The sequence below is a fragment of the Seriola dumerili genome, unplaced genomic scaffold, assembly GCF_002260705.1.
Source record: "Seriola dumerili isolate Sdu_G_001 unplaced genomic scaffold, Sdu_1.0 BDQW01000040.1, whole genome shotgun sequence".
NCBI classification, from domain to species: domain Eukaryota; kingdom Metazoa; phylum Chordata; class Actinopteri; order Carangiformes; family Carangidae; genus Seriola; species Seriola dumerili.
In genome coordinates this window covers 5,503,344-5,642,839 of record NW_019174295.1, presented here as the reverse complement: position 1 = coordinate 5,642,839, position 139,496 = coordinate 5,503,344, and the positions used below count along the sequence as shown (strand labels likewise).

Sequence of the window (139,496 nt, the reverse complement as noted above, 5' to 3'; positions counted from 1 at the left end):
TAGGAGAATTACTTTTCACTATGATTCAGCCTGTCAGTAAAAGTGATCTTTGCACATGTGTATTCCAACAGGTGCATAAGAGAAAAAAAAAAGCTGGAAAGGGAAAAGATAAGAGAAAAACACTTCATTGGCCCATTCTGGTAAAATCACATAACTGTAAAGGAAATTACAAAATGAAGATATATGTTTAAAAAACAAGATTAAGTTATAGTAAATAATCTTTAAAAGAAAACATGAATACTTATGACAATAAACAGATTTACACAAGATGTCTGATTGGGACAAAGAAAATAAAAATAAAAAAAAAATTTTCCTGATGGCACTTCAGTAGATCATAACAAAGATCCAGCAGCTCAGGGTGAAGAAGAAGAAGAAGAAGAAGAGAGGATAGGAAGGCAAGCGGACAGTGCAGGCTGTGCAGACAGGCGCAGACGCTCATGCTGTTCCACATGCAAGGACAGAACCAAGGATGGGCAGACGAAAAACCAACAGCCAGAAGAAGAAGAAGGACGGAAAAGGAAAAGGGGTGGGGGAAAAAAGAGAAGGGGAGGGGTGCAGGTGTGGCCCTCAATGCAAGTCTTTCGATTAGAAGGAGCAGAGTGTGTCCTGTGCATGTGGATGTCTCATTAAGAGCTAGTGTGGCTGGAGAGAGGCAGGAGCTCCCCAGGGCCTGAGAAAACCGCACTGTTCTCAAAACATCACAGGGAACACTGTGAGTTTTTAAAGATGGGTAACAATGGGTGATCCTATTTACCAATAGATAATAGAACACTGGACATGCGGTGGTCTACGTGCATGTACGTGCAACTGGGAATTCATGGAGAAATATGTTACTGCGGTTGTGTGATACACATTGCTCTGTATGCATAGTAGATTATGCTAGTTTCAGGGCTGTAGAGACAACTACTTGTGAATATTAGATAAATAACACACTCAGGTTTCAAATGTTGTTGAAAAAAACAACAGAACGGTGGATTCATTTTTTGCCTTAGCACTGGACCCAAGCAGAGGTACACGTTACACACACACACACACACACACACACACACACACACACACACACACACACACACACACACACACATATCCAGTATCTGGGCATGTGGATGGTGCAACTCTTTGGTATTATCTGATGAGGTTTTGAGATATCTGTCTCTGAGATGTCTGCCACCAGCCAAATACAATGGAAGAGAAAGGAATTTTCTTTGCGTTGCTCAAAGCACTAAAAAATGTCCTTTTTTAAAACTAAATAGTGCAGTGTTTCAGAAACAATGTGACAATTACTCTGGATAATTCTCAAATTTCACTCAATGACAATGTTTTTTGTTGTGAACTATTTTATAAACTTCAAAGAAGACCATTCCTCGCACAGATGACCAGGTTCTGCATGGGAATGCAAACAATGTGAGGAAGACCCTCTCCAGGATTAACCCTCACAAAGCAGCTGGAGCACACTGAATCTCAGTTGTGCCGTCAAGGCCTGTGCTAGATGGCTGGAAAATGTCTTTGCAGACATCTTCAACATCTCTCTGGCCCAAGCAGTCATCCCCACATACTTCAAGACAACATCATCCCAAAGAGAAATGGGAGCAAGAGACCAGGAACAGTCCTGGTCAAAAATGAGTCCAAGGTTCCTTACAGCAGAACTGGAGGCCAAATTTGTATGGCTCTTCCTGATAATATTGCCTAAAGGATGCATATATAGGGTGAAAAGTATTGGTCCTAGCACAGAACCTTGTGGAACTCCATGACTAGCTTTTGTGTGTATGGAAGAGTCATTGTTAACGTGAACAAACTGGAATCTATCTGATAAATATGACTTTAACTGGCCTACTTTGGTTCCTTTAATGCCAATGACATGTTCCAGTCTGTGTAATAAAATCATGTTATTGATGGTATCAAATACAGCACTAAGATCTAGCAGGACAAGTATAGACACGAGTCCATTATCTGAGGCCATGAAAAGATCATTGGTTACTTTAACCAGTGCTGTTTCTGTGCGATGATGTACTCTAGCCTAAATCCTGACTGAAAATCTTCACATATCATTCCTATGCAAATAAACACATAATTAGTTTGCAAGAGCTTTCGAAATGATTTTAGAAATAAAGGGGAGGTTAGCTATAGGTCTATTGTTGACTAAAATATCTGGATCAAGAGCAGGCTTTTTAAACAGAGTATGTCACTGTATCAGAATATCATCATTATTGCCTCCATTGGTAGTGGAAGAATCAGCAGTGGATATCTCAGAATCTCTGCAAATAAAACAAAAAATATCTGGAGATCTCTTGGGGTAAGAAGGAAAATATGTTGTTTTGTGGTTTAGTGAGGCCTGATCTTTTCAGTAAACATGGTTAAGGCAATAATTCAATTTCAATTCCATGTATGTTTTGGACATTTTATGCCTGTATTAGAGTTGACAGGAAATGAGGGTAGGACTTGAAACAAGGATGCTGTTGTTGGGGGTTGATGCTTTAAACCGCCATATCACCAGTACACCCTGTGTTCAATATTATCCAAAAGAGCAAAGTTTCCAAACCCTTGAATGTAAAAATATAGGTAATGTGAGTGAAAGGGTGCAGACAAGTTGATCATACTAGAGGCTGGAGTCTGATTAATTTTACTTCTCCCTCTGCAAAAATCTCTAAAGCTCGCTGGTTGACCACTTGCCAAACTTCGTCCAATAACCAAGCTACTGGTGAGTTGACAGGCCTTTTGTTCCCTTTGGCCTTTGATTCCTGATTTGTAATTGGGAGCCTGGGATGTACAGCCTGAGCAATGGTCTTTTTAAACAGACTTTGCTACAGGTTTTCAGTTATGATCTTTTAGGATAGCTGAAAAAATCCAAATTCTTTTAATGTATTTAAAGGGCCTACTTGAGTAGGCTATTACGCAAAATGACGAGTGACCTTTCAATGACTATAATGCTATTATGCAATTCTGTTGGTCACTTCCACTAGACAAGGTCTTTAGTTAGAAATTCATTTTCCTGATGGCACTTCAGTGTACCAGAACAAGTACCAATTTGAGTTGCGTGTCCAGCAGAATCAGCTCAGGGTGAAGAGGAAGAAGAGAGGAGAGGACAAGAAGGCAAGCGGACAGTGCAGGCTGTGCAGACAGGCGCAGACGCTCATGCTGTTCCATCTGCAAGAACAGAACCAAGGATGGGCAGACGAAAACCAACAGCCAGAAAAAGAAGAAGGATGGAAAAGGAAAAGGGGTGGGGGAAAAGGGAGAAGGGGAGGGGTGCATGTGTGGCCCTCAATGCAAGTCATTCGATTAGAAGGAGCAGAGTGTGTCCTGTGCATGTGGATGTCTCATTAAGAGCTAGTGTGGCTGGAGAGAGGCAGGAGCTCCCCAGGGCCTGAGAAAACCGCACTGTTCTCAAAACATCACAGGGAACACTGTGAGTTTTTAAAGATGGGTAACAATGGGTGATCCTATTTACCAATAGATAATAGAACACTGGACATGCGGTGGTCTACGTGCATGTACAGACGGATGACAAACTAAAGGGGAAAACTAACCTGAAGTGTCTTAGTAAGGTGTTGGGCCACCATGTACCACCAGAACAGCTTCAGGGCTCCTTGGCGTTGAGTCAACAAATCGCTGAACTCTACTGAAGGAATGAAGACCATTCTTCCAAAAGATATTTCCTCATTTGGTGTTTTGATGATGATGGTGGCAAAGAGCGCTATAACATTCCAGTCCAAAATCTCCCATAGGTGTTATACTCGGTCGAGATCTGGCGATCAATTTTACACTCATCAAACCATTGAGTGACCCCTGACCACCTGCAGGAGGATAGAAGTGTTTCATCATAGGATGAAGGTTATCACTCAGAGCAACTTATTGATTTGCAGTGACCCCTACCCCCCTCTATGTTATTGTCGACAGACTGTTCTTGCTGACACGTCCACATTTTCAGTCACCTGAGGAGGAGCTGCTCTTCCGTTTTTCCTTACATATCACACTAATGCACGAGAATCACAGTCATCAAATGTGCGCTGTCCACCACAATTTCCGACCCTATTTACTGAGGTCTTTCCTCTAGATCGATAAATGCAGAAGACACTTTTGTCACTTCCTATTGAAACACGAGTCAGTTGAGCAATCTTAGTGACTGAAGCTCCTCCTATCCGTGCCCATACAATGAACCCTCTTTCAAAGTCAATTAGATCTTCTCTAATAGTATGCTTAGCATTTTTATACATGTCACAGAGCATGTCTGGATGTTAACTGCTTAATTCTACCATGCAGGGCACCTGTGTGGAGGCTTCTGCATTTGTTATGTTTCTCCACTCATTCATTCAGGTGTTTCCTTTCTTCCTTGTCGCTGTCCTTTTACGTGCAACTGGGAATTCATAGAGAAATATATCAGTGTGGTGGTGTGATCCACCTCGCTCTGTATGCATAGTAGGTTACACTAGTTTCAGTGTTGTAGTACTTGTGAATATTCATTGAATGACATACACTTGGGTTTCATGTTTTTTGACCTTTGTAGAAAAAAACAAGAAAAAAAACACAAACCTGGTTTCAATTTCTGCCTCAGGAATTAAGGTGCATGTTTTAAAAACACACACACACACACACACACACACACACACACACACACACACACACACACACACACACACAGTCAAAGCCAATAAAGGTAAGGTGCCTGAAAGGGTGCAGACAAGTCTATAATATTAGAAGCTGGAGTCAGATTTGTTTTTACTTCTCCCTCTTCCAAAATCCCTAAGCTCGCTGGCTGACCACTTGCCAAAGTTTGTCCAATGAACAAGCTACTGGTGAGTTGACAGGCCTTTTGTTCAATCCCTGATTTGTAATTGGGAGCAGGGACGTGCAGCCTGAGTACTGAGGCTCAAACTTATGCCCCATTTTAATCGTGCTACAGCATGATTAAATATGTGTGTTGTTGGTTTTGTCACAATTGTTGTAGATGTTAGAGTTTTTATTGTTAAAAAATGTTAACAAATGTTTGATGAACAATAATGTCATATTCAGTGTGTGCATTCATTTTGTTCAGTGACTGACTTGGGTCTCTCCCTCAACACCCTCTTTCTTTCCTTTCTTTGTGCACAAATGAACATTGTTGCTAATTTGCTTGCCCTTATCATTCTGTACAGTATTTGATTTTCTTAGCAGCTGTGATTGATTTGCATGTTTGTGTCAACCCTAACACTGAGAGAATGGCATGGCTGGTTTGCTGTCTTGCAGCAATTGATCTTCTGTGTTTGTAGTGTGTATGAAATTCTGGGAAACTTTACATTGGAAAGGACTAATTGTTAACTGTGGTTGGCAAAGGCTAGAGCAGACTTATAAAGATGAAGATTCATATTGGGTTCTGTTAAAGGACCCTTAAAATGTCATGATATTAAACAACACAAGTCAAATATTATTGTGCAGCAAATGTGAACTTTCAGGTCAAGGTTCAGGTCAAAAAAAAAGAGAACGATAGCCAAGAAAAGCAACTTTATCAATAGATTGACTTGCCAAATTACATCAGCATAATTGAATCTGCTCCTATAGACTTGTATCAACTCAAACAATACTAGTACTAAATTGCAACTAAACAGCACTAAATTAGTGATAGCGCATTTTCCTCATTACTTCAGAACAGTCGCACTTTCCATCAAAAGGATTGGTAACATTCACACAGGAGGGCTTACCTAACATGGCCGAGTTATGTCAGACTTTGAGGAGAAAACACAGAGAGGAAGGAAGAATTTCTTTTAAGAAGGAAGTACAGAAAGGAAGGAAGGATTTCTTTTTAAAGGTGAACAGGCAGTTCACACCCTTTGGTATTTCTTCTTTGAGACAGAGGGAATGCTGAGTTAGACAATAGGTAGTAAACATGTGGAAGGATAAAGGAATGAAAATGACACAGCAAGGGAAGGATTTCTAGGCAGAATACAAACAAGTCATTGCTCTGTGTGATGGACGGGCCTGTGCACATGTGCGTATGCTGCTCCACTCAGTAGCAGCCGCTTGTGTATACAGCAGATTTAGTCTCATATGACCACATACTGTACTGTGGTTCCTATATAGTCAAACGCAGCTGCATCGCACCGCTGTCAGGCAGGAGGTCTGGATGATAGATTATACAATTCCTGGATTTGGATGGCACTTGGCACATGTCCATCTTTCTGCCTTGACAAAGAATGTAATATGTACTTATGCTTATGTAAGTGCACACCTCCAAGTCTACAGGAGGTTTATCTGTCTTATCTGGATTAAACTGTTACATGTTGTTTTTATAATGTTTTTGCAAAGCCAAGATACAGGTGGGGCAAGATGGGTGTGGTGTGTCAAATATATGGAAATACAATGAAAGTCATGAAGTTAAGACAATGACAGGAAATCTATTTCAAATAGTCAAGTTACTTCACACAGTTGTGGAATGTAAGTATATTTACTCAAGGACTCTACTTTAGCACAGTTTTGAAATACTGGTACTGTACTTGAGAATTTCCTTTTTATACTACTTTGTAATTCTACTCCACTACATTTCAAAGAGAAATATTGTACTTTTTACTCCACTACATTTATTATTAATATACTGCTAACATGTAGGGATCAATGAATGTTTCTTGAGAAAAATTCACAAACACAGATTTTAAGTGATATCTCCTAAAAGAAATTCTGGTTTCAGCACTTAGGGATTTCTCCTCTCAGCATAACAAGTTAACTTCTTACTGAAGCTGAGCAATGTTTTGAATTGTGTATTGTATATGTGCCACACCATCATTTATTTGCTTATTTGATGACAGAAATCCTTCATTCTCCACTGTTCATATAAACTGTAGGTGTAGATGAAACATTACAATGGATGCCAGATTTTAAAAAAAGTCTTTGTAACTCTTGCTGAAAACCACTCACTGTGGCCAAAAGCAGCAATTACAGGAAGATGGTAAATGCTAAAATGTAGCATAACAATAATATAAGTAGGGAAGGGTCTTAAAGTCACCAAACTGGCTCAGAAATGACAGTTATACAACAATAACTTTGTGTACTAACATTAGCTATAACTGGTCACACCAGACCAAGCAAGGTTGTAACAGAAAAACCCCCATCGAATTGAGGGAGGGTGCATTTTATTGCTTGCGAACTTAACATTTCATTTTTAAGAGGAAGATTATGTTAATTGTTCTTTCTAAAATTCCATATTGCTTTAATTAAAGTGTTTGCTCATACAGCATCATTATTGTGCAGCTTACATCCATAGCAATGTGGGGGAAAAAAAACTTGTGTCCACACTCCTGCTTCAGTACATGTATATAATAAAACATTGCAAAAACAGTAAAATAAAAGCAAAGTTAAAAACAAAAAATACAGTATAAGGTTAAAAAAAAAATGCTTGATTTTAAAACTGATACTGAATGGGGGACTGTTCCATCATGTCAGAGCAAAGGCAATAAAAACATGGTGGCTGTGTTGTGAGGTTTGCCCCATGGAACATTTAACAGCACATTAACTATATGAGTTCAGATTTTTAATGCCATGTGTTTAATACCGTGTATTAAATTGTTTTAATTGTTGTCTTTAATTGCACTTTTATAGATATTATTGTGTTGCCTGCACCCTGGTACTGAAGTTTCTTTGCAATAAGATATTTGGACTTGTCTCAGTTTAAAATGAGCCAGAAAGACTTGTGTGTTTAGCCAAAGTAGATGTTTTTTAAAGTCCATCTGCCACACAGCTGTATAGATAGCAGTTTAAAAGATTATATTCTTGGTTGCAATAACATATCATGTCAATGTTTACCTGTAGACTTAGAGTATTTGAAGATAATCTCTTCAGTATATGAAAAACTATAGATGGATAGAGCCTGATAACTGCCTGAAAAATTATATAATGCTTATTACATAACTCTACTTCATGTAACAAATGTCCTCCTCGTCACCTTCTGTGCATTCTTTTAGGATCCGACTGAGCTACTGTTAACTCATAATCAACTGATCAGTTCGCAGAGTGGCTCACTGATTAGCTGAGTATTTACCTAATGTCATAAAAACAAAATGTAGACTGCTTCCTGTCGCATGATTTTGAACACAAGTTTAAAGAATGTGGCGACTTGTCTGAAGTCGTTCCATCCCACTCGCTAATTTGTTTTGTTGTTGAGCTCCCTGCATCTCCCCCACAGTGACATTAATGTCAAAGTGCAAACCACCACCATGTCTGCGATACAGATCTTCTTGTAATGTGTGAAAGCTTGATTCCCCGCATGAAAAGCAAGAGCAAAAGATTTCGATCTTCAGTATCAGTATCTGCTTTGCATAGAGAGCGAGGCATGAAGCTAACCTTCAGGTCCACTGACCACAGTGACCTTTGGATTCAATAGTTCACAAGGGAATACGATCTATTAGCTGCAGAAGAGGGTTTTAGAAGAGATCAGCCTTACAAAACACCTACTAGCTGACAACAAAGTGGCTGCAGAGCAGACAGCTTTACAATCCACAGGCTGATTTGCCAGCATTTCACTTTTCGCTGGTACAATACTCAGCCCCTAATGATGAAAAAGTTGTCGTCTATATTTTTCATGGTTACTCACGAGGGAAATCTTCCTATAAGATATTCTAATGCACCAATTTCGTGCTTACTGAGTGACAGAACCTGAGCCACAGTTGTGTGAAATGCAGAAACTGTACTGACCCGGAGTGTGTTCAGGACACATCGTTCTTTCCGTATATGCAAAGAGGATTTGTTGGAGTTGGACAAGGCAAAAATACATTTTGCTCACAAATTAGAGGTATAGCGATTCAAATTGCACATTGTGAGAGGTAATTTGACTCTTCAGAGTGTACAAATCAACACTACACCAGTGGTGTATGCACTACGTGTCTAGGTGGCATTTAAAAGATGCAATAAGATAAAAAAAATATGATATTACTGTGTCTCAGATATGTGTGGACGCTGATTTTGTGCCGGTGAGTTAATTAAATTAGTAGGTTGTCATGTATAATGGATCTCCTATTAGCAAAACAGGGACAGGACAGAGCTGTAAACTTGCTCTTCAAGTGTTTAATCTGGGCACCCACTTGATGAGTTGACTACAGCCAGTGAATGAGGTTAGCTGAGGTGAAGGTGCTGTTTGTATTACCACTGAGCGAAGCGCTGACATCACTGGTGGCATAACATTTAATCAGATGTACAGCCGAAAAGAGAAAGAGACATTTAGTTCAAAGGAAGGGCAGAGAGGCAGCAACATGAGCAGGAAGAAAAAAATGGGTTTCACTCTCAGTGCACACTGCGTGTCACATCTGCATGATGCCACTAATAGTTAGTGGCAGAGAGGAGAAACATATTGTTGCTGGCATTCCCTCTCAAAGCTCCAATGAGTGTTTCCTCGATGTAGCACAGGACACCAGCTTTTTAAGGGTTATGTGAAATTCAAGATCAGAACAGACTGTTCTCCTTATTCTGCTCCTCAACCCGAAAACTCAATTTGGATATCTGATGTCAGGATGGAACCACACAAACACCCACAGTAGGGTGAGACATAAAAGTAAAGGTAAAGTAAACTTCAGCTGCCACGGCTGCTGTACATTCAAACCAGTCGTGCTGATTGAGGGACTTTACTGTACTTCCCCCAGAGAGTCAGTGCTTGAATGCCACATTTGCACTCTAGTGATATATAATTTCTGATAACATTTAATTACTCATTAAAGATCTGTTACGCACAAGAAAAGAAGGTCAACTCTTAATAGACCTTAATAATGTAGTCACTTCAGGAGCAGTTGTTGTTACATCTCCTTTACATCCTTGAATCTTTCTTTTTCTTTGCTATTATTTTCACTGTGAACTTTCTCATGAAGCCATGAAAATCTAAAGAGGTGCTGTGGAAGAGGCCTTTCACATGAGCTTCATCTGGAGATGTTTCCAACTATCTGATCTAAAGGAAAAAAAAAAAACAAACAAACAAAAAAAGAAAAACAAGTCATGATTGATAATTATTAATTGAGCTTCCAATCTACTGAGGGGTAAATGTGTTGAAATTATTCAACTGAGGGGCGCCCCGGTGGCTCACCTGGTAGAGCGCATACCACAAAGGCTTAGTCCTAACCTGCATGTCGTCCCCTCTCTCTCTCTCTCCCTGCGAATAAAGGAAAAAAAAAAATTAAAAAAATTACTTTCAAAAAGTCATTTAATTGGTTTACGAATCAGCTGCACTTCCTGGCAAAAGCAAAAAAACAAACAAACAAACAAAAAAAAACAGTTTCCTGGGTCAAACACTGTCTGACCCAGGAAACTGTTGATGAGGTATGTTGGGTTTGAATGGCCCTGGTGTATAGTGGGAAGACTGGGGTGTAGATTGGTTTACTGACCTTGTAGTTTGTAGCTTAAAGCCCCACGTGATCAGCAATGAATGAAGCAATGAAACCTGATGTCACCCCACCCCAGCCTTATTGTAAAGTGTCTGTAACTTTACACTAATGTCGTTGTTTTCTTGACCTGATTACCTATTGGGACGACACTGTCTAAGAATAAAACCTGCACTAATTTTTTTTTTTTTTTTCATGCAGCAATGGAGGTTGTGTGTGTACACTGCTCCCTTGATTGTACTTTTGTATTCTTGTTCATTTATACTTTGGCCAGTGTGAAATTAGATGGCCAAAAATCTCTTAAGCAATCTGGAGAGATGGAAATCTAAAGGGACTGTGTCACTTTACCACAAATCTCCCAGCAAAAAGCTAGTGCTATCATGGATGTCTAATGGAGAGATACAACAATAATGCTTTAAATGAAAAGAAAATGATTTTTAATATGTTAATATGTGAATTAATTAACTTATTCTAACTAAAGTTAATGATCTGATGAAGTGATGATGCATCTACACCTACAGACTGTTAAGATGCGATTAAAAATCAGGTTTATGGCCTTTAACACCAGCGAGACTCAACAGGCTTACAGCAAATGAAACTAACCGTTGGGTTTCAGCAGTGTGGCAAACACATTAACCCAAAGCCAATTATGTGTTTGATGTGTCAATAGCCAGTTATGACTACTATGCATGACGTCACTGGAAACTCTCAAGCCAAATCCAGACCTGCTGGCTGCCCTCTTCACGTTTAAAAGATACACTGTAGTTTCTTCAACTTTGTGTAGCTGTGCTGGATAATTGGACAATTGAAATGGATGTGAGAGAAGGACCTAAATGAACTTTTATATCATTAAGATAATAAACAACAGTGGAGCCGAATACACATGCTGAAAAAATATCTATATATATTGAAATTAAGGGAGAAGAATATGGTGGTGAACTGTTTATACAGTAAATTCAACAAATTACATTTCAGTTTTCTATTTCACTGACTTATTTTGGAAAGCATGCATGAGTAATATCAGATGAGGTATAATGGGTGTTACCGGACAGAGCACTGTTTTATATTTTCCATATTGTCCTATCGTGATATCCGAATGATATTCTTACTGATAATATCAAATTAAGAGACTCATTGTATCTTACTTAAAGTTAATGTTTTTCAAAAGAAGGCTGAATTACATAAGGACAGTGTGTCCAGACAGCGACCACTATATTGGCTAATAAGATGCACTGATTTGATAGGAAACAATCTGCCTCAAATGAACAATTGTATTAGTAATGAAAGATTACACAACATCACACAGGGGTATATGAACATAGCACTGAGATGTTGTTTAATAAACCAAGTTTTCTATGAAGTAAAAAAAAAAAATCTACAGAATGTGTGTGAACATAACGACGGGAGGGAACTAATTGGGATGATCCCGTCTCACTGGCGCGACCCTTGTTGGGTTCTTTGCTTATTTTGTTTATAGGGTTTTAACCAGCTGTTGTTTTCACAGTTGATATGTGACACACAGATGTTCTATTTAGCAGGCTGACTCATTCACTCACCTGGCGATCAGAGAGAGAGAGAGAGGGAGAGACAGAGAAGGAGACAGAGAGAGAGAGAGAGAGAGAGAGAGAGAGAGACAGACAGAGAGGGAGATAGAGAGAGAGACAGAGATCCCACTCTTTTCTTCTTTTATGCAAGAGAGAAAAAGAGTGAAACAGGATCAGGTAACAAATCCTCAGTTTGATTGTAAATGGATTATAGCGGTTTCACAGCCTCTGCAGCTAAAAAAAGACGATCCTTCCAAAACACCCACCTCAAAAACTGATGAGGTAGGAACAAATTAGAAATCATATTTGGATTTACAGTTTTACATATTTTGTGGTTTGATGGGGAGGGAGAGCTTGTGTGCGGTTGAAAGTAAACTGATTATGAAAACATCTAGTGTGACTTCTGCTAGCTCATAAATGAAGTGCACAGCAATTCTTGCCGAGAAATGTCTGTCTGCCTAAACACTATTGCCTTCATTTACAGTAATCTGCAGTGTTTTGCCCTGATAGGATGATTTTGTTGGCGTAAGTTAAAGTATTTTCTGTGCAAGCTTGTATATTGATATAACACCCTGTCATTTTTTTTTTCTCTGTACTGCATAAACAGAGACAATCTCCACCAGGGAATATGAGGGGATTGATTGTGATCCAGATTCAATGAGGAGAGCAGGGTCTCGTGTTAAAGTGTTTATAAAACGGTGTGCTACACTTCAACTACCGTTTATTATCTGCAAAGACAGAAAATTCACGGAAAGTGAAGACATATCTTTATATGAACGAGATCTGAATATGAACATTTTCCAAGTAGATCCCTGCCTCTTTTTTTTTTTTTTGTTTTAGTCCTGTAGTAGTACAAGCTTTTATGTGTATGTTTGGATTAAGGATTGGGACCTTAAAAGCCAAACAGGTAATTGTAACCATGGCAACATAATGCGTGTTCATTGCAAAAGCGAGTTTGAAAAATGAGTCTCTCTCTTTCTCTCTCAACAACCATTTGCAGTATTTATCCAGACTGATGGCTGAAGCTCGCCCAGGTGCTGAGGTCTGAAAGAGAAACAGAAGAATCATCTTTAATAAGAGCGTTTTGCGGGGAACAGCTGACACATCTTTTCAATTACCAAAGTCTATAAAAGAGCATGCGTACATGGAGCAAACACGCCTGCTGGTCCCTCTGCTCTCTGCAGCTCAGTGAGACTAAAAATAAAGAAGGAGTGGAGGATCTCAGCAGAGTGCTCAGTTTAAAACACCTTTCCCTCGCCCTTACTCCATCGCCTCCATCTTAACTCATTCTCCTCCTTCGTTTCCAGCGTCCTTCCCTCCTGACAGCAGTGTGTGTGTGTGTGTGTGTGTTTGTGTGTTTATTCGGTTGCACACATAGATTTGTGTGCTGATTTGGTTTAGTTTGCAGCTCTGATCCCGGCTCATTTTTCTACTGACCAAGCTGTCACCATGGCTACATGCTGTGTTGTGACCTTTTAGGGTCGACCTATCATGTGCTAAGTGGTTGGTATACACTGTGCGCTGAGGATACGGCTTAGTGTAGGGTTGTGTTCACACAAAGGAACACACTCATATACACACATGAGCACAGACTTGCTCACACACCCAAAGTGCTGCACGCTCATGCACAGACAGGCCAGGCTTTAACCTTCGTGATGTTTTAGCAGTGCTTACAAATTCAAATCATGAAACTACAGCAATACACTGTCATCCTCGCATACTAAAATGTTTCCAGCTAGACTGGTTGGAAGCAACAGGATGTTATTTGAAAAGCAAGCAGCTGCTGATTTATAAAACACCAACCTTAGGTTTCACAACAAAATGACACAAAAGATCACAACTGTTTCCAACCAAAAGATCTGAGCTGACTGCTTCCTGCCAGGGGCGATTGTCTCTACTCTCTCAATCTTAAAGCCCTGGCTGCCAAAAGCCACCTACTGCATCACACAAACCAAATATATATATATATATATATATGTGTGTGTGTGTGTGTGTGTGTGTGTGTACAAAAAGTGTTCAGGGAGAGTGAGAGGTGTGTGTGCAAGGAGCTACATCGGTGTTAGCAAACACAGGACTCTTTTTCAAAACAGTTTTTAAATGGACTGCTCAGCATCTGCTGATTGTGGGCCCCATTCGTTATTAAACATGTTCACTGTTTAGCTTATGCTAGCTAAGTAGTATAGGACAGATCTACTGTATGTTGCTCTAAAATAATAGTGCTGAAATGATTGGATGGTAAATTCACAAAATGTTCTGCTTTTCTCTGTTTTATATCATTTTAAATTGAATATCATTAAAGTTGCATTAATCAATATTTTTATATCAACAATGGATGAGTTGACCATGTCTCTTCTGAGCATTTTCGCCTCTTTCAGCTTGTTGTCTTGGTTTTATGGCTCACAACACTACTGTTTTGGTTCAGTGTTTGGCAGCTGAAAAGCCAAATACTTCCCTCAGGAGGTATTGCTTTTATCATCCTGCGTCTGCTGGATGTGTAAATTGGCAAATGTTTGCTAACAGGTTCACTACAGTAGGTAAACTTTATAAGTTGATAATATGTTGTGTTTATGGCTTGTTTCTGTTGCTGTCTACATTTTATACACTAAGCAATTAATCCAACAAAAAACACAAAGGTTAACTGATAATGAATATAATCATTAGTTGCAGCCCTACTGACTAATGTTATTTTGTCACTGCAAGTCTTACATTTTTACTGCTGTAACTGTGTTGTGGTGGTTGCCCTCCAGTACATCAATGCCTGGATCTAATGCTAGGAAGATGAGAGGCAGCTGAAAGAGTTAAGTGCAACTGAAGGATCCATAGAAAGAAATGAGGTGGGTGTTAGTTCACACTCAGTGAGCTGCTTAAACAGGTAAAAAAAAGAAAAAAGAACTGTGAATATGAATCCATGAGTCAGCCATCATTTTGGCAGTGCTGTTCAAAAGTCCATGAATATGTCAGTCCTTGTGTTTGTGTAATAAATATACACACCTTCCTTCTTGTTCCATTTCTGTAATTATTTTTATTGGGGAGGTTTTTCAAAGTAATAATACTTGAATACTGATTCATACACAATTTCATGAGCTCAAACAAACCAAACTTTTTTAATGATACAAGGTCAGATCGGGGCTTTAGGGAAAATTCATAATGAAAACATTATGCAACACAATTAATTAATGGGAGGTGTAACAACAACTCTACTTATTTAAAAAAAAAAAATCTATTTTTGTATGTATGTCATGATTTTTCCTCTCTCCATCCATGCTATCTGTTGCATTATAAATGTGCAGATCTAATATATTAGTCATCAAAGAGTGAGTGAGTGAGTGAGTGAGTGAGTGAGTGAGTGATTGAGTGAGATTGATTCTCGAGGGGGGGGTTGGTGATGGTGATGGTGGGGGATGGGTGGGTGTGAGGGTAGGGAGGGAGAGAGAGAGAGAAGGGGGGGATGATGAGCAGCAATGATACGATGTGATGAGTCAACATGGTGGCAAAACCCACACCAATTGAAACTCAACACCGCTGTTTCCATCATGGATCGAAATACGTCTCATACTCAAGTCCAGCCGTTCCAACACATTCACACATTTTTTTCATCTGATGCTGTGGATCAAATGGAATAACCACGTACTGCTCTTCCAGTCTGACTTTACTGTGCACTCTACAGATTTGTCCTTGTCTGTCATGTGGACGTTCTGTGGATTCTTGCTGTTTGTTCTATGTATCCAGATTTTTTTTTTTTAGCTGCACAAATTTGCCCCCTGGATTGTGGTTGTTTTTTTTGTTGTTTTTTTTCAGACAGCTACAATCAATGGCAACAGATTTTTTAGCTGTATTCAATGACTGGAAGTGTGGCGTGTGTCTCTGTGTTGACACCTTAGCTTCATCTGGAAATTCAGTTTTTCCATTATTTTTCCAACCGTGTCTCTATTTTTCTTCTTGTCTCCACACATGAATGAATTTGAGTCATAGAGCTTGGACTCACTTAACATGCACACATTGCTGCCTCTACACCTTTATGCCCCCAAGGGTAAAAAATAATATGTTTATTCATACTTCATTCATTAGTGCATCCTTTATGTGTTTATATTCCTGAAAATCGTATTTTCAGGAATGCGTCATTGGACCAAAAGATAAACCCTGCTGCATTCTTCAGCTTACGGAGGAACTGACATGTCGACGAGGTCACAAGATTGCACGCCTTGTTAATGAATATATTCAGTGATATCCAATTCGCCTGCCTCCAGCTCACTGAACAATCAGGCACAAGTGCTGTGATGCAACAACCACAATAATAATATCCACAAAAGATGATTTGCAAAAGAACAGAAAAACCTTCTCCTCGGGTTGTCATGTATGAAGATGATTGCAGTGGTTAAATCATAGCTGCAAATCTGTAGCTTTCTGTCAGTCTGTTGCCTTGGCGATGCACACATAGGTACAATGGCTCAGATCTGAGAAATACACTGTGAAGGATAAACACTAGGCACATGCAGTTTTAAGGCAGTGTTTACATCCCCCCCCCCCCCCCCCCCCCGAAGAGCCAACATCAAATTTCATTTTTTTTTCAGAATATTATTCACTTCAGTTTTGTTTTAAAGCTGCAATCAGTTGTGAAAACTATGTTACAGTAAAACTGTAGCATATATATATGAAGTATATAGTCTAATATAGATTCAGTGGAGTCAGTTACTTACAAAGTAATGCATGATCTAAAAGTAGACAGTATTTAGGGATATCTTTGAGGAGCCTCTAGATGGAAAATAAACATTTTAGTCTATCGTAAATCTTTTTTTAAACATTGGATATGTAATCATAGCTTTTATGAGCTCAAAATATGTGGAAAACACATGTTTGGGTCTGTCTGTGCATTATGAGAAAGTGAATTTCACAGCGACAAATATAATTTCAAATATAAAAACCTAGAGTGAGACTTTATTGCTTCCGTTGGTGGCCACTATCCATGCACCCATCCATCTATATTTAGCTCTACCACTGACATTGGGTGAGGGCAGGGTACACCGTGGACAGGTTGCCAGTCTATCACATGGCTGACACATAGAGTCAAAAGTGTTTATGCTCACACTCACTCCTACAGGCAATTTTAAAGTCGCAAATTAAACCTAACCCGCTAGTCCTTGGACTGTGGGAGGAAGCCAGAGCACCTGGAGGAAACCTGTGCAGGCACAAGGAAAGGCCCCCAACTCAGAAAGGCCCCCAACTGAACCGGGATTCGAACCCAAAGCTTTCTTGCTCTGATGGAACCACTGCACCACTGTGCCGCCCCCTGCTGGCCACTGCACTATATCTTAAGCATTCACTGGCCAATGGGATGATTTTGATGATTCAAATTTTTAAACATTAAGTGGACATGAAAACAATAACCAGAAAGGTGCAGATCAGCCCAGCCTGTGATTACATACCTGTCTGTCACACGTTTCTCTGTGGTGCCCTCTCTGTGGTGAGTCACCACTTCCTAACGCATATGTCGATGAGCTGTGAGTGTAGAGACAAACACATCATTCAGCACACTAAAGACTTCTCTAAGATAGAAGAGTCCAACTGAAATCAATGTCTGCCAAAGTGGCAGAACAGTAAGGGGCAAGAGAACACTGAAGTCAGCCTCTGCTAACAACACAGACAAATAAATACAGTACATTCATATGAAATTATAAAACTGTTATTCTACACTAGAATGGGTTGGTTTCTCTTTTTTTTCTGACGTGGTACTAAAATGCAGCACAAAACTGTGTAAACCAATCAGCTGAAATTATTTTTTTTACATGTTCACTGGCCAAAATATTGCTACATGTCCATGGGTGTACTGCAATGTATGCCAATCTTAATAACAAAATAACATTCATGATGAGTAATTTGTAGAATGATATTTATTTAAGTCAGTGTAAGCAAAGCGTACTGTAAACATGACTAAGAACTGAAGAACACACACTATGATTTATCTGAAAAGGTACAGTGAGTCATAGCAAGTGCACATCACCAGCAGTCAGGTCATATTTGCACCATAAAAACAAACAAACCAAAAAAAAAAATGTCATGTTGAATCACAAACCCTCAGTTAACACCTGATCAAAAGAAAAAAAGTTGTCAAAGTCTGTTCATTTGAAAGTTTCCTGAAGACGAACAGATTAATGCTCCTATGGCTGCACAGAACCCAACATGCAAGAAAACAAATCCGCTTTTCAAAATAAGAGCCCCCCTTACAGAGTCAAGACATTTTCCCTCATGCGCCCTTTGTTCAGAGATGTCCCTGTTACCTAAGAACTGTATTTTATCTTCATCTGTCCTCTTCCCTCTTATCATTTATGACACTGAGAAGTCATCCAAAAACAAGGGTTTCATTACCTGGCTAATTGTTGCACTAATGAGAAGCTTGTTTATCCAGGAGGAGTAATTAGACGTGTCAATTAGCATCAATTACACCCATGGTGTTTTAATCTGCCATTAAGATGCAGCCAGAGAGAATGTACCCATGCCTACTCCAGGTTGGACACAGCTGTTATGATGGATGTGTACAATTTGCCCCGAAGATGGAAGGTTGAGTGCTTCTAATCTGTTTAGTGGACAGAGAAGATATTGCAGCACTTATTCCAAATATTAACACAGAGAGGGTCTTCAAAGCATTAGGTGAAAACAGACTATAATATGTATAGAGTTGATATTTACAATAAAAAAACTCGATACCTGAAAAACACATTCAATCCACTGCCTAACTGCAGCGTTTATGTGTAATGTAGTGTTTGTCAAATGACCGAGAACTCTTGTGGTCCCTTGACGATAGCCTATTTCCCAGGAGGAGTGTCAGGCATAAGTAAGTAAGAACTGTGTGTGGGCTGAACACATATGTGTGCCAAAAGCCATCCTAATTTGCCATGAAGGCAGAATTACAGCGGAATAATTACAGTGTATAAATGGACTGTGTGCAAGACAACAGTTAGCCAACATACAGCATTATGCTAATATGCTTTATTTATATGGCACTTACTTCCCGTAGCTATTGCCAATCACACCGACACAAGCACCAACTACACAGAGCGAAGGCATTGATTCATAATATGCATAATAGACCAGACAACACACACCAACACTCATAGTAGCTCCGTGGAGTGAAGCAGTTTTCCCTCAGCAACTCAGCAAAGAACAAACCTTTTGTTCCAGATTGCCTGTAGCAGAACAAGAAAATCTACTTGAAGAGATCTTTGAGACCAACAACTGATGAGATGAACAGAGCTGCAGAACGCAGGCACAACCTCTCTCTCCACAAAGGATTTCTGAAGACTTGTTTATCAAATGCAACAAGTATTCAGTCATCAACAGACAGAATGACTGTGTTACCTTCAAGTGTTGATGAGGTACTTGTGGGGAGTGGACGAGACTTGCAGGGCTTTGATGGGAAGACTTGTGTTGGGAGCAGATGGGACAAGCAGCCACAAGCTCCTGTGTGTCCTCTTCCATTGAGAACCACCAGAACCACTGATGGAGGAGGGCCATCAGGGTGGCAGGCCAGATGAGAAGAGTGCCCCCACTAGAGCACCTGAGAGCAGAGATGATCTGGGACAAAGAAGCGCTCATCTGGACACATTTACTAGGAGCAGGAAAATCTGAATGAGACTGTTTGACCTTACCCCAATGTCCCAGAGATCCCACCTTCTGATCCTCTGCTTAGGGTTGGGAGAGGCCACTACAAACCTCCTGGAGGGATCAAAGAGAGTGAGAATGAGGGTAGAGGTGAAGCATCACTTGAGCTCCTGAAACACTACCTGAGGGAGACTCTTGCAGGAAGCAAGCCACAGTTTGGCTGGGCCAGAGAGCAGGGAGATAATGTATTCTACCTTGGAGATTTCAGTGGAGAAGGTAGATGGATGGAGTTTGAAGGCCAAGGAGCAGTGAATCAAAAAAAAGCCCAGCAGCCGCCAGGTTTTATGGAGTAGCATTTTTGGGGAAACAAACAAACGGGCATGGCATGCAGAGGGAGTAGCCGCTGGAACTGGAGGTGGTTAAGGTTGTGTGAGAGAGCTGCCGAGCCCACTCTTGGAACTAGACATGTCCGATGAAGAGATCTTGTATCTTTCACATCACTGACGTGAGTTAATGCTCATGGCAATGAAAAGCGTCCATCTGAGCCAACAGCTACTTACTCATCGAGTCGCCTGGGTTCATGGTGGCCAGATTGTACTCTCATGGTTCATGGAAAAGGAAACCAAGAGCGTGAGTCAGGAGACAGATGTAAAAATAAAGAGTCTTTACTTAGAAAAAAGCAAAGATACAAAAATCCAAACAGGCAAACAAAGTACAAAGGGTCGGGCTGAGGTAAAATCCAACAAACACAGACAAAAACATTGATCAGAATGAAAATGGGCAAAAAACAGGGTGTTAGAAAACTAATGCAAACGGCAAAAAGACAATCTGACAGAGAACAAGTGCAAACAGACCTGTATATATATATATATATATATATATATATATATATACTAAGGTACTAATTAAGGGACTGGGGAACAGATGAGCAGGTGAGTGGGGAGGAGGAGCGGGTCAGGTGATTCTACTGGCGGGAAAGGCAAGCAGGTGGGAGTGGCAGGATCTGAAATGACAGCAAAATTAGAACATGTATACATGCACAAACAACTGGACCGAATGAGTGAGGAGACTGAAACTCAAAACCATGACAGCTCTCTGCTCTGAGTGATTAGTGCCTTAACAATTAGAGCACAATGATCTAATTTGCTATTAAGCCGTGCATCATGAATGCGTGGCTGGAGACAGAGAGGCACTGCCTGTACAGCACTGTGAGGACAAAAGCAATGAGAGAGACAGGGATAATGATGAGGAAGTGAAACAGTCAAATGATTGACATAATTGCATTTATGCATTGTGTTAAATATCAAGAACAGCCTGAACACTAAACTGTTGTATATCTCCTCTCATGCCTGTTTCCTCATTTATAATCAATCAAAATGTCGGTAGGAAATGTTTTCTGAAGCTGATGTTCCTACCAGGTTGTACACAATGCATTTTGTGTGTGTGTGTAATTGGGAAATGTAATGACCAGTAAGATATGTGCATTATTTAGGCTATGTAGTTATATCTCTGAGTTCTACGGGGAAACAAATTTCGTGGTGTGTTAAAATCATAATGTGTAATTTTAGCAGTGGACAGCTTACTGGTTTCAGGCAATTTTTAAGACAGCTAGAAAAGGTCAATAAATACCTTCAGGATAGAAGTATAAAAATGTTGAATCACATTTTTGAGTACGAGTATTATTACCGTGTGTGAGCCCTTTTTTTGATTTCAGCTGACTTGACATTGCACTGTTCCCAGGAGTATCTGTACATGAGATAGCAGAAATATGTGTCGGATACTGCACGATTTGGTGCTACTAAATACAGTTACTTGACTATGTGGTTATATAATTATTAAACCATGTTGTCCTCATAAAATCATTAGTAAAAGGTAAAAACATGAGATGTGCATGTCACTAAACAAAACAAAACAAAACAAAAAAAAACACCATTAGCACATCATGTGCAAAGACCCTGACAAGCATGTAACCTGCAGCACAAACAGAATAATTAGTTTGTATTTTGGTACATTATATTACTCACTAAATATCAGGTATTTATTCAGCACTGTTTCTCCACATTAATTAGTGACCTTGTACAGTCTCTCGTAGGTTGATTGGAATGCAGGGAATAACTCACTGTGGGGCGAAAGCAGTGCAATTTGCTTTGTGCTCTTGCGTTCATGTATCTTCATTCAAACATACACACACACACAACCGAGAGTAGATCTTTGTGTGCCAGTTCAGTATATACATACTGCACAGTATACATTAGACATAGTCACAAATGTCTTATACTGCACATAAAAATGAGATCAAACTACTTAACTGATTCAATGCCCCATGGTCCAGTGAATGCCAGCTGCCTGTCACAGTGAGCTGCTTCCACTACAGTCTGGAAACTCTCCATCCATTGTGCAGTACGTGCTATATCTGAATGCTTAATGCCCCTTGACATACTGAATACAAATGGCTAACAAATGGCTGGCCAAAGGTTGTTACTGTAGCTATTTACATTTCACAATGTGGTTTCCTGGAATTAAAAAAAAAAAGAAAGGACACAGTGGTTTGTATATATCAGGATGTACTACCTTTAAACCACCCTTAAATAAAAGCCTGTATCTCCTCCCTGTTGATGGGATGTCTATCTATCTAATTAGAAATGGACCTCGCAGCAATAGCTGACTGTATTTATTTTTGTTTTCTCTCTCTCTCTGGCTCGTCTTTGTTTCATACTCTGTGCCTTGGTCCAGCGTGTCAAACCCCGCATTACATTTGTCACTGGCCATTTCATGAATAATTAAAGCCACAAGGTTATACAAGGCCCTGTCAAGAATTTTTTTTTTCTGCTTGAGCTCTTCCCTTTGAGTTGCAATGAGGTCCATGCATCTCTCTGCAGCTCTCCGACATGATGCCAATTACTTCCAGGATCCTGGAGGGAAGAGAGAGTGGTTCAAACTACCGCTGCCATGGCGTGCGCTACTTTTAACTACTGAACTGATGACTCTTGAAATAATCATTATGTTATCCTTACCCCACTGAGCAGTGTAGATTAAACTGGCTGCTATACAGTATGATGGCCAGAGTTACAGAGAAATTGCGTTGGGGATAAAAGTAATTTCACCCATAGAGTAAAAAATCATTATCATGGATTATACCCTACTATATAAGGTGTTGACAACAGGATCATACCCCTATACACCAATGCTGCGATGAGTATAATAAAGAAAAAAGATTCCAATAATAAGATAATGAAAACATATTTGTTAGGATGAATGTTCAAAATATATCTAGCATGTACGCATTAAAATTTCATAGTAACCAGCAGATCCTGTGATTATGCACCAGTGGTGAGTCAGTTGAGCTTTTATTTATTCACTTTGTTCATTCTTCTCTCTGTGCATGTATATAGATTTTGGTCATTCAGCTGTAATGGCACTGGGTTGTTGCATAATTTTACAGAGACACACCACCCTCTCTATAAATACAGTGAATAGCTTTCATTGATATAGTCAAGATGATTAAGTAGATTTAGATTTTATTACGCTGGGTACTGGAAGAAAACTGAGAGAAAGGAATGAATAATGCCAACATTTGCAGCCTATAAACTTAAAGCGGGGATGAGCAATGCTCTTTTTTTTAAGTCTATTGTCCACAAAATATACAGAGCCAGGTGTGTTTTTCTTTGCAACACTAATTTTCATACAAATTCTCCAAAAATGGAATAAAATTAATCTACACGGACTGCAAGTCATCCTTTAAACACGACATTTTGGTGTCATTCTGACTGATTTCCTTCAAGTCACGGCTGTGAGGAGATTTATGTATCCGTCTCTCTCCCACTGGTGCAGATACCGTAAACATCCGAGTAAAATTCAAGGGAAAAACACAAGGATGGAAAATAAATGATGAGTCACATTTCTACTAATGAAAGCACAAATATGGAATGACGTTAGTTGCTGCTTGCTGTGGTAAGCTGATGTTCTAAATTATTATGCTTATGTCATGCATATTGAATAAGAACGCCCCCCCTAGCAAGACCAGATGGGTTTCCAGTCTTTGTAGCTGCTCTAATCTGAAGCTGCACACAATTTTTACTGCCCACAGTGCACGGTAAAATCCTTTTACAAAGCATTCAAGCAGATTAATGAGGTTAAACTATAGAAGACTGACAAAAGGTTTCAAATGACGGAGGGATTATTGTCATTCAGTATGTCAAAGCAAAAATTGTTATGGGTAAAATATAACATAATGATGCAGCTTATACAAATTATTACATAATACTGTGCTTTCATTGTTCCTTTGTCATCCACCAGACTTTGCTCGATTTATCCAGCATCAGGTCATCTAGATTATCTTTCTTTATTTCTCTGTTTGGGTTTTATATCTCATGATCCACTCATAATTCTTTCCTTTGCAACACTCAAAAGCCCTTTTTGTAAGAGAGCAGAGTACTTTCACAGACACAACCATACAGACACACACTATGCAGCAAAAACACACATTTTGTGAAAAATCAAGACGAGGAAGCAGAGATGCTGGCTATAGGGAATCGACTGAAGGAGTGAAGTGTCTCTTCTTCTAGACTGGAGTAGATGGTTCCCAGCAGCACAGGGAGTTGAAAGAGAAAGTACTTTTTCTTTCAAAAATTGGATTGGTGTCTCCCGAGTGAATTTCTCGTACATCTTATATTTCTCACTCAGACAGCGTGGAGAATGAGCACCTGAAAATCTGTCTGGTTGAATTGGTCATGATTATTGTTTCATGGCTTCAAACCTGTGCGCTGATATTTTCCAAGTATTTGTTTGCCTAGTTGCAAAAAAAAAAAAAAAAAAAGCATTTTAATTTAGGTCAAGATTTAAGATTTCCTTAGAAAAGAAAATAGCTGCACAAACTTACCAGTTCTACAAAGTCTTTCCTTATTAATCCCAAGTAAAGCCTTCAACGGGTTTACACACTGTACTTCAAAGAAAACTAAAACTAAAACAGCTACGGGTGTAGATATAGTTGGGGTTTTTTTTCCCTATTCCTGACTTGAGGAATTGAACGCAGCCATTAATAAAATTATTCGTTATGCCTCTGTTTTTCCTGCACTGACATGCCACACAGTTTGCTGTGAAAACAGGCTGCAGGCAATATCCAATTTCTGGTCTGACTTTTTTTGTGAAGAGTGATAGGTTAATCTACAGATGTCATTTGTGCATTTTTGTGTCCATGCGTGTAATTATGTTTCCTAACATGTTATATTTCTTTTTGCAGACTGCAATTAGATCAACATCCTTTAAACGATCTGCTGAGCTGAGAATGATTATCTCCTGTATGCATTCCAATCAGAAACACACAAATATACTATATGTACATAGAAGTGCATATACAGCTTTGCATGCACACGCATTAAATTCACACCCACTCACATGCATTCATACACACACACACACACACACACACACACACACACACACACACACACACACACACACACACACACACACACACACACACCCATCATTTCCCCTCAGCTGGACTCTGCTGATCGTCCCTTGCAGTGTTTGCGTTAGTTCATTGAGTTCTGAATCAACTGTTAGAAGAGTCCGCGGTGCCATGAGAGGGGACAATTAGCCTAATGAAGTGCAGGAGCAAATCACACTCAGTGCTGTGCTAACAGTTGCTCAGTGAATATTCATGTGCTGTTGGCTTTGCAGATGCATTAAAAGGCGGCACTGCGTTGCTGAATACCAATTGTTACATTTCCACCTGTCGCTTGTCTGCTCCCTCACTGATGATAACACCCTAATCAGCCTTGTTGCTGTTAAGATTTTTTGGAGCTCATCTCCACTCAAACACAGGCCACATCTGTTACCCAACCCAGCAACATCTGCGGCTGTCTGTCATTTAAAAACAGAAGCACCTGCTCATCTTTTAGAAAATAATTAAGACACATCACAGTAACTTTTAAAGGATAGAGTAGATGCTGTCCGACCAGGCAATTTTATGTATATGTATATGTATATTTTACTCCTACATTTTTTTTTTCATGTAAAAGCCCCTTTTTTTTGGATGAGTATTTGGACATTGTGTTTTTTTATACTACCACTAGGATTTACCAAAGTCACAAATATTCTACATTGTACACGAGCTTTAATGAGTCAGTCCATTAATTCTCCAAAATTACACAGCAAAACAGTCAATACTCTGTTTTCCTTTTTTATTTCGAGTGATGAATGTAGAGATTGTCTCTGCTCATACTAACCAACCACCTGTTCTTCTGTTTATTCTAAACAAAGTGCTGTCGCTGGTAAACACAAAATACATAATTTCCTGTGTGGCTGGTTTTTCACGCAGAAAGAATTTTTACTCTTGTTATATATCTTAAAATCTGTGATTAAGAATAGATAAATGGAAATTTACTTGACATGACATATTAATCTCCCAAAACGTTATTTTCTAAAAGTAGCACGGTGGATGACAGACACCCACAGCATCTCTGTTTTTCTAACCAAAACAATGAGCTAAATGAGAGTAAAAACTCAGTACTGGTGATAATTCTTAGTGGGTTTGTCAATACTAACATCACCTTTCATGTTACACACATAGACTGTATGGTTACATATAGTTTGATTAATTGTGACACATATTGCTAAATGTAGGTTTCAGTGTTTTTGGTTTCACCTCTATTTTTATCTGCATTTATATGATACAATTCAAAACACTTATGCTGATATGGCTGATATCTGATATGGGATTTTTGCAGCTCTAGGGACCTAATAGAATACTGTCTGTCTAAATTATTAAATTGGATGGATAGATGGATAAGCTCTGCTCTATGTAGCAGTGATCCTCCTAACGTCTGACGTTGCAGGAAGTGCGTTGTATCACTTCCGGTCACCGACAATCAGTGGCGGTAGCATGGACGATAGCAGTAGCCCTGTTTTATATCGTTTAAATCACGATGTACATCAGCGGATTGAGCACTGTGTATTTAAACACACGCTTATTTCACCCAGTCACCTTTTTGGGACAGTTTTCACAAGCTTCCTGTTTGTTAATGTGTTGTTCAGTTGTGCTAGTTAGCAGTTAGCAATGGCTGCTATTTCTTTCGCTGCTTCTCCATCCCTGTCCTGCTCGGTGGGTCAGATATTTAGTTATTCCCTTGCCTCATTTAACGAGAATGGTATCTTTGTTTAATGTAGTTTATTTACTGCTACAGGGGCGCGGCTCCACACCATGATAAATACCTCTTTAGCTGCGGCAGGTAGCCAGACCTCAGTAGCCAGTGCGGGAACATCAAGTGTAGCTGCTATCAGCTGTCCCCCTGCAGGTCCCGCCGGGAAGCCAGGCCGGCCGGATGCCAGTTCCTAGGAAGTCCCCCGTTCACCACCAACCATTTCACATCTGTAATAAATTTTCCCCCATTCACCGGTTGATCAAACTCTGGTAATTGGCTCTTAACTAAATCCCCATTAGTCAATGAATTGATGACTGATCATCATATTTATTTATTCTGAATTACTGAAACTTGGCTGCAGCAAGAGGAATATGTTATTCTAAAGGAATCAACGCCCACTACTCATGTTGATTTTCAGTCCTCAAAGCACAGACCAAGGGAGAGAGGTTGCAGCGATTTTCCACTCCAGCTTATTAATCAACCATAAACCTAAACTTAGCTATAACTCATCTGAAAGCCTTATTCTTTTCCTTTCATACCCAGACTGGAAAATGCAAAAACCAGCTCTTCACACACTAAGCAGAGGGCAGTCTGAGTAATAAAGCCTCATTTGTCTGACTTTTTTTTTAGTAATGTTTGAGTTCACAATAACGGATTAGCATTTGGGGAAAAATCCATTACAGTAGGTGTCTATCTGATAATGCTGGGCTAGCTCCGTGGCTGGAAATGATATGGTGTTCAACTAATCTTGAATAATTTGCCTAGCCTAGGAACAGATAAAAAAAATAGCCCTTTGTAATATGAAAAACTCCTATTATTCATCATTAGTACAAGAAAATAAGAACCATTCCAGGTTTCTTTTCACTGCTGTAACCAGGCTGACAAAGTCATAGCTCTATTGAGCCATGTATTCCTTTAATCTCAGTAGGTTTATGTTTGAAGATTTTCAGTCAGGATTTAGAGTCCATCAATTTAGAGAAACAGCACTGGTGAAAGTTACAGCTCTACACTTGTCCTGCTAGATTTTAATGTGGTATTTGAAACCATCAGTCACATGATTTCATTGCAGAGGCTGGAAGGTGTCATTGGTATTCAAGGAGCTGCAATAGCCTGGTTAAAATCATATTTTTTCAGATAGATTCCAGTTTGATCATGTTCTTCCATGCACACAAAAGTTAGTCATGGATTTTTCTCCAGTTTTACTGAAAGAACATTGGGGTCATTTTTAACTATGACATGTCCTCTAACTCATACATAGTCTCTGGGACAGCCTTCTTCCACCTGTGCAGTATTGTGAAAATCAGAGACATCCTATCCCAAAAGGATGCTGAGAAACTAGTCCATGTATTTGTTGCCTCTAGATTGGACTGCTGTAATTCCTCACAATCAGGATGTCCCAAAAAAGTTGATTCAAAATGCTGCTGCACAAGTAGCTACTGACAGGAACTAGAAAAAGAGATTATATTTCTTCCATGCTAGTTTCTCTGCACGGGCTCCCTGTAAAATCCAGAATAGAATTCAAAATCCTTCTCCTTACATGCAAAGCCCTCAAAGGCTCAGGTGAGCCCATGCCTTACTTATGCTGCCACAGGCTGAGGCTGCTGGGGGAACACCCATGATGCACTGAGCACTTCTCTCTTTCTCTTCTCTCTCTCTCTCTCTCTCTCTGCATTTATATCACATGATGATGATGATTATTAGTTATTATTATTATTAATTGGTACTGCCATCTTTGCTGCTAATATTAATAGTGGCACTATTATTATTACCATTATAACAATCAGTCTGACAGCTGTTCCTGGTCTCTCCCGCATTTCTCTCTTCTCGATGTTTATGCCAGATTCATGATTCATTAGAGAATATATATAATAGTTATTGTGCAAATTCCATTTTATGCTGTTTTATATCTAAAAATGTAGGTTAAGTGTCTGTTTCCCTCTCTGCCTTCATCCCTACAGCTTGTCTTGACCCGTGTATTTCTTTCTGGCAGAGCAGGAGACGATGTCATCATTAGCTGCTACCCACCAGTCGGTGTGTAGACAGCTGAACAGACTGAGGCTCAAGCCGGCCAGATGGAGGTGAGATTATCCTCCATTAGATAACATAATGGTATGGCGGCTCCTATTCACAAGCAGACCAGTCAACTAGTCAGCTATTTCTGGTGAGGACTCTGATGATCAGTTGCATTTTCAATCCTATGAGTAGGAGTAGACAAGAGGAACTGTAGTAGCAGTATCAGTTTAGCAACAGTAATGGTTTTGTCTTGTGTAATAGGTGTTGACATGGACAAAATTAGAGTATGATGTGATTTCTCAGGGCCCACCCATGTTAAAAGAACATTATGTGTATTCAGTATACCTGAGGCAATTAATTAAAAGTGTCCACCAAATGGCATGTTACACTGCGTTATGCCCATAAACTAGCAACAAAACAAAGAGCCATGCAAACATATGTGTAAACAAACAAGCAATAAAACAGTCTGAATACTGAGTAATGGGTGAGGCTGAAGTGACTCACACATGTTGAGTCAGCCATAAATTTTCTGATAATGACTGTAAGGAAGTTTAAAAAAAGAAAAAGCGATGTAGTCATTGCTCCAGGGGAAATGTCAGATTGCAGCCAATGACCACAGCGAAAACACACCGTTTAGTCAGCCTGAGAGGACGGACGATATGTAACTCAACACTGTCCTCTGGAGGCACCTGGGTGTAAATTTTTCAGGAGACGATGACAAACAGGAAGACAGCTCTTCTCTTGCATTGGTGCCGTTTCGGTCGTTTCAGCAGCCATCTGGCTCCCATCAAAAAAAAAAATTCAGAACGTTCAGCACAGTAAATACTCCACATGGGAAAAGGAATAAAAATCCCAAACAGTCAACTAGTTTAATTTCAATTCTGGCTTCAAGCTTCTATTATTGGATCCATCTTTACCACGATTTAGTGATAATGTTGTGAAAACATTGTGGGTAAGAAGTTTCTGCCGATGCTAAAGCTCGGCTTCCAGCAGCATATTCAGCAAATTCTGAACCCATATTGATCCCATGAATGAATAAAATAGAGCAATATGTGTCAAAGCAGGTAACCAAAATTTACAACAAGATTTACTAATCATATTTATTTTTCTTATTAAGGTATCCCCCCGATGTACTCCTACACTTCTGTATATATGTGCATAGGCCTAATCAGTGCATCAAAATTAGAATGCATCATGAATTTGGCTGAAAACGACTGTATGCTATCTTAAAAAGGGTTTTAATCAACTAACCAGTTATTGTAGTTTATACTATAGAAAATGTTTCTATGGGTATAGCTATATCTAAGATGGGAACACAAGGAGAGACTTGCTGTTTGTTTGATTGCCTGCGTCATAGTGAACATTGACCATCACCAGCATGTTCATTTTAATGTCTCTCAGTACAACCTGCATTTGCATGGATCACGTAACTGTTGTCTGTCAAACCAGTTTACTGCGTCTATATATTTTATTATTTGAGAAGCAATCACATGTCAATCAAACATAAATAATAGAATGTAACTAAAATGCTTTTTAACCTGATTTATTGAAAATGCAAGCTTTTGTTATTCTAAACCTCATCAGCTGATGATACGTTTCTGGAAAAAGTGGAGAAAAGTTTGACCCGATTTTTAAATTAATTTGGAAATGGCAGTTTTCCTTCCCTACACATGATGATAAATGCATTTTCAAAATTATAAGCTTTTCCTCACATCAGCACAGACTGAAAATATGTGACTGTCAGATAGTGATGAGGACTGAATCATTGAAAGGAAAAACATGGTATTTTGGAATGAATTCCTTCTCTAGGCTCAAGAGGGAAAATATGAGATGCTCCTGAATAATTTCAGATGCAAGATATCAAAACCCCACACGCTATGCAAACTGGCTGGAAGCAGATACTGTACACACACAAATGGTGGCATGAATGTCAATATCCTGCTGACTTATATATATCCAGAATATCAACTGTTTCAGAGATCCCCTGGGCTGAGACGACGCAGAATGACAGAATAATTGGAAGCACTCGAGATACTCACCACAGCGCGCACTCATGGAATGAGTTGAAAAAGCAATTTATGACACTTACTTAGGCAATGCTTACATCCCTGTGAGAGTGCAACACTGGACACTTTCATGCATAAAAAGAACCTGACACTAAAATACCAGTTGATTTTACTTTCTTTTTAAATGTATATACAAAAACGATTATAGCTACATTCAGAAGACAGCTCTGTGAGAGCACACTGCTCCTGCTAGGTTTGCTTGAAATGCAAAGTTCCTCCTTGATGTTGAGTTTGTTGAAATAGAAAAAGCACTCCATTTTAATTTCTGAATTATTCATCCCTCCTAAGTGGGTTATCATCCATTTAAGGAGCCCCCCCTGTGTATGTGTTTTGTGTATGTTAGTGCAAAGAAAACCCAGAGGGAAAATAGAGGCTGGTGTTCTAACCATAAAAATAAACATCCCTTCTTGTCAACCTTCTCCTTAGATTATGTGAGTTCTTGTATTTTAAAGCTTTGCTTAAGAATAATAAAGTCAATCTATGTCTTTCTAGCGTAGGCTGACCAGTTTAAGAACAGTCAAGAGTTGTGGTTTTTATTCTGCCAAACACAACTGACCTTGGTGGCCTGTAGTTTCATCAACATGACACAATTAGACAATCCTCCAAAAATATTTTCAAGCAAAAGGCTGCTGTTTTTTGGTAATATCAGTGAAAGCTCATCCTCTGGTGCTATGGTTAAAAGGCAACGGTTGAGTGTAATAAGATAATGTTGTGTATCACAATTACACCATTAGAGAAGCATCCTACAATACATTTGTTGTCAAGTTGCTGTATTTTTATGAATGTTTAGCTCCTGTATTATGTGCCAGGATGTAAAGACGGTGATGTTTTGACTGAGGAACATGTACATGCACATGACACTGACTATTCTGTAGTTGATGAAAATAAATGTTCAGCAGAAGTATTTAATGGCAGTAGCCAATTGCAGTGATCAACCGGTCGTGAGCACATGAGGGAGACAGAGAGCCTTCAAGAGTACCTGCAGCTGATGACTGGTAAACTCTGTACACAGTGAGGCTGGAGGGGCGATGTGAGGTTAACACTGCCCTCACCTGCCCAAGCTTTAGAGCTGGAGGTGCAAACACGTCCTGCTGCACTCACTTCTCATGCAATTACAAACCTTGTTTTAAACCTGAAGGTCTTCCATATCTAAAAAGTAATAAAAAATGACACTGATGTAGATCAGTGTGCAGATTATTTCCTTTGATCTCTAAACCACCTGTGATAGCATCTCCCCTGGCTGCTGAACACTGTCATTATGTATCAAACACCCACTTCTTCCAGTGCACGCTAGCCTTTCTTCTGCCACACAACAAACACTAAAGGTCAACGGGCCAAATAAAATCTCTGTTTCAGTCTCTCTTGAACAGAGGCCATGCCACTTCTTACAATTATCTGCTTCACCATACAATGTACTCTTGAATATCAAAAGGCAGATAACCTTCAAACAACTTTAATGTGCATGAGAAGACATGAACAACAGATGACACATCAAAGCATACAAAGTGAGCTGACTCTAAAATAAAGATTTAAGAAATGCAAGGGATGCAAACTATAGCAACATCCTATATGTCTGTAACCAGACACATACAGTATCTCTCAAACTATTCATTCTCAATATCTAATCAAAATGTGTTTGGTTTTGAAAATTAGAACAACGTTCATGTGCAATCTGTACTTCTGTCTTCTTGAAAGGCATCAAAACTTGAATGAATCTCAAGAGAATATAATAAAATAATGAGAAGATATAGGAGAGCTGCTGATTCTACATCAAAGATCAGATCACTTCTGTGATGAGCAGATGATGGGTTCATGGCTCCTCAGTCCTGGAGAAAAGAAAAAATATGGAGGAGGAGACACCCGTTTTTTTTATTCCACCCTTTTCTGGGTGGAGGTGTAGAATGAGCTTCTGTAGTCTTGCGCAGAATGAAAGTGGGTGTCCCCCTTAGTCTAGCAGTTGTAGAATCTATGGATGCTTGCCAGATATGGCTCACAACAGCTTTTTGCAAAAATCTTGATTTGAGACGTTTCCACTGGCTCCAAATGAACCTGCAGGGTTTGCTGAGCGTTGGTTATCGGTCCGTCTTGGAAACTGAGAACCTTTTCCCATCTTTGTCCAAATTGAAGTGTCTCCTTGGGTTTCCATTGTGTGAACTACTTGCTCACTTCCTTCCCCTTCATTTTCTTAAAATCATAGGACTGTACTAGGCTGTTTAAGGCCCAACGCTGTCCACAGGAGAGTTGTTTGTCACCAGGTTTATTTGACAGCTATCTCCTTTAAGACGCATGAAGGGAGCAAGGGGGGGAGTAGACATGAGTGAGACTATTCAATCCAACCTGCAGACGGTCAAGTCGGAACGTTGTGAGAGTGGAGGCTCAAAAGAAAAAAAAAAAGAAAAAAAAAACCTTGGTGCCATTTAAGACAGCAGCTCCAATTTTTCTGTAATAACAGTGTAAATAGCCAATAATTACACTTATTACACTGACACTAATTAGACTGATATTACAGAAATTGGAGAGCAGTATTTTAAACTGTTACTCAATGATTTTTTTTAGAAGACGGAGATGAGTGCAAAGACCCCATATAGGAGAGCGCAGGGGTAAGCAACCAACAGCTGCTGCCCATCCATGGCCAACGCTGAGATGAAGATCTTTGAGGCTGAGAAGCTGCACCAGCCAATGATTGCTGCTGTTAGTATAATTCCCATCATGCCCCTTGGGAGAACAAAAAAGGAAGAAGGAGGTTAGCTTTCATCATTTTAACAATTACCTGTATGAAAGCAGCATTTATTCAGTTTTATTGAATGTACAACTATCAAACATACACCAAAGGTTACACTGCCCTACACATTAATCAAGATGGAAAAATATCACAGTTTAGCCAGTGTTATTAACAGAGGTTGCACTATACTAATACAATAAAATCCTGTCTGGGAAGTTTATACTACTAGACAGTGTCTAGTAGGATGGTCTATATACAAAGAAAAGCATTTGCTTCATTTACCGGTTATATAAACACCTTTACTGTTATTGTGTACTCACTGTAAAGAGAAGACGACTCCAAAGCTGGAGAGGAGGATCATGGGGAGGAGGCAGTATCCCAGCACGCTGGCCACACAGCCGAAGGAGACACCCGTCATACTCATAAGGTTGAGAAGGCAGTACATCCCAAGGCATCCAATTGCACTGATACCATATACATAGCCAAACTGGATCTTACCTGACTGTGAATGGAAATTAAAAAAAAAAACATCCACACAGTCAGATATGGATGTGGACACACCTACATGACAGATGTACAGGTTGGTGTAGAGATACAGTATACTGTATGTGTGTTTTTACCAAAAGCTGTAGAAGGATCAATTCAAGTTTTTAAGAGGCATTATTCAGCAGTGTTAACTAAATGATTTACCAGGAGGAGTGTTGCGCCGAAGGCCAAACAGAAGACCATAGGGCCAGCCAGGTCTGTCTCATTCATGATGCTGCCGTCTGCTGCTTTCATCGGATGGAGCACGGTCAGAGTCTTCTGCCAGATGTGGTCAAAGTTGATTCCTAATTCTAAGAGAAAGCAGAGAAACAAGAAAACACACTTTAGTTATGTTGGATACTAGAACTATAATAAAACATAGTAAGAAAGAATCTCATAAAATAAGTGCACAAAGAGTTGTATTGAAAAAGCTCAGAGATACAATTACGTGCAGTATTTGCTACTAGTCTGCTACATGAACACGAGGCCCTCACGATGACAAAGAAACCTTTGGACAAAACTCAGATTTTTCAGTTAGAGCTTTTTTTCTCAGAACAGCCTTGACATGACTTCAGCTCTACAGCTTACATTTATTTTAGAGTGAGAATTAGATTTTAGGTGTTTCATTTACTGCAGCTCAACTGTAAATCTGTCATTGAGACATAGCTGTGTGGCGCCACACATGTATTCATAAGCACAGGAATGGACAAGGCACAGCAAGGGCCATGGCCAAAGTGCTCCCAGCTGGTTCTAACTGATAGAGAATCTAGTTTAATAGAAATGCATCCGATCAACATCACGTTCTTTATGTTTTTCCACCTTGTTAGCTGTCCGTTTGCCAAAACATGACTTCACAGCAGTTGTGACCAGATGGAGCAGCGTGTCAGGTGGTGCTGGTGGAGCCCTCTGTTAGATGTGTCAGCTATTTCATTTTATGTATTATAGGTTGTTACACTATACTTTAATGTCTCTAATGTAAAACACATTTAAGAAGTTGGTAGTTCTTTACCACTGCAGACTGATTAGACACAGGTTGATCGGCAGACAAAAAAGTCGAGATATGTTAAGATGCCAATGACTGAATCCAAAGGGTGAGGAGGATCAGGAGTGTCAAATATTGCTGCTGGTGCAGTTCACACCGGAGAGCTTTTTTCATTACCATGGCAGTCAGCATCTGATAATATGTGAGCTCCCAACATAAGGTATGTATGAACTTTGGAAGAGCACGTTCCAGTCATTGGGGCCATATAAATAGCTCTAGCTTTCTAGGATCTTTTATTAACTTGCTGTATAAAGTGACTGAGAAGATTGGAAATTGCTCTATAAATAAAATGTATAATTATTATTATTATTACTGTGAATAGAATTAATTACAGAAGAAAGCACTAAACAGAAAACAAATCTGTATGAACTGATAACAGTGTTAATTTAAAAACAGTAAAATGGCTTATTTTCCAGCATTTTGTGTCTTACTATACTGCAACAGGTCAAACACAAAGTGGAAAACATATATCAAACAATTCAATTTTAAATTAGTATGCTGCTGGTTTGTTTGTAACTTCACAGCGTTTATGCCAATGAAAAGCTTTCTCGTGTGTAATTACAGGGAAAAAATGGAAAATTTTGGAAAACTAAGGTCTGCCAATTTTGCAGTGACTTTGGCAGATAGCCTTGCTTTTATTCATTAGTCCTTCCTATTCTATCAAAAGTTTCTTGCAGCCAAGAAATTCTCTGACTCTGCTAGACACTGCAACAGATGAATGAAATTTTCATTTCACATCTTTAGACCAGAACTCACGTCCTTGAGGTGACTACAGACCGATATCAACAGGAACACTTTATTTTTATATTTTAGTCATATAGTGGTGCCTTTGCAAAAGTAACTGGTAGCTGGTAAACAGTGCAGCTAATGATTACCTTCATCCAACTGATTATTTATCCTCTTCAGTTTGGAGTAATATGAAACACAGCACATAAAGCAAATCCTCACTTTTGAGAAGCTGTGGCCTGATCTCACATAAAAGTTTTATAAGTTATAAAAATAGCAATAGCAATAAACTAACAGAATAACAACAAATCACTATATTTAGAACAGTTATATTTAGCACAGTTAACAACCACAAATATGAGAAAAATCAGAGGAATTGTGTAAGAGTCAAAGAACAATGTAGAGGTGGTAGCTTCCAGGTTGTGGCTCACTTACCTTCTAGCAGTGGTGGCTCATCATCAAAGCTGCTACTATACATGGATTGTGATGGGGATGGGGTGTAGGTCTGTGTGGGCTGGAAGATTTGTCCTGTGTATGGCTGCTGAGGCTGCATCACCCCTGGGGAAGAGTAGGCCATGGGCTGGGAGTAGTCATATTGACCGTATGGCCTGGAAAACACATAATAATAATAATAATAATAATAATAATAATAATAATAATAATACTTAAAGGGAATCTTTGACTAGAAGACTGCCCAGTTCTACTTAATAATTGCAAGTTGCTTCTCAAGGATGATTTTCAATGGGGCACAAAAAATATGTTAACACTTACAAGATGTTAAATGAAGAGTTAAAACAGGTAAGAAAAGATTAGTCCTCAGAAGCTGAAACAGCGCATAAATGAGTAACAATGCTGCGCTTGAAGGTGTCAACAGTTAAGGGAGAACCAGGTAAGGAGGGATTTTTTTTCCACTTACTTGTTGTATGGGTTTTCAGTGTTGCTGTAGCCATAGCCAGCCTGGCTTTGGTCATCTACACTGTAGCTTGACTGGTAAAAGTCTGTGTTGAAGTTGTCAAACCCCGACATCTCTCACTCTGGCAGAAACACAGGGACAGAAATAGAAGTATAACTTTTTTGTCTGCAATGAGGCATTTATCTTAATATCCCTATATACTGTATACAAACAATACCCTTATACTACACATTGTACACTCTCAGCCAACCTTGTTCCTTTCCTGTTACAGTGATGATCATGTTACCTGGCTTTATTGTATTGTATTGTATTGTCATTTACATCCAGTATTTGCTGATATTTAGTGGAATCCATTCTTCCCTCCATGCAATGTTTCCTGTGCCACATAACCCCAAAGTAGAATATTTCCACCCCCAAGCTTAACAATTGGCTTGTAAGGGGGCCCAAACATATGCACAGGCAATAATTACTACTTAATAGTTTTCCGTTTTTTAGGATCATTTCTTTGGGGATTAAACACCTTAAAGCCTGAAACCAGCATGAGGAGCCTTGACATCGTCCTATCGAGTGAAATCACGTCATAAATTACAAATCAGTCATGAAATATTACCAGGTTACAACCCGTAAACTCATGGGCTGGGACCAAATTCTTAGTTTAAGTAACGGTAGCCAATGCTACGTGACAGGAATTGTTGTTGTCTCCTATACTCCAAGTCAACGTCCATATTCATAAAGTTAAAGTTGATGAAAGCGTTATTACTCACTACAAAGCAGTACAAAGCTACTGTCATTGGGATAACGTTACCTCCGTGTGATTTAAACACAACTGTGAGCTAACGTGGCTAACGTATAAAGCTCCACACACAACACCGAGACAAATTTGTATATTTGTGGCCAATAATTAGAAACTGCACTAATTATCAAATGACTCGACAGTCGCAGTTACCAGAAAGATAACCAATCTTGTCAAAAAATACATTTAAAAGGCTAATCTTTGGGTGGCTAACGTACCGTTAACTCTGCAGCTAGTTGGTCAGCTAATGCTAGCTATATACCTGTTGTGGAGACCTGGCTTGCATATTTCGCCCATAATATCAGCGGTAGCTTTAATACTCCATTCAGCCCTTTCTTAAAAAATCATTATTCTTGAGCTATAAACGCTGAAACTTACCTGTGATGTTTGACAAATCTACCCAGAACACTGCCAACTTGGTTGCGGCTGCTACGTGTCAGGATAAAGGTAAATCTTCCGGGATGATACGTAGACGACGGGAAGCCGGTAGGGACACTTACAAATTGCCTTTTGCAGAAAATGTGGCGCATCCTATAGATGAATAGTGGTATTACATAACAGTCACCGATTGCATTAATTTACCAGCAGGGCTAATGTATGAATGTACACTCATTGAGCTCTACATTAGGAGCACCTGTACACCATGCAATTATCCAATCAGGTGGCAGCAGTGCATACAATCATGCAGATACAGGTCAGGATCTTCACATCAAACACTAGTAAGGGGAAAAAATATTTCTGAACCTGCTGATCGCCTGAGGTTTTAATGCACAACAGTCCTTCGAGTTTACTCACAATGGTGTTAAAAACCGAAAAAAAACCCCAAAACATCCATTGAGGGATAACCACTGTTTCTTTGTTGTGAGCAGAAAAGCATCTCAGAATGCACAACACGTTGAAGTTTGAAGCTTCCACTGCTGTCGGCCAAGAACACAAATGAGCATATACATTTAATCATTTCTTGGATGAACTGCAAATGTCACAGGAATAGGCTATTAAGTGATTTTATAGTGATGCATACAAAATGGATTCAAAGTACCAATAAAGCACTAAAAGGTCACTCGCCACTGTTGACAGAAACATTTTAAGTTAGTAGCAATATGCAATTCTTCGTATAGCTATGATTAATAAACAAATACAAGACTTAGAAAAAAACATATTGAATTTACAAAGAGATATGGTTAGACATCTCAAACTACTGTCTGTTTTGTCCACCACAGGTAGGTATGAGACCCTACTGGGGTCTGATTCATGGTTTGAGAAAACCACGGTCTAATGGTAACAGAGACAGAGGGTGGAAGATGATTTAACAGGACAAGTGTCGAGCTCCAGGCAAGAACAAAGGTAGTCTATTTCATCAGGAGGCAGAGGAGCACATCGATCACTCTTCCTGTGCTGGAGAGCTGCACTGCTCCCAAATACTGCAGGCGGTTCCATCCTCTTTGATGATGACAGATAATGAAAAATAATAGGCTGATGACCTCTGCTGAGAGGAAATAGGAGCAGGCGGGAATGACAGGCAGAGACAGCATCACAGATGTGGGTGTGACCTGAAATGAATGGCAGACTACAAATGAGGAACAGAAACAAAAAAATCATGTTGATCCCCTCTATACAGTGCAATACTTTCTTCTTTCACCTTTATATTTTAATAGAGAATATTTGACACATAGAAATTACAAAATAGATATGAATTTTGATGTTAAATATAAAATGACCAAATTGATTTTTTTGTGATATTTGGAAAACTTGGAAGTTCAGATTACCCGTTGCAACATCTGTAACAACTATTATCTCTGCCTCTTACTCAGGGCTTATTAAAACTGGGATATTTCTGCTTCTGTGCTGAAACAAAAACACCTCTGGCAAACATAACAATAAAATGTTTGAATTTAAGCCATAGATTAACTGGTGCTGTGTTATTAGAAACTAAATTACACAGACTTGGCTCTGCTCCTAGCCTGGAGTTAAAGAAGGAGAAATGGGAAAAAAATAATACAGTGGAAAAAGACATGAAGGGAAACTTTCTCATTATTTATAGGAGACATATTGAGCCTTTTCTAGAAACTCTGATCGAGTTATGGGTCTCACACAAAAATAAACCAAGAAACCTTTTGGGGAAAGCTGCAAAAAGCAGTTGCCTCGGCAAGGTTGCACGGGGTTCGGAGGAAATTTTCTTGCCAGGGAACTTTGTGACCATCTGTCACACTTTGTTTTCTGTTGAAGGCAACGCTGGCAACTAGATCTATTGTTCTGTTGAAGGTGTGCTTTTATGCTGAAGGACCAGCAAATGCATTTCACATGAAAAAGTTGGAGCTGGCTGAGTAAAAAAACAAAAAAACAACAACAAAAAAAAAACAAAAAAAAAACAAAAGAGTATCATTAACAAACCTCTCAGCTGTGCAGGCCCGACATGGATCATTTCTCTGCCTCATGATGAACAAAATCAATTTGATGCACGAAATATGAATTCCTACAGCAAACACCCATGACTAATCATAAGCAGAAATGAGTCGCCTCCTCTCCATTGCCTCTCATCTTTCTTTAGACTTTTAATCATTTCTAAACTTGAAGAACATGCCTTTCTTCTTAATCCACTTAATGAAAGAAAATTGAAAAGTGCCTGAGAGGGTAATTGAATTTAGGGCAGTGTATTGCCATGTGCTGTCATAATTGCCTTCTTTTATAAAGTCTCTGCTGTAATCCTGCTGTCACTGCCTGGGTGGATGAGTGGATTAAAACTACTGAATTTTCTCTGCTGCAGCAACCTCTCGTCTCCAACCACCTACTGTACCCTCAATTAAGATTTCTCTCTCCGCCTCTCCTGGATCAAGGAGAGAGGAAAAAGCATGTGATATTAACTATTTTATTATAGGTTCTTCTGCACACACACAGAATAAATGATGCAGATAGGAGATAATTTGTCTCCCTCTGCACACAACACACTGAGCATGTGAATGAGCACAAAACACACACAGCTCTATTTTTACAGCAGACACACATTTCCTCAGAATATTTACAAGATGAAATTCCTTTAATTCATCTAATTTGATTTCCTGCCACCCCATTGATATGACTGCTGCACAGATCATAAATGAACAGGCATCTGGTTCTTGTGTGAGCCTTTCTAAGGAGCAGTTTTCCTCCCTCCCTCTGTGAGCGAGCTAAACAAGCACTAAAATAACAATCAGCAGCTGAAGAGTTTGTGAAGTTTGTTTGTTCCAAATTGAGATTTCCACCCACTCGAGACCTAACAGCTTGTGACACAATGATAGTCAACATGAAAATACATCTCGTTCTGGAATATATTGATGATACTGATTTACCCAGGACAAAAACATCATGTTAAGGTACAACTGCTCTTATGTAAAAACAATTTTGGACTGAAATCAGGAAATAATTTGTCTTCAAATGAATGTGGTTTTGGGTTTTCCAGTGATCAAACTTTCAGAGGCATTAACCGAAAGACACAAGAAATGTGCCACATGCACAAATACACAATAAAGTGCATAGTGTAAATTACAAAAAATTATTTCTCCATTTCATTTCTTAGTCGACATTTTGTCCTAAACGAACTCAGGCACCGTTAAGGAAGTGTCATTTCATTTCAAGCCTCAATTCGCAAATGGGAAGCAATCCCTGATACAGGACTGATGATTTCTGGCGGAGTACACTGTGGAGTTTTGCCATCCTTGTCTTATCTGCCTCTGGCTGGCATCAAGGACAGCACCAGTCGACCCACGAGTGTTCTACCTGTCAAAACAGATTTAGAAGCTTCTCTAATAAGTCTCATATTATAAACAGTCACATGGCCTTGGCTCTCCGTCTTCTTCCATCTCATACCCTACCTTACAGACACTCTGAATAGTTTGACTTCACAGTGCCCTTAACTTTTGCCATAGGGTTTGGCCATACTGATTGCATTCACTGTGAGGCGTGCCATGCTGGACATTTTGTTTTATCCCAGTGGATTACAGCTGCTTTGTTATTGCAGATCAAATTAAGGAGAGTCAATATTTTTCCCACATGACAGCATCTTGGGGGTTGCTGTTTGTAGCAAGTGCAGAATCCATATCTTACAATTAAACTGCCATATCATTCAAGTTCTTAAATTGGTGATGCCCGGATCAATCTCAATTGATCCGGGCATCAACCTTGATGCTAAGATCAATGTGTTTGGATAGAGAACTGCTAACAAGCAATATTTTATTCCAATATGCCATATCTTTAAACTAGCATTTTTCACAAGGTTTCAGCGTTACCTCTGTGTATGCATATATATTTTATAATGAGGGAAAAGACTCAAAATGAAAAATAGATATAAAATATAAAATAACAATAGGAATATTAATATCACATTTTCATGGACACGCAATTATAAAATTTAATATTCAGTAAATCTGACAAGGCTGATGAATAGCCAACACCATCAGTCTTGTTCTAACATTCATCATCTTCTTCCTGAGTATATTCCTCCATCAAACTGAAGCAAATAATCCGACATAGGTAAAGTTGGGGCCAAGAATTAGGCAGAGATTTCTTATGGGGCTCCAGTAGAATTTCCAGCTTACATTATCTGATCATTAGTCTGGTCTCTCGACGCCAGAAAAATACTCCCCCAGACACCCTCACACGGTTTTATATCATCCGTTTGTGATGTTTAACGCATTTCAGAAGTTCCAGAAGTTATGATGAAGCGCCGCAATTTCTTTTGTTTTTTCGTCGCAGGCCTATTCCCTCAACTCGTCACGGTCCTCTGAGAACAGGTATGATCTTGTTGCTTTCAGCTGTGTTTTCCTCTCTTAACAAGACAGCAGTTGAGAAAAAATGACAGCCGTGTGTCTCTTTCACTGGGTGCACAGTGTCTTAGGGTTCCACTGCACTGTTGCATTATTAAAGCTACTGTCAATGGAGAGATAGATGTCAAGTCCTTTAATGATGGGTTTCTCCCTGTGTGACTGTTGACTGTCAGGGCTAAAAGATGAGTCTAGAAAAGAGACCCTTGCGCTCTGGGATTTTTGTTTTGTTTAAGGTGGCTATAAGATGTTCTGCTAATAAACAACAATGCAATGCAAATAACCTTGAAAATAACTAATTGTAACAATATTTAGAATCGTGAGTCCTTCTGCTTGTAACATAGATGGCAGAAAATTAACACGTGCAGCATATTTGAAAAGTGTCCTGAGATAACCTCTGTTGTGATGTGGTGCTATGTAAATAAAAACTGACTCAACTGACTTGACTTGACAACGACTAAACAACTCCTGACATGCTCAGTGAATCTCAAACTGCAAATGAAGCTGCAAACATACACAGACTTGTAATTCCTGTTGACTCCCTTTTTTTTTTCTTTTTTTTTTGGGATGGGATGGGGGGGTGGAGGACATTCTGCTTTTCCTGATGAAATTACTGATGGCAGGAGAGACCCACCACATGTTCAATTATACATCTTCGACTCAGTATCTGTCACCTTCGCTTTCTCACACTGCCGGATGTTATTCATTTCCACTGTGTGTGCAGAGAGCTTCATACAGTTCATGAGTGCTCACTTCATTCATCTTACTTTGCACTGTATCTCACTTTGTCAGCTATAGCACATGGAGGGATGCTCGGGAAAGTTGTGCATACATTAATTCTGTTAATATATACGTGTTTGAGCAGCAGAAAAGTTAATAAATGAATGTTTCCTCTAGTTCAGCAATTTGCAGCATTTATCATATACTGATCTTCCTTAAAAACATTTACAGCAAAACTGCTTATGGTATTAGCTGAAGAGGAAAAAGCTAAAACTCCTTTAAAACACCTTTAAAGAGGTTTTACAGTTCAAAAGACTTTTGGAGATTTGGCCCCATCAAGAGATTTGTCACACATTGAGGACCTGTGGAAACCACCCTTTAATCCTAAGAGCCAGGGAGCAATGCCCAGAAAATACCGAAGGGTGGGAGATAGGGAGAGAGGGAGAGAGAGAGAGAAGTCTCTGTGTGTGTGTGTGTGTGTGTGTGTGTGTGTGTGTGTGTATATGTGTGTATGTGTGTGGGGAGGGGGGTGCTGGGGTTGTTGTGCTGTGACAAACACACACACACACGCACACTCACACTCTCCTACACACTCACAGAGAGAGAAATACACACCGCAGGAGCGCTGACTACGCGGCAGTAAACTAGCACAGCTATCTACCCCTCCACAGTGCTCCCACGTGGCCTTTACGCTGGCAGAGGGAGACTGGGTGCTTAGCAACATCTCATCTGCATGGTTTGCCAAATCAACAGGGTCAAGATCCCTTTAGGCTTGGAGAACTTCACCGCGCTGTGCATCGCCAAGGGGTGGCCTGAGACATGAAGAGAATGGAACAGATATGGGCTGACTCTCTTCTTGGCAAAAATCCCTTCAGTAGTTGCTTAGTCTCAGTCTTTAGCCTTCAGGATTTATTCTTCTTAAAATGGGAAAAACAGGTCGCTGATGTGATCTGATCACTGCACCTGTTTCAAGTGCAGCTCTCTTGTTTCAGGATTTTCTGAGACAAAACTGGAAGCACATTGCGCTGCCTGTATCAAGATAAATGAAACTTAATTGAAAATGATTTGAAACAAATTAATGTGATTAGAAGCAGCTGGACTGATTTAACCTCAGTAATATTTTCATGTTTATATTTCATTCATCAAATGAGTGGTCAAGATGTGTCGTATTTTTCCCTGACGAGTTCTCTCCTCGTAATTTTCTTTTATGGCTATTTTTTCAAACTGGATTCATACATAAAGTGGCAGAGAGCAGTCAGTGCCACCTAGAATCAGAAAAAACTTAAATCTCCATATCAAGGCTGAATGAGACGTCACACCGGAGAGGAGTCTTAATGATCGTCCAATGATGGTCCATTGAAAAAAGCGCAGGTGCTCAAGAATGTCATCTCAAACACGAGCAGAACGAACCGAATGCAATTAAATAACACTGATTCATTTTAAAAGCAACCGACGAGTTCAATACTAATGTGTTTTCATAATGTTAAATGTATCCTATAAGTACATTAAAACATGTTGTCTTTTATATTTGAGATGGGCTGTGTGACATCTTCATAACGGCTCATCTGCGTCTAATGCAATTCAGTTAGAAAGATGAGTCAGAATACACTTACACACAATCTGACTCAATGGATGATTTTTTTTTTTTTTTTTAAACAAATGAACAGAGATTTCTTCCTTTGCTGTGGAGCTGTCAGATCATCCACCCCCTCCCATCCTTTCACTACACCCACAACTTGATCCAGGCCAACTGCTTTCTGAGTCCCACATGGTGCAAACTGAATCAAACACCAGCTACTGTATGATACACACAAAACCTGCTGATTTTAAGACTGCGCACACATTTCATTTTCTCTATGAGTGCAAATGGAATATTTCTTTTGTAACAAAGTTACAAAGGAGATTAGGAGAACTGTCTGGCTCTTTGGTTGGATTTGTGTTCCTGCTCAAACTCGACCAACCCATTATAACTGTTTATTAATCTATCATAATACATAATTACTTAATCTGCTGTTCTCAGCTGATCTTTATTTATAATAATTATAACAAGATCTGCACATCTCTTTGGAAGTTGTCATTAAATATTAGTGAATATTTGTGGATTATTTTGACCAAAATACCATATTGTGCAATTTATCACAGAGCACTTAGTGTCAAAGTGGAGGTAGGACTTTTATTTTGAAACCCCTTTAAATTCTGAAACAGTGGTAAAAAAAACATTTGTGGTGTTCCAAGACTACTATATTTCACACGTTAAAACTTAACCAAAACAAAATTCAATTCTTAACAATACACAGTAACAATAGTGTCACAAACTAGAATAACCATCTCTTGTAGGTAAGTTGTAGGAAATATTCTCACAATGTCCACTTCCTGAGTTATAGCACTAAATAATAACCAGAGTTGACCTTAGACCATTTGGATATAAAATGTAATCACTTCATAATTTCACCCCATTAGACATTTGTGTTAAAATGTGTCATAATTAGCAAATTAATTTGTGAATTATGGCCAAAAACATGTTTTGTGAGGTCACAGTGACCTTTGACCTTTGACCACCAAAATCTAATCAGTTTTGCACCTCTCTGAGCCCAAGTTAATGTTTGTGCCAAATCTGATGAAATTCCCTAAAGGCGTTACTGAGATATCACATTCATTAGGCTGAAAACGTGTTTGGTTAGGTCACAGTGACCTTTGACCTTTGACCACCAGAATCTGATCAGTTTGTCCTTGAGTCCAAGTGAATGGGACGGACGGAGGGACAAACATACAGATGTATAAACCCGAAAACATAATGCATCCAGCCCTGGCTGTCGCCAGCACGGAGGCATAAAAAATAAAAATGTATGTCAATCAATCAACCACTACACAGTAGTTATGATATATATATATATATATATATATATATATGTGTGTATAAATATACTCATGCACATGACTGACAACATGTGATGGTTTTTGCATGTGCCTTACAAACGTGTGTACTGTACTTTACCTCCCTTTACATCTCTTGGTGCACAGTGCATGCACCTCTTCTTTCGTCTGTGAGGGTTATAGAGAGGTTGGTCCTGGCCCATGCGTGCCTCTCTTAAATCAGGCAGATGCCAGTTTTCCAGGAAAGTGTTGGCACCTTTGATTACGAGGCATCCTCCTGAATGTTTTCCTCTGATTCCAGCCTCTGTTCACACTATAGAAGCAGCGTAAAGCTGACAGTGTAGTCTAGGATGTTGAAGAACACCACCTGGGGGCAAATGTGTGTCATTCTCTTCCATTAGTATGTCACAGTAACCTGCAACAATCACTCAGTAAAATACTGACATACAAGTGATATTTCATCATAGTAACATGTGAAATAAATTTCCCCAGTTTATCCCATTTGCATGTTCAAATGAAGAAAAAAAAACACATATTATCGCTAATTCAATGTGAAAAGGCATTTTTACATCACTCCTTTGTGTACATAAAAACATCTGGTAAAAGTACATTAGGGTTGAGGGATGAAAAGCATCCTACCCTGTCAACTCTGCCTTTGTTTCTCTTGCAGTCTAGAGCAGCGTTTGGCTTCTTATCCTCCCTGGTGCTCACGGCGTCATCACGGTGCCAGGTGCTCATCAGAAGGACATTTTTGTTTCCCTTAAGACTGTACGACACAAGTCCGCGTGTCTCTGTGAAGGTAAACTCTGATGAAAACTGAGCTTTGTCCCGCGTGGCCAGCAGTGCAGGAGGAAGTTCAGGCTTGTTCTGTCTGACTGTCCCCAACATGGTCAGCTCTCTCCATAGCAGCTTTTGGCCAAAGGCATGCGAAGTAAAAGAAATGATCACATGTGATGTTGTGCCCCTGAAGACCTGCTGTCATGTCCAGGACCACACGCTTGGCCAGGTTCTTCTCTGGCGCTCCACCAGCAGCTCTGCCCGTGCACACGACACGTTCCAGACGTAGCTGGTGCTGGCATCACATGCTGCCCGGATCCTGATCCCGTAATTTTTATTTTTGTTAACATGGCACATACTGCATGAAATGGCAAACCTCTTGGATCGTGGCAAGCTTGTTGTGTTGATGATTGCCAAGTCACGTATCTCTACTGACACTAGAGGAGGAACTGTTTGCGCAAAGATGGAATCAACAGACCCATGTTTGTTTGGATGTGTGTCACGCTACTTCCTTCCAGTTCTCCTGGCCCGCCTCCAAGTATATCATATTTAGGACTATGGTTTTTATTTGCTCCATCAGGAACAATTCAAAGTTAGTCAGTTTGCCATGCCATTATTCAAAGAGCTGATCATGAGCCTCACGCAGAGTCTATCATTTTGTCGTCGTGGTGCCACAGAATGAAATATGGCCCCAAGGAAGCTTCATATACCTGAGCTGCAAGAAAGGTACATTACATGACTGAAACAATGTTGTGATTGTTTGTAAGAATGAAAATACCCCCATACCCTACAGGTATAACATTAAGTCTAGAGAATGTGGTTCCTGTGCGGGATTCCTGGGAAACGCAGGAAATGGGTGCCATCTGTGTGTATGTGTGTGTGCTCATTTGTATTGGGGTCTGTTGATCTAATGGATGGCTGGTTCCAAAACTCCCAATTTTATACACTTTGCTCTTGATTGTAGTCTTAAAGAAAAGAATGTAGGAATGAAAAAAAAATAAACTAAATTGAATGAAAATAGTCCAGATGTATTTTTTTGTGTTTATTTGCTAATCAGATGGATTAACTACTTTTTTTCGACAGAATATTTGTCAATCAATATCAGATTTGACTGGAACACAACAACAGGGATTGTTATCTCTTATTATATCACTTTTCAACAACAACACCGCTCGTCCTAATGTGGAAATAAAAACAAGACTTCCAGAGATTAAACCTGTCAGATACAGCATCCCTCAAGTTGGAACAAGAGATTCATTTACTTTGTGTTATCATAATACTCGGTTGATTACTGATGTTGAAGCCAGAGCTCAGGGCCTCAAAGCATAAACAATCACTAAGTCAATAAATGTCACATCACAATCCATCTGCCACATCGTCATCTCACACAATCACATTCCCGTTTGGATACAAAGTCATTAACAGTAGATCTTAAGCATAAATGCAGAAACACACGTGCTGGTCATCACAAAATGATTTTTAAGGAAGATAATGATTTTACTGTTTCTTCCTCACCATGACTCTGCGTGCTGGACTGTGTGCCCACACACAGGACCAATATCACAACTACAGTGTGTGTCCAAAAAATAAAAAGCATATAGCGAAGGGACTTTCAATGGTAATTTCCCTCTGCTTTATCATGTGGTGGTGACCTGAAGGTACCCCGCCTCTCATCTAAAGCATGCAGGGAAAACCTGAGACAGGATATATTAAGAAAATGAATGGAGGAATGAATTAAGTTGCTTTTTGGGGGGGGGGGTTTAGCTTGTCTACAAGTAAACAAGTCTGCTAGGTTATGTAATGCTTTAACATCATCCCTATGAAGAAGTGAAGGAAAATGTACACCTGTTCTAAGAGGTGAATGAGTTGCAGATAAGGAGGCGAAAGCTTTGCACTCCAATGCAATTCATTTTTTTTGTTTTGGCACATCTTGCCATCCTGACTATCTAAGCCAAAGTAAATGACACAGGAGATTTAGATCAATGATCTAAATCCATGGGGAGGTCATTCATAGTTGACATAGGCCTCCAGCATAAAGTAAATACATCCAAACTACATCACAACAAAATCACCAAGAAGAAAAAAACATCTGGATCCTCAAAGTCAAATCGGGCACATTTTAGTTACAGAATACATAAATACATAAATATAAATACATATATGTATATAAAGATAAATCTACAAGACAACACATGAATGCACTTGTCAAAACATCTTTAAATCTCACATGCAGAGCTGTTTAAAACACTGTAGTTCAAGCAAATATGTAAATCAAGTTATCAACTGGGTCTGAACACACAAACAAAAACATTATAGAAATGTTCTGAGCTTCATTTAGCATCATCATTCATCATCGTCGTCATCATCATCATCATCATCATCATCACCCAGCATCACACCTGCCGTCAGCTCAACAAATGAGAAGCAACATGCAAACATGAGAATGACTCCTCAGCTCAGTCGGCTGCATCCAAAATGTAGCTTTGGATCCACATTTCCCTGTTCTGTTTACACCTGGCTCCAAGGATACACCCTCATTCTTGATGCCTTCACCGGTGCACTGCACAGCACACACAGAGAGAGACACCTGCAGAGTCTGTGTTAGTGAGTGGGATGACAGCTCTGCTGCTGTGTTGCTGGCCAGAAGACAAGCTGAAACGTTCAACTTCCCCCGTTCGCTGTGGTGTCTTGGAGGCTTCTACTTATCCTGGCTCCAGGAATCGCTTGTCTGTCCCTCAACGCCCTGCTCTGCTTCGGCTGCCAAAGCCCTTAATGTTTAGTGGGCTTTCTGTTAAATATCCTTGCCTCCAGGGGAGGCAGTGGACCCAGTTTAGCAGGGGGAGCTGCGTTGGCCTGTGCAGAAAGTGGATCAAGAGGGGATTGAAGGGCAGAGCAGCAAAACCACACAAAGCAAGAAGGAATTCATTTTTTTTTGGCCTGCTGAAATAGGCAGAAATCCAGAAATATTGTAATTTTATTGCTCAGTAGCTAAAAGAATATCACACTATAACATACACGAGGAGTATGCTCTCGGTTTTTCAGTCTGCTGGAATTTAATCTGTGTTTTGAGCCACAGAGGAAATTATTTTCTACTAGAAACAGTTTGTAGATCATAATATTTGAGACGTGATGATTATAGTGTCGCAACTAAATCTGCTTCCTCAATTCAACAGACTCCTGTACTGGGTCTGACTGAAAGTAGTACGAGGTTGTATTTTACAAGGATCAGCTAAAAATATCTTGTTTTGATACCAAATCTGGGGCATTGGAACTTGTTGCTGATTCCCACAAGGACTTCATGGAGTTTACGGTTGATGATCAATACTGCAGAGACAGACATTTCTTAATGATCACGAGTTCATCAGCAGACTTCTATAATAAGCCAAAAACCTTGCTGAGCAAGTCTTTGATGACTGGAGATTGATGAGTCATTGCATTAGTAGCCAGAGGTGTTGGAGTGTACCTGCTCAGTAGGACACGGGGATTGAGCATCAGCAGGCTAATTTTGTCTCATGCAAAAAGATGAATATATAAATTAATAAACTATTAATATATATATAAATTTTTTTTCAAGCATGCGTTAAGATATGGGTTCAATTCATTGGCTTTCTGAAAAAATAACTCCAGAGGATTCCCTGCTACAGTATCTGCTTTAAAATAAAATGACACATACATGTTTTGTTTTTTTTACACATTTTGCTGCTTCCCACAGGGAAGTGAATACTCTCTTTTACAGGACTGCCACAATCACACTCAAACATTCACATCTGGAAGCTGCCCAGTACAATTTCATATTACATTTTTTCTTGATAGTTTTTGTTTAGTTCACACTATACAAAAAAATTCCAATTTTTTTATGGTCATTTTCTATATATTTTTATTTCTATATAAATATATATTATATAGATACAGTTATATATAATATATACACTATATATATAAAATCATATTTATACATAGTACAACAAAACTATGTATATATATATATATACATAATATATTTTATACATAGTTTTATATATAGTTTGAGGCGGCTGTGGCTCAGGAGAATAACTGAGCCTCAGTGGCTCATGCACTAATCAGAAGGTCGGTGGTTCGATCCCAGCTCCTCCAGTCCACATGTTGAAGTGTCCTTGGGCAAGATGCTGAACTCCAAAAGCGAATGTGGCTTGTAGTGTAAAGCACTTTGGGTGGTCGATAAGACTAGAGGAGCCTATGTGCAGTCCATTTAGTTCATTTGATTTTTGTGATTGGTGTGAAGTATTTCAGTCCCATATGGAGACCTGAGAGCATGGATGACTACCATGCATGATGTCATGATCCTCATTAAGCTGATTCTGAGACAGACCAACCCTCCCATTGTTCCCCTCAAAGCTCTTATACAAACCACGAATGCAGACACACACAGACAAGCACACATACATACAGACACACTTTCCAGCTTCACTGCCTTCACACCATCTAATCACACAGTGACCTGCAATACTTAATGGCTCCCTAATGGCAGCACCGATGAAATCAAAATAAATAGACATAATGCCATCAGCAATGTCTTTTCCATGAAATGCCAAATACTTTATTCTACTTGACAAACACCTTGTTCTGCGTCACTCTCCTCACTCCTCTCCTCTCCTCTGGTTGATCGGATTGCTTTCTTTCAAAATTCAAGGCTAACATTCAGAGTTATTGCCAGCTGAAACTTTTGCAAATCATAAATAGCTGACCAACTTTCAACAAAAAAATACCAAACATCCAGGTTTGAGGAATAACTCGTAGAAACTAATATTGGTAAATACATCCTCATCCTCTCTGAGTCAACTGAATTTATGCATTGAATATCTGCCTGCTGTACTTGCAGATTTCCCATCTAAGGCCTGGCATCATTCACTGTGGCTGTAATGAGAGATGGAAGTAGTATGCTGTTTATTTCAACCATCTGTGACTGGCCTGAAAATTCCCTTTAATAGTCTTCTCTGCGCAGCACAGGAAGAAAATGACTGCGCTGTGAGCTGATCTGTGTCAAGGAAGTGAAGTGCTCATGATTATACTCAGAGTGTAAGAAGTGGATCTTCTTTTGCAAATTAAAAATCTCTCTGATATTGTGTCTGTCTTGGAAGAATGATGAATTATGAATGTTGCCGCTGTGCTTGTCGAGTAAATATTTAATCATATACAGTATTTTGTATAGATTAATGTGAAACTGAGATGAGTTTTCAAACATATAAAACGGCAAAGACACCAAGAAACTAGAACAGATGTCACAACCTGTTTGATGTAAATGTATCTGTCACTGTAGCTCTGGGCTCATCTTTGTTTCACTGACTGAATAAATGTGTTGGAGTCTACGCAGATATATTTTGAAATACATGCACAGAACAGAATCCACGGAGGAATGTGTCACCTGCTTTGGTGATGGTCCTGCTGTGTGTTTTGCAAGCTTTTATGCCATTAAACCAAGCGCTCTCTGGGGACAGCGAAAGCTGAGTTGAGATGAATTGTGTCAGCCCAAACAGGTTTAACTCCTTACAGGTGGTCAATCATCTGGTCTTTAAATAGCAACACAGTGGGGAGCGGCGTAGTGGCTACATTTATTTATGATGAAGCTACAGCCGTGGCCTACTTCTGGGTGACTGCTCAGGTCCCAGCCAGGCAAACATCCTCCCTCTCTCTCTCTCACTCTCTCTCTGTCTTTTATTCATTTTGATTCTATCACTCATTCTCTTGCCCCATTTCTCTCCTGTAGAGTGTATATACTGTAGCTCAATACTATTAATATGATCACACGAGCTGACAGACTATTTCCCACCTTCACCTTCATATTACTAATTCTATGAAGTATATCCTGTGCATTATTCTTCACTGTACCAAGTTCTTTGTAGTATGCAACAACAAAATGTACAATTATGCAGTATGGGTGCTGGTTGGTGTCATATTGAGATGCAACTTCAGAATAAAAAAAAATTCAAATTTTACAATGACACAAACAGCAACTAAAAATGTTTTCCACAGACTTTTTAAAAGTGTTTTTCTAATCACTTCAGCAAATTGAAGTCAAGGGATTCTAATGCATGTTTGGATTTCAGTGTCCTTTTTTATTATAATTATTTTCTATTTTGCCAGTGTGAACTTATATATATTTAAGACATGGTTTGAATTAGAATTACAATACATAAAAAAATTGGGAAAGGGGGGAAAGAGTTGTTGATAATATAGGCTATATACACACAGGGCTTCTTAAGAGGCTACCCAGGATTTGTCCCAGTAAAAGTGAAAGCTCAAATTTGCCTTTGAGCAACAACAAACCCAACTGATTCATGTACAAACACAATGGAAGTGACTCACGTTCTCCATGTCTGTGTCTCTGTAAACTTCACTCGATGCTTGCAAACATCATGAAGTATAAATATTTCTAAAGAGGAAACAGTAAAATAGTTTTCTCAGAGGCAATAAACGTATAGTGAAGGAAAATGCTGAAAAAATTGCTTTAGGCAAGGTTGGTTAAAGTGGACAAAAAAGACAAGAAAATTAAAGCAATATGCAGGCAGAAAGGATGTAATAAGGACACTGTCTGAAATTCAAAGTAATTGTATTTAATACAAGCCCTGATTTGGCCCTGTAGCTGCTGTTTGTTTGTGAGACTACAGATTACACTACTTTATATTCATTTTCATCACAAACTGAATTCTGTAGAAATCGAATGCCTTGTGACCCGTGGACAATAGGTCAAAGTCACTTTTGTCTCATGACTTCCCTGTGTGTTTTATTCTTTCTGTGTTTCTTTGCTAAATTTTCCTGGAAAATATAAATGGAAATTCATATGTTCATAACAGCTCTTATTCTGCCCGAAATGCAAATGAAAACACTTGCATGCATGTATTCATGCACACTGTCTGTATATGAGAAATAAATCAATTATTCTGTTTCTTTTCTGAGTGAGACTCTGTCCATGGTGCTGAAAGACAAAATCTTTGGCATGTCGCAATACAAACAGAGGGAGGCGCTGTTGCTCATTGCAAGTGCAGGACAGAAATCTCACATAATGTTACAACTCAGTGGCAAATTACAGCCATTTATCTGAGTCTTGAAGACACTACTTGTGTTACATCTTTTGATTTGTAAAATTGTTCCAAAGGGAAAAGTAGGATTATGTTGCAGTCAAAATGTTAAACTGGGAATAATGCACACACATTGCAGCATGGGGACCAAACTATGTCCTATATTTATGCATTCAAACTAAATGTCATGCAAATTGATTCAAGCTGGGGGTCAAATTGTGTTAAGCTTATTATAATAATTGTACAAAGATGGATGCAGTATTCGTGACAGTGTGCTGTGAGCTGCTGTGAGAGCCAGCAACTTTGTTTTAAACAGAATCGTACAGTTCTTTAACCTTTGACAGCACCAAGAGAGGTGCAATATTACACATTACACACAACAATCAGTACCACACTGATGTGTGATGTATATTAATATAGGGTTTTTATGTCAACAGGCCTGATTTTCTTTTCAGTGCTTTAGGGAAATATGATGATGGCTGACAAAAGGTGAGCATGTAAGCAGCGACTGTGTTTGTGTGTGTGTGTGTGTGTGTGTGTGTGTGTGTCGATGGGGGGGGGGCAACCATGAAGACACCACCCAACTCTGTAGGGGAGGGGAGGCGGTACAAGAGTGTAGAAGGGAGGGTGAGGAAGAGAGGGGGGGTGGGGGGGGTGGATGCTCGTTTCAGCACCGCGGACAGCTCCAGCGGGTGAAAGCAGCCAGCAGCAGCAGCAGCAGCGGGTCGGTTCTCCGCTGCTCTGAAAAAAGAAAAAAAAAGAAAAAATTAAAAAAAAAAAAAAAAAAAAAAAAAAAAATCTGAACTGAGATTTGTAACACCTCTCGAGGACAGCGGAGGGGGATCTAGTTTAATTCAACCCCGATGCAGGCGACATATTTGTAGTGACAGGCTGCAGACAAAAAGACAAAACCATTACAGGACTCCTGAGCTTTGCGTGGTGTGCAATCTCTGCGAAGTTTCTCCGCCACTGAAAGGCGTCCTGCCTCCTCCTGCCGGTCCACACAGCCCGGGAAACCTGCTGCTGTTCAAGGGGAAGTTGAAGAGGAAACAAAAGTGTCAACACCACGTCAGCGCCTTCTTCGGTTTGGACTATATCCTTCAAGAAGTTGTTGGACTTTTTCTTTTCTTTTCTCTTTTTTTTCTTCGTTTGCCCAGCTCCACTGCGTAAATTTCTGGTTTTGTGAGCGTGTGCAGAAGGATTCTTATTTGTCGGATAATACTCCCAGAAGCAAAAGCGGCAAGCAAGACAAGTTTCTTTTTTTTATTCGGCTCAATAGGCTTCCGTCAGCCTCCGCCGACTGCCTTTGTAATGCTCTTTTTTCCAGCAGCGATGGGAGTCCTACAGCCACTGATGCAAGCTTTTGATGCGTCCGGATACATTTCACCTCTCTGGCAGCGCTGATTCTGATTCTCTCCTCCTCCTCAAAGTCACTCATCTCAGTCTGTTCCATTTAACATTCACAGGAGGGACGCCCCGGACTGCCATCTTCCCCCCATTTTCGACTACACTGCCGAAGACTGGTAGGTGATAATAGCCATGGATCGATGAACAATGCTTATTCAGATTATTGTGAGATGAAGTTGGAGGCCCTGCAACGCAGAATAAACGAGGACGCTTAGGCAACTTTTTTTTTTTTTACACTGATCCATTATTATATTTTTCTTTTTCTGTTTTTAAACTTGCTGTAGAAATAGGTGTGTGGCCTGTTTGTAGCTGTTCATGACGGAAAGGATGGCGCTGAGTGGAAACTGTAGGACTAACCCCAAAGAGCAGGCATCAGTTCAGAACAGTTTCCCAGATGTGGTTGAATTAAACGTAGGGGGGCAGGTTTATTACACGCGTCACTCAACTTTGGTGGGCAACCCGAATTCATTACTCGGTAAGCTATTCTCCTCCAAAAAAGAAGCATCAAATGACTTGGCGAGAGACCCCAAGGGCCGTTACTTCATCGACAGAGACGGGTTTTTATTCCGGTATGTGTTGGACTACCTCCGAGACAAGCAAGTCGTCCTCCCGGACCACTTTCCGGAGAAAGGGAGGCTCAGGAAAGAGGCGGAGTACTTCCAGCTGCCCGACTTAGTGAAGCTGCTGACCCCTGAGGATATCAAGCACAGCCCGGACGACTATTTCCACAGCGACTATGAAGATGGGTCCCAGGGCAGCGACCACCGGCAGTGCCCGCCGCCCTCCCTCGTCCCCGCGGACAGAAAGAGCGGCTTCATCACAGTGGGGTACAGGGGGTCGTGCACCATGGGCCGAGAGAGTCAGACCGACGCTAAGTTCAGGAGGGTACCTCGGATACTTATATGCGGGCGGGTGGCCCTGGCTAAAGAAGTTTTTGGGGAGACCCTGAACGAGAGCCGGGACCCGGACAGGACCCCGGATCGGTACACCTCCCGGTTTTACCTCAAGTTCAAGCACCTGGAGAGGGCTTTTGACATGCTGTCGGAGTGTGGTTTCCAAATGGTGGCCTGCAACTCATCAGTCACTGCCTCGTTTGTCAACCAGCACACAGAGGACAAGATCTGGTCCAGCTACACAGAATATGTCTTCTACCGTAAGTGACACCTTCCTTTTTTTTCTATTTTTTTTTATTTTTTTAACATCCACGCACATGCACGCGCATACAATACTTGGAGTCACCGCTAGAAGGCGCACTTGGTTTACGCGAGCTGGCGAGAGAGAAGGGTGGTAAGGGCGTTTCTGGCAGAGGACCATCTCTGTTGGATGTGTGGGTGAGCACAGTGCTGACGCCTCAGTGTGGTGACTGCTGTGGACAGAGTGATGATCAGGGCTGTTTCCACCTTTCTCTACACCTGTAGTGATCCTGCTCTCTGTCCTTTGTCAGTGGGTTTTCTTTGACAGAAACAAAAAAAACAAAAACAGCACAGTTGGCTACATAGGACAAACACAGAGATTATAAAATGCTTTTCACTGGGGTCAGCCAGCATTACCTTAGTTAAAATGCAAACAGAGGCACATGCTCCACTAGTGTCTGAAGTTTTGTCTCAGCCATGTGGAACAAAACCAATTAGAGATCACCCCTGGTAACTGGGGTTAAGCCAAGGTGTTGTTATCGCTCCCTGGAAGCGACCAAACCTTAGCAGCAAACACATAACTGAGCGGCTGGTTCATTTTTTTTTTATCTCAGTGTGTATGAACATCTTGCAGCATATTGCAACATTCACTATGCTCTTGCAGACTAGTTTATGTTTTTTAGATTTAAGACTGAGCCAGATTTGAACAATTTCACCCCCATCTGAGCCACGGTAAACGTCCGAAGCAAAGATTTGTCAACGCTTGCCAAGTCTCATCACGGTGAAATTTTCTACACCACCTCCACTCTGCTTTTATCCAACTCATCACGTCAACATCTTGCATTTCCTTATGGCTTTCCTTTTTCCTCCCATTTCTACATCTTGGCTGCTCACTAGCTGACAAGAATCTGGCGAGTGAGAGAGTGGCAGTGGAGAAGAACTCATCATGACTCTTATTCTGGCTCTCGTAAGACTTTATGATGCAACAAAATAATCCATATTCTCTGATCTGACGGTGTATGATTTATCACAAAGTCTCGGATAGCTGCCTTACGGAAGCTGCCATAAAACGGAATGTAAGAGATACTGTGACTGTGCTTAAGGTCTTAGTGCCTATATAAACTAACTGAACATTATAAGACAAACCTTTTCATAGAATAACCCATGAATCAGTACCAGCGGACATTTTTGAGATGCCATTAAATATTCAGAAAAAAAAACAACAGAAAAAAAGGCCTTTAAACATGAAACAAAAAGAATAAAGAAAGCACAGTTGCATTTTGGGAATTGTATTGTTTTAACCTGTATGCAGACCGACATTAATAGAGCGTGACAACATACTGTAGGACAATGAATACGTGCCAGTCATAAAAAAACTGAATAAACTCTTTTTGTGATTGCAAAATGTATTTCTACAGCAAGTACACCATGGCTTTATGAATACTTGAACTACTGCTGTTTCGGTCATAAATATGGTTCCCATAGCCACCACATACTCTCTATGTTAAAATAAGGGAGACAACAATGCATGATGTGCTGACTATTGCGCCACGTAAAACTGGAGAAGCTACCAAAAGCACTGAGATCATTGTGTCAAGGCAGCTATCACAATATTCACTAGAATAATAGTTTCTACTATTATAGGTACAGTAATGTATAAAATATGGTTATTTTCAAACCAGAGTTGTGACACTGGCTCGTCTCTCTGGTAACACTTGTAATACTCAAATCTTGCAGTTTTTGTCCAATGTTTAATACTGACTCTATATTTAAATACCGTCTGCAGACTTTACTTGTAACATCCATTGGGGGGTCTTATCAATCTTCAAAACAACAACCATACAAAACAGCAGTTTTCAGCTGCACCCATGTTGGTTCTATATTCCTGTTCCATCCTTGTTTGCAAAGTAATTTGTGTTCACAGAGCATTTTTGGTACTTTTTGGCAGTGGTAATGAAGAGGTGGAAACTGTTTCTGCAAACATCATGAAAGGGCTCGTTTTAAGCCTGTCACGTGACTCGAGGAAAGCTAAAGTTGGATTTTATGACATTCTAGCATTGTTTTTAAAATTCACATCCCAAAAATATATTGGATTCATCTTGTTCCAAGATTTCCTTGCAATGACTGGGATGGGGTCCAGGGCCGCTGGTTAGAAACCACTGCGCCTCAAGGAAAACCACTGCCAGCCCCATAAATCACATAAGTCAAATGATCACATGGTCGCAGAGCAAACAGGAATAAAAAAATAAATAAATAGAAAAAGCACATGAGAACTGGTAGCTGGGCTGGCTCCAGGCTAAATGAGCTCTGCATTAATGGTCCACATGAAGCAGCTACAACGACTGGATGGCTCTTGGCTCTCATAACCCCCACAAGTAGCACTAACAAGCCAAATCAAGTGGTGGTGGGGGCTGGTGACATACACATACTCTTGTATGGACATGCACACGTGCACGCACACACACACACACACACACACACACACACACACACACACACCTTGCTTATGCAATATCTGGCAGTGTGGCTGTGGGCTGCCTCTGCAGACCTCTTCTTACTTACTGACAAACAACAACTGCTTCCTGGCGTTGTTGACAAATGTTCAGTTCAGCTTGTTAGAGGGCGTAGACTCAAAGGCAAGGGCACAAATAGTAGCAGATGTGTTGGGCCTCAACACACATGGTGACACAAAAGCCTTCATGCAGCCACGCAAAATAAATAAATAAAATGAAACAAAACAAAACCCACTCACTCAGGGTTTACACACAAACACTGGAAACCAGGCACAATCAGAGGCAAATGTGCACACCAAGAACACACACACACACACACACACACACACAATCACGTAGGGAGTTTGTTAAAGGCTGCAGTCATCCAGTGGATTAAATGCAGTCACTCACAGTCTCTTGTTTATCTGCCTGTCACATTTTTGGCGCGCTCATCTTTCCCCCTCTCCCCATCCTCCCTCTTCCTCAACTTCCTTGTATTTCCTCTCCCTCTTTTTCCTTTCATGTCTCCTCATTTCGTTCTAGTCAATCATACCCGGCTTTTCTCTCTTGTCTCAGTTCCCCGCCTTCCCTCTCCCCAGCTTCATTTTGCTCGGTGCGCCGCAGGGGCAAGGAGCAGCGCGGCGGCACCAGTTGCCTTTACATGCCTCAGTGCACCGTCACGCCTCCTGTCTCGCTTCTTATTCATATCTCTGTCTGTCTGCCTGTCCATCTCCATCATTGTTTACTTACCTTCATCTTCAGCTGTCTCATTCTACATTTTAGCTATTTTATCTGCCACAGTCAGTGTGTGCCTCACCTTGTCCTGCGTTGCCACCGTGTTTGTCTTCCTTATCTGTTGGCCCTCTGGTTGACCATATTGGAGGTCCTGCGGTAACTCATTCGGCTTCTCACATTGAGATTGAAAAGCTAAAGCTAAATATATTATAAAGCCAAAAGTACGTCCAACTGCTTTTGTGAACCTTTAGTCTGGGGCTGTTTTCATGTTCTTTGGACATTTAACACTGTGCTGACATTTTAGTGAAGGTCTTTTCCTGTTTTAACATGACAATGCCTCTCTGCATGAAGCAAGGTCCATGAAGAACAGAAAAAAAACGTGATTGGCCTGCACAGACCCTCGATGTTAGGATGAACTGGAACACCAGCTGTGAGCCGGGCCTCATCCCAGCTTCAGTGGCCGACCTCACTCCTCTGGAAGCTCTACAATCTTGTGGAAGGTCTTCCAGAGGAGCAGATGCTGTTATAGCATCACAGTAATGCCCACTGATTTGTAACGAGATATGCAGCAATCGCATATGGGTGTGATGTACTTTTTCGCCACGGACTGTATCTCCCTTTTTGACACGTCTGATTTGCTGAAAATTGGTTAGCATTACATTAGCATTAATGGTTGTGAGTCATCTGCTGTTAACTCCTCACACTAGTCGCTTCACTAAATCAGCCTGCTGGACAGTTAAAGTCCACTGAGGCATAAAAAGCTAAATTTGGGAACACGCTGACCTGATTAGAGGATTCTCTTTAACATGGAGCATTAATAAATCTGCCTACCCACCACAACTAACTTTTTTTCTTGTTTTATATTTAGCACACACCCATTTGGGTTGCTTAAGGGCACTAAAACAGTGGGTTTAAAAAGTAAACGAGAGTCAAATTGATTCACTTTCTGTTTTCCAATCTTACTGACACAACTTTGCTAACTTTCACTCACAAGCTTCTTGTTTTCTTCGCCCGAAGCTTGAACCTTCTTTAGCTCTTTCAATCCTCTTTTTGCTTGTTATCTATTGCCCTGGATCCTAGGCTCCTCTGATTGTGCCTATCAATCTCTTTTCTGTTTGCAGTTATTCAAATTCTAGATGGCCTCTGAAACCCCAAAAGGCAAATGTATTTACCAATTTGTTGCGTGGCCGGAGTGACTGATAATTAATCATCTCTGCTGACAGTTGGTTCAGTGGTGTTCACCGCAGGGCCTCACAGAACGCACTGCAACAGAACCAGCGAACACAACATCCTCTGCAAGGCAAAAAAAAGAAAAAAAAGGAGACATTTTTGAAGTCTGCTGGGAGGATAGGAAAATCATATTATTTGGCTCAGGATGTATTTCCCCAGATTTTATTTTTACCTCAGCTGAACATGCCAGAAGTGTTTGTCACTGCAAATGGCCACTTTGATATGACCATGTGTGCTGGTGTGTGACACACTGTGCCATTAGCTTGTTACACACAGATGAGTAACTCCTTGTGTGGCAAATGTGTTTTGGCAGGTGAGAAGAAAGGGGTTATGGTCATGGTTATGGTGTGTGTGTGTGTGTGTGTGTGTGTGTGTGTGTGTTAAAACGTCACCCATGTTGCACTACCCGCGGCATTTGCACACCCGTGGAGCCGCTAGCTAAACACACCTGCACTCCACCAACCATCTCACATATACACACACACAAACACACACACACAGATACACACACATACACCCACATACACCCACTTGTGGACGCAAATAGCCATCACCATAAGAAACTACATCACGCTCATCCTGTGAGCCTCTCCCAGCCCAGTCGGTGAAGACATTAGCAGCGGCGGTCCCATGCTGCAGGCCTGTAGGAAGTGATTAGCCGAGGAGCAGACAGGCCGTGACAGCTCTGAGGAGAGTCTTGATAGGGACAGCTGCTACCCTGGCCTCAGCTCCACAGGGGAGTCCACCACCACACACCTCAACTCTGCATTATTCAGACTGAGACGAAAAGGGAGGAGACAGGTGGAGAACACTGTTTGATTTATGAAAGAAGAGAAAAATACTGCTAACTTCTTACTAATGCCTCTGTTACTATGACTGCCGATGATGCTATTCCTTTGACTACTGCTTCTACTGTATTACAAGTTCTAAGACTATTACTGTTGTCGCTATACTACTAATTGCAACTAGAAGCAGCAACACATCATTAGTTCAAGTACTGCCACAGCATATCTAATACCACTGCATGTACGGCTACCGTTACAGTATCATTAACATTGCTACTGCTACTGCAACCACTGGTATTACTACTGCTTATCTGTATTTATGTTGCAGTTATAAAAACACACTTTAAAGGCACTTAGAAAAAAAAAAAATCAAGGTTAAGAGTATAAAAGCAAGGCCAGAAGCATAAAAGTGACACCATTAAGAATCCATTTAGCTATTTATGTACATACTATTTAAACATGAGAATTTGACACATATATAGCCCTTTTAAGTGTGTGCTGTATATACAAATGATATGTGCTTCTTGTTGCTGCCTGTCAAAGCGATATGTTGCTTTGGTTGGTTAGCTCATGAAGGACGTATAGATAAAACTACCGCTTGCCTTTTTTCTAGTAAGAATTTGACCTGCTGCATTTTGTACCAGCTGCGAGCGCGGAAGTGACTTCTGACTGAGGCAAGACTACAGAGAGTTGGGAAAACATGAAAGCAGAGATGACCCTTTCCCTTCCTCACCAAAATGATAGAAAAAACAGCTTTACACTGGGAATAGTTTTCAGTTTAAAAAAAAAAAAAAAAAAAATTTAATACAGTATCTTATTTCTCAAAAACAGGATAACTAACTGAAAGCAGCAGAAAAAGGAAAATGAAGGGGGGAGCAGGATGAGAGCACTGGAAGGAGTGAGCAGCTGAAAGTGAAAGCCCAAATGTAGTCGAGGGTAAACAGAAAGTGAACTCAATTTTCACTTTTGAAATAGAGTTGATTCACCTTTTCAAGATGACAGAAAATAAGAAAATAGGTTACATTTGCTTCCCCTTTCCCGGGAATCAATATAGAGTAACTCAATCCTGAAACAATATATTTGTTTACATTTCTATTGTAGGTTTTTCATTGATTTTGCATAAGACTGCATAAGTGGGAAGTGCAGGTGGGGTTACATCAAAGTTAGGCGAGGACACTATAGGAGAAAGAATGAATAAAGGGCAAGTGGGTCATATGGAAAGAAGATAGACTTTCTTGTTTGTCTAGCCTCCCCTTGACCTTCTCCCCTGGAAGCTTAGTGTAGCTACGTAGCGTATATTCCCATAATCCCTGGCCTCTGGAGGGTATGGGCAACTTCAGAGCTCTGGAGAGAGAGAGTGGGAGAGAGAGAGAGTGGGAGAGAGAGAGAAAGAGAGAGAGAGACAGAGAGAGAGAGAAATAAAAGAGACTGAACACCAGTGCATCAACAACAAGCTCTCATAAGCCCTCTGTGACTCGCATCTCTCCTTGCCATCTATCAGTCCATTTTCTCATCTTCTGTGACTCTTGACACTCTATTCTCTCTGCAGTGGTAGGCACAGTTGATATAACGCTGATACTCTTCCCCTGTTGTGTTGGAATAAGTGCTCTGCGGTGCGACAAGGTGTGGAGCGTTGCCATAATGACAGAAACTGCAGCTGGAGAGCCTCTTCACTTGCTCAACCCACCGGCTGGCTGCTGCAATGCATCAATGCTTTAACAGCCCCTCTATGTGCAAGTTCAGATTGGCTGGAAACACAATGTAAAGGATGCAGAGAATTCCTATCACATTGGTAATTGCTTCGCCTAATCATACCAATGGCTGTTTCCACTGTGGGGGAGCGTGTCACCTTTCAGATTAATGCCTGCTGCCATTTGTTAAAGTTTCTCAAACAGAGGATCTGATACAAAAAAAAGGAAATACATCCAGTTTGAGAAATTAAGAGAATAATAGATATGCTCCTGTACACAACTTCTGATTGGGAGCATGTCTGAATAATTATCAATAATTAGTAATAACATAAACATAAACACCAGTTTACCAGATTTCCAAATGTGGTAACACCCCAAATTGAAATACTACTTCTTCGTTCTTGAACCAATATTATTCATATACCTTTGACTAGAGGAGGTACATTTAGTTTACCTAAATGGGGGGAAAATCAGACACACAAACTGAAACGTTACATGCATTGCCAATACCTCCAAGCCACCTGTGTGCTTAGGTTACAGGTAACTCCCATCCTTTAAAGAGCAACGTAACACCAAGCAGAAAAGCAGTGTGGTGAGCTCAGTTGCACCTGTGACCACACCCCCATAGTGATGCCACAGTGTACTGGCCACAGCCTGGAGCAAAAACTTGGGTTTTCTGCAGCATTTTACATACAGAAATATCTATTTTGCATTGTCTCTTACACAGCAGTGAAAAAGCAGGCTCACATTCAGCAATGAACATCTGGTGTCTGCATGGCACGTTTTTAACCAGCAATGGTGGCTCAAACCCATCTGTTCAGGTTCTGCTGTTGTGTCTGTTCTTGCTACAGCAACCCACAGCTATATTCCGACTATTAGTCTCTTGACATAAACTATCATGACAGGCAAAAGAAGACACAAAGCAGAAATCTACACACAAGTGTTTTGGGAGTGAATTTGTATGTGGGTGCTTTGGGCAAGGCTTTGCTTCACTGGTGTGTTTGCTTTCTTCTGCTCTCAGCTCAGCTCCCCATTTGCAATCTTTATCCAAAATAAGTTTCATGTGAATGTGCTTCTCTCTAAATCAGTGAGTAAGCAACTTGAATTTTTAGCTCTAGATCTTGAGGTCTTTAAAACTCTCCATATCACTGTCATTCGATGCTACAGGACATGTTCAGCTGTCAGTGGTGCTCATTCCTCTTCAATGCAGCTTGTATCGACGTTGAATTCTAAAGGAATAGTCTAGAGATCCAAATTGGAACCGGCCACAACCAGGATCTGATGCTTTTAAAGTTTATTGTGACTCACTAAATGTCTTTCAGATTAATAGTCCAACTAGACCTAATCTGAAATGTCCTGAAAAATCATCTCGACTCGATTTAACCGTGACAAATGTTCCTCATAAATACACAGCTGCTTCTGTATTTGCAAATGACATTAGTGACCACTGTGTTGTTGCCACAGTTAGAAATACAAAAATTCCCAAAACCGCATGGTTCACCCCAGATTTATCCAATTTACTTCATGAGTGCAGTGTGGCATGGGCAAAAGCCAGGAGAACAAATCTTACTTCAGAATGGCGGCATTTAAGATGATTGCATGCACTGTTGCAATTGGAAAAAACAAAAGTGATCATTTACTCACCTAAACAATCCCTTGATATTTTGGAAAACTATTTAAAAAGAAAAATGGCATACAGCTTCCCCCATGCATTGTAAAGGACTGACATAAAATCTCTGATAAGGCAAAAATGCTTGGTTGTTTTAACAAGCATATTATTGCCCGTGGTTCACTGTTTGATTCTCTCAACATTACTCATGAGAATCCCCCTACTGTTTGTTTTGACAGTCATGTTATGGTAAGTCAATCACTTAGTTGTTTTTTACAGTCTCAGAGGATCATTTAGCCCTCAAACTTTTAGACACAAAATTGGCAGGTCCTGATAATTTGGAGCCTTACTTTAAAAAGCAAACAGCTGATTTTATTGCATCACCTTTTGACTCATCTTTTTAATCTCTCTGTGGACGCTAACGAAATTCGTCTTATATGGAAATCTGCCTTTGTTCTTCCCTTCTTTAAAGGGAACCCTAACCCTACAGTCTTAAACAATTATAAGCCCATCTCCAAATTGTGCGTCCTAGTTAAGGATCTGGAATCCCTTGTGAGAGAACAACTGAAACAGTTCTTATCTAATAACAATATCTTATCTGACTTTCAATCAGGTTTTAGGAAAAACGCAGCACAACTACAGTGGCTTTAAAAGTAGTAAATGGTTTTATTGAGTCTTTAGACAAAAGGCAACATTGTGCAGCCCATTTTATTGACTTATCTAATGCATTTGATACTGTGGATTATGCAAGATTGAAGCAAAGACTTATTGGTGTAGGACTGTCAGAACAAACTGTCCGTTGTTTTGAAAATAATCTGTCAGGCAGATGTCAGTGAGTGCAGGCAAAGCATATCACTTCTGTTTCCATTAGTGTATCCAAGAGTGTGCCCCAGGGATCGGTCCTGGGACCACTCCAATTCACTATATATAGTATATATATACAGTATATATATATATATATATATATCAACAGTCTCTATCAAAATGTTCAAAAATGTTGTACTCCAAACCAGGCTCTTGTTAGAAACAACTCTCTTTTAATACTGTGCCTTACAATGTAGCTTTGATTTAAAACTTGCTGAGAAAACAAAACTCAAATGCCAAGATCAAAGACACTGAACCTTGCATCTATCACCACATCAGGGCTCTGAGATTGAGTCTGTATCTCAATACAAATATCTAGGAGTTGTAATTGATGAGTCTGTCTCTTTTATGACTCATGTCCAGCAATTGGTGAGAAAACTGAAGTCGAAACTGGGTTTTCATTTTAGAATCAAACCTTGCCTTTCTTTCAAGGCATGTTGGCGCACCTTTTATGTTTGTGCTGGACTATAGTAAAGTTATATTCATACATGCATCTTTGCAGTGCTTACACACCTGAATACTGTTGACCATGGAGCATTGACCACTCATAGACTTAATCATTGGCATATTCTTATTTATAAGGCTGTTCTTGGTCTGGAAACTCCCAGGACTTATTCCTACTATCTGTCCCTAAAGCCCATACTGAATGGGGTAAAAGGCCGTTTAAGCGTGCTACTCCCTCTGCTTGAATTACCTGAATTAAAATTACCTGAATCTCAGAGAGCGGGTCTCACTGGATGCATTCAGAGTCATTTTAAATTAATTCGATGCAGGCACATCTGGCTGTAGATGTTTTGACTGATTCATATTGCCCCTGTTTGATCTCTGATGTTGATGACTTATGACGAATGTTTGATTAATATTTTTTATATTTTATGATTCTGTAATTCATTCTTAATTTTCATCGTCATCATGTCTGCAACCTTGTTAATTGTGCCGCTGCCTGTCTTGGCCACGACGCCCTTGTAAAAGAGATTTATAATCTCTTTTCCTGGTTAAATAAAAATGTACTTCTAACTGCCTCTACCTCATTCATCTTCCTCAGTCTGAAGACAGTACGACTGACGAAACAGCTGGTCAATATTCAGACTATTAGTACTTTATGATGAAACCTTCACAGTTTGATCATGCTTTGGATCATTCCTTATTCCTCTGTGCCGCATTAGAATCACACAATGTCACTCACACAGCGGTGGTCCACAGCTTGATTGAGCATATGGTCATACTGCTGTAATTTCATTCCAGAGCTTTACAGCTTCCTAGGGCAGAACGTCAGTAGCATTTCATTCGTAATCAGAAATAAAGTCTTATTGTCCATTAAGAAAGTTAGAGGTACTAATGTAACAACTACAGAAATGAACTCCACAGAGAATTACTGAAACCACCTATGTTAACTTGTGATAAAAGCCCAATAAGTGTTAATGCTTCATAAAAATGTAATATCACAGTTCTTTTTTCTTATTTGTGGAAAAGGAGAGCGGGTTGTTTGCCTCAATTTCAATTTATTTTCATTATTCACAGGAGAGGATACAAATAAGGTCATACAAAGACACAAATCTCAGACAGGATTTGATTTTGTTATGTATTGTTAACATTTTTACCTGTATTTCTCAGACACAGAGGAAAGAAAATGTAAATATGGGTGGGTGGGTGGGCTGTCACATTGACATTGCATAAATCTTAACCAACTCAGAGTGATTATTAATTCTAATAATTACAGGTATACTTCCGGAGAACAGTGTTTAGGCCTGTTATAACATTTTGCATGATATCAAACGGTACCTGAGTGTTGTGCCGCTGCAGAGGATGATTCCAAACTCCTCATTAGTAATCCCTATGTGTCATTTCAGAGTACTCAGCTGCTTGCTAGAGCATACTGTCATCACCATTTCATTCCTAAGTGGCTGTGAAGCTCCCTGTCCATTAAAACACACACATATACTATATAAGCATGCACACACGCCCCGCCCCCTCACACACACTTGGAGGTTAACTTACACAAACAGCTCACCGATGAAAAATGACTCTCATTAGGAAGATTATAGATCACACTGCACACTTAAACACACTTACTGTGTCTACAGATAGCCACAGTATCTCCTGCTGCTGTGTTGAATACCTTCTGCATATTAATGTAAGGCAAGTAGAGAGGAGAGAGTGAGAGATTGAACTCTTACAATTTCACTTCCCTGATGGATGAGATTAATTTGTTTAATTCATCTGAATTCATAAAGTGACACTCACCAAGCATACAAAATATTTGAAAGGAATATGAGAAATGTGATTACTGAACTGCACTTCAAACCACCTCATGGCCTAAAAACTATTTATCTGTTGGTAATTTCTTGAAGATTGAATCGGGTAAATGTATCAGTGAGATCAGAGTTCACACCTGAATCCTTCAGTTCCTTCCTAGAAACTGCAGGTAATGTTGTGTTTTATAACATGGTACCTTAGAGACGTTTAACATCGGCCTTAAGTACATTTCAGAAACAGCCACCTGGTGTTTTATGAAAACCGAGCTTGAATTAAAACAGCACTCTGCTGATTTAGCATTGCACTCCTATAACACTGTTGGAAAATGAAAAAAGAAAAAATCAAAAATCAATGCAGTTGAATCCAAAAGGCTCCATATATTCCTTTTTAGATAGTTTGGCGACATGGTTTTCCAGTTTTCCTCATTTGGCATTAGTTAAGAACAAACAATAATAGTCAAGTTTACTAATGGGTAACAAGGCATGAAGTGAGATGAACTGTGTATTTTGGGAAACTCCCCTACGAGGATACAAGGAATACATGGCTAGAATACATGACTTGTGCTGTGTACCCACTTGAAGCAGTTTATTAGAGATTGAATATTAAATTAATTTTACTCACATGTGAAAAATAGTTTGTTCCTTGCAAATGTGAAGATGTGAACAACTTAGAGGAGATGCTTTGCAATGATATGCAAGCTATGCCAGAACGCACAGGGAGTAGGCAGGATAACATAACACAGAGGAATTTTGGAGTTTCTGTTTCTAGTACACATTGAATACAATTCATTTAACAGATCTGTGGAAAAGAAAGCATTACACACATCAGAGTAAAAAACAAAAATATCTGAGATCACTTATTGGCTTTTTGGTCAAAAAGCAGAAGGAAACATCAGTATCAGATTGGGTGGTGTGATGTGTCTCTGCTTGATCACACATCCAGGGGATCTGAAGAGTTTGTGGTTACTGGCTCTGTATTTTCTGTCTCATAGTGAAGATGATTTGCTGAAAATGAGAGCGTCCACTATCATCGCATAAAGCCTGCATTCCTGTTTACTGTTCACGGTGTAATGAATTATTGAGTGCTGTTCACAGAGGACTGCACAGTCTGTGGAAGCCACACAGGGGTCCCAGCTGTTTGTTTGCAAAAGTAATGGGTTGCTACCCGGGGTCCTATGTACACATACTACCTGTATAATGGTCTCATAACCACACAAGCCTGTATTAGCCGTGTGTAGATAATCATTTGGTGGCTGTGAACCTGTGTGATTATGGTCTGCAAAGACGAGGTATGTTGGTAAATTGGTTTTACGGGACGACAGCAAGCGCATCAGAGCGTAAACACTCGACAGCACATATACATATGCACAATCACTCACACACACACACACACACACACACACACACACACACACACGCATTATGCAGATAGCATCAGACAGCACAGTCTAGCCTAGAGACACATTGTTTACTATGAGATTAACCTGGCCAAAGCTTTAGAAGGATTAGTAAGCAGTGTGTGTCTCTCTAAGTCAAAACAACCAAAGCACCATCACAAACCAACAGTCCAATCTGCAGATTTGTGTCCGCATTCAGGCTCCAGCCAGATTGAAAGTCTACATCTGATCTCCGGAGTACGGGAGGCCTCATTTGTACATGAACACACTCGTGTGTGCTGGGATGAGAAACAAGTAAATGGAGCAAGACAATTATCAACATCCATCACTTCAGAAACTCATTTAGCCAATTACAGCTGTTACAGGCTGACATTTATGTGCAACGATCCCCTTTAATCATTAAGCTTCTCTCTTTCACACACACACATACAGTACACTTCAATGCGTTAAAAAGGTGGTATCAGAGCAATAATGTAGTTGTCTCATTATATAATGACATGTTCTCCTTGAAGAGCAAATCTCATTCATCTTGATTAGACGATGTGTGTTGCATGTTTTTGAGTGTGTGTGTGTGTGTGTGTGTGTGAGGTGGAATAGAGGACACCGGCCCTTTCAGATGTCACTCTCCTGTTTTCATGCAACACCCTATAACAAATGTCACTTTGCTTTCCATCCTCAGACATCACTCACCCTCTGGAGAAGCTCTTCTCCTCTCTTCTATTCTACTTCACCCAGCTTCACTTCTCTTTCACGTGTGTCCCCTGCCAGTTTACATTCCCCTCATGAATACACCATTAGCTATGCTTTGTTTTGTTTTTTTTTTGTTTTTTTTTTCTCCAGCAAACGATGAGAGATGTGCCAGATTGTGCAGGCGAACAAACCAAAAATAGGCTCAAAAACAGAAAAAGTCAAAGAAAAATATGCATACTGAGTTAGTCAACCAATGAGCCAAAACTAAAGATTCAGAATAAATATTCAGGACGTGTTTATCTAAGAGAGTTTGCTTTGGAACTGGGAATCTTTTCAAAGTTTTTTTTTGGCTCATCTGTTAATACCTTTACTCCTCAAGGGCATTGGAGGGCTTTGCCTTGTTTGGTTTTTGATTTTCAGCAAGTTTTATTGATCAGGCTGTTGGTCGTTTTGCTATAACACTTAGAGCATCACAATGCTGTGCTGTTAAATACACCACATGGGCCTTCTGGGTGTCCAGCATACAGCATATAAAATATTATACGACAGCAAATGGCACATTATGTGCTATGAGAGAGTGAACATTTCAAAAAGGAGGCAGAAAGGGGAACAGTAAATGGTGGTGAAAGGAAGAAGAGAAGCAAGAGGAGAAGAGGAGAAAATAACATTACACACACGCACAATATCTGGTATGGAGCTTAATCTCCAGCGATGGTATCAGTTTATCTCTATGCCTGTTGGTTCTTACCATTTTTTAAGCTATGGGCAGTGGCGACAGCTGAGTGTGAAGAAATCCATCGTGGATAACAAGCAGGCTTGCAAAAATACAAATAGATGCTTCGATTTGGCTCACTGGCAGCAGAGAAATATGTTTTGGACCGAAATCTACAAGTAAGCATCATGTACGTATGCCATGAGCATGTTTTTTTTTTTTTTTGTTTTTCTTCTGGGGTCTCACCTTCTTGTTTTATATCTGCTGCTGCTTTGAGCATTTGATTCTCTGCCAGCTGTGCAGATCAGATTTTTATTTATTTTTTATTTTTTGGTTTTCTCTTGGGCATTTAAAGCATTAAGGTGTTATGCCGAGAGCTGAGCCTTCTGTCTTTGGTAAACAATCTCTGGCTGGTGTTTCTCTGATTTCAAACATCTCACCTGGAGAACACTGAGTGGTGGAGCTGCCAGGGGATGTTTTTGATTGCTGTGGCTGCTCGCTGCTCTTAGTGCTCTGAGGTTCTGTCTCACTCTATAGCCTTTTTCTCTTATTAACCCTCTTCTATCTCGCTCTCATTCTTTCCCTGTATGTCTCCCTATGACAGCTGGAGTGGAGAGTTTAGTTGGCCATGTTTTCACTGCTCCAAGCCTTTGTCTCTTTCTGTCTGTCCTTCTTTCTGCATCTGCCTCTTCTCTGCCTTTTTCTTCCTGCAAGAGCTGGGGTTTGCCGGGATTTGGCCCTCATTTCCTGTGAGGCTGGTAACCGTGGCTTTCAATGCTCTGTCTTCATCTTCTTTTGTTTCTTTATTTGGTTGGTTCTGTCTCTCCATCTCTCTCAAGCGCCTGAGGAGTAAACTCAACGGCAGCCAAAACAACACTCCTTCTGGTCCTTTTTATTCTGTTCCATTATACTTTCTGTTCCTCTTCACTCTGCCCTATTGGCTCCATTTGTTTCCCTGTTGTTTCTTCACCGGATCCTCATTGGTTACCACTGCCAAAGAGGGAGAAGTAGGGACTCACAGCGAGAAAGAGAAATGGAAATAGAGTAACCTCAGCACAGGAGATGCACTTCTTGGCCGTTTGCTGCTCTTACATTAAATCTGTATAGCATAAATACTTGGATTAACCAACTGTACATTTCACTTGTCCACAAGACCGTAAAATAAACCTCTAAAGGTCAGCATAAGAAGGATGAGTGGGAGTAGAAGTCATTTGTAAGTGAGGCTGGGTTCCTTGTTAGGTATATTTCTTAACTCAATTAGGAAGAGCACCACTGCTCAAGTGTGAAAAGAGAAAAATTGGGGAAAAAAGGTCACATTTTAACAATTTCCCAGGTCCCTCTGGCAACTGTTAAAATTTAATCTTATTGTATTTTAGCTTATTTGCAAGCTAAGGCACCTTCCTCTGAAAAATAACTTTATCAACGGTAATTTCTACTACATAAAGCTATTGTTTTGGTAGAGAGAAATCTGACTTTATAATCTGCTGGCCCCAGTGTGAGCCTCCGTTATTCAGTGGCCGGTGTATACTCTGCCTACATAAAAACGCTGAAATGATTCAAAAAAGCGAAAGTTTGTGTGTTTCTTACTACGTACTCCCCCAGATGAATTCCTGCTACAGAGAGTAATTCTTTACAGGCTGTCTGACCCTGCAGGAAAGTGACTTCTGCCCGCTTTTGACCTCTAACCTTTGACATGGGCAGCGGTAATGGTGACCTAAGGCATGCTGAGCAAGACATTTATACTCAGTGCTTTATTTGTCTCTCATACTCAAACACAGGACAAGACCAAGCATGCATCTGGATAGATCCATCCATCCATCCAGTGCAGCTGAAGCAAACTACGCACATAGCCCAGATGCCCTTTCTCCCACCCACGTCCTCCAGCCCTTCCTGAGGGATCCTGGGGTGTTTCCAGGCCAGATGGGATATGTAATCCCTCCAGCATGTTCTGGGTCTGCCCCGGGGTCTCCTATCAGGTGGACGTGCCCAGAATATCTCCACAGGGAGGCGTCCTACCAGCATCCTGATCAGATGCCCGACCACTTTAACTGCAACACTTTAACAGCAATTCCACTCTGAATGCCTTCAAGATATCCGAGTTTCTCACACTGTTCTACAGGGGAAGCTCAGACACACAGAGTACAGCAGTCATGCCATAGATGCACCCAGTGCGGGAATTTATTTATAGTTCGGCACTGGATTTCATCCACTTGCACCATTGCAACACTAGAAGGTTGGGTTGTACATCATTAAGCATAGCTTGCTTTTTTTGCAGCAAATTTGTGGCCTCGCTAAACAACTTCATATGTTGTGTTACTGAAAGGGAGAAGACTGAGCCTTTCTGTCTTGATGTTACCATTATTAACATCTCCACTGCATCTGAAACGTGGGAGAAAACACAAGCAGCTCAAATTGATGAACCAGAGTTCTTAAAGCCTTCACACAGTATCTACATAGACACATAGCACCAACGTGTAACTACATGTTTTTAGGGGTTGTGAATTTAGAAAGAGATTCTTACCAGACCTCTGTAAGCCGCTCTTCATCTCGGCTTGAGTCTTGTGGCCTGAGGCTTCATTATCTGTTACAACCATTACACAGCCAAATCTTTCACTGTTAGCGCTCAAGTTGCATTGTGGGTAATGTAAGTGCCAGGTTTTGACAAGGAAAAACAATGTGTGGAATAAAAAAAAAAGACAATGCCTTTGGTTCTGCTGCATCAATTTGAATCCTTTTTAAACTTTTTTGGACTGTACATCGCACATTGGACAATGGTATGGCGGTGCAATGCTAAATGAGTTAAGTACTATTTCAACGCACAAGTAATGAATAAATAAATAATTTTGGGTGTTGGATCTTCCTCTTATTCTTTTGGTCACTATTTGAAGCTGATTATTATTGATGAGGGTTGGAATGTAAATCCCCCTTGCTTTACATTGCCAAAGCCTTGGTGGACCCAATTACCAACTGAGACTACACTTGACCTATTGGCAAGAATGCAGACAAATCTCAACCATGATGGCTCAGAGCAATGGAGTGCACGATGTTGTCTTTTAATATCCTGTCATTTCTGTTGTTTTTCTTTTTCTCCTGTTGAACATGAAGATTTTTGTTGGTTTGCTTTGTGGATTTTGTCCTGTTATTACTATTGTGATTTTTGAATGCGAGGATTTTGGATTGCTTCACTTTGTGTGGGTGTTTCTTCCACTCTGTCTCTGTGGCAGTGATTTATTCCTGTCTTCCTGCAAACACAGATAGATATGCCTCCAACTGTAAACTTCAATCTCGGGATGAAATTGTCACCCTGCGTGTTTGCATGAGTTTGTCTGCAGCATACACTGTATAACTGACTGGAGACTTTGTCAGTCATGTTTCATGTCCGTCTGTTCGTATCTACTACATCTGTAGTTTATGTTTCTGTTTGCATCTGTGCTTGTGTGTATTCATGTATTTGTTGATGTGAGTCACACACCCAGTGACCACAGGAAAAGCCATGGTGACATCCAGATATTGAAATCAGAACGCTTTACACTGCCATCCAAACATCCAGAAAATAAGGCAGGACATTTGGAAACACATTGATTTACTGAACATACACCCACCCACACACTCACCCGCACACACAGACAGACACACACACCCACAACCTAATGCTTACGGTAAGACAGGAATCCATTATCAGTATGGAGTAGCCCAGAGAGAGTGTGAGTTATGTGGTATGAGTGGATGGGGTGCTAATGTGAATGGATGCCTCTCATATACTGCATGCAGCTACCAGCCAACCGAAGTGATGACTTTGTGCATTCACGCTGAGCGGAGGACTTCCTGTGAACAACTTGGTTACGGTGTGATGAATGCGAGTCACTATGACTTCGTTTTGACTTATTTTCCGTTGAGGTGAGGTGCTGGAAATCTTTGCTGCAAGACATGATGACTCTGTTTTTGAATTTAGCTAAGAATAACTTCGATGGATTTATGGAGGCTTGCTCATACATATTATTACAGGCTCGGAATATTAAATTACACTTTATCTAATGGTATCTTTGAGTAGTGTAATGGTTAACGTAAAAGCTTCTAGCTTGGCTGGATCGGTGCTCTGCGTCATGTCTCATGGCATGAGATTTAAAGATCCTTGAGTCCTTGTTCATTTCCAGTTTTAAGTATTTAACATGGAGTCATACAGTGGAATGAAGTGAGCAACACAGCTAATAAACTACAATAACTCCCTCTCTGGCTCTCCATACCCTCAAGGGTCAACGTTGTCAAGGTGGCTTACTATTGGTCAACAGCAAAAATTTGCAGGTCAAAGATTTTAGCCTGATATAGTAGGTGCTACACACAGGGATTTTTGTGAAGTGTTTCAAGAAAAAATTTGCAATAAAATAGCAGTGAATATTGGTCTTAGATTTTCCAGGTAGCCAGAAAGGAAACTCCATGAAGAAGTTCATGTAGCTCATGTCTCCTGGATTTGTTAAGTAAATATTTTGTTACCAATATCACAGCCAGAAGCACATGGTAAATATTTTTGGGACATTTTAATCAAAAAATGGAAAGTAGACATGTAATAGGTTATAAGGAGAGGGAGGGGTTATGAAATACGACAAAGATCCATTACCAAAACCAAACCGTCTGGGCTACCCCTAAGCTAACAGTACACCAAGATTCTGTTTTGGTGTATTGTTGGTTTGCAGTCATTTTCCCTATGGGTAAAAAATCTATTCTTATCTATCCTTAAGTTTTTATATTGCTACATAGCCAGCATCAGCTTTAACAGCTGTTTAATTAGCAGTATTGTGCTTGGGCTTCAGCCGTCATTGCATTTACATTACAAGAGGTTATAATATAGCCTCTGAGCACCGCTACTTCTTCAGGGTAGACTGGACGCTACAGTGACTCATTATCGGGAAGTGTTGCGACGGTCAGGCTGGGCCGGGGCAAGCTTGTTAGCGTGATAACTTCGGTAGATAAGTAGAAGAAAAAGAAGCAAAACAAGAGTTATCACTGGCATTGCTTTCCAATGCAAGAAACGGCTCTTGGCGAGTAAAGGAATGAAGTTCGATGCTGGATTTGCAATGTTTCTTCTAGACTTGTAGGATGCTTAGCTGTTAATGCTCACGTTGGCTATATGGCAATAGCAAAAATTACAAATAGCTCCTTTAAATTATCAAGTAAGTATTTGGTTGACAGAATTTGCCTTTGGATTCCCAAAATGGATATATTTCATGTTTTTGAAATTATTTATGTGCTTAGCTGTGTTGTTCGTTTTGTCAGCCTCTTGTCCATTAAGTTTTTAGCATTCTGTCACCTAGCAGCGTTGATCAAAATGGATGATGGGATGTTGATGTTTAGCTGGAGGTGAATTTCTGAATACTGCCATGAAAGAAAGATGTGTGCAGTTTGAACTTAATATTTAACACAAAATGAGCAAAATGATTAAGTCTTGACAAGATGAGCGATTAATTTCAACAAAAACATGTTGTGTTGTTCTTAGCGCACTTAACAAAAGAAAATATTCTAGTCTTTATTCACCAAGAAAATAACTTTCTCAGGACTGCAGTCAACACTCTTCAGCCATTTGCATCTAAGGCACTCCTGTAGGGCAGTCATAAGTTACAAGCATTTCTCAAAGGCACCTCAACAGTGGGGTAGAGAATTACTCATTCACTTCCACCCCTTTAGTTTTTTTTTTCCAGCTGACACAAACATCAGTTTAAGCCTATATAATCTCTTTCTCACCTGGAAATTTCCCCCATGCATCCCCAGCATTATATGCACCATAAATTGCAAGGTCATGTGTTATGAAAGAGGGGGTCTGATCTGGTATCATCAAGTGATATTTCCAATACATGGGCTGGCTTTCACTGCTGCTTCGTGTGCTCATGGATCATCAGATAAGGCAGCACTCTGACAGGGAAGCTATTGGCTGGCAGTGCCTCTGGAGACTCCGCCACTCCACAGCTCACACTGGCAACAGAAATGTCACACATGTTGTATGCACGCACGGACGCACGCACGCATGCACGCACACAAACACGCACACACAAGCACACAGAGATAGAGATGCAGAAATACAGACACAGACATGTAATGATGTTATTGTGTGTAATAATCATACATTTTTAAATTGTCTATAGTTCATAATGAACATATCAGTGGGGAAACTCTGGCTCAGGAGGAGGAGCAGGTCAAACATTAATCACAGGGTTGGCGGATCGATCCCCAGCTCCTACACACATTGAAATGTCCTTGAGCAAGACACTGAACCCAAATTGCTACAGATACATATGGCAGCATCTTGCATGCTAGCTTGCTGCTACTGGTGTGTGAGTACTTGTGCGAGTTGGTGAATGAGAGACAAATCATAAATTTTCCCAAATGTGTCATATTGTACTGTTGTGTTTAAATAGTAAAATACAGGTGTTACCAAATATTAAGGTCTAAAAGTATACACTTCATGTTTTAGAGCTGCAGGGGTTATTCAGTTAATTGATGAAGAGAAAATTGATCAATTAATTAATAAATAGCAATTTTAATAATAATAATAAGTCGTTTTTAAATCGAAAAAGCCAAACATTTGCTGTTTCTAGCTCTTTATGCCTTTATTTGATAGTGCAGTAGAGAGAGACAGGAAATGGGGAGGCAGAGAGAGGGGGAATGACATGCAGCAAGGGCCGTCCGATGGGGGACTCGAACCGGGGCCAAGTGCAGTGAGGACTGTAGCCTCTACACATGGGGGCGCCTGCTTAGACCACTACACCACACGACGCCCCTGTTTCCAGCTTTTATAATAACTTTTTCTTTGTCATATGTGATAATAACCTGAATATCTTTGGACTGAAAAAAAAGACATTTTTGCCATCTTGGTCTGTGGGAAGTCATTTTTCAAGCATTTTATAGACTAAAAACGAATCCGCAGATTAATCATCGATGAAAATGATTGTTAGTTGCAAACCTAGTATATGACCCAGATAGTTGTTGGCAAATGGCATCTGTCAGGTAACCAGAGAGACATGATCGTTACAGTTCATCTGAAACTCAGAGATTTACAGAGGAGAGATTCATCAAGTTTGAAAAACTACACCTTCACCTGTGCACTGCCTCCAAAAGCTGCTTAGAGATTTAAAATGTTCCTCTGTCTTATTGTCAGTGGGCACACGACATGATCAGGGATCCAGTGGGACATTGTGAAAAGAGATGAAAAGAGAAATGATGAGCTGTTTTCACCAGTGTTCATTTTAAGGCAGCCTAAATGCATCCAAAAGAAACTATTCGGTATAGAACCTTTCAGGAAGATGTGACCTTGAGGTTCGCCTGAAAATTATTTTTCACAGTCGCTGTAAGGGTGGGGGCCTTTGAAGTCGCGATTGTTCTGGCTGAAACATACTGGGTGTCTTTTGTACATTATGATACCAGTGCTGATGGCTCGAGGAAATGTCTGGTCACAAATGGAATTCTCTATGGAATTCAATTTATGTGTGTCTCAGCGCGCTCTGGGGACCTCTTGCTTCATAGCATACAGTGAAAAAGATATATAGTATGGATGTTTCATCCTGATTTTGCAGCTCCCAGCTTGGGGCCCAGGATAGAAATGAACAGAAAGGAGATTGTCTGGTGCATAAGTAAGCACACTGTTGGAATTTCAGGTTTTTCTTATTTTTAATATTGTTAATCCCCTGAATGTTAATTATAACGATTTCTACATGAATGCACCATGATTAAAGATATCTTTCTATCAACTTCTGCTCATTCAGTCATTACACAGCTACGGCTTAAAATTGCTCCCTTCTATCATACTAGCAATGCCTCCTAATATTAGATGGAGTACATTAAAAACTAAATAAAAATAGACAACATCAGATAATGTCACAAATGCACTAAAAAACAAAAGGTGCAGGAAATGAGCTCCAGTCATGCATGCACATGTGATCCTTTCAAAGTTTCTGGGCCCAATGTGAACATCTGCTGCAGGAGGGTTAACAGCAGCGAATCACACTGATAGCTAAAAAGTCAAGTGTCAGGAAACCTGCAGATGCCTTTGAACCACTGAAAGGTCCTTTATTGTATTGAAACATTCTAAAACACCAGTAAAGTACATGGATACTTCAACTCTCCACCTGTCTGACATATATATGTATGACATATACAGTATCTTTGGCAATAAAAACATATACGAATCAGTAAACATCCTGATAGTGCAGGGTCCTCCATAATTTATTTGAAAAGGGAAGCCATGCCCTCATTAATTCAGTGAACCGTTTCGACCTGAGGTTTTGTATAATCGATCGCAAGGTGCTCTGTAAGGAAACCGAAAGATTCAGGGACGGAGACAGATATGGGACTGAGAATGGTATTGGATTGGATGGACCTGTAGGAACAGTGCCATACTTCATCCTAAAACATACAGCTGTAATCAGTAAACTGTTAAGGTAAAACGAAAAGCCATTACACACCGAGACTGCTCTCATTTATTTCCATTTTCTTAACGTATTTCTTCACACAGAATTTGCAACTGTTTAAGTGGGTTATTAAATTCATTGCTTGTCTTGTGAATTAAAGAGTTTTTTCTTTTTTCTTTTTCATTTTTTTTTTAAGTCCCACAGTGCGTCTGACATACTGTCTGCTGTTGCCTCAGTCACTCTATGTCATCAGGACAAATGTAAGCTGTAATTACTGTATGTGTCCTCACCTCTGTATTTGGTGATTGTATAATGTCTGTTGAACTAAGAGGTTGATTCAACTCATGAATTTCATGTGAACTTGATTTGCATAAAAGCACAAAATTACACAAGCCGCTGCCACCAATGGACAAACTAATTTGCATGTAAATACATGATTGGAAAAGCGCTGACCGTCTGCCTGACATCAATGAGAGACTGGATGATCACATTTGATGAATGTTAGCCCACAGTGCAAGTCTATAAAGCTAAGAAAATGCATGATTGGGACATATTCTGCAATTACCTGACCCTCTTGTCCAGAGTGCTCTCTTAGGAGAGAGAGTCTACCTTTTAGCAACAGTTGGTCGAGAGTGGTTAGATATGGCTTTCTCTTAAAAGGAAGTCTCACCATCATCCTGACAGTGTGATTTAACAGAAATAAGTGACAACAACTCAAGCTCTGTCAAAGGCACATTCTGTCTGACTTTGCATGGTATTTTCAGGGGTTTAATATCTTCTTCATTTTCATCTTTCTTCTTATTTCTTTCCTTTCCTTTCCTTTCCTTTCCTTTCCTTTGCCATGCATTGACAAACTGATAAACATCACAAGCAGTGGCTGTTACATAAATCAGTTATCATATATAAATATCGATCTTGCTTTATTCAATACTGAGCACCAGAGAGGAATATGACACCTCGCCACAGAACTTGTCATAGGTATTTAGTGGCAAATTATTCCTAGGCAATGGCCAATATAGATTTCCAAAAAAAAAAAAAAAAATTAAAGAGCACCATTAATGAACACTCCACTAACTCGGAGCTATTGCAATTGATGTTGACCTTCCTACAGATGACTCACAATAAAATCTTCCGGCGGGTTGGTCGGCAGACAGCTTTTAATGTGAAGCAGGAAATGTTTGGTTTGCATGAACAGTGACTCAACACACCTCTGATGCAGCTGAGAGTGTATTTTTGTTGCATTTGCAGTGGCAAGCTCATAAAAGACAACAACTAACAATACGCAAAAGACAATCGATGCCTAAATCGATCAGCGCTAATTAGGAAACACCAGAACTAGATTTGGCTGTAAATGAGTTTGTCGACATTACACAGCATATGATATTACAGTTACAACGATTAGAAAATGCAGTCTGGTGCGCTTATTTCCATGTATCACCTTAGAACCATCACAAAGGAAATGAGAAATACTGATGTCACAGAACTCAGTCGGTAGTGATGGATGTGTGAAGGAAGAGCAGATTTAGTGAAGATGTGATTGTATGGTGATTTTGTATCAGAGACATTTCAAAGTGAAGCCTCAGCTGTTTTTACTGAACTCTTTACTCTGTGTTTAGTAGTTTTTAGTTTTGGTTTTTATATTAGCTATGGGTCAAATGGCTACTTGTAACAGAAAGGTGTAAAGAACACTCAAAGAATAATTACCCGACTCTGCAGTTCCCATCTATACAGAGCTCAAGTTTTTTGCAGCTCATTGTTTTTGTTGTACAGCCTGAGACTTTACCACTTTGATTCAGTCTCACAGCTTCCATCACGGCTTTCCATTAGCAGAAGGAAGCTGTTTCCACAAAAGACGCTCTGATGGACTGACTGTATGCTATCTTCAGAGCTCCTACAGAGCTCCATGATTGCTAGAGTTATAAATACTGCAGGCAACAGGTTGCCAGCTCATTGTGCTCAAGTGCCAATCACATATCACATGTTGTTTCTCGCATACAAGTGTGCACAAACACACACACACACACACACACACAAGAATAATACACAGTCAAAGAAAGGTCTAAGGATCAATTTTAGCATGTATTAAAATACATACAAGACAGGAGTTAATATAATAACTATGCAGCCAATGCTAAATCATTTCGCGGACAATATCACAGAAAAAACAATTGCTACAGAGACTTGGCACTGCACACAGTAGAGAACTCTGGGTGGAAGTAATTTTACAATTGCATGCTATTAATTAATTAGAGACTGTTCTCAACGAGTAGGTGAGAGAGACACAGACGCACACGAAGAGAGAGAGTTTAAATTTCTTTTATGCAAAATGTCACTGATAGCCTTTTGTGACTGGAGGGTGAATCCTCTCTCTAGAATAGCGAAGAGTGAGCAAAGCTGTTGTCCCTTTATAATCAGCAACCTTCATTTATCCAGGAAATTAATCTTAATTTTCCTCCTCAAGCGTGCTCTTCACAGCAACACGCTTTATATCATCACCTCGGGGAGCTTTCCAGAACAACAACTCACTACTGAGCAGCTTCAGTGGAGCAGCTGGAGGCTATGTGCCTGCTTGAGGGCACCCTGAGTGTGACCACCCATCTAACCTTTGGGCTACTTCTCCCGGTAAAACGAATAATACATGGAAACTGGGTGGGTGTTGATAAAGGAAAAGGTTAAACTGAATAATGTAATCCAGAAAAAAAAAAAAGCGAGAGTCACTGTTCTGAACATTGATACGTTACCACCATCACGTGACTGTTCTAAAAGTGTTTCCCTTCAGTAGCACAAAAAAGTTTACCAATGAGTTATGTCCTAGGACACTGTATCTGTAAAACAATCAGTGGAACAGATATCTCTCCTATTTTTCTGTATAAACCAACAGTTCAGTGGTTGAAGAAGCACAGGAAAATCTGCAAACACCATTACCATAGTGTAAGGGCAGATCATTTGAAGTGCTAATGACAGCAAGCCAAAAAAAGAAAAAAGAAAAGTAAATGGATTCAAGTACTCTTTGTAAAGAAGAGTTGAGATGGTTATAGCTCCAGGTGGAAACAAGCATTTTTCATACTCTCAGATCAGTTGATGAAGGATGGAAATAGATGAAGGAAAGAAGGAAGGAAGGAAGGAAGGAAGGAAGGACACACACAAAAAGCTGTTAGCGATAATGTATATGGCTTTTATCTCAAGTAATATCTGACCCTGCCAATACCAAGTAACTATTACCTCTTGCTCTCTACGATCAGTGGCAAAGTGCCACTGATCGTAGAGAGCACCAGATACAGTACATATGGTACAATAAAAAGCTAATTTTTAGCCTATTCAAGTGTCTCAAAATATAAACATTTAATTAAAATACCAGGAGCTGGTTGCACCAGCTCTTTGTAAGTTCAACTAGTTCTAACATAAGTGTTAAAATCAAAATAGGTTGCACCACACAAACTAGTTCTTACTTAGAGATTAGTTATTATGAAATATCTATACCCACTAAATGCAGGTGTAACTGCTGTGTAGCTTACTGAACCAACTGAAAAAGCTAACATTAGTTCAATAAAATCTGAACCATTTAAAGTAAAGGAGCTAAAATGGAGCATGGTTGACCAGAAACTTGGTGAATGTTGTTGAATAATGATGTCAGTCTTAAGATTTTAAATCACATTTCACAAAAAACAACATAAGATACCTTAATAACATTTGACTAAAAGAGTAAATAACATCAGATTAGGTTAGCATAATCGCATATTTCCCACTCATTCTAAACTGTATGAAAGCTAATTAAATATCTACATTTATAAAATGTTTTTTCTGAAATTGTAATTTAATTTCTGTAAATTATGCTATTTTATGATGCTACTGTGACTTCATCACTCTTGAATAGAAAGCACACCACACACCACTAAAGTCTTGTTAAGACGATTCTTAATGTTGCAACCAGATTCAGTAAATCACTAGCAGGTAGTTACTAAGAACTTTACCTCCAGACTTATTGATGGATTTATAAAGAGCTGGTGCAACCCAGTTAGGGCTTGTGCTCAGTCAGGCTCTTAGAAGGTATTCTGGATTTCTACTGCTGCTGTTAAAATGTAAAATGCTGGAGACTCTTTATGTACCATAGGTTTTTAATGCACTTTTATGAGCTTTACTTTTTTTTCTTTTTATTGAAACACATAGTGCAAACCCCTTTAAGATTTTCTGTTATGATCTGTATATAATGTTGATGGATCTCAGGGTCAGTGTGAATTTGATCTCTTTTAGGACACAGTTAGTTTCCACGGTAAGTTACCGTGGTGAGTTGTCAAGGTGAGTTACTACGGTGGGTTGCAAGGTCCCACAGTCCCATGCTGATGGACAGGGATGCAAATTATGCAGAGCGTTCTTCAGTGACAGTTCAGTGCTCTCTCGGATGTTGCCTCCGAGCAAATGTCCAGTAAGGCAAAGGGGCCAGTATGATGACATAGAATATACTAAGCTTAGAGTGCACTCACTCCTCAGAGGGACAAGCACTTTAACTTGTTCCCTGCACAGGATGGAAGTGTAATGAACTTAGACATATGCATCTTGGCAAAACATTAAACTTAAAGCTATCACTGGCTCTTGTGTACTTCAGAGGGATAGATCTGAAGACTGCACTAATTCAGTGGAAAGAAAAGATTTCGCAACCAGCCAACTGGAGAGGATGCGTCCAGAGAGTGTTCCTTTCTATCTTTGTTTACGTATTTCTGAGTCATAGCAGAGACAGAAGCTCCTATAAAGACTACAATGCTCTTTTGCTTCATTAGATGAATGAATAACATCTATCATTTTGCTAGACTACCGATACAGATATAGTCATTGTTAACAATAAGAAGTCTCTACTGCTGTTTTTTTGGTTGATAACATTTCCTGAAAAACTATGCTGTTGTTTTTTGGATAGTGGCAAATTTTCTGTTGTTGTGTTGCATTTTTACAGACTGAAATGAACAATGACAATAAATTTAAGTGCTGTCAGTGCATCATAATAAAAGCGTTTTTCTATGCGTGTCACAGTCCAAATACAAAGTTACTACTAAGTAAAGTTAATACTAAATTATGGAGGTTCTGATGCTGATAGACTATTAACTAGTGCTGTAGGGTTAGGTAGTTAGGTATAGCCACACATACAGACAATGACAACAATGTGATACGTCTTCTGTAGCAGTTTTTTGTACATTCAGTTTTTGCAAAATTTGGGAATGATTATCAAAACAGAAAATGATGGGTATGAAGGGTTTAAAGTAGTCCTCAATGCTTTTTGAAATTCTACAATCTTGTTATACTATAAGCTAGAAACATAATTTAAACTTTAAAAGTTACTTCCTTTTGTAAAATCAGTTCAGATTTTATGCTACTTTCCCACTTTTTCAGATCTTATTATGGGACTCATTGAACACTGCTGGGAAATAGGATATGTCATCGATGACATCACTGATGACATGTCATCATTGTTTACCACTGTGAATGCATTACATACTCTAAAGCCCCATTTGAAATCACTCTGTAGTTTGGAATTGGGGCACAGCTACTTTCTCTATGCCTCTCTCCATGGTGCTGAAATATTCAAACAGCCTCTATCTGTAGGGCTGAAACATTCAAACTCTCGAAGTCTTTCTTTATAGCATCGAAACATTCAAACCTTGACTTTCTGTGCCTTAGTGTGTCAGAATGTGTGTGTGTGTGTGTGTGTGTTTGTGGAGATATCAGCAACACAAACACACACAAGTATTATGAACCTCATTCATAATGTCAACTAAAAATATGTTTCAGATGAGCAACACAATCATATCATGGATTTCACAGCGTTGACATATTAGAATAAAAATCATTTCACTTTCATAGCCAGGATCTGTGCTTTCCAGCCACCCACACACCATTAGGCGAGTTTGCCTTCTCTCTTCAAACGTTTCTTCCACTGTTTGGGGCCTTTGGAAGAAACCAAAGTTTTTTCCTCGGAGTCTCATGCACATCAAAGTAGTCAGGTTACACACGGATAGGAGAAGAAAGAGAAAGAGAGAGCACAGAGAAAGAGATGAAGAGGAAGAGACAGAGAGAGTATACTGTAAATCTCATCAGTTGCATGTATTTCTGTTTCCACATTCCCTCACATGCTGAGGAACAGCACACCGCCTCTTCATTCCACACCATCAACTCCTCCACACACACACACACACACACACACACACACACACACACACACACACACACACACACACACACACGCACCTATTCACGCTGCATAGTAGGATAAAATAATGAACATGATGTCACTTCATCAGTAGTAGTGGAAAGAAAAGTACAGTACAGCTGAGAGGCAACATCTCCAACTGTCGTCAGCGATTTAGGACTAACAAGTTTATCCTGCTAACAAGAACCAACAAAGCTGCAAAGTCACTTGACTATTTGTCATTTGTCTTCCATCTTCTGCTGTAAACCTCCTTTTTTCTATTCCCATTTCTCCATTTCCCTATCCTCTCCTCCATTGTCAAGCCTATCTATCTTTTGTCCATTTTTCTCCTCAAGTTTTCAGTCCTTATCTACCCCCAGTAGCACCCTCCCTCTCTCTATTACCCCATCATCCTTTCTATCCATCTTTCTTTGCCCATCTTTCCCACTGGGTCTGTCTCCTCATTATCCTTTCTCCTTCTCCATCACCCATGATGCTCAAGTTCAGCCCACTGCACCAATTTGCCCTGACAGTGAATTGTGTCGAAAATAATTCCCATTGCTGAGCGGCGCGTCCTGGGCTGAGGTTCAGACAGACAGGACATGATGGGAAGGGCCGTCAGCCTAGAAATCGTGCGGCCAGGGAAAACACAGAGCCAGTACAGTACACAGCAATTACATTACACTGCTAGCTACTGGTACAGCATATACAGAAGTATGTTGTGTACAGAAACAAAATTCAGCTTACTTTATCCACACTTTTTATTATTTCCTCATCAAATTAGTCAAATTAGCTTTAAAGCAGTATATTTGTTTATTAAAAGTAGCCACAAAATGCATAATATATTGATGCCTGCTTTTCATTCATGGCTATTGCTTTTGTTGAGCCTTTTACAAAAATAAATACTGTACAGGGCTCCTCTTTTGTAATATTAATAACACTGAGTGATGAATAAATTGAATTCCTTGTTACTGTAGCTATTTTTCCTGCACATTTGAAAAACAATGTTCTCCACAACTAGCATCTTATCTCTTTTTCTGCACAAGCATTACAAATACGCTAAACTCATTTATATAATCCGCTAATCTTCCCAGCAGCGTTCTCATCTCACAACACATATACACACACACACACACACACACACACACACACACAAATGCAAAAGAACACAGAGGCTCACAGGCGTGCACTCACAGAAACAGGGATAGATTCACCTGACAATCCTGCACGTTACCCCGAATTCACGTACTTGCGCACGTACGCGCACACGCACGCACGCACGCACGCACGCACACACGCACACACACACACACAAGACTGGTTTCTGGGGTGTTCTTATCCACCGCGTTGTCTGGCTGACACAGATCCAACTGTACTCGGGTGTTGGATGCTGCGTGTGACTGGTCGGAGCCAAGAATGCTTCGGGGGCCAAAGTCTAATTCCTGCACATTCAATAGCAATCTGATTAGAGCTCTAAATTGCTTTTCCGCTCAACCTTTTAGCGCTTTAACAGTTTCTCTCTTGCTTAAGACCCTATCTCAGTTCCTTTCCCCGTCTCTCTCTTTCTCTGTATCTGACTTACCCGTTCTCTATCTGTATAATTACCGTTTGCCTTTCTATCGCTCTCCCTTTCTTTCCTTATCCCTCTCACTCTCTTACTACGACTATACTGTCTGCAATACTGCTGCGCATCTCACATCATTTTTTCCTTCTAAGTCTTTCAATTTCTTGCCCTTGTCACTTCATCTGGCTCACATTGTCTTTCTCTCTCACTCCATTTCTCTCTTTCTCCAACTTTATCACCAGCACTTTCATCTTTTTTTTTTTTTTTCTCTCACCACCTCCGTTTCTCTGGATTTGTCTTCCTCAGCCAGTCAGACTGGAGGATGTTCTCCATTCTTTTCCACACTCATCCCATTAGCCCATTAGAAGCTGCTGTAAGATGTACATTATTCTGGTCTCAGGGGCCAGCCTATCACTTTCACTGTAGCCAGAGAGCCATAGAGAATGGCGTGCACTCAAGGCGAGGGGCCTGGCACGCCTTGTTAGGTGTGTCTCAAGCTTGAACGATTAGCAATTACACTGTCTGGCTAAACTTCTCAGGACTTGATGGAGTCAGCACTCTTGTCCAATCAGATAACAGAATGAAGCTGTTTTGTCCCTCAGAGTGACTAAGCATTTGATGCTGGGTGTAACTGTGTTTGAAAATGGAAGTGCACAGGCCTTCATCCACAATTGGACTACGCAGGTTGTTTTCTGTTTTTAACAGGATAAAATGCATCATTTTTTTGAATACAGAAATGTAAAACTTGGCCTTGCCACCCTTAGGCTAAATGTCCAGATGTAAAATTATAGTAAATGCTCCTATCCTTCATCTGTTGCTAACACATATTTAAAATTTTGACATGTAAAGCATTTCTATGCAGAGAGTAAGAAGACAGGAGGTAGACTGGTCAAACAGATGTAAATTGAACGAGTCATATTCTTTTAATAATGATAATGTGATACCTTGATTATCACTATAGGGATGTTCTCTTTTCGCAAGGTGCCCTCCAGCAAGGTCAGAGCTCGAGGTAGTCTAAACAAGCTGTATATGTGCAGTTTGTAGTGTGTTGTTGAGCCACATGTGCTGTACATATTCTCAGTGGTTACAAATCACAACCATGGGAATTTAGAGTAGAGCTTTGTGTCACGCTCAAGAATAACTGGAACCCTCTGCACCGGCTCGAGCCATAGTTTTGGCATGGCAAGAGCCATAGCTTTAAACTGTGTGTTGTAAACCACTAAGATTTTGGTTCATGAGACGGATTCAAGATGTATAATGCTTCTTAAAAAAGACCAAGGACTGAGGCATTGTGCATTCATTTATAAAAGCAATTTCTGTGTGAATGTGCCATGCTCTTTGATCTCTGACAGACACAAATGTATTTTTCTGCACAACTATGTCAATGTGCAATGTGTGTTTGAATAGTGTTACTGTGGGGTTTGTTAAAGTTTTTTTATTTTTTTATCCCATATTGTGAATCATAGAGAACTCTGATCACAGACAGAAAAGGTTGGCCTGGCTGTGATAATCTCTATCCCTCTTCATCCCTGACTTTAAACATCCACAGTCTGCTGCCTTCTCCGGCCAACTCAGCCTTGTTTAGCATCATTCCTCCGCCATCGATAGCACACACATACACAAACACAAACACAAAACACACAACCTCCTTTCATTCTCGTCCATCCATGCCTCTGCCTTTGTAACCTAAAGCTCTGCTGCACCCCTGTAGCCCTTCAGCTCTCTGGCCTGTTACCCGGGCAGCAAAGTGATGGATTTGTTTTCATCAGACCTTGTGACCTCCCCTCCGGCTAAGCACTGGCTACACTGCCCAGACTGTGAATGACATTTAGCCCACAGTGCCCCCCACCCCCATCCCGTCTCTGCAAGGACTGAAGATGACCTTTAAACTCTCAATCACTGCTGGAATATTTACTCTGTTGATACAACACATATATGGGCGGAGATGGAGGGAGGGTGGAAATGAAGAGATGAGAGGGTGGTAACTTTAGAGGCAAAGGTTTATAAGATAGGAAAGTTCATGCTGTAGCCACTGATCACTGCCAGCAGTTTGCTGGTGACAGAATCAGACAGCTAAGCATCAACGGAAATAAGGGGTAGTAAGGATACATTTTGTTGTCATATGATCTTTATTATTGGCTTTATTTAACTTAATGTTGTCAGCTGATGCATTTTTAGAGCCCGATTGTGTTTTCATGAGTCTGGCATCCACGGAAATTATTCATTTATTCAATTTGGATTGTAAGCTGAAACCTTTGACGACTGCCGTCATTACACACAAGTTTCCCAGTCCTGGTGTTCAGCCATTGTTTGTTGTCCAGCCTCGATGAAAGGTCTCGAGATGGTACAGAAGTGTTGTTTGTACACGTCCTCTATAACCAGTTTATATTTTAGATGCAGATAAAGTAGTATATAGTAAAAAGATTCTGGAGAAATGAAACCAGGCGGGGCACGACAGTTTCTCCAGCCTGCCTGGTTTCTGAGGGGAGAACTTGACTGATTTTACACATCCAAATGAATTTACTCATTACGGTTATCACTACTCAGCTTGTGAAAACAGCTGTGTAGTGTTTTGTTTGTGGCTCTGGAGGGAGATTTATCAAATCTGATATGTGTCACTAGTTTTGTGTCGGCTTGGGCCTGGAGCCTACGAATGATTAAACTCTCTGTTACAAACTAGGGATGTGAAGTCTGAAAGTTGTGGCCTTTAATGGTCTTTAACAAAAAGATGCTTTTGAGTTGCATTATGGAACATGTAGGTTTTTGAAGCCTGACCCACACTAGGTATTTTGAATAACCCCTCTATAAATTTGTAAATTAATGTCAGCATGTTACTAACTCAGGACATCTCAACTGAAATTAGTGCACATTTTCACTGCATGTAGCTATTTTTTTTTCTTAGTCCAACATTTAAGCAGGATTTTAAAATTGTAGGAATCAAAGAAGAGCATAGAGGAACAACTGGGAAACTGCAGTGGTTGCACAGCAGCAATCGAAAGACAGGACCACTTACTTTAAAAAAAAAAAAAAAAAAAAAGCACTGTGTTCCACTGTGAGGCATGTTGTAGTAACACCAAGTCCAAAGTAATTCTCAGGATATTCCTATGTATTCCATGTAGTGTCTACCAATGGCAAACATGTAATTTTTTACAGCCGTGGCACTGCCCCCTGCAGCGGCACAAGATGTGTGCTTCATCATGACAAGCCCTTGGACCCTTGCAATTATTCTGCCATCACATGAGCTGTCTCTTTGTCTTATTCTGTCACTCTCTCCTCCCTGTCTCGCACTGCTTCTCTGTTTCACTTGCTCGCTCTGCGTCTCTGAGACACTATATGACAAGTCGTCGTCCCCCCCCGTGTGCTTTATTGGTCCAGGCAAGTCATTCCAAAGATGCCCAAAACAAATGTTAGAGAGGGATGTGTGGGTGCACGGCGGAAGAGAGGAGAGGAGGGGAGGCTCGTTCAGTTCCACTCCCTCTAGGTCTCCTCACACAGCAAAATACCAGCGCTAGAAATGTCAGACACACTCTCTGCTCTCTCTCTCTTTCTCGCTCTGTATGTTTCTCTGGCTCTCTCTGCCCAGGCACATTCCCCACTCCCTTTTTTCCAGCTCCCCGTCTCCCGCTGTCCGTGGTTTTGACGTGCACCAAGCTTGTTTAGGCCATTGATAAGGAGGCTTGTCATTGATGTGTGGTCAAAGTGTTTCTCTGTGGAAGTTAGAGGTGGCTGTTTTGACAGCAGATAAGGTGGAAGGTGGGTGTCTGAATGCTAATGCATGCCAACAGAGTCAGCAGCTCCTTTCATCTATGGAGAGCAGGGATGAAGCACAGGAGGTGAGCTGAGGCATCTGGTACAACACAGGGCAAGAACTTCAGGTGGTGTTGTTTATTTCTACATATCTTGCAACTGCTCTTTGACCCATTTATGTCTGCTTGTATACTGTAAGTAATATCTAAGCTTTTCAAGCCTTTGTTATTTTAGGCTTGGAAGCGATGCGCAACCCAAGTATGGGAGTGCTGTGTTTGTTTTTGTGTGCACATAAACATATATTGCAGAGGCATTTGAAAGCAAAGCGCCACCGATAATTACTATGAACAGTCCTATTACTTTCTCTTTGTATTTCAGTCAGTTTTCCCATTCTCCTGTAATATTCGGAGAAAAGCAAGCCAATTACAAAAGAGCACTGTTCCAATTACATAAACACTGATATCTAGCTTTGCAGTGGCAGCTGGTTGACTGGTGTTCTTGTTATGTGTTGCTGTTGTTTCATTCCTCTCCTCACTAATTGCAGCCCCAGAAAATAAGAAATTAAGAAGGTCAAGTGGCTCCTAAAATAACCCCTATAAGATTCTCTCTCTCTCAATGGTTAAGTCACTTGCAAGGAATCAAGGCAAGGAGAAAAGGAAGTGATGAAGGTATGGCAAAAGCAACAAATTAAGGAAGGGAGCTGGGAAAGAAAAAAAAAAAAGACAGTGAGCTAAAACTGGGCGAAAAGTGAAAAAGATAGAAAAACAGAGGGAGACACAAATGGACTAAAAGAGCTACATGGCTCATTGACTTGCCCCCAGCAAACCTGCAGGTGTGACATCTGAACACATACCATTATCACTGTAACCTAGATTCCCCGGGTTCAGTGATCGCTTCCTGAGGGCAGCGTACTGGGGTCAAGGAGGATGTTGTAGCGGCAGTGGAGGCTGCATCTGCGGCTGTACCCCAGGTGTGCTGGGCCAGACACAAACTCAGGGCCAGGCTCTCGGCAGGGCTGTGGAGAGGTAAGCACGAGGATGACTCAGGAGAGACAGAATCACAGTGGCAGGTTTACTCAGTCTTACGCAGCCAGTCGATGGCCTTGCTCACACTGATCTGTCCGGACACGCACCCATACACACACTCCCTGTACTTCCTCACCGCAGCGAAAACATCATTATAACCAGCAGTAGCTACCTCACAAGAATCAATTTTCACACTCAAGCCTGGTGAAGGAATAGCTCATTCCATTTCCTAAATGTTCTCATCATTGATCTAGGTCTTGAGTACTTTCTGATAAATGGCCTAGGCCTGTAAGTTCCACATAAACACACACACATGCACACACACACACTGATGGGGGTCCAATTTGCCATGTGTTTGAGTACTTGAAGCATAGTTCGCATGAGAAGGCTGTGGAAGTAAATCAATTAAGAAAAAACATTTTTTTCTCAATTCTCAAATTTTATAGTCAAAATCACATTTATTAGAAGTATCACACCTGGTTTTATTTCAATGTCAACAAAACTGATGAAAATGTACAATTTAATAATGGTTTCTCCGTATATAATTATAATCTTATTTGATCCGGAACTTTTCTGTTTCTCTTAACCAAGCGAAACATGCTGCAATATGTACTTACAGGTGCCTTTCACACCTGACATTTGTCTTGTGCTGTAAAGAGCCACGCTGTAAGAATGCAGTGAGAAGCTGATAAAGACTGGCAATCTTTTTATAATTAGTCAAAATCAGTCAAAGTATCAAAATGATTGATGACGCGATGCAACTGCAGTTCAGTCAGAAAACACTGTGCTGCAATGTTATTCTTTGCTGCAATTACAGCAAAACAGACGTAAGGTGTAAGATAGTTTAAATACTATTTAACTAGGTTGGTGTGTGCACATTACCCGGTGTGTTAACTGCATAGTAATTGAGAGGTAGGGAACGGTGTGATGAGAAAATTAGAATGGTAATTCCCTTGCTGCTTGAACCTGCATTAAAAGCTTCATTTTCACAATTAGCACTGGCAAGTTCAATTTCCAGAATTAAGGACCCACCATTCCCTCACCTGTGGCGAAAAATCTGATGAAAAGCTCAAAAATGCAAATGCTTTACAAAGCAGATGATGAACAGCAGTTCAGTGGTGAAAACGTCATATGTACTTAACCGAGCATCTGCTTGAGGAATAGCTTTGGTCTTTTCACTGTGCTTTCTAATCAGCAGTTGAAACGTATCTACATGCAGATCCGTCAAATGCAGCTGTGTGACTGATTGAACTTGTTTATCACAACGAAAACAATAATGTTCTAAAGCTGAGAACAGCATTCATTTAGCAGTTCAGACAAGTCTGAAAAAGCATAGATGCTAATCTTTTTTAATAAACTGACACAAATATTCCCACAGAGAGACCATTCTTGTGGAAATCTGGCAGTTTAAACTCTGGTGGATATACACAGCTGTAGTTTTTCAACGAACAAATTAAGTTCCATGCATGAACATTCATGCCTGACCTTGGAAACAGTAGGTGGGCTAAAGACAAATCCTAATATATGATCCTCCCACTAGCTTTTATCCTAAGCCTTAAACCACATCTCACGAACAAACCGAGCACCCTCCATCTGTTGATGAGGATCATGACTGTTCTTGTGGAAACACAAGTTGGAGCCATTTTGCTCAAACTTACTCCCACACATGTTGATGCAATGGTCTGCCAACATTTCTGTTGGTCAGTTTGTTGAAGACCACCTGCAGTTCGAATCTTGATTCCCACATTAAGTTTTTTGCATTCTCCAACTGGAGTTTTGCATGTTCACTCCTGTTTTGAATTGCAGTCAGGGCTTTTCAGTCACTCATATCAATATCATAGACTGGTGACCTGTTCAGGGTCTAATCACCTGTTTGTCCTACACCCTGAACTGAATAAGGGGGTTTAGAAAATTGATGGATGAATGTTAATCAATACAAACACATGTAAAGTGACAGAAGTTATCTGAATCCTTCATAGAAATCACAAATACATATGCACTGTACGGTAAGGGTTTACTGGAAATTGGTTTCTGCAGAGGGACTTTAATTATACAGAAATGCAACAGCACAATTATCCACAAAAGAAAAAGTAGATTTCTGTAATCATACTGGTGATTGCTGCGCTATTATGCTACGGCCAGTTTGATCTGGTTGAGTGGCCGATGCGGTAAGATGACAAACTGGAACACTGGACAGCCACTAAAATCATATAGTGCCTCTGTGGGTGAAGGAAATGTGTGGAAGCCAGCTGCCATTTGCAGCAGCACTAATAACAAAGCTTTAATGGTCATAAAAGAGTGTGTGTGAATGACCACAAGAAGGAGTGCATGCATCCCTGTATTCTTCTGCACCTCCGATCCATCAAATACATTGAACACCACAGAGTGGAGTTCACTGTGGCCTGAATCACAGAACCGACAAGTGGGTGAAGCCCATGAATACACAGTACATCTAAATGGAAAATACCTTGAGCAATTTAACAGTGCCACTGTATCTCCACAAACATAATATCTCTGCTGTGCCTGCAAGCCACTTCCTCTGTAAATGAACAATTTCAATGGTGTGTTAAAGTCTGTGTGGGGAGCTCTGCCCCATTCCTTTTTCTTCCCTTTTCCCCATTTCGGTGTCATTTGCTGGATTTCCTTTTCAACTTCTGTTTCTCCATTTTCTCCTGTTCTTTCCCTCTCTCTGTATCTCTCTGCCTCACACGTTCTGCTTTGAATGCTCTCAGGCCTCTGTGTAGCTGCTGAAGTGAACCTAACATTATTTGCATTCTTAATGAGTGCTCTTTGAAAGGCACTGCTGCAACAGCACAGGCTGGCAATACAACATACAATGTAAACAAACACATTTATAGCCTGCTCTTTTGAGGTAAGACCTCTGTAATGAGTCACAAGGGGAGGGGAAGTGCCAAGATGCTCTTTTCCAATTAATAGTTTCAATCATTTTTTTAAATTAGCACACAATGAATAATCTTGGTCCATCTTTCTGCACAAATTGCCTGAATTACAGCCTCTGAACTCCTCATTTACATCAAAATAGTCTGTAACAAACAGAGCTGCAGAGGCCTGGAGAATGATTCGCAGGGCTTACAAGATGCAAGATGCAAAATGTTCACACGGTCCCAGGGGAAACTCAGTTTTCAACCCGAGCAAAAAAAAAAAAAAAACAGTGTGAGTCATACGCAACAGTAGACAACATACACCACGCTGAGTGGTAAACAACCTTCTAAGATTTCAGTTTAGTAAAGCCAGCTCCCTACTAAGCTTATTTTACAGGATTATTCCAGACATGGTAAATGTTAAGCCCTGTCTCCTTCATAAAATTCCTGCAGATTTTGTGGTAAACTCTAGCTAGAAAGATTTTACAGGTGTCCTCCATTTTATTTCTGACTCTCTATACCTATCTCTATACCTACAGTATACTTCAATCTATTTGTGCCTACAGCACCAAACAACAGACAGACACAGTTAGCTAGTGCTGGACTTACATTTTTTCAGGTGGCAAGATACACAAGCCCAGATTCTACTATTGCTCCGTATTTTCTGAATGGATACTTTTGGCTAACAAGTTTGCCATGGCATCTTTATAAGGTGATGTCAGCTAATGTAGAAACTGTGTTTGTTTTTGTTCTGATGGCACAGATATTCTTATTTACCCTGTGCTAAATGGGTACAATCAGTGGGACAACACTGGAATTCCTTTCACAAAGTATTGTGGTTTTAAGGCTTTGTCAAATATGATTAAATAGTTTTAGAAAAAGTTCTTTTATGGGCTGTTCAGATGTCGAAGTCCTTGGACAGAAAGGTGAAGCAAGTCCTGTGGAGCTGGTTGGTTCATTCTTGCGGTGCGCCTACTGCATTCAAAAATAATTGAAATTTTTCCACAGACGTTCCAGAAAAAACACACGTGACAACAAGTGCACGCCGCAACGTTGCTTTCGGTTGTGAGTGCGCTTGTTGTGTGTCTCCAATGAAAATAATGAAAGACGATACATCTGAACAACCCCTTCCAGATGTCCTGTACAGGCTATTTATGATATTACACTTACTTAGAAAATGATTGACAACGCATTGCATGTTGAGGTAAAGTATATTCTTCTGGGGTAAGAGACTATTCAGTAGGAAAAACACAACAATCAAACAAGTAAACAGTACTGGCACGATCAGGTATATCAAACACTCCTCCCATTTTATCATATCATTTGAACAAATTTAATCACTCCTCTGCACAAATTCATTTTTTCACTCCATTTCCCTGAGCCCAACCAACCAGGAAGGAAGCCTTGGCCTCCCTAACCTGTAATAAATCACAAGTGCGTACCCTGGTGTGTATGCATTCAAACATTTTATTCATTAATGAGCGTCTTATACTGGCCAAAGAATTGAAATAAAAATCCTATAATAAAATATATATAATAAAAATTGTTTTCCAACTTTGTAAAGCAGCAATAAGCCAGTAAGAGAGAAGGGAATTGTCCCTCTGCAATTTGTCTATTTCTATCATCATGCATAATTTAAAACACAGGGCTATTTTAGGGGCATTGTGCAGGCTGGCAAGAGTGCGGGCAGAGTGTGAGCCAAGTGAATCTGAGCACAAGAGTAATGATGGTAATGGCTGCAATTATATATACTGTATATGGCCATGTTCTCATTTGGCTCACAAAGTCACTCCCTTCTCCATCTCTTTCCCTGTCCTTTTATCTCTCACTTTGAAAGAGAGCCACCTAATCTTCTACCTCTTTTTCTATTTCTCAATTTCTCTACATCTCTCTCTCTCTCTCTCTCTCTCTTTCAGTCTGTAGAGCCATCTGTCTGTGCAGACAGGTGAGGAGACGGGCCTCTTAGTTATCTCAGCTCTGCCAACCTATCTACAGCCACAGTAACACTGCCATTGCACTGGCAAAAACCCAGCGAGTGCGTGACACCGATCAGAGGGAGCAACACTGTCATCAACCATCACCTGGCTCATTGTTTGACACCTTTAATGTTCTTGTTTAAAAAGAAAAAAAAAAAAAAAGAGTTTTAAAAAGCACCCTTCAGAGACCTAAAGATTTTAAAATTGTCACAACCATTTATAGGAAAGTTTGAGACCATTTTATAGGAGCCGGCCTTTAAAACTACACTTGACAGGATTTATGTGGAAATATACAGACTTGTTATAAACCTTAATCAGGAAACAGGGCTGCAAAAAGAACTTTACCGTCTATCCCAAGTGAAATGCAATACATTCACCTTGAATACAATTAAGTTGAGTCTTTGGCTGAACAAAGCCTCGGTGAATTGTTCCTCTGTCTTTTTCCATCTTCTTCTCCTACCTTTTCCATTTCCTTTGCGTTATATAGTAATTATTCATACATAGCGTAAATATTTCAAACTGCTACGTTCATACTAATACACCTCTGCACTCATTACCGGATTATTACATGGTATGTGCCCTGTACATCAGCCTAATTTCATCCGTGTGCAGTGCAAAGCATAAAACTTTCATGTTTGGCCTTTTTACGCGTTTCAACAGTGAGGTTTTACTCTGGAAGAAGATGCTAACTCAACGCTGAAGCTAACAACCCCAGGTGTCACAGAGTTCCAGATGGGGAAAAGTCTCTCACATGTTCATGTTTCTTTCTCGCTCCTTCAAAAGGCATCACACACTGGACGGGTTGATATGATTTATAGAGTTCCCTCTGAATAAATAATCAATTGCTGTACTGGGGAATCAGGAATGGGTGATGTATAGGCTCACCAGAGTGATGGAGAGGAATGTATGGAGGATGGGATGAAGTGACAGAGTAGAGAGAAGGAGGAAGATTAAGATAAGAGAGAGGCTGAATGAGGGCATTTGTTCACTTTCTTTTTGAAGCAGTTCGTCCGTCAGCCTGTTACTTATGCATTAAAGTCCAGCAAATCAACGCTACAATCTTACGTGTAATTGGATTGCTTTCAGTGGCATTTGGATTGGTTTTCACTCGCAACCCATAAAACATTAGGTTTAAGCTAACAATTGAGGTGAAACAGCTTTAGTAGCTGTTCAGATGGGTTTTCAATGCGACTACACAATGTTCCAGCCAAATATATTCAATGCCAAGCTGCTGGGAATTCTTTTAACTTCTGCATAATGTTGTTTGGGTCAACAATCTCACTTCAGCACACAAAAATAGATCATTTACAGGAAACAAAAGGAACAATGTGTTCCCGTAATTGATGCTTGTAAAAGTTCAAAGAGAAGAAAGAGGGTGGAAGTAGCCACACAACTTAAGTTCTTTGTTTTTATTGCAGCAAATTTTTTGGGGGTAATTATAAAATTCATAACCAAAGTTATGCTGCACACACTAGTGATGGGCAAGGCTGAAAAAAGTGGAATAAATAGTAGAGTGATAACAGTTGTGAACAATTAATACAACAAAAAAAGTGATCCAAATTAGTCATAATATGCAAAAGGTATTTTACTCTATGAAACTAAAGGTTACACACAAAGCTAATATAAAAGACAATGTGCTTATCATGAAGCAATCAACCTAAAAAGGTATTAACACAAAATATTTTATTGTGTGTGTCTAAAAAATATAAAGAAGAAACATTAATGGTTTGCGTGTATTGTATTTCTATTCAACTATCCGCAGTTGTTTCGGCTGTGGGCATCAATTATGCATGTTACGAGGCTGTTTGCAAAGCATTTATGCAAATGAAACCCACATGAACATCTGGCTAGTTCATAGAGGCCACTTACTTTTGTTGATGCTAAGTATCTAATGAAAAGGTGGTGACTATGAGAGGGAAAAAAAATGGAGAGCTGCCACATGCACCTTCATCCCTCTCTGAAGAGAGCAGTTTAGACATGTCTTTGATGTTGAATTGAGCCTTTGAACTCTACAGCGATTTGCATTGCAAATAAATCCAAACTATGGTGCATGCAACATATAGTCATGACTGAACAAGGTAAATAATAGAAAGCAAAGAGTTTGCTGTACAGGCTCATGCAAATCACTGCCTCAGTGACAGAATGATTTCTTCAGTCTTAAGCGTACTGTATGATTGACTGTAGACATGAGCACTGAGCATTTACTCAGGGCACAGATTATGTTGGTGCCAATCATTCTGAAGCCAGAGTGTTCTTCTAACTCAGTATTGTTTTAATGACTTGATCACATGTCTCTCAGTGAAATTAAAATAGTCAAGTGATCCAAAAGGTTTCTCTTTTTCACGGTAGAAAAGTACAACCCCAAATCTGACATAAATATTGTTGAAGTAGTTACTTGAGTAATATAATACATCAAATATCCATTCTTCAGTTTAAAAGTAATATATGACAATATTATGCCCTGGGAGCAGTAATGCAGTACAATAATTGAAAAGTCATGATAACTCAAGAAGCTCTGCTGAACACTGTGTGAATGATCAAGGATCAAGGTATCGAGCTCTGATGCACAATGTTCCTCTAATTGTTCTGCTTGGTTAAAGCAAGGAGAATGTAGGAGCTGTTTTTTGTTTTTCATGTAAGCCAGCTGGATGTGTTTAGGAAGGCAACTGAGGAAATCCAGGAGTAACCTGCCTGAGAGATGGTATTAAAACAAGGTAATGTAGGTAACTAGCCATATATCAAAATTGTATCAGTGACTGATTTGTTATCCTTCTGTTCCAGACAGTTTCTGGGCTGAGATCTCCCTGCATTTTGCATTGGCTGCTTGGTAACTTGATCCCAGCCAAGAAATAGTCATCATATAACATCCATATAACTTCCAAGTATCATTTTTACTCTTTTGTTTTAGGCTGTACTGTTGGACAGAGCCAGGCTAGCTGTTTCCCCCTTGAGCTACAGTTCCAGTGTTTATGCTAAGCTAAGCCAATCGGCTGCTGGCTGGATCTTTATATTTACCGTACAGACATGAGAGATGAGAGTGACCTCAATTTAGTCATCTAACTCTCCATTTGACGATGAATGATTCTTTTCTCCAAAATGACAAGCTACTTCTTTACACACGACCCCGCAACCAGTTTACCAACCAGTTAAACTAAGACCCTCCGACCATGGTGGCAGAGCTACAGGAGACTTACAGACTGACAAGCTAATGCAAGCTAACATTTATAACTACTACTTTCAAAACTTTTGGGATGGACTATTCATTTTATATTGACATTAACTAGGTACTGTATATCATAAATACCTTACAATACATGGAGTTTACTGTAAAACACTGGTCACACGTATGATAGGGCCTCTGCTGTGTGGTACAAGGTTAAAGTATTCTGCGATATGTGATGGACTTGTAAGATATTTATGACAAAATACAGAACAATAGAGGTAAAAACATCAAAAAGGGTGCAGAGTTATTTAATTCATCTTCAGCTTGTTTGATCCACCATTTGCTTGTCAAGATGCATAAAGACAAGGACATTTTTTCAGTGTGCAGGGGACAGTTTAAGGCCAAATCAAATGGATGGATCTTGGGATGAGATGTGGATCTTTTTGTCAAGTTTATATTCCAGCAGAACTAACGGACTCATTAGCAACAGAGCACTGTACGTCTGTACTCGGTCACTTCAGGATAACACTCGTGGTTAGAGGCTGGATCTGCAACCCTGAGGATCCGGCCGTTTGATGTGAAAACCCTATAGCTTGCTTCATCAGCAACTGTGAAATTATGTAAGGGCTTGTCGTATGTGATGGGCCCTCCGTTTTTAAAGTCTCTGCTGGGACTTTAAAAATCCCTGTTATAGTCAGCAGGAGAAATTGTCCAACACTCGCTGCCAGGTCTTCAGGGACCCCAATCAGAGTGTTTTGAGCCTCTTACAGTCCCTCATTACACTGATGGAAGACTGGATCAATCTCCCTCCCTGAGATCATTACCCAGTCATTCTGATTCTGCTACTGTTTTCAGACAGACTATTTCTAACAGACGCGTGTAACTCATCTCACCCCTGCAACTTAAGTTACATCATTACGCTTCACAAAGTCATTTGGCCAAATTAGAGCATTTCAAACAAATCCGTCCATTTATTTTCATCTGGCTGTGTGGATATGCAAGGACAGCCTTTGAAGAAAGTGTTGTGTAATATCCCAATTAAACATGGAGCCCTGTTAACTGGACTCTGGCAAAAGGCGGTTGCAGAGATGTGAGAGGCAGATATGAGATTGAAATTTTTTTATTCAGAAAACATTCTGAGTGTACATCAGCCATTCATTTATTCATACTTTCTCCTCCTGTATACTAACAGCTTACAACAATAGCCTGCCAATACCGGATGAGATTTCAATCCCCGAATGGTTTACCTGACCCGTGTTGCACATCCGAGCCGTTATTGGAGTGGGGCAGTAATGCATCACTGGAAACCAATGATCTGTCGACAGAGAGCACCGGAGCGTGTCGACGTCAAACCGAAACCACCCACATCGACTGACCCAAGACAAGGCACAGCAGAAAGTCAGGGAAACAAAATGTGATCTGGTCAGGATGTAATGTGTTCTTGTTGTTCTTTTATCTCCCCTTCAGGAGAACCCAGTGTTCTCTTTGATATTCGTCCCACATGTTCTTCAGATGAGCACAAGAGTGGAGTGGAGTGTGTTCAAGAGTCCTCTGCGACGGTCTGTTCTGCTTTGTCTGACCCACAATCCCCCTCGTGTACACATGAACACACACACGCACATACACACACGCACACACTCTCTCTCTTGCTCCTCTTTCTATCTCTTCCTCTCTCTCTCTCTCAATTGATTGCTGTAATCAAACAGCGGGCTGCAGCCTGGTCGTATATGAGTGCCATGCTATTTTCCACTTCTCCAACCCATGCTGGGTGGAATACTCCTATTTTCTGCACTAACCAGGTCATGCAATGAATGAGGCTACAGGTAAAAGGGGAAACAAAAGGCGAATACAAAAGGATCACCATGGGGGAAAAAAAACAAAAACAAAAACAAAAAAAACACCATTCCCTCTACTTGAAGCGTAAGACAGATATTTTTTGATAGAGTTTATGTGGGTGGCAGAGAAAATGGAAGATGAAAGACAAGGTAAACTGCGAAAATGATTAAGCCCTGCTGTATGTTTATTTTATTCTATCACATATTGCAGTGGGTTTTTTTTTTTTTTTTTTTTTTTTTCTTCTTGAAAGAGAGAAAATATTCCTTCCTGGCATGAGGAGAGACAAGTGACAGCAAGAGCATGCAGGTTAATCGGCTGGCAGAGAGACAAGCTGGCAGACAGGCACAGATAGGAAGCCTGAGCAGACAGGGTGCTTCACAGCAGAAACAGGCAACAGCTACAATGAGCCTGAAGACCTTCAGGCCCAGTTCAGACTCAGACTCTGACTCTCATCCTTTTGGGCCTCTTCTATGATCTAAACCACATCTAAAAAAAAAAAAAGAGGCAACTAAACAAAATGTGAATCATGAATAAAAAATAAAACAAAATTCTCACATAAGTGGTGTTTTTACGCACATTTTCAAATTGTCTGATCCAAAAACATCTAAAACAAAAGCCGAAAAACATTTTGTCACACACAGCTGGGTTGGAGAAGACGGTCTATCAATATAAAAAATAGCAGCAGATGGCAACACCGTGTCACATACAGACAGAGAGAACAAAAGCAGTAATTAATAAAGGTAACAGATGGGAGGCGCCGATGGCATGCCATGATCTACTGTATAAAGTTACAAATGAATTACATGTACAGGCATTTTTTTTTTTTTTTCATTTTGTAATCCTGCACGAAAACACATTGATTTGCATTGTCTTTTGGTAATTATTGTCAAAAGGATTTTCTGTAGTGCCTGAAATGAACCATAAATTGCAGGTCAGAGAATTTTCTTTTGAGGATATGCACCAAGCTGCATTAAGTGGTGTTTTTTTTTTTTTTTTTTTTTTTTTGTCTTTTCTTTCAATTAAAGCTGCAGTTACAAAGTTATAGTGACGTTCTTAGCGGACAGTTGCCCAGCGGACACAGAGTAACATTAACATGCATTTGGAGTCATGTTTCTGGACATGTGACGAAATAAGTAAATAGCAATCACTTCCCTGCAGCTCTGTTTTGTTTTCTACCAACTCCGGAGAGAACTGTCCAGCTCTCTATATCTGATATATGCTCTGCTTTGTTCACAAGTTAATGTTGTTTGTCTCTGCTTTGGTGCTGGGCCGGCAGCATACAGTGGGTTTATCAGAGCTTTTTGCACTGAAAATGTGTTTTCATCGTAAGAATATTGATTAAAGGAGGCAAAAAAAAGCTCAGATTTGTGTCTCGCAGAACTTACAAATTCTTATTTAAGTGTGAGGACAACTTCTATGAATGTCTCATAACAGAACCTCTGTATATACCACAGGCTGGATTTGAAAGGACTAGAATTACCACCTCGCAGTATGTGTCCACCAACCAGCCACATTGCATGAAATAAGTCATCCTTGAGTCCAAGTGAATGTTTGTGCCAGGTGTAATGAAAATCCGTCTTGGCACTCCTGATATATTGCATTCACAAGAACGTGAGCTCACCTTGACCTTGACTTTTTAACCTTTGATCTCCAAAATCGAATCACTACATCTTTGAGTCGAAATGAATGTTTGTGCCAAATATGAAGAATTTCCCTCAAGATGTTACTGAGATATCGCGTTCACAAGAATGGGACGGATAACCCGAAAACATAATGCCCCCTGCCCTGGCTGTCGCCGGTGCAGAGGCATAAAAATAAATACATTGCAGCATTTTCATCTGCAATATGAATGTAAGCAAACAGACAGGCTGATAGATGAACCAGCAAATGGAGAGAGACAGACAGGAAGAAAGAGAGACAGCTTAGCTTTTTAGTACAGGCAGACGACTAGGTAGATTTAAATAATATGATACTGAATTATCTCTTGCACTCAAGGAGCAATGTGCTACTTTTTATTTGTGTATGTGTGTGTTTGGGTAAATATTGTTCGATTTTTAGTTTGCTGCCTGCCACCTTTCCTCTGTGTCCTTCACACAAAGTGGTGGTTGTCTGATCTTGTGAAATGATTATAGGAATCTGCATGTTTGCGAGCGTGCTGGCGTGTGCACACAAGGACAGAGACCAGCAGCAGAGTTGAATGGAGAGCACGAGCGAGGCGCACAGCAGTCAGAAAACAAAGAAACGAGACAACTTATGACCCCATAAGGACATGACGAGACGAGAGGTAATAAAAGGAAGGAGAGAGAGAAACGAGAGAGAGAGAGCAGAGATGAAAAGTATGAGTCAGAGCAGAGCTGAGAAAACAAGAAAGAGAGAGGGAGCTGGAGGAGTGAGAGGGACACAGAGAAGTGTGTATGTGTGCGTGAGTGAGACTGAGTAGAGGCAAGATTAGGGAGGCAATATCAGACTGTCCATCAATGTCACAGCGCTTGTGTCCTCTGTAAGCCATTTCATCCATCAGCCTGGAAGGCCTGACTGTGTGTAGACGGCAGTGCCTGCCTGTTTACCTATTCTACACAGTGACACTCACAAATCCCTCTCTCTCTAATACCTGGTCCAGATTTGGGCTTTTCTGGAATCATTCTATGGATGCTGGTACTGATGAACTAATGACACACTTCCCAAATCCAAAATCTGAATATTTTTGGAATCTGAGAAACTAAATGTGTACTGAAAGTCGTAGGGAGACAGCAGCTCGGAGCTATTGACAAACAAATAACAAACAATAGATGATGCATCCACCCTGTGTTTCTGTGCAATGGCACCAAACCTGGCAACCTCCCTGTTACAACAATACTGACAAGCTGCTGACAGTCAACGCACCCAGCTGCTGTTTGCCAAGAAATAGCTCCAGCTAAGGAAGGGAAAATGATAAGACTTTATTGATGCCTATGCCATTATCAATTCTGCCTATCATTGCAATTCTTTATTGATTCCCTTAACGATTCCTGATCAATTTTCTGTCTGAAAGAAGTATACCTACGCTGGCTTTCGCCACACAAGTCACACCTGACTTAGCTTTGGCTATACAATGTAACCAGAATCCTACAGGCATCAGACTTAGAGAGGAAATAACAAGTTTATCTGATTGCTGTTCCCACAATTCACTCGCACGATATTCCTTTTTTTCTCTTTTCATGACCAGGAGGATAGTTTCTACTTCATCCTCTCATCACAGTTGTAAACATTGACACCCGCTTTAACACAAGGGGGATTCGGGGTCTTTATGTAATCTGTGGAGGCCAGCACAACTTGTGTAGTGAGCTAGCTCCAGCATTACATTTATTTCTGTGTATTCAAACAAAGACAATATAATGAAAAAATAGCTTTATAGATGTTAGTGGGCATATTTATAACAGGCCAGAGCCAGCCAATCTTTATGCTAAGCTAGGCTTAACATGTCCTGACTACGTCTCTGTATTTAATGCACAGACAACATTGATATAGGTCGCATGTTACTCTCAGAACAACATCAAATGAGCAATTTCCCCAAAATGTTGAACTGTTCCTGTAAAAAAGAAAAGTAGAATATCTATAATGTGAATAGCTAAAAGTAAGGCGCAAAGAGAAAAGAGCAAGAGACAAGAAGATACCAAAAGCAGAATGTGTAGCATGCACGTCTGCTCACCACCCAGCTCAACATTTATCCACTGTTAAGTTTTGACAAGGTGATTAGAGCTCAATTAACACAAGCTTTAATGACTGAACATCACATGCTGTCAGCATGTTCTTAACACTTGCGCTAATAAAAAATCTGAAGTGCGTCTGCTACAAAAATCCCCTGTGTGCCGCTGTCTAAAAGTGACATTGCTTTGAAAATGGAGTGAGGGCTTTTGTAGGTTACAAGTGCTACAGAGTGAGTCTGGGCTGATCCAGCTGCTGTGATTAACCCCCCCCCCCCTCGTACTCCCTCCTCAATACAGAAGTGCTGGCTCAGTATCAGTATTATGATATCTGTTTCCATGCTCAATATGTAAATATCTTCGGCCCTGCCAGACAGGTTTTGACACAGAGCCTGTCGAGCACAAGGCGAAGACTACCTAAGGGGTCCTTGGAGGCCGTTTTGTGCGCTGTATTTTAATTGGTCTGGAGAACAGTAAGAGCTTTTCAGGAATATTCACAGATTACCAGGCTGAAACTCAGAAAATGTCCTAATTAAAAGACAACATGCAAGCAGGAGTTTCAGCAGCCTGTTCCAAATAAAGAAGCTGCTATTCTTAGCTTGCAGAGACATTGCACACAGTTCAATTGTAATTCTGATGAGTAAGAAAAACGTCATACCTATTATATTGGAGAAATCTGCCCATTTTACAGTGTTCACTGTGTTCCACCAACACCTCTCTGTCTGTCTATTTTCGTGGTTTTGAAAGGAGGGAATCGTGCACTTATTTTCACCCCGGGCTGTTTGTTTTCTCAGCATATGGAGAACAGTCTGTAATGAAGGGCTGGTGCTGTTTCATACCAGAAGACTGATTGACAAAATCTCATGTTTAGTAAATAGGGAGCAGAAAAACTAAATTGTGTTTCATATTCCAAGGCTCCCAGCCTGTCCACCTCTATTTATTTTATTTATTTCTGACATTCAAATAACCGTTTTTACGATTAACCTGTTGTCAAATCCATTGACGTGATAGACATTGAGCACAGGATAAAATTTTTTAAACTTTACTCACTCTCATCTGTTTTTCCTCTCTCTGTATGAACTTATGTGTGTTTTTCATTTTGTGCCAAGAAAAAGAACATTCATCATCTATTTCTTTTTTTTTTTTTGTTTACTGGTATTTGGTCGACCATGACAGAGCTGTATGAAGTTCTGCCCTGTGCTAGAAATCACTGATTGTCACCATTTTCTGGTTCCGCTTAGGAGAATAATCTGGTGGGACCGCTCACTGCAGGCTTCAAATAAGATTTTCAACCCTACATAATTCTCCTCGGGGAATTTATTCATTTTCTGCTCTGTATGCATGCACACATTCGAGAAGCTCAAACGTGACAATGGTCCAAGAAGTGCAGTCTATTCACACAGCTCGGAACGAAGGTGCCTTTTATTCAAATAGTGAGTGTAAAGGGCCGCATTGCAAAGAAAGACAGATAAATGTTTACCCACAGCGAGGTGCTGCTCCGGGAGGGTTTTTATTCGCTCCTAAATGAATGCTGCTAAACTGTCTGATGATGATGATGATGATGATGATGATGACGATGATGATGATTATGATGATGATGATGATGATGATGCTAATTATGCACTGAAAAGAAGGATTAGAAGAAAGTGGAAATGATGCGCAACTCTCTTCCAGCACAGACATTTTTGTCTCTCTCCATCTCTGGTGGCTAAAAAATTAATAGAACCATCCTCATTTTGCACATTAGGCCTGTGCTATCTGACCTCTCTCTCCTCCAACCCCCCCCCCCCCATTTCCCCAGCATGATGTTCTTTCCATTTACATCTGTCATCAAAGTCCATTAAAGCACTGTTCATCACACAGTCCGCACTATGTCATGCAGTGACACACAGTGAATAATGCATCGTTTGAGATTGGGGGTGGGGGGGGGCTAGTAGGGGTAAATTAGTGGCATTGATTGAGAACCAAGTTTCCATTGATTACTTTTAAGCTGGTGGAGCACGGACAGACATTTTGCAAACCTTGCTCGCTTTTTTTTTTCCGCCTCACTTTGAGTGTGTATAAAATATGGAAAGAAGAAGAAAACTAAAACAAAACAAAACAAAACAAAAAAAAAAAAAAGGGGCAGTAATAAAGACAAATTAAAGGAGTGTTTATTTCACCGACATGTTGAGATAGAATGGCTGTTGCCTTGGATACCGTGAATGTAAAGTGAGAGGGTGACAGAGAGAGCAAAATGGGCAGATACTGAGAAATAGGCAGAGAGGAATAGAGAGAAACAGCAGGACACATCGTTTAGCATTGTGCCTCTTATCGATTCCACCCTGTCATTGCTCAGGTAATGGCCGAGACTACCTACCAATTAGAAGATTAGGGATGTGGTATATCTCACATGGACAGCTGGATGGCGGGAGAGCGGAGGGGTAAAGGGAGAGTTGTGTTTGGAATCAGGGCCAGTGAGAGTCCTCAAAATCCAATCCAACACGAAAAGCAACATATGGTTAACAGAGCATGACAGTAAAAGAGAAAGACGGGAGTGATTCAGAGAGATTTTCACCGCCTGTGTTGTCCTGCTGAGTCACAAGTATTGCCAAAGGGAGCTGACATCTGGCACATGAAATGCTTCAAGCACGCATGCAAACACAGCCGCCAACACCTGCCTCCTGCAATCAGCATTGATGCTGCAATTTTTCTCATGAGCTTTAGAAAGCTTCAACCTTCCCTCTTACAGATATCGAGAGCTTGCAAACAAATGTAGACGTGGCTGTAGTGATAGCATTTTATCAATAAATCCACTAGTGTCACAGAAGAGGCATAAAACAGAGTGAAATTCAGTAAAGGTAAAAAAAAAAACACCAATAATCCAGAAATGCCTTTCTAATGATGTTATGACTAACACAGTCCATAAAACTTTGGCTCCAGCTCACTCATGAACAAGAGTCTGAGATACTTAGACTCCTTCACACACACAGGGGACAATCCTGGCTGAGGCCAACACCCACAAGCAACATGTTTGACTTTCTGCCAAGAATAGAGACACAGCTCTCACTTTGGTTATAAAGGAACCAGATAGGTTGAGCATTGGCCCCAGAACCGCCGTATACCTGAAGCACCCCACAAGATCCCCCAAGGGACCCGGTCATAGGCCTTCTCCAAATCCGAGGTTTGACGATCAGTCTGAGCCTCCTTTCCAGCACCCCGGCATAGGCTTTCCCCCGGGAGGCTGACCCGTATGATAATTCGAGCATACCCTGCGGTCCCCTTTTTTGAAAATGGGAATCACCACCTCGGTCTGCCAGTCCACAGGCGCTGTCCTCAACCTTCATGCAACATTGTAGTGCTGTATAGGGTGACATGCCTCTTCAATGTCCAGAGCCTTCAGCATCTCACGGCAAATCTCATCCACTCCAGCGCCTTGCCACTGAGGAGCTTCTTGACTATCTCAAGAAGCCAAGCCCGAGTGTTCAGACTCTGCCTCCTCCTCAGAGGTCATGTTGGTTGGGTTCAGGAGTTCCTCAAAGTTCCCTACCCTGAAAACATCTCGGGCTAAGCCCTGCTTCTCTGTCCTGAGATGCCAAATGGTTTGCCAGACCCTACTTGAGGCCAGCTGAAAGTCCTTCTCCGTGGCCCCCACAAACTCCTCCCACGCCCGGGTTTTAGCATGCACAACTAACGCAGCCACAGCCAGAGCAGCTTTGGCCAGCCGGTCCCTGTCTGCTAGAAATATAGAGTTCCCAGGTGGTGCCCCTTCCACACCCACCGACTCCAAAAAGGGCGGATACTCCGAACTGCTGCTATTTTTTGCTTCTTCAGTGGAGCAGAAGCTTCACTGGACGTTTAAGTCACATGCTTCATATTATGATTTGCCTTTTTTCATTTATTTTATTATGTTTCCATTGCATTTTGTCGAATTTTGCGTCTATCAATATGGCAACTTTTCCACCTAACTTTTTCCTTAGTTTTTGGCATTTGCACTCACATTTCTTTATGCACAAATTGAAAATACACATAAAAACAGGTGGATGGAAACACACACACAGTGTGATAGTGAGCCACTATGAACAATGCAGGACCCTGACAGTGAAGCAGCTCCATGGAACACAGCCATAATGTCATCATTTACACCTTTGCTTTTCCAACTGCAACATATCAAAACGTCTTCTATGAAAAAGGCCTATATTTCATCCAGTGTCACATATCATCATGCAAAAAATACCTTCAGTGAATAAGTCTGGGCTCCCTCTTGATATCAGCATAGAAAAGCTGTTGTGCTTGTCTGCCTCCCTCAGTGCGCGTTGCTGCTGTTGAGGGTGCTGTGATATACTGTAACGTTTGTACTCCTGGTGTGGAGGGGAGGAAGAAAGTACCTCCTACTGTGCCATCTGGGCTCATTACAGGGCAATTTCTGTGTTACTGAACAGTAGGAATTTACCTAAGGGAAATTGACAAACAAGCCTAACTATGTGTATACTGTTCCTATGTACCAGAAATAGCTGGTTGCATTTGCATTTGCATGCATTTGCATACACAGTACATGTCTGTGCCTTTTTACATTGCAGATCTGATTGAATGCCATATGACTGGATGAAATACCTCTGCTGCTTTTGTCTCAGTCGCAGATACTTAGGTATATGATTCTCAGCACTTAGACTGCAGGGTCTGGCTACATAGATCTATCAATAGACTGAAGATGAACACTGTTAAACACACCATCTTCAGTCAGCAACATACAAAATAGCAATAGTTTAAATGACCGTATCACATTATTTTTAATAACACATATTTAGCTACAGTGAAGAAACCACTTTTAATTTTTTAGTTTTTGGACACTTGTTTTAATGTAGTGGTTTTCATTCAAATTTCTTTTCCTTGAAACCTGTTTCAATACATTTGAGACTGATTGTTAATTTATGTGACCACCATAACTATTTGATATTATGCGATCATGCGAAATCATGTTTGAGTGAGGGTTCTTTTCACACCCACAGGACATACAGTATATTGTATCGCTGTCTAACAAGTCTACATAAAAATGACATACGTATATATTCCATGTATCCATGTTGAAACAAATCAATAATTGAAGTTCAAACTATAAAATGTAAAACATATTTGATCCACAGTAAATGAAATAGAATTACACATCGCATTTCCATCTGTCTTCTAGCTATGTGAAAGTGAAGAGTGACAGGGATTATAGGCGAGATAGAGAAGATGATGATGTGGGTTGGATTTAATCTTTGACACAGTGAGCAAATGGTACCGTACACTCATGATTTAGCTCGCAGAGCCAAAAGAACTCTGTGTCTTATATTTAAAATACTTTTCACAGTATATAGAATAAGCAGCAAATATATTTATTTACTTAGTTGACTTTCTCACCAGCCGTGACAGTCTTGGATATACTACATGTGGTCGTTTGTGTCTTTTTTTGAGTCATCAACGCCAACACCTCCCAAGGAAAATGGTTACTTTAAGGGTGGATTTAGTGCTTTTACTGCATCAATAATAAGCTGTATGCCCCGTCTGTGTGTATGTGTGTGGGTCTGCCTATTAAAAAAGCATAAATCACACATTGTGATGGGTGCATGAGATGGAAACTGAGAGACACCATATGGAGCTCTGTCAGTGAGCTGTTGAAGAGCTAAATGTAGGGTGTCGGGAACACAGCCTGCTCCCAGTATATGTGTACACACACACACACACACACACACACACACACACACACACACACACACAGAAGTCATAAACATGCACAGATGCGCACACGCATTGCGACACTCACACTCACCAGCTGCGTGAAAAGACGAGTGGCTTAATGACACTTAGCGTGAGATCAACTCTGGAGACGCTCTAAAAGTCAGAATGAGCCAAAGCTGTTGTAGCTAATGACCCAACACACACTTACTTACACACACACACACACACACACACACACACGCAAATGTATACAAATCCAACACCTATGAGTAACAAAAAAAAAATACATGAAAGTAATAAACTGAACTGATAAAACAGCATAGCACACTTAACACTAAGATTTCAATTAGAGCCTTGAAAAGAAATTCAAAGATACACTATCAAGTTTTTTCTTTTCGTTTGTCTAAACCTCTGCCAGTTGCATGATGCTTGGTGTACACAGTAGTCTTAACACATCGCTTTACTGCCAATAACTATTGCAGTCTCTTATGCTTTGTGGCTCTCTCTCACCCCCTATGTGTCTGCATGAATGAATGTGTGAGAGCATATGTGTGTGTGTGTGTGTGTGTGTGTTCACGTGCTTACGTGTGTGAGAAGATTTGTGATTTTGTGTTCTCTGTGTGTGTGTGTGTGTGTGTGTGTGTGTGTGTGTGTGTGTGTGTGTGTGTGTGTGTGTGTGTATTTGGTAGCTGTGCCCCACTTCCTCCATCTACCCATCATGCCTAGTCCCTAATGAGGCCCCTGGGAAGCTGTCCAGAGCTTGTGGTTCTCCAAAACTGCTCCTGTTCCAACTCTATTTCAAAGCTTCTGCCTTGAAGGCTCCACAGCCTTTGAACTGCCATGGTTGGTAACCAGCAGTCCAGCTTTGTCATGGTCCTTACTGACATTAACACCGTCAGATTTGGCCCATATACCCTGATGGTGTTTGAAATATTGTTGCGCACCCATTTGTTCACACACACACACGTTGGCACAAACTGAGAAACTGCCTCAGACGTTCAAGCTAACCCAGACACACACACACACACACACACACACAAACACAAACTGCTTTCAGCCACTTGCATAATGTGATTTATTGTTTGTCCAAGCTGTTACTTTTTCATTTCCTCATTTCCCTTCCCTTTGTCTGTCATTTCATCATGAGTAGCACTAGAGGTGACTGACGACCACATGGAGAGAAAAATAATGTCTGCAATTTGAACAAAATCCCTGCAAATGGGCAACACAATGGTTGACTGGCAGGGAAGTGGAAAAGGGAAATGGTGGAAAAATTAAGTGAGAAAATGAAGGAAAAAGAGGCTACAAAATGTGCCAGCTGTAGATAGAGAACATTAACATGTAGAGATTTGCAGCAGGCAATGTTAAAGAATGTCACTTGCCCTCAGGGAATATCCCATTCCTTTTGGTTCACCAACCATGCTTCTTCCTGCACATCCTGTCCTGCGCTGCTTTCTTTAAATCCTCCCTGCTGGGAATACTCCAGGTGAAATGGGACAACTGCGATGAGCCATTTACAGATGATGCTGCAGACTGAGGCACTTAACATGGAGTAGATGCTTGGAGTGGAGTGTAAAGAGGGAAAAGCAGTTGTGAGGTTCACGTAGTGTTTTGTTTTTCGCAGAGTTCATGGGGATGAGATGTTAAACTCTCATTTAAGCAAGCGCTCTCACAGCCACCTGCACAGTGAGAAATGTAAAAGAGGGAGATTCACAACACCAAAACATGGTGTAGTGGTAAAACCTTGCCTAAATGCTTAAATTGAAAATTATCCTTGCTGGCCTCAGAATAAATCTCTCCAGAGCTCATTGCATCTGTTTCCTCTCACAGCTTTTCCTCTCAATAAAGAAATGCTATTGTGGACCATGTGGCCTCTCACGTTAAAAAAAAAAAGAAAAAAAAAGAAAAAGAAGTAAAACAGATCAAGTGAAAAAAGAGAGCACGATGGAATCAGAGATAAAGAGGCCAAGTAGAGAGAGTACTGCCAGGATGTGAGAGGATTTAACACCACGATAAGGTTGTATTGATCAGACGCCTTTCAGTCTGCATACCTTTCACAGCCAACAACAGCCTTTCTTAATCTTTTGATTCTTCTTCTTCTCAGTCAATCCTTTCATCACTTCAACCATCCATCCTGATAATCCACATCGATTCAGTCTTAATCCACAATGTTTTTTTTTTTGTTTTTTTTAAATATAAATATTTGGCATTTTGTGATTGAGAACGTGTCTTTTCTGCAGTTTCTTTTCTGAAATGATTGTTTGGTGTAATAACCCAGAGGTCAGCGTAGACTGTTCCTGACAACGCACCACTCCTCAACAGTTGCCTCAGTCATGCAAACGCAAGGCAACAGGGCCACAAAATGGACAACACACTCACCGCCCAAACACTTGAGGTGTTTGGCTGCAGAGTCCTCGGGGGAAATCAGTGCCTGTCCCATAAATTGTTAAATTCTAGTGGCCACATGGGGTCCGTGGTTCATGAACTCCTGTAGAGCTTTATTCACCAAAAAGGAAGCACACAGCAATAACACATTTGTCATATTCATACACAACATGCCTTTCCTTGACATGCACAGATGTGACAGGGGTGCAGCAAATAAAAAAAAAGGTTTTTCCGAGAGACATTTAATGTTTGCTGCATTCCTACAAGTCAAATCAAAAGACTGCTTGAATGGAATCGACACATCATCAAACCATCATCCTTCACCATTAGCCCAGAAAAGTAACAACACACTTTGCAGGTATGTAGGTGATTATGTCCAGTCATTATTTAGAGTGAACAATTCTTTGCTGAGAAAGGGGGGAAAACGCAAACATTTTTTGCATGTATTAACACACCAATTTGTTCCACCTCCTTGTAGTATTAAACAGCTCAGTCATGCAGACACTCATGCAGACAGTGTTGAGACTTTCAGTTACATTACAATGGACAAGTTGTGTGACTTAATTAACTCAACATTGTACTATCACCACCGCTCGGAAAACAGCCAGCCTCCTGGGATTTTCATGCACCAAAGTGTCTTCAGCCTCTTGAGAACGACAATCAACAAAAACAGCAGCGGTCCGTGGCCAGTCATGTGGATGAAAACGTCTAAAGCATGAGAAATGTCTGATGCGGACGCCGTGACTCTGGTTGAACATTTCTTGCACGCCCGCTGAATCCAAGCCTCAAAAAATTCAGGAGGGCCTGCAGGCTAAAAGAGGGTCCTATCTGCTACTAAGTAGGTGTAACTGATACATGGGCCACTGAGCATAGAAGCATGAATCTTTTATAAGCTGAGGAAGGTTAGTAATAAATGCAGCTGAAGTCTTGCATCACATGCTCAGGCTGTATGGGATACTGGTTCATGCTAAGTAGGGCTGAACAATATGCAAAGAAAATCATATAGCGATTATTTCTGGCAGATATTGCGATTGCGATATGAGTCTAGATTTCAGTTGGAAAGGTTGTTTTTGCATTTCATTTTCCCTAAAAATATATAAAAAATGATGATGATGATGATGATGATGATGATGAGATCTTTTTTGGGGCTTGTACCAAACAAGCAAGTTCCCCTACGTCTGGAGAATATGATTAGTAGGCCGGAGCATGTCTGTAGCACCACAACGCTTATGGTGCTAACAATGCACAACAATGTTGTGACACATTTTACCTTTATCAAAGAAATTGCAGTTCCTGCGATTTTTTTTGCAGCTCCTGCGATTTTGATTATATTTCGATCAATTGTGCAGCCCTAGTTCTAAGTATAGGTCGTTGCCTGTCCCAACACTCTGATACGACCCATAGGAACGTCTCCTGAAGTAGCACCATTACAGCAGTCATAATTACGACAGCCACTATGTTTTAACAGTAAGACGTAACGATGGGTCCAGAAAGGACAGTCAGACTTTCTCACGCCTGGTGAAAGAAAGACAACAAGTGGAAAGGAAAGAAAAACGAGACAGAGACATAAAAAGTCTGCAAAGGCACTCCATTATGTTGGCAGAAAGGGGCACGAGGGGTCAGATGACAGATTGGGGAGACAAAGACTGGAGACTGATTGAGGATAATGAAACAAGTGGATGGACGCAGAGCAAAAAAAAAAAATATATACCAGAGAAAGCGAAATAAGAGACAGTACGGCTCAATGTTGCTAATGGTTGGAAAAATTAATAAAGTCATCTTTTAAAGGATGAAAAATGAATGATCACTTTTGCAAATGATGATAATGGTGGAATTAAAATGAATCGGAGCCCAATTTAACCTCAGATTCTCAGAGTCTGTAAGCAGCCGTGCAGATACGACTGAAACCATCACAGAGTCAGCACAGTGTCAGGATTACTACAGTCATGAGGAAACATGCAGTAATCTATAAGCAATTACATTGTGAAAGTAACCTTCCCAACCCTTGTGTGTGCGTGCCTGTGTGTTTATGTGTGTGTGTTACAGATGTATAATGAGCGAACGTGTGTGACAGAGGGACAGAGATAGCGGCTGGTGAACGCTCTGCTGGGCAGCGATAATGCCCGTGCAATTGTTTTGCCGATTACAGCCTGTATGTTTGTGCTGACATCATTTGCAGATAATTCATCACCGGACACTGTGCCAGAGCGTTATTGTTTGTCAGGAGCAATATGCAGTGTGTACTTTTATTACCACAAATGTGTCAATATACATAACTGTTGTGTGTACATATGTCGTCACATATTGTACTAATGTTCACAGTGTGTAAGCTCTTACACTTTCACCCAGCATCCAACCACGGAAATCAATTCTTTTCTTTTTTCTTTTTTTTTTTTAATCAGAGGCCATTGGTCTATTTTTTTTCCCCAATACTTATTCCAACTGTTGGAAATGTGGCTAAAAAGACCCTTCAGAAGTCAGCCATTTCTTCCTGCACACCTTCCACCCCTGGAGTATTCTATTTTTTTTTTGTTAGCGCAGCACTGTGTGTGGTCTGTATTTCCTTCTACTGCTTGCTACATGGTGGTAACATTTTCTGCTGCTTCAGGCTGCTTGCTCAGTTGTTCTTAGATAAAAAAAAAAACACTTTACAGAATCACCTGGTTCCCATTCATCACCCATATTAACCCATGAGGGGCATTACAGTCACATCCGCGCAAATCTTTCAAATCATCACAAGAGAACTGACTGCAGCAAGTCATACAAATAAAATTGAATAAACTGCTGGTGGTATTTCTTGGATTCATAGATTTTCTCACCCCCTTTTTTAGTTAAATCAGCATTTGGCAACTGTTTTTAAACCTTTCCATCAATTTTATGTTACTATTTATACGTTTTTAAGTAACATTGAGAGGATTGATATCATAAACTATTTATACATGGAATGAATACATGGATGATTAATCAATGGATTGATCAATGGTAAAATTGTAATGGTAAAGTAGATGCAGGATTGATTGACAGCTCTGTGGCTAGATGGATGGCTGTAAATAGACCTGGAGATAATATAACTGACCCCCAACCAACTACCTAATAATATGAAAGTAATACTTCTGACATCAATACATATCGCTGGTTCATGCCACAAGAATGTATTGTCATTCAGTAAGAACATGTAAGTTGAAGACTCACTGGCTGTGTCTCTGTGTGACCTTTATGTATTCTGTATGACCAAAAAGCCACTAGTTCATTCCTATAAATGACAGAAGAACTGCTACAGTCTCCGCTTTGAATTTTTCTTCTCTAACATTTATTAATATGAATAGGCTAATTAAAGGGAAAGTGGTAAATATAAACAGTAACAGTGTGAGTGCTGATGGCCTGGCGTTCACTGTGAGCAGCAAGAGACGGGCCAGAGTTATTGGTTTAATTTGCATCACGATGAATGTTTAAGAGAGCAGTCTGGGTTTGGTGGCTTGAAAGTGATGATTTGCACAAGTATTATTAATGAATGCTAACAGAGGCTGGTGCCTGTTAAAAGAAAATGAGAGTTTTTGAACATTCGGAAAGAAGGCATGATTAGTAATCAGTAGGACTGGTCTTCAAGAGGAAAGTTTCACTGAGCCTGCACAGCTAATCTTAAGTGTTTCAAACTACCCAAGTCCCCATTGTTACAATTAGTTTCAGTGCATGTGAGGACAGGGCACTACTGGACTATGTCAGATATTAATTGGTTATTTTTCTTCATGTTGAAACTATGTAAAACTTTCCACCATCCTTAGAAAAATTACTAACTCTTCATACGTATTTTTTTCCTCTTCCTGCTACTTTGCATTGTACTGATCTCTACCTCCCTTTACAACTACTAACACTCTCTTACACATAAGAAATGAAACAAGAATGAAAGCCAGTGTCAGTGGTATCACATTTGTTTGGGGAAGTTGTGCCAATTTGTTATAGTACCTCTTGTAATCTCTGAGGAAAGGCTGCCAGTGTGCTTCTGTAGCATATGGTGGATTATACATGTATTGGTATGTGTTATATACATTTTTAAAAAATACTGTTTGAGATTACTCTAACTACAGAGAGAAGAAGAGGGGAGGAAATCAGTAGGCAGAAAAGTAAGAGGGAAATAAATGTGCTGCTGGAAATGGAAACTCATTGTCACTACATAGTGTCACTCTAAAGCAAAATGTAACACCTGCTTGTGGGGAAGAAGGGGAAGCATTTTCACTCAGAGACAAAAAACAAAACAAGTGTGAGTGCAGAAACACACTCTCCGAGGCGCACCGGCTTTAAATACAGCTGTGAGAAAATGCCAGCAAAAAAAAAAAAGGCTGTGGCTGGTTTAAGAAGCTGAACAGTCAAACACATCATTTCACGCTGCCTTGCAAGGGACTAATTATGCTGCATCAAGAGAAAGACAAGAAGGAGAAGAGCGGGAGAAGGGTGGGTGGGCGGGCGGGGGGTGGGTGGTGCTTCATTCTTGTTATCTATTATGCCAACCTTGCAAATATAGCTCCAACCAGCGATCTGCTTAGGAATACAAGCCTCTTGTGCTCTTGAATATGCTGAATTTTCATTTGACAGCTGACATCTTTGTCCAGAACTTATTCCCAGGGGCAGGGACAGTTGAATCAATATCTGACCAACCGAGCTTCTTCCCGCAGCTAAAAACAAGAGAGCCGGGATGTAAAGCAAGGTCCTGCAGGTTCAGACTGCCGATTGGAACAGCATCTGTCATGCTGAAGTGTCCTTGGGCAAGACGCTGAATCACTGCCAACTTTAATTGCTGTTCTTTTGACCCCTTCCATAGAGGAAGAAAAAAAAAAATCTCCTTGTAGGGATAAACACATTATCACATTTTTATAACATTTAACCTATGAAGACATCAGGTTGTGCCTTAGCGCTAAGAGCAACTCAGCTAACAATTAAAAGAAGACTGTTTTTGTGGGCCCGAAAAGAGAGATTGTCTGAGCTTTTGAACTAAAGTAACATCCATTTTATGGCAGCGATATCAGCTCTGAACCAGAAAATAGACTCATATGCCCAGAAAATCACACAGAGTACAGCCAGTGTCTCATTCTCCGTCTTTTCTGATTGATTCTCTATGGCGCTGCACATCGGTCTGATGCTCAAGGGAGGAACAAATTCTTTCTCTATCTCTCACTTTGTTTTTGCTAGGGTAGTCTAAACCCTCAGTCATATAATCTCAACTTTCCTTGGGACTGCAGTAACAGCACATGTAGGTTTGAGATCCATTAGAAATTCAGTTTTAAACTGTTGGTTGTCGATCAAAGCCATTGGTCTTCGGATTGTAAAATAGAACAGAAAGTGTATTGTAATGTAACTGTACGATTTAAGGCTTATGCAGTACTGACACAGGGGCTTATACAGAAAGGCTTGTGGCTTATACTTTATGCTTGTGGTATTATGTTGTCATGACACCCTTTAACAAAGACTTTATGTACTATAGTCTGATCAAAACTCGAGCGAAAAGAGGAAATATTATTAAAGTATTATTGATAAGAAGCATCCAAACCCAGGCCCAGTCAATATCACAGCTGCAGTCTTGAGACTTGGGTGAACTTGGGTATTAAAACTGTTTACATACCTGTTGTGTACTGATAGAATAAACCATTTGCACAGACACTTTTGTGCTAGCTAGGTAGGATGACTTGCTTTATGGTCCAGTGTCCAGAGTCTTAAACTTTCTTTGCCTCTAGGTCGCGACATCGACATGTCAGTAACTGCAGGTCGAAACTGCTCCTGCTGATACCTTCCTATCCTCTAAGTAGTGCAGGTTGGGATGTGTAAAAATTATTTAACAATGACTGAAAATCCCTTAATAGAGCGTGCTAAAGGCAGATGAGTGACTTTTTCAGTGAGTTACAACCAGGTTCCATAAGCTGCTTCGCATTTAAAAACTAATCTAAAATATAACAAAGAAACAGAAACAACAAAAAAATCCAACAAACTCTACTCTGTTTGGTTTAATATACGATACTAGATGGTAGATGTTAAAGGAAGAAAAATAAGTAGCAGAAATTACAATCTGACACACCATCATTTCACAGAATCGGTTTTTGATGATTCATCCATTTTGCACCAGTGTTCAACTGTCATACTGGAAGATATCCATCACAAAAAGTGTAATGCCACAAGGCATTTTGAGTTTGATTTACTTTTTCTCAAACAAAATTAACTGTAATGCAACAAGTTCAAATGTTTCTGAGGTAAATGGAAAGGAAATGAAATGAATAGCCTAACTGAATAGAACTAAATTAGAAGGCAGGTTGAGGGACGGTGGGTACAGAAAAAAAGTTAATTGCAACACTTCATCACAAAATCAAACACAAAATCAAGGCAAATGCTGAAATGACTCAATTAAACTCCTTCCAATCATTGAGCTTATCTTCAGGTTCCATCTAGAGCTGTACTCCGGCCATAATGTGAGATCCTGAAGCTAATTTGCATCATTTCCAAAAAAAAATTAATGAGCTGATCTGTTATCTGATCAGTACTGATTTGACTATGATATTCTTTGTGAATCTTACACATGAAATCTTCTGTCCGGGGCTGTTGACTTGCTGATATGAAGGAAATAAGAAGGAGTGACAGAGAGAATAAAATGAAAAAGGCGCATGATAGGAAACATGGAAAATAAATAATGGAGAGCAGAAACCTTAATCTGAGAGAGAAAGACTGAGGCAGAGACGAGAAGGCAGGAAGAGAAGAGGTAGGGAGCGAGACATGAGAGCAGAGAGACGCAGACAGCAGCGCAGGGGTGGGAAAGGGAGTGATAGATAGAAGAGGTTTATTTGCTTTTGTTGTGCCAACATCATTTATCTCAAGTGAACAGCCTCCCAGTGCTGAGAGGCTGTATGACAGAAATCAATCAGAGGGCAATCGTCCATACACTTCCACTGATGCGCCAACCCATCGATACAGGCATTAGAAGAGGAATGGTAAGGGAGAGACGCAGAAGGGCAGAGGAAGAGGGAGGGTTGAAAAGTGCAGATAGAAAACAGAGATGGTACAGGGAAAAGAAAGAAAAAAAAAGAACTGAAATAGAGGACTGAAAGGAAAATAATGAATGTTCTGCATGTGTTTAGTTGCTGATTCAAGTGCCAGTCAAAGGTCCATTCATGTTTGTATGACCACCAAACACTCCAGCCGTTGTATCCTTTGTTTTGCTTGCGGCTCTACTCAAGAAGAAAACATAATTATTTTTTTTCTCCCAGAATAAGCCAACATAATGAGGTAAATATGTGAGTCTGTTTGGACTCGCCATGCAATATTTTGGGAACAAAAGCGCTGAATGCTGCATGAGTTGCTTAGAGACATTTGAAAGTAATTTTTTGTTTGTGCTTTTTGGTTCTCTGCTCTCTTTGATTTTACAAATTCAGCAGTGTTTCATCTAAAATGGGGATGGAGGAAGATAAGAAAATTAAAGATACACACTCAGCTGTTGATTTGCCAATGTTTTGAGTCAGTGCTTTCATTCATAGTTTTTTTTTTCTTTTTCTTTTTTTCTTATAGTTTATTTATTTATTCAATAGGGAGAATGTAATTTAACAGAATTCTAAAAACAAAGCATAAAACTGATGTGTTGCACCGGGCGTTTTTATAGCTATAGCTAATTTTCAACTCTATTTGGGCTTTTACATGTGCAATTACAGCTAATCCTCATTATCATAAAACTACAATACACTACAGATATGGAAGTAGAGTATAATACGAGACAACAACAGCAAAAACAACATAATTGGTAATATCATAGAAATAGCAAAAAAATATACATATGTACAGTCTAAAGGGGTGTACTGCTGTTGACAAGCTTCACAAGAGAAACGGTTAAGTTGATAGATAGTATGGTCAGGGTGAGGTCAGTGGTTGTGTTCTGCCAATCTTAGCAAAAGGAGGCAAAATATGTACTCAGCCCGAGAGGAAGTCTCGCCTGCCAGTCCAAAATCAGGGTGATAAAGCAGACCTTATCAAATTCTACAACCCTTATCAAATTCTACAGGTGTATGTAGTGAGTGCGATGCACAGAATGCCAGAATCAGCCAACACATATGACAAGAAATGTGTTGCTGTTGAGGCATATAGTGTCAGTCTTTTGCTTTGGAATACAAAGACCTGTACTGTGTATGACCATCATAAATATTGACACAGGATGAAACTGTCTACATGTAGTCTATATATCAGATGATATGGTACACAACTGCTCATAGAGGGAAATGACAGACTTTTAAATAACAGCTGATGTGAGGAAATGACATGACAGATGGACGATGGATATGAAATCTGCAATATGCGTGCGTGCGTGCGTGCGTGCGTGCGTGCGTGTGTGTGTGTGTGTGTGCATTGTGTGCGTTTATTCAAATTAATTGTGAGTGTAGTGTAAGTCAGCCAGTTCTTTTTACTGACCAGAGCTAACACAAGCTGTTGAGGTCCCTGCTGAGATCAATACATCAGAGCCAGGAGCACCTGTCAGGAAGCATTGTCTGTTTGTGTGCGTTTGTGCGTTTGTGTGTGTAATGGCATGTGACAGTCATGGGACTACGGTCAGACCTCCTGCCCGCTGCCCTAGAAGAGAAACAACACAGATCAACTGCTGCACATACAGTATAACGTAACACATACACACGCACGAAGCGAGGGTGTGTGTGCTGAGTGATGCTGGCCAGAGGCACGGCCGACAGTCTGACACCTCTGATGACATGAATGGGAACCCCACCTGACACCAGCCTCCCTTTCTCTGCCCAAAGGCATACAGATAATAGTTCCAAGGCCAATGTCACTTAGACACTGAGGGATGACCACAGGCATGCACACACACACACACTCACTCTGTCAATGCATACCTCTCTCTCTCTCTCTCTCACACACACACACACAAACCGCACTACAACATCCCTAATGTATATGGAGGAAAGGAGGCTGCAGCAGTATGGCACACAAACTGACCTACATCAGGCTCTCACATATGGTGCATCACCTCACATGTTACATGTATGTGCATGTACATTCTCAAGTTACACACAAACACACACCTACACAAACATGCGCTCAACCCTGAAGGAAAGCATGACCTTATCCTCACATGTGAGCGCAAGATGCCACACATCCATCTGTATACTAGGCCTTCGCACAGATAACGTATACATTTACACACATATTACATTGTGCAGAAATGCACACACATACTGAGAGAGACTGAGCAGCATGGGAACACACAAATTATATTCTGAGTTTTCAGGAACAAAGTGACTTATTTTTTTCCACCACTTTTGTTGCTTAATTTGCATAATAGGCATAAAATTAAAATACAACGAAACACAAGTAAAGAACATTATGTTATAATAATATATTAATTTAAAAAAATACAGCAGACCTATTTACTCGTTAACCCTGCTGTGCGGAGCTTTTGTCTTCCCCCTTCTGGCAGTGAGAGTAATTACACAAACGCTCATTTCCGCCGAGGAAAAGCCACACCAATGGTAATCCATGTTTGTCATCTTTAGACTATAATCCTTCCTTTAAACACTGAATTTCTCTTTTATCTGGAGCATCAGAAAACTATTCTTGGACACATCCTAGGTTTTTCTGCCAAAGGCTCCATCATACTCCTTGTTGCCGAAGCCTTCTCTGTCTCCGTCGCTACTGTTACTTCCCTCTTCAGCTCTGGCAAACCAGTCATTGCTGGTTGACATAAAACACAACACTACCGGTGCGCGGTAATGCGCGGAAATGTCGTTGGATTTAAAACTTCGGTATACTCCGAAATACAGAGAGACTGACCAGGCGGTGATGGGCTTAATCAGCAATGTGTGAACTCATGGCAAGGGCTTGAATGTGACAGACGTTCCCGCACTCCAGCTTTAAGCCCGAATCCTTGTTTATCTAGGGTGCTGTAGGTCTGATGAGTTAAAATGCCATTTCGATTTACAGTAATGCTTGTGTCTAATTTACACAGTAAACACGATCTCACACAAGAGCTGCTCAGCACAACTTAAGTCTTTTCAGTTGGTCCCTGGAGCAGTTTGCAGATTAAGTGCCTTGCTCAAAGCTCAAGGCAAGCGCTCCTGATTCACTTCCTTGCACAGTTTTATCCTGAAGGTCCCGGTTTGAATCGGCTACCTTCTAATCACATGCCCAATTCTCCAACCTCCAGGCTGCAGTCTGCTCCAGCACAAACTACTGTACAATACATAGCTACGTACATTCTAGTTTAAATAGTTTGTTAGCTGTCATCTAAAAATATGTTTGCCGGCAGTATTCTTGTTACTGTACAACATGTAAGCTGTTTACTTGCTTGTTGGTATTTTCATTTATTTGATAAATTAACCAATATATTATTCAGTGAGTTTATAATAGCAAGAGGCGGCTGGGCAAATGTAGCAGCTGATGAAACGGAGAAAAGACATAAAAACTCAGCCCTTAAGAAGTGCAGAGTACCATGAATGTGGCGTGGGATCATGCCCGTCTCCACTGTGCTGTCCAAAAAAAAAGAAAAAAAAAATCAATAACATAATGCAAGCAAGAGATTGAGAATTATTAAGAGTAACATGTGAAGACATCAACACCAGAAATTGGGAAAGAAATTCTCCTCAGCTCATCTTTTCAGGTATTTTCCTGTCTTGTCAGTGGACTGAAGTTTTATCCTTCCAATTATTTACTAAACAAGATTCATACTGATTGAGTTAGCAATGAGTGGGTGCCAAGGTTTTATACTTTAAAATATTACAGGTGCCATAATTCATTCAAAATAGTATTCAGTTCAAATTCAGACACATTTATGCTGCAGTAAGTGTAGCTCTTCCTCACGTCCTGTGATTTATTCTACATCTTTCCAAAAATGCTGACATGCATGTGGGCGTGATTGACAGGAACGAGGGGGATGCCCTCTCCCCAAGACATCTCCTGAATGGTATGAGGAATGAACCTTAGGTTATTTTTCTAAGTGAGTGGATCATTCAAGAGAATCGTTCATCCGTCATACAGAGAAACTGTCAAATCCATGGCGTTTAGAGAGCTAAAACACCTCGTCTATAACAAAAATCTGTGCTTTTCTTATAATAATGTATACTTTTTTCACAGGAGGAAATTAAGCTCTCTAACACTACCTGTTATACAGCACAGCCACCAACATATTGCACCAAACCACTGACTTAAATAGTAGATGGACAAGACACTGCCCCATTAAATGGATTGCTCAGGCATGATGCAGGGAAATTTATCACAATTCCTGCAGTTTAAATGACTTCAGGTGCAGAAGAACAAGCAAACTTTCAATTACAAATGTCCATCTGAGTGATGGATGCAAGCATCCTTTGGGCCGCTCATTAACAAGACGCATCATTCTTCCCCAGTATAATTAAAATCAGACCGTTTGAGGTAGCTACTATAGCCTTTCAAACTCTGAAACCTTGACCTTTAATTATGGCACCTCCGTCAGTGTAAATTTTGACGCTCCAGCACACACTGCCAAGATGCATCATTCACTATAGTTAAGCAAAATTGGCAAAATTGGCAAAATTGGACCGGAGGTGTCTGATTTATCAACTTTGAGGCAAATGCTTTGAGCCTTAATTGCTGCATTGGACCAACACCGGAAAATAGTGTGTTGTTTATTTCAAAATGAAATTAGTGGCATGGTTACAGTATTACCTGAGAAGTTATGTATGAACACAGCCTGAACTTTAAAGCCTTTTCACTGGACTGGGATCAAATTTTTACAATGTTACAGTTAATGTGTGATTCAGAATAATGAAGTAGCTGCAGTGATTTGACAGGTAGATACAAATTATTTCAGGTAGATAGAAAACGAAAAAAAAAAAACCTGAAATAACATAACATAAAACGGTTGTTTAATTTTAAACTCTATTAGCAGGACATTATAATCATACAGTGTACAGTAAATATCAATGAGAAAATGCAGGTCAACACCATTTACACTTTTTTTCCACTTCAATTAGCAGGGGAAATTGGTTTTACTACTAAAATAACTCGATGTGCTATGAAGCATCAACACAGCATACTGAAATATCCTTTTAGGAACATAATTATAGTATCACTGTGCAGATGGGGCTAGAGACACCACTCAGTGAGTTATTATACCAATCTCCGTTAACAGTGCTTGGATGTTAAAGTCCCTGTAAATAGTGTCCTCAATTGAATTATTTGCCAGCCTATTTGTCATGAAGCTAAAGGTTTGACAGGAAATCCAACTGGTCAAAATGATACATCAGATCCCTCCCTGGTAGTCTTTAGAGGTAGCGTGGCTAATAGCCACTCGCAATACCTGTACATTAAAGCAGCATGTCACTGACAAGACTTGGGAGTGTGAAGAGCTAAACGGAGGTTGATGTAATTACTAAACACCAAAGCTTAATCAGAATATCATAAATCAAATATACAGATGCAATGCCGCACACGTGCATGCACACACACACACACACGCACACACGCACACACGCACACACGCACACACGCACACACACACACACACACACACACACACACGCACGCACACACACATACATATACACACATTTAGCAAGGTTCTTTAGGACATTCGTTACTGCAGCTTCAGCCATCCAATCATGTTAATTTTATTTGGACAGGCAGATTGGCCACTGGTAGATTTAACAATTCACCAGAGTCTCAGGCCATTTTTCAAACCACAAATCATGAGTCTACATCTCATCGATCAGAGGGCGCCCTATTAACTCAGAGTGACATAAATTAACTTGTGTCCCTAAACAAAGGTTGGGAGACACCATTGCACCTATCATGGGGTTACATTCTCTATCCTGTCTGCAACTCTGCAACTATGAGCACATTTTATTTCGTGTTTATATCTGAGACCTGTGTATGTGTGCATAGAAATGTGTTGGTGCATGTGAAAGCTTTAAATGCCAGTGGTAATTAAAGAGAGCCAGAGCTGGTATGAGCGACAAAGGATGTTGTGTTCCATTTCTGTCACTGCCTTTGATGGGTGATGTTTATTTAACATACAGTAGTTCAGCAGTCTATGTGGGTGTGTGCATTTGTCTGTGTATATTTACGTACTGGACTGAATATTAGTGCTCTTGCCATTTAGACTAACAGTGGGAATGAGTGTCAAAGCCTTCCAAGAAATATTTCTTCTATTTACACTCACATAAATGTAGTTGTGATACATGGTAGCTGTTCCTCAGTGGTACACGGAGGAACAAATATTGGTTGAATGAATCGATTTCTGCTCTGCAGCCTCTCTATAAACAAGCCAAATATGCTGCTGAGGACAAAGGGAATTAAAAGCAGGGGGGCACTTATTTTAAGCAGTGTTATTTATAGTCTCATACTATCTTGTTTGAATTGAAATGCTCAGCGGCACATAAAAAGAAACGATGCTACAACTGAACTTGAGGAAAAGAAAGATGCATGAAAAGCTGTGTGTGTGTGTGTGTGTGTGTGTGTGTGTGTGTGTGTGTGTGTGTGTGTGTGTTAGTGTAGATGGTGAGGGGCCGGTAATCAGAAGTGGGGGCAGCATTGCATGTGTGCACTTGCCTTAAGGATTTGGATCTCTCTCCCTCACTAAACAGAGAGGAGTCCATCAGCAACAGATACCCCTTCAATTATTCAGGAGGTTAGCATGAAAAATAAATGGCTGTTTCCTGCAGTGAGAGGTGTGGTGCCAGCCACTCTGGTTCCCCTGAATCTTTCAGCCCACTGTACACTCACAGAGGTTAGGCTGGGCAATTGATTCCTTTCAGCAATGATTATGGATCACTGCTTTTGTCTCATCATTGGCCAAGACCCACAACTACTGGGCAGCTGCCTCGACCTCATCACCACTGAGAAAATTAAGCTCCAGGTCGTGGTGTGAAATAGTTGTGATACTCAAGCGAGCTGTTTACTGTACTATTGAGGGAAAGCAGCTCAACAGAAACTCTCCTCTGAACTGTGCCACGGCAATTCCAAGCATTGCATAGAATTTCAAAACCTTTTAGCCGATGATGGAAAACACTTCAAAAGATTGAAAGAACAAAAAGGTTGTAAAATCAGGTATTTAAATACTGCTAATGTGAGTCTGTTTGTTTGCCAACTCATTTGGTGATTTGCAGGTCAGAGTCAGGTTTTTCAGAGTCTACCTTACTTATAACCATTTAATCTAAATGACTGTATGTAGCTAGGAACTGCACCACACAAATATACCCATATAAACACACATTGCCGGTCTGTAACAATACTACAATCAGTTTTCCTCGTACATGTTTAAAAACTTCTATTTGTACCACAGTCTTTCGTTAAGTCCAAATACCCTTATCTTCAGTGCCTTACTGTAAATACACGCAGAGCATGTTTATCTTCAAAAATTTTCATTGCATGTTTGCAAAAGGTTCAAGCTCCTCTACTTGTTTCATGTGACAGTGTGGATCTATGAGGGTAGTTTTCTGAACAATACCGGCCTGTCACACAGGCAGCCAGCTCACTTCTATGATTAGACTGGAAGCAAGCCAGTTGTCCCTGATGTCATGTCACTTTGTTCTAGGTGATAGTCATTTGGCATTAGCTGAATTTTGGTCTTTGTCTGTCTTCAGTGCTTCTTACTTTGCCTTTCTTCTCCTGTCTGACTAATTTGTGCCTCTCTTTGTGCCACCGTCTCATTTTTCTCTTCATGATGATTTGCCCAGAAGGAAAGAAAAGGTGGGAAAAATAGCTCTGCATAGGATCTAATGTTAGCTCCCTCTTTGCTTTTCTCTCTTTCCAGGCGGTCCATCACGTTGGTCCTCCCCTCCATGTGATTGCTGCTGCAAGAACCATAAGGGTGACGGCGAAGGCGAGAGTGGCACTTCCTTTAACGACCTCTCCACCTCGAGCTCTGAGAGCCAGTCAGAGGCCAGCTCACCCCAGGGAACAGTCATCTGTGGCCCGGTTAGTCGCCAATCACACCCCCACGCCAATGTCCAAACCCTGGACAGGCCACTGAAAAAGGGCCCCGTCGCCATGCTCCAGCAGTCCGAACAGCGGCGTAAGAGTGACTTGCTGCGCACGCTCACGGCGAGCTCCCGCGACACCAGCACCTGCAAGAAAAGGCCAGCGAAAGAGAAGCTGACGGTCGAGGAGGAGCTGGAAAAGTGCATTCAAGACTTCCGCAAGATCAAGATCCCAGAGAGGTTCCCCGAGAGGAAGTACATGTGGCAGGCTGACCTGCTGAGAAAGTACCGCCTCTGAGCCAGGAAACAGGAGAGAGGGAGCAAACACATGAGGCCAAGGATCAGTTTACATGTTTTTTGATCATGACTTTTGCAACAAAATGGAGGCAACACTAAACTCATTTGAATCCAGTTCCTGAGGGAAATTTTCTCCTGTATGTCAGCAGATTGAACGTCTACGCAGAAGCTAGAAAGAAGCATAAAAAAACAGACTGATCTCTTATTGACGTATGTATGTGTGTGTGTGTAGTTTAGGTCTACTGTATGTACTTGTAAGTATGTGCTGTACCTTGCTGAATGCTTCAGAGCTTTGAATAATTTATCCCTGAGGACCAATCACAGTGGGCGAAAGACATCTGATCGACCAACCGGAAGCTTGCAAATGGCTACACTGGGATTTACTGAGGGTCACTGGACTGTACACACTGTCATCTGACATCACTGAGAACCCATCCACAGAGCCACAGTCCACAAAGACAAACACTGATTTAGTTTGTGAATGTGTGTGTGTGTGTATGTGGGTGCGTGTGTGTGTGTGTGTGTGTGTGTGTGTGTGTGTGTGTGTGTGTGTGTGTGTGTGTGTGTGTTTCGCACCCAGGTGGCCTAGAGGTCACAGATAAATCTGCATCAGGATCCATTAATAATTCATGCTGTCCCGACAGTGCTCTCACTATAAATACACCCAGAGCTCTCTGCTGCCAGGGTAGTGTAAACAGCTGGGTCAATTACTTTACTTTTAGGCAACATTTGAGGACTTCTGAGGCAGGAGGAGGTACAATTTCATCAGCAGCACAATTCATTTCCTTCTTCTAATATCAGTTGTATTGCAAACGTACCCCAAGTGAATCCAACCACCATACACTGCATTGATTTGTTGCTGCGTTGGCTAAATGTAGAGCAATACCCAGGTTACAGTGTGAAGGATAAGTGAAAGAGTGAAGGATCTGATTTGATAGTCAACCCACGGGGAAATACAGAAGTCCTGATTCAACACACCTATACACACACACACACCCTTCCATTTATTGGACTGGCATTTAATCCCATTTACATTACTGAAATCAACAGAGCACTCACAAACGCACCCACACAAACACACAAAGCAATCAATCGTGAGGTCATTTAAATGTTCAATATGACACCTGCATCGAATACGGACAGAAGTGGACAGGATCGCTAGATTTGCTAACCCCTGTCAGGACAGACCGATGCGTTCTGCACTGACTCCTGACATGGTAATCAATAGTTATTGATGATAGAGTCCGGTGATAGAGCCGATAGACGTGGCTCTTGTTTACAGTTATTAATGAAGCCCCTGGGTTACTGACAAAGGCAAGCTGTTTGTGAAAATTAGCCATTATTCATGCATTCATTTAAGTACTCTTGGCTCTGTCAGAGTCAATGGGATGTGGATTGCAATGTGGCTGCAGAAACAAACATTGCAGATAGCGTATTTTAAAAGAGCACAATTCAAGAACAGTTTAATTTCCTGGTAGGTTGATTGTTATTTATTTAAGGCTGTTGTTGGATCATATATATATATAAATACTGACAGAATGATTTAGAAATAATTTAATAGAGCAAATTAAATTATTGACCACAATAAATGGCTAAAAGCACACAGACGTCCACTGGTGTTGGAATCATAACTGAGTTCTTTTTAGAGTTATGGTGGTAAACCCAAAAAGAATTGTTGTCAGATGCATTGTTTATTTAAAGAGGTAGTGTTACTCACATCTCTCGTTTTAGGACGGAACATATATGAAAGGACTGAACGTATACAACAGTCACAACTACAAAGGAAACAAGTGACATGTCAGAATTAGAGTTCAAGATGTTAAAATCTTTTATTGGTACAAGTAAATCAGATGTTAATGTGTTTGTAATTCCGACAACACGACCAATAAAATGTATGCCGTTATGATATAATATGAGACAAATCTGATCAGATTTGTTTTGGAGTTTCTTTAAGATGAAGTAACTAAAGTAGACGACTGGCGATCAACTGCTTACAGATAAATGTGTTTGTTGACCACAGCTTCAGGTGAAATTTGAGGTATTTATGAATGGTGTGACAATAGACAGCTGTGATGAAAAATGTGGTTTGAGTTGTTAAGTTTGAAATATTATGAATTGACTTGTACTGATGAAAGTTCACAATGACCTTGGTAGCATAAGATTAAAAAAAAATAGGGGAGGAAGTGGAAATAATTTTCACAGAGAAACTTGATTTGAACTTCTCATAGTGTATATTTGTTCTAAAATCTTATGAAAGTGCAGAGGAGTGGGCTTCATAAACAATCAACGCTTTTTACAAAGCACAAACTAAGTATACAGTTTAATTAAAAGCACACCCAAATAATAAAATATGCAGAATATATACTTATTCAAAAATCACTTTATTTAAAAATGTCCCTGATATGTTCATAAAAACTGATATTACAAAATGTTTTATTATACTTATTTTTCTATCCAAAGGCCTTTAAATTAATATATAATCAAATGCCCTTATGTTTCCCATAAAATGTATTTCCTTTGAGAGAACTGGTTGGAGGAGATTTCCGGTTATATTCAGAAATATGGTTGCAATAGGTGCTAGATTCAAACCTTCCATTTTCCTCATGTCAATACAATGAAAATTACTTATTTTTCTACACTGCTGGAATATTACGTTTTCATTTCAAAGCCATTTATCTTATCAGTTTAAGTTGAAATATGTTAATTCAGACTACATATCATATGTAAATAATCATCATAAATCATACCTAACCAGAATAATGTATTATACTCTCTGTATATAACATGCAAATCCATGAGGCGTGGCTGCTACTTTGTTCTTGTGATGCAGTAGACTGACACTAATGTAATACAGCCATTCTTGTTTTATCATTTCTAGTGTTGGGCCATCAGGGATGAGGGAAAATATAATACACTACTATACCATGCTATATACCACAATAACAAGTGATAAGTTAATCGATTTTCAGGACAAAAGTGTCATAAATGGTCGGTCAGCACATTTGTCTGATAGCACCACAGAGGCAGTCACTGCTGAATAAGACCATTCAGTGACTGAATTGCGATCAGTAGATCTTCAAATTTATATTTAGTGTTTATCAAAGAGAAAAAAAAAAAAAAAAAGATTGTTTAAAAGTCAAAAGCTACAAACTGTTCAGCTGTAACACTGGAGCTTCGGTTACCACACAGTGCAGTCAGAAAGTGTTAGGACTATGATTTCGTTTTTTTTGTGCGTGTGTGTGCTGTTTTGGCTCTGTACTCCAGAACATTGGGTTTGAAATTAAACAAAGACTATGAGGTGAAATTGCTGACTTCAAGCTTCTAACAGTGTTTGTTTCATCCATATTGGGCAAACCCCCCCCACCCCCCACCCAATTATAAAACAATCCAGCAGGATAATGATTCTAAACACAGAGGCAAAGCAACAAAGGAGGTTCTATGGATTAATACTTCAATGTTTCTTGCCTGATCAAGTTGATCATCTGTCCTCACTTCAACCATGAAGGCCAGCATGAAGTGAAGACAGCTGCAGCAGAGAGGGAGACATGGACTACAATGGATTTGCAGCCAAATACTGAATACGACAACTTAAACTGGGGGACTTTAAGGGGCCACATGTACGACAGTTTGGATGTAAATTTCACTCAAGTGAAAGCAAAGCTGAAAATCTAAACTGAGACTGAAAGTCTAATGAACTAGAGCACAGAGCCAACACACAACAACACTGACTGCACTGTACAGTTCATCTTTAATTATTTTCATGCACCTTTAATCTTTGCTAAAGTGGGTTGCATTCTCGGTTAGTTTGCTTGGTCTGAACCAAAGGTAAAACACATTTTTGTTGTGCAATAGCATACCGTAGGTTCACACTGACCAGTTACAAACAACTAGGGGTTGTTGCAACTACAGGCCAGACAATACCTTGATTCTGGTCAATTTTTTACTTTTTTAGGTGATCTGAGATCTGAGAAACATCATCAGAATTTAAGATACTGAATCAAGATTATTCCCCTTTTTCCTTTTCCCATAAATCATGTTTTCAGTTACTGGTACAATCATTATGATCCAAACATGGTAAACAGTTTGAACGTGAAAGATAAATGTTTCTTCATTTTTCAAAACTGTTCCAATTTTAATTATTTTTTTGACATCAAGTTATTTTTGACATCTGCAGTACTTAGTCTTGCGCTGTTCATATTCAGCACCGTTCTAGGCAAGAAAGCAAGTTGATATTCTTGCAGGGTTTGGGTTTGCTAGACTCTGCCTGCCATTTTAAAAACGTGTTGAGCTTATTGAACAACAAGGAGGATCAGTCACAGAAATTATTAGACATTAGAAAAAGGATTAGAAATGATGTTAAACAGACACACACTGGAAATGAATACCAAGACACCCGGAGGCCTTCTAGAGTAGACTACAGCTGTTTTTGCACAATGTATAAAGTTAACAAAAACACACAAACAAGAAAGTATTTGAAAAAGAGATAAATATGTTAATAATCACCTTACATGCACAATACAGCCACAAATGATGTGTCTGTCGTGAGAGAGAAAGATTCAAATGTTTGTTGTATTGTAGATCAAGGTTACAAATTTTCACCTTCAGAGCATGTGAGATGATGTTCAGTTCTTTGGGCCGTGAAATGAACAACAAATGATGTAAATCTTATTGCTAGAGAATGACTGCAATGTTGTTTTAAGTCACATGTGATGTATGAAAAGGAGGAGAGACTGAACTGATGTTAAGTTTGTCAATTTCTGTTATTTTTGGAGTGCCCGGCTGCAGTCTGTGATTTTCTTTCCTGAAGTTATAGTCATGCCCTGCAAGTGAAGCCTGAGTTCATGATTGCGGGCACTGTTATTTTTCCTCCTGCCTCTGATGAGCCTGCGAACCACAAAGAAAATCACATTCTTCTGACACCACCATGGTCGACCCGGCACATTCTGTTTGAAACAAAAAGGGCGTCTGTTTTGATGTATGTTGTTCTGACACAAAAAAGAAAAAAAAAAAAAAAGAAAAAATGGTTCAGAAACATTGTGAGCATGTTGGTATACAAAACTTATAACAGATTTAACTTAGTCTGTTTGTGTGAAAAAGATTATGTCAAAAACTGATATTTAACAGAAAAAGAAAACTTGCAAAAAAGTTAAAAAATAAAAAAAAAAAAAAAAAAAAAAAAAAAGAAGAAAAGAAAAGCGCTAATGTGTTGATAGTGTCTGCTGTTCCTCCACAGTTCTATAACATTATCAAATAAAAAGTCAACTCAGCAGCGTGACCGAGCTCCTGCAAAATAGAGCGAGTCTCACCAGGGGCATGTAGCTCATGGAATACTTGTTTCACCATGAATCATCTAAGAAATATTAACACACTATTTTGGCAATTGTAGAATTATGAAAACCTGTCCATCAAAGTTTCTCTAACCTTCAAATTACACATAGATTTACTTCCATCGCTGATATAACTAAACGTACAAATTGTCAACAACCAAACATCCATGGTGAGAGTCGCCCTGTGTTCCAGGTGTGACGTCCTGTTACTACGTCTGCCTTTAGAGACAATACGATTCATCCGAGAGTGTTTAGATACGAAGCATATAGTAATTTTGAAAATGTATGAGTACAACCAATAAACAAGACATTCTGTATAGCGACCTACGAGTTGTCTTTATTCCGAATATATTACGAAGTGGGTTTTTATCAAGTTAGTTCATTTGTTTGGATTCTCATCAGCCTCTGTAGTAGTGGTGGCAATGGGGGTCAAGAAAGACAGTAACATTAGAAATGTATTCATTTTTAATTTTTAGATTAATAGTTAATTGATGACTGGGAGACAATTAGTTGCATTTCAAATGGCATCACATTAATAGCAAAGCATTGTTTAGCACAGCACTGATTTGCCTCATATTATGTCAAAGACTGGGACTATGCTGTGTTCCTATTATTGGACAATGACTGTAGAACATTAGCCTTGTATTTAGTTCATAGTTCAATAACTTTAAAATAATTCCTGCATCTATCAGGCTTTACTTGAAACCAGATGTCCTCATATTTCATCAGACCAGCCCAATGCCCTGTTTACGCTGACAACACATAAAATGTTTTTCATGCGTTTGATCAATTCATGAAATAAAACAACATTAGTATTGACATTATCATATTTTTAGTTTTATTAGTGCAGGAATGAGTTGTGGGCTGTGTCCAAAATTACTCCCCATTAACTATATAGTGTAGTAAACATCATATTTTATAAATGCACCCATCAGTGATGATACAAAATTATGATTTAAAGTGTCAGAATCAGTAAATTACTGAGCGTTTAATTTATGTGGAGTAGTGAATGAAGAAACTGAAACAGCTGTGGATTAAGATCCTACATTAAATTTACAGCCCAGTATAAAGAATTCCATAAATACTAGAGCAGAACTTCGACCTCCGAGCAGACGGTCTAAACAAAGCGGGTACAGTTAAGAGCCTTCATTCAAAGTTGCCAACAGACGGACAATAAGAAGGACCAAATAAACAAAAGGCTGGCAGGCAAAACTAAAAAGACAGCAGTTAAAGGGAGAACAGGAATTCAGGCAGGAACCCACAGCTAAAGCACTTGCAGAAGGTGGACAATCTGACAAAGAACAGGGATAAATTGCCCACTATATGTACAGGGAGGCTAATTATGACATGAAAGGCAGCAATCCAGGGAGATGATACAATCAGATGATCTGCAGGAATCCAGAAACTTGACAATGCCGTCTGCTGAGCAGGTGAGCGAGGCAGCATTGGAAATGACAGGTGAGTTGAATACACAGAAGCACAAGCTATTAGTGTATGCACATCATGTCAGTCACGGAGGAACAGAAGATTATGGGTTATTCTGACTTGGGAAAGTCTATTCATTTTTCCAAGATAGTTATCCTCACTGCTAACCTTGTAGCCACACCACATGAACAGCCTAAATTAGCTTCTTTTGTTGTTCTTTTGTTATGTATCGCAGTGATTTATTTCCAAGTGAAAACAGATACAAACAAACAGTGTACTGCTCCTATAAAGCTAGCTGAATTGGTTGATTTAGACATAACCAGCAGCACATTTGCAGCCATTTCTGCCAACAGCTCGTTGATACTTCTGAGTGTTTCCTCTTGCACAAACTCAGCACAAGTCCTAAAGTGCATCTGCACTATATCCTCACACAGTATAAGTGTGCACATTATACCCAGTGACAGAGTGTAGTGTGTGCTTAGTACACAACTAATCAGTGAACTTTACCATTTTGGGTATAAAGGGAACGAAGCAAGACATTGCTCAGGTCAAAGTTTCTAAGTTGTGAGTGGCTCCTTTATTTTCTGTACGCACTGGACAGTAACCCTAACGTCAAACTCAAATATCAAGCAAAGTTAGTCCATATATTGACATCCTGAATTAATCTTAATAAACTCATTAACTAATCAATGCGTATGCACTACATACTCAGATACATACACAATGAAAATAAGTAAAATTATATGAGGATAGGGACAAAGAAGCCCAGTCCCAGCGCTGGCAATTCCATGAAGGCTCAAGACCCCCCCCCCCGCTCCAATGTTAATAGGGGAAGTCAGAAAATAAATATAAATTAAATGATTATGCTCATTGTAAAGGGAATTATTCATTTCAGAAACAGACCAACATTCATTTTTATTAAATCATACATATATATTAAATGAGTCATGCACTTTCGTGAATGGTCTCTGGCCTAAATAATTATTTCAACATATGCTGTCCAAATCTATATAAAGCAACCTTTTCCACTTTAAGCACTTTCTCTGATCATGAAAATGATGTCTATTAAAGTCTATGAGTGTTCAGTTCTTATGGTGGCCACTGGGACTAATCAGACACAGGTTGGGAATGGAGCAGGAACCATGGTGACCTGTTTCTACTCAGTGAATGACAAAGACACACACTGTTTAAAAAAACAAAACAAATCCACATTAACCATAAAAAAAACTTCTGCTTACTCAGAGTCCTCTGACAAAACTTCAAGACAATTAAATCATTATTTAGCGACGGCATATGGAGAAAAATCTGCTATTTCTGTCAGACCGGCTCATCCCCTGATAATACAGTTAATTATACTGATTTCAAAGTCACAATCAGGAAGAGAAAGTGTGGTTGTGAGGGAAGAATGCATGTTTCATGTCTCTCTTTGTGGCTGCCAGCTCTCCGTGGAAGAGAAGAGGAGGGAGAGTATGCATGACAAGCTTAAAATAGCATCAGTGGGATCAGCTATCTTCTCAAGATCAGGCGGTGGGGGCTGCATGTGGCTCTTAGAGCCGGCCTAAGCCTGCAATGACGAGACTGATAAAACAAATTGGTGGATGAAGGGTGTGGATGGAAGTGTAAGAGAGAGGTGATAAAGAGTGCTGAAAGAGGGAGAGGTATTGAATTAGGATAAAAGGCAAGAAAAGGAAGGGAAATGAGGCAGGGACAATAGGCGGAGGGAGGGAGAGGTTAAAGGATGGAAAAGATAGATGGAAGTAGGTGGAGAGAAATGAAACAGAAGGAAGAGCAATTGAAAGGAGGAAAGGAAAAGGGAAGAAATAAAAAAGATAAGTCACCGAAATTATGGATAAGAGAAAGGCATTTAGGCAGAGGAGGTGCATACAGGACAAAACGAAGCAGGTATAGAGACAGGTGGAGGAGTAAGGGAGGACAGTAACCAGCTAAAGAGCGATGGCAATGGGAGAGAGGTGCAAAAAGAGGAAATAACAGATTAAGAGCTAGCAGAAAAAAAAACAGGAGGAACTGCAGAAAGCCTGTGTTGGCTGTCAGCATCCATCTCCAAGATAAGAGCTCCAGCTACATGATCTGTTTTCCAGCATTACAGATGAAAGCGAGCACTCCTGCACTGCAATCAGATCAGCCATGTGTATCTCCATTGTTACCACTAGCTGGGATGATTTTCTCAGCAACACAGCTGAATGACGCACAATGCCAGGCATTGTGGAGCAAACAATGGTACAAGCCTTTGTGCACAATAGGCTGATCCAGCTTCAGCTGTGTCCTGGAGCCACTATCGCATTGACAAGATTAGTAAAAGGACATTTAATGCATTATCTCTTTTTCTCTGTGAAGTCAAACATTACTTGAGGTCCTGCTGTGCAACGAAAGTCCCACAACAGATACAGCAGGCTTGTTAATACGATATAGCAGACGTGTCAGTGAAGGGGTAACAGCAGCAATTATAACACAGAAGGCTTGAGTTTTGAGAGATGCTGAGTTATTTATCTATCTTTTAGTATTGGATATTAGGTACAAGAACATGAAATCTTTGGCTGACTGGATCATTGCATGAATAAGCAAGTGTATAGTACAAATCATGTGGCAGCAGTGCAATGCATAAAATCATGCTTCAGTTAATGTTCACATTAAAGTGATGTGAGCGGTTCTGCAGACGGAAACATCTTGTCAGAGGGGAATGGCCAGACTGGCTGGAGCTGACAGAAAAGCTACAGTAACTCAGATAACCACTGTTTACAACTGTGGTGAGCAGAAAAGCATCTCAGAATGAACAACACGCCAAACCTTCCACCCCCGTCGGCCAAGAACAAAAATCTGAGGCTGCACAGATTCACCAAAACTGAACAGTTGAAGACTAGAAAACCGTAGGCTGCTCTGATGAATCTCAATTTCTGCTGAGGCACACAGATGGTATGGTCAGAATTTGGCATCTACAGCATGAATCCATGGACCTAACCTGCCTTGTGTCAACAATCCATGCTGCTCCTGGAGGTATAACGGCGTGGGGAATGTTTTCTTGGCAAACTTCAGGCCCCTTAATACCAATCAATCATGGTTTGAATGCCACAGCCTGTCTAAGTATTATTGCTGACCATGTGCATCCATTTATGGCCACAGTTTACCATCTTCTAATGGCTACTTCCAGCATGATAATGCTCCATGTGACAAAGCAAAAGTCATCTCAAAATGGTCTCATGAACATAATGAGTTCAGTGAACTTCAGTGGACTCCCCTCTCAAATGAAATGAAATCTGAATCCAATAGAACACCTCTGGGATGTGAAAGACTGATTGGTAGCATGAATGTGCAGCTGACAAATCTGAAGAAATTATGTGATGCAATCATGTCAACATGAAGCAGAATCTCAGGAATGTTTCCAACATCTTGTGAAATCCATGCCACGAAGAACTGAAGCTCTTGTTTTATTAGTATGCACAAAACAGCACACGTGTATTCACAGGCAGACTTGTGACATATTCTTGCCATGTACAGTAATGCAAATATGTTGTACATACGACAGCCATCGGTTTCACGCTGCAGTAGTTGGTGGCTGTAACACGCCAAGAGACATAGTAATGCACCAGCAAAAAGAAGGGCAATAGGAAGAATGCTAGATGATTTAAACAATGCTGGTTCTCAAATATTTTTAAAATCAGCTTTGCAAATGTTTTTATGAATGAGGAAATCCATTCAACAACTTCGTTAGGCCTTAATAATACACAGCGCTTTTTGATTAGACTCTGTGTTTGTTTGCAAGAAATCTCCACAGGGAACCTTTAATATGCCTTTTATGTCTACTGCAGGAGTTACGTTTATCATTATACGTTTCATTATCTCTGGTATTCTACATTGCCACAACATTGGAGGTATTGTTATTGATTTGAAACATATGATAAACAAATACAACCAGAGAATAAACTTTTTTGTATATATTAAAGAACCAGTGTGTAGGATTTAGGGGGGGGGGGTCTCATTATTATGTTTTCATTAGTGTATAATTGCCTGAAATGAAGAACCGTTGTTTTCGTCGTCTTCCATGGAGCAATGTTTATTTATAGCTGATGACAGGGATAATTTCTTATTTTTGAATCGGATTTGTCCTTTCATCTATGAGTTTCCTCTCCTCCCTCACTACCACTTGTCTCCTGTAAAGGATGTATCTCAAAGGAACGCATGAGAATACAAGGAGGAAACAAATGTGAACAGAATACTCAGATAACAGCAACACATGAAAGTTTGTCAAATAAAGCTCCTGTTGCTGCTCAGTGGGATAGACATCTTATTCTAAGTTGCTGCACTACTTACACATTATTTAAGGAGAGCAGTGCA

At 40.2% G+C, this 139,496-nt stretch overlaps 2 protein-coding genes across 2 annotated transcripts; one reads left to right on the top strand and one right to left on the bottom strand.

The window, feature by feature from the left end:
• Positions 1-32,110: 32,110 nt before the first annotated feature.
• yipf5 (Yip1 domain family member 5) lies at positions 32,111-37,873 on the bottom strand. Its single transcript, XM_022739025.1, has 6 exons — positions 37,792-37,873; positions 36,624-36,741; positions 36,143-36,315; positions 34,105-34,250; positions 33,735-33,916; positions 32,111-33,407 (listed from the first exon to the last, which is right to left on the bottom strand). The coding sequence occupies exons 2-6, from the start codon at positions 36,731-36,733 to the stop codon at positions 33,245-33,247; spliced, it is 774 nt and encodes a 257-aa protein (XP_022594746.1). The 5' UTR covers positions 36,734-36,741; positions 37,792-37,873; the 3' UTR covers positions 32,111-33,244.
• A 17,464-nt stretch (positions 37,874-55,337) lies between these two features.
• kctd16 (potassium channel tetramerization domain containing 16) lies at positions 55,338-128,395 on the top strand. Its single transcript, XM_022738994.1, has 2 exons — positions 55,338-56,195; positions 127,932-128,395. The coding sequence occupies exons 1-2, from the start codon at positions 55,358-55,360 to the stop codon at positions 128,393-128,395; spliced, it is 1,302 nt and encodes a 433-aa protein (XP_022594715.1). The 5' UTR covers positions 55,338-55,357.
• Positions 128,396-139,496: the final 11,101 nt, after the last annotated feature.

Coding starts and splice junctions, on each gene's coding strand:
- yipf5 (XM_022739025.1), bottom strand. CDS start 36,733: ATGTCGGGGTTTGACAACTTCAACACAGACTTTTACCAGTCAAGCTAC. Junction 34,251..36,142: donor TGAGCCACCACTGCTAGAAG/GTAAGTGAGCCA, acceptor GCTTTCTCTTAG/AATTAGGAATCAACTTTGAC. Junction 33,408..33,734: donor GGAGTCGTCTTCTCTTTACA/GTGAGTACACAA, acceptor TGTTCTCCCAAG/GGGCATGATGGGAATTATAC.
- kctd16 (XM_022738994.1), top strand. CDS start 55,358: ATGACGGAAAGGATGGCGCTGAGTGGAAACTGTAGGACTAACCCCAAA. Junction 56,196..127,931: donor CACAGAATATGTCTTCTACC/GTAAGTGACACC, acceptor CTCTCTTTCCAG/GCGGTCCATCACGTTGGTCC.